This window comes from Periophthalmus magnuspinnatus, chromosome 22 (assembly GCF_009829125.3).
Source record: "Periophthalmus magnuspinnatus isolate fPerMag1 chromosome 22, fPerMag1.2.pri, whole genome shotgun sequence".
Lineage (NCBI taxonomy): Eukaryota > Metazoa > Chordata > Actinopteri > Gobiiformes > Gobiidae > Periophthalmus > Periophthalmus magnuspinnatus.
Window position 1 is genome coordinate 22,239,873 of NC_047147.1, and position 140,715 is coordinate 22,380,587.

At 41.3% G+C, this 140,715-nt stretch overlaps 50 non-coding genes across 50 annotated transcripts; all 50 read right to left on the reverse strand.

The window, feature by feature from the left end:
- Positions 1-39,237: 39,237 nt before the first annotated feature.
- Positions 39,238-39,309, reverse strand: trnac-gca (transfer RNA cysteine (anticodon GCA)). The gene has a single exon. It is a non-coding gene; the product is annotated as a tRNA-Cys (tRNA).
- Positions 39,310-41,360: 2,051 nt separating this feature from the next.
- On the reverse strand, positions 41,361-41,432 carry trnac-gca (transfer RNA cysteine (anticodon GCA)). Its single transcript has one exon. It is a non-coding gene; the product is annotated as a tRNA-Cys (tRNA).
- An 83-nt stretch (positions 41,433-41,515) lies between these two features.
- trnay-gua (transfer RNA tyrosine (anticodon GUA)) lies at positions 41,516-41,602 on the reverse strand. Its single transcript is given in 2 exon segments — positions 41,516-41,551; positions 41,566-41,602. It is a non-coding gene; the product is annotated as a tRNA-Tyr (tRNA).
- Positions 41,603-43,012: 1,410 nt separating this feature from the next.
- trnac-gca (transfer RNA cysteine (anticodon GCA)) lies at positions 43,013-43,084 on the reverse strand. The gene has a single exon. It is a non-coding gene; the product is annotated as a tRNA-Cys (tRNA).
- Positions 43,085-43,167: 83 nt separating this feature from the next.
- Positions 43,168-43,254, reverse strand: trnay-gua (transfer RNA tyrosine (anticodon GUA)). Its single transcript is given in 2 exon segments — positions 43,168-43,203; positions 43,218-43,254. It is a non-coding gene; the product is annotated as a tRNA-Tyr (tRNA).
- A 1,194-nt stretch (positions 43,255-44,448) lies between these two features.
- On the reverse strand, positions 44,449-44,520 carry trnac-gca (transfer RNA cysteine (anticodon GCA)). The gene has a single exon. It is a non-coding gene; the product is annotated as a tRNA-Cys (tRNA).
- Positions 44,521-46,573: 2,053 nt separating this feature from the next.
- trnac-gca (transfer RNA cysteine (anticodon GCA)) lies at positions 46,574-46,645 on the reverse strand. The gene has a single exon. It is a non-coding gene; the product is annotated as a tRNA-Cys (tRNA).
- A 1,831-nt stretch (positions 46,646-48,476) lies between these two features.
- On the reverse strand, positions 48,477-48,548 carry trnac-gca (transfer RNA cysteine (anticodon GCA)). Its single transcript has one exon. It is a non-coding gene; the product is annotated as a tRNA-Cys (tRNA).
- Positions 48,549-49,045: 497 nt separating this feature from the next.
- Positions 49,046-49,117, reverse strand: trnac-gca (transfer RNA cysteine (anticodon GCA)). The gene has a single exon. It is a non-coding gene; the product is annotated as a tRNA-Cys (tRNA).
- Positions 49,118-49,200: 83 nt separating this feature from the next.
- On the reverse strand, positions 49,201-49,287 carry trnay-gua (transfer RNA tyrosine (anticodon GUA)). The gene is given in 2 exon segments: positions 49,201-49,236; positions 49,251-49,287. It is a non-coding gene; the product is annotated as a tRNA-Tyr (tRNA).
- Positions 49,288-50,942: 1,655 nt separating this feature from the next.
- On the reverse strand, positions 50,943-51,014 carry trnac-gca (transfer RNA cysteine (anticodon GCA)). Its single transcript has one exon. It is a non-coding gene; the product is annotated as a tRNA-Cys (tRNA).
- A 92-nt stretch (positions 51,015-51,106) lies between these two features.
- trnay-gua (transfer RNA tyrosine (anticodon GUA)) lies at positions 51,107-51,193 on the reverse strand. Its single transcript is given in 2 exon segments — positions 51,107-51,142; positions 51,157-51,193. It is a non-coding gene; the product is annotated as a tRNA-Tyr (tRNA).
- Positions 51,194-53,332: 2,139 nt separating this feature from the next.
- trnac-gca (transfer RNA cysteine (anticodon GCA)) lies at positions 53,333-53,404 on the reverse strand. The gene has a single exon. It is a non-coding gene; the product is annotated as a tRNA-Cys (tRNA).
- Positions 53,405-53,496: 92 nt separating this feature from the next.
- trnay-gua (transfer RNA tyrosine (anticodon GUA)) lies at positions 53,497-53,583 on the reverse strand. Its single transcript is given in 2 exon segments — positions 53,497-53,532; positions 53,547-53,583. It is a non-coding gene; the product is annotated as a tRNA-Tyr (tRNA).
- Positions 53,584-54,422: 839 nt separating this feature from the next.
- trnac-gca (transfer RNA cysteine (anticodon GCA)) lies at positions 54,423-54,494 on the reverse strand. The gene has a single exon. It is a non-coding gene; the product is annotated as a tRNA-Cys (tRNA).
- Positions 54,495-54,991: 497 nt separating this feature from the next.
- Positions 54,992-55,063, reverse strand: trnac-gca (transfer RNA cysteine (anticodon GCA)). Its single transcript has one exon. It is a non-coding gene; the product is annotated as a tRNA-Cys (tRNA).
- Positions 55,064-57,115: 2,052 nt separating this feature from the next.
- Positions 57,116-57,187, reverse strand: trnac-gca (transfer RNA cysteine (anticodon GCA)). The gene has a single exon. It is a non-coding gene; the product is annotated as a tRNA-Cys (tRNA).
- Positions 57,188-57,270: 83 nt separating this feature from the next.
- Positions 57,271-57,357, reverse strand: trnay-gua (transfer RNA tyrosine (anticodon GUA)). The gene is given in 2 exon segments: positions 57,271-57,306; positions 57,321-57,357. It is a non-coding gene; the product is annotated as a tRNA-Tyr (tRNA).
- An 837-nt stretch (positions 57,358-58,194) lies between these two features.
- trnac-gca (transfer RNA cysteine (anticodon GCA)) lies at positions 58,195-58,266 on the reverse strand. The gene has a single exon. It is a non-coding gene; the product is annotated as a tRNA-Cys (tRNA).
- Positions 58,267-58,762: 496 nt separating this feature from the next.
- trnac-gca (transfer RNA cysteine (anticodon GCA)) lies at positions 58,763-58,834 on the reverse strand. Its single transcript has one exon. It is a non-coding gene; the product is annotated as a tRNA-Cys (tRNA).
- An 83-nt stretch (positions 58,835-58,917) lies between these two features.
- trnay-gua (transfer RNA tyrosine (anticodon GUA)) lies at positions 58,918-59,004 on the reverse strand. The gene is given in 2 exon segments: positions 58,918-58,953; positions 58,968-59,004. It is a non-coding gene; the product is annotated as a tRNA-Tyr (tRNA).
- Positions 59,005-60,198: 1,194 nt separating this feature from the next.
- Positions 60,199-60,270, reverse strand: trnac-gca (transfer RNA cysteine (anticodon GCA)). Its single transcript has one exon. It is a non-coding gene; the product is annotated as a tRNA-Cys (tRNA).
- A 2,051-nt stretch (positions 60,271-62,321) lies between these two features.
- On the reverse strand, positions 62,322-62,393 carry trnac-gca (transfer RNA cysteine (anticodon GCA)). The gene has a single exon. It is a non-coding gene; the product is annotated as a tRNA-Cys (tRNA).
- Positions 62,394-62,476: 83 nt separating this feature from the next.
- Positions 62,477-62,563, reverse strand: trnay-gua (transfer RNA tyrosine (anticodon GUA)). Its single transcript is given in 2 exon segments — positions 62,477-62,512; positions 62,527-62,563. It is a non-coding gene; the product is annotated as a tRNA-Tyr (tRNA).
- An 842-nt stretch (positions 62,564-63,405) lies between these two features.
- On the reverse strand, positions 63,406-63,477 carry trnac-gca (transfer RNA cysteine (anticodon GCA)). The gene has a single exon. It is a non-coding gene; the product is annotated as a tRNA-Cys (tRNA).
- A 496-nt stretch (positions 63,478-63,973) lies between these two features.
- On the reverse strand, positions 63,974-64,045 carry trnac-gca (transfer RNA cysteine (anticodon GCA)). The gene has a single exon. It is a non-coding gene; the product is annotated as a tRNA-Cys (tRNA).
- Positions 64,046-64,128: 83 nt separating this feature from the next.
- On the reverse strand, positions 64,129-64,215 carry trnay-gua (transfer RNA tyrosine (anticodon GUA)). The gene is given in 2 exon segments: positions 64,129-64,164; positions 64,179-64,215. It is a non-coding gene; the product is annotated as a tRNA-Tyr (tRNA).
- A 1,194-nt stretch (positions 64,216-65,409) lies between these two features.
- Positions 65,410-65,481, reverse strand: trnac-gca (transfer RNA cysteine (anticodon GCA)). The gene has a single exon. It is a non-coding gene; the product is annotated as a tRNA-Cys (tRNA).
- Positions 65,482-67,527: 2,046 nt separating this feature from the next.
- Positions 67,528-67,599, reverse strand: trnac-gca (transfer RNA cysteine (anticodon GCA)). The gene has a single exon. It is a non-coding gene; the product is annotated as a tRNA-Cys (tRNA).
- An 83-nt stretch (positions 67,600-67,682) lies between these two features.
- Positions 67,683-67,769, reverse strand: trnay-gua (transfer RNA tyrosine (anticodon GUA)). The gene is given in 2 exon segments: positions 67,683-67,718; positions 67,733-67,769. It is a non-coding gene; the product is annotated as a tRNA-Tyr (tRNA).
- A 1,410-nt stretch (positions 67,770-69,179) lies between these two features.
- Positions 69,180-69,251, reverse strand: trnac-gca (transfer RNA cysteine (anticodon GCA)). Its single transcript has one exon. It is a non-coding gene; the product is annotated as a tRNA-Cys (tRNA).
- Positions 69,252-69,334: 83 nt separating this feature from the next.
- trnay-gua (transfer RNA tyrosine (anticodon GUA)) lies at positions 69,335-69,421 on the reverse strand. The gene is given in 2 exon segments: positions 69,335-69,370; positions 69,385-69,421. It is a non-coding gene; the product is annotated as a tRNA-Tyr (tRNA).
- A 1,641-nt stretch (positions 69,422-71,062) lies between these two features.
- On the reverse strand, positions 71,063-71,134 carry trnac-gca (transfer RNA cysteine (anticodon GCA)). The gene has a single exon. It is a non-coding gene; the product is annotated as a tRNA-Cys (tRNA).
- A 92-nt stretch (positions 71,135-71,226) lies between these two features.
- trnay-gua (transfer RNA tyrosine (anticodon GUA)) lies at positions 71,227-71,313 on the reverse strand. Its single transcript is given in 2 exon segments — positions 71,227-71,262; positions 71,277-71,313. It is a non-coding gene; the product is annotated as a tRNA-Tyr (tRNA).
- A 714-nt stretch (positions 71,314-72,027) lies between these two features.
- trnac-gca (transfer RNA cysteine (anticodon GCA)) lies at positions 72,028-72,099 on the reverse strand. The gene has a single exon. It is a non-coding gene; the product is annotated as a tRNA-Cys (tRNA).
- A 1,346-nt stretch (positions 72,100-73,445) lies between these two features.
- trnac-gca (transfer RNA cysteine (anticodon GCA)) lies at positions 73,446-73,517 on the reverse strand. Its single transcript has one exon. It is a non-coding gene; the product is annotated as a tRNA-Cys (tRNA).
- A 92-nt stretch (positions 73,518-73,609) lies between these two features.
- trnay-gua (transfer RNA tyrosine (anticodon GUA)) lies at positions 73,610-73,696 on the reverse strand. The gene is given in 2 exon segments: positions 73,610-73,645; positions 73,660-73,696. It is a non-coding gene; the product is annotated as a tRNA-Tyr (tRNA).
- A 1,406-nt stretch (positions 73,697-75,102) lies between these two features.
- trnac-gca (transfer RNA cysteine (anticodon GCA)) lies at positions 75,103-75,174 on the reverse strand. The gene has a single exon. It is a non-coding gene; the product is annotated as a tRNA-Cys (tRNA).
- Positions 75,175-75,266: 92 nt separating this feature from the next.
- trnay-gua (transfer RNA tyrosine (anticodon GUA)) lies at positions 75,267-75,353 on the reverse strand. The gene is given in 2 exon segments: positions 75,267-75,302; positions 75,317-75,353. It is a non-coding gene; the product is annotated as a tRNA-Tyr (tRNA).
- A 418-nt stretch (positions 75,354-75,771) lies between these two features.
- Positions 75,772-75,858, reverse strand: trnay-gua (transfer RNA tyrosine (anticodon GUA)). Its single transcript is given in 2 exon segments — positions 75,772-75,807; positions 75,822-75,858. It is a non-coding gene; the product is annotated as a tRNA-Tyr (tRNA).
- Positions 75,859-77,051: 1,193 nt separating this feature from the next.
- On the reverse strand, positions 77,052-77,123 carry trnac-gca (transfer RNA cysteine (anticodon GCA)). Its single transcript has one exon. It is a non-coding gene; the product is annotated as a tRNA-Cys (tRNA).
- Positions 77,124-79,412: 2,289 nt separating this feature from the next.
- Positions 79,413-79,484, reverse strand: trnac-gca (transfer RNA cysteine (anticodon GCA)). Its single transcript has one exon. It is a non-coding gene; the product is annotated as a tRNA-Cys (tRNA).
- A 4,267-nt stretch (positions 79,485-83,751) lies between these two features.
- Positions 83,752-83,823, reverse strand: trnac-gca (transfer RNA cysteine (anticodon GCA)). Its single transcript has one exon. It is a non-coding gene; the product is annotated as a tRNA-Cys (tRNA).
- A 92-nt stretch (positions 83,824-83,915) lies between these two features.
- trnay-gua (transfer RNA tyrosine (anticodon GUA)) lies at positions 83,916-84,002 on the reverse strand. Its single transcript is given in 2 exon segments — positions 83,916-83,951; positions 83,966-84,002. It is a non-coding gene; the product is annotated as a tRNA-Tyr (tRNA).
- Positions 84,003-85,408: 1,406 nt separating this feature from the next.
- trnac-gca (transfer RNA cysteine (anticodon GCA)) lies at positions 85,409-85,480 on the reverse strand. Its single transcript has one exon. It is a non-coding gene; the product is annotated as a tRNA-Cys (tRNA).
- Positions 85,481-85,572: 92 nt separating this feature from the next.
- trnay-gua (transfer RNA tyrosine (anticodon GUA)) lies at positions 85,573-85,659 on the reverse strand. Its single transcript is given in 2 exon segments — positions 85,573-85,608; positions 85,623-85,659. It is a non-coding gene; the product is annotated as a tRNA-Tyr (tRNA).
- A 418-nt stretch (positions 85,660-86,077) lies between these two features.
- Positions 86,078-86,164, reverse strand: trnay-gua (transfer RNA tyrosine (anticodon GUA)). The gene is given in 2 exon segments: positions 86,078-86,113; positions 86,128-86,164. It is a non-coding gene; the product is annotated as a tRNA-Tyr (tRNA).
- An 892-nt stretch (positions 86,165-87,056) lies between these two features.
- On the reverse strand, positions 87,057-87,128 carry trnac-gca (transfer RNA cysteine (anticodon GCA)). Its single transcript has one exon. It is a non-coding gene; the product is annotated as a tRNA-Cys (tRNA).
- Positions 87,129-87,644: 516 nt separating this feature from the next.
- On the reverse strand, positions 87,645-87,716 carry trnac-gca (transfer RNA cysteine (anticodon GCA)). Its single transcript has one exon. It is a non-coding gene; the product is annotated as a tRNA-Cys (tRNA).
- Positions 87,717-87,819: 103 nt separating this feature from the next.
- trnay-gua (transfer RNA tyrosine (anticodon GUA)) lies at positions 87,820-87,906 on the reverse strand. Its single transcript is given in 2 exon segments — positions 87,820-87,855; positions 87,870-87,906. It is a non-coding gene; the product is annotated as a tRNA-Tyr (tRNA).
- Between the last annotated feature and the right edge of the window lie 52,809 nt (positions 87,907-140,715).

A 140,715-nucleotide genomic window follows, 5' to 3' on the forward strand; every position in this document is an offset into this window, starting at 1 on the left:
TAATTCTATTTTAAATATATTTTTGGTCACCTTGGGACAAATAACTTACATTATCTAACTTAAAATAATGTCTACATGTGAACAAATTTAATAAACTACACCTGTTTCCAATGAGGCAGGAGTTGGAGCTCCCTCTGCTGGTAGCAACATGAACGAACAATCAGAAAGTAAATAAATGAAGTCCTTATCGTCCTGTGAATGCTATGTTAATAGAAAAATGCCTTGGCTGTGAATACAATTTGACAATAGAATGAGTCCAATGATGTTTTATGAGCTTAAAAACTGCACAGGAGAAGTCTTTTTATTTATTTATTTTTCTATGAAGCAAAAAAACTGACAAGATGTAAACAGAGATTTTTTGATTGTTGAGAAAAGATGACATTGAATTAAATAATTACAGAGGTTGTATTTTACTTCTACGGGGTATTAACTGCTAACAAATGGCATATTTAGATACCTATGTTACCTTTTATTATTTTGTAAATGCTGTATTTGCTGAAAACAATGTATTAACATGTTTCATAAGTGTCACTTTCATTTCTGGCCGTCTGAGTCTCCTCTCACTCTGCTCTCCACACTAAATCACTCCCCCTTCAGAGCGCTATCACGACACAATCACCGTGTATCCCGACAAATGAAACTACTGCACATCGCATCAGGTTTGTGAAGTCATAGTGGATCGTTTTGTATCATGCTTTTGTATATTTATGAAAAAAAATTGCTGTAGAGGATGAACACTGGACAGAATCTTGCTTCAAACTGTAATGCGGGTTTGAATAGGGCCTGGGAGAGATCACTAAATTACTCAAACGTGCATGGATGACATCTAAAACCTCTTCAGGCGTGATTTTGATGAGGGAACAATGTTATAACATGGAAAGCTCCAAAAAGTCCAGTTTGGATATACAAATACACACTCAAACATGCACAAAGGAAGCAGAACACAAGTCTCGCAAATTAAACTTTAAAGGAGAACTTTGCTTGTCCTCCTTTAAGGTCATACATTATGCAAAATTGTCTTCTTTCACTTTTCATCATGTTATAGTCTTGTTTTCTCATCAAAAACATACAAATTGTTTAAATATTTTGCTGTACCTGATTTTTACTGTTTTAAAACCATGAAAAGCAACCAGTTCATTTTAAAAGATTTGCAGTGGTCCAGAGTTATTCCTCACTTAACTATTCAGAGCATCCTGATTATTCACCCCGATAAGTTTATAAATGCTAACAACAACTAGCATGCTAACAATGTACTTCCTGTTTCTTTGGTTGACTTATTTTGACCTCAAGAGCTGCTTATACACTATATCTGTACTGGGTCAAGACACATTTTGCTCAGACACATCAGGTACAGGCCATTTAAGCGTATTTTTCCCAGACTAGCTCTCATAACATACACATCTTATTTATTAGACCACCTTAGACCACCAAACCTTATGACTGTGATCAAATCCTACTTTTACAATACACTTTTACAGGTTTGTGCTTCCAGTGTTCAAAACCCAAATAACCACAGGACTTCACATGTCTTATTTAAAACAAAACTCAGATTCCTTTCATTAATGGTGGTATATTACACTAAACTGACTCATGTGAGCTTGTATGTATGTATAATTCATCATAAAACATCATAAAACATACCTGGAGTTGTGCTTTTCCCCCTTCACACATGTTTGAGTAACCCTGGATTATAAGGCTATCTGCATCTGCGAAGCTCAAAATGCTCCGGTTCACCTTGTGATGTCATTTGGTGGTAGTTTTAAAGGATACCATCTATTTTTAGCTTCAATTGAACTGTTTTATTCTTCAATACTCTTGAAGAACCTTAAACAGTTGCTTTTATTTTTGAATATTTTCATTTTACTTTTTGTACAGTTGAAAGTGTCCATAGAAAGTCTGCTAATATCTGCTTGTGTACTGAGGAGTGAAGCAGTTTCAATGAGGCTAAAACAATAGCTGTAGCTTCAAATCCAGAGCTAAAAGTATCAAAATGAAGGAGTATGGAGTTTAAAAACAGAATAGATAATTTCTGTATAACCACTTGAGTTTTAAACCATGTTCTAATGTTGTCACCTCTTCAAAAACATAGCTGGAGTTGTGTTTTGTTTCATTCACACATGTTTGAGTGACACTTTATTATTACTCTGTTTACATCCCCAATGCTCAAAATGCTCTGTTCCACCTTGTGATGTCATTTGGTGGTAGTTTTCAAGTTCAGTAGAGATTGGAAATTCCTGGTCTGAAATACAATTGGTTCTAGTGAAGGTGTATGAAGTTTAAAACACAGTGGAGCACTTCCTGTATTACCACATGACATCATAAGGTGGAACAGAGTGTTTTCTGTTTGAGAGAAGAACTCTTAAATACGCTTAAATATGCAGGGTTTGTGTGTTAAACATGTGTGAGTGAAACAAAACACAACTCCAGGTCTGTTTGTGATGAGGAAACAACATTATAACATAGATAAAAAGTAGCACAATATAGGCTCTTTAAACTGAGCAGTAAACATTACACATACACGTATTCCCTATGCAAATCCGCCTGGACATATTTATATTCAGGCCGCCTCTCCTCCCAAGGTCGCTCGCTTTCTGTTCGCTGTCTGTGGCTGTAAAAACACCAAAATGTCTACCGCGGTCAATTTGATTTGTTCCCTCCTTTGATTTTCTTGTATTTAAAAAAGCGTCTATTCGTGGCTCTTTGGCCTCGGTAAATTACATCTGAAATGCCTTATTACGTGCGCGGTATAAGGCGTAATCAAAACAGAAGGGCAGGTTAAGAGAGCTTTAACTTTTCCTTTCTGTGTGTTTGCTCGGATGAAGGTTAAGGAGGACGGAGGCAGGCGGAGGAAATGCGGGGAACATGAAATGGAGAGGTTATCTGGGGAGAGGAGCCAGCAGGAGGTCCAGAGATACGAGGAGGAGAGGAGCTTTTAAACAAGATCGCAGACGCCAAACGGATGCATGGACTCACATTCTGATCCAGGGATTAAAGGTGCACTGTGTGACTTTTCTGGAAGCGTGTACAGCGACTCCTCGTCTCCATGGAGATGTTAATTACTGCTTCGTCACAGATGTTCCACACCCTACCAATAAAGGGACTGGATTGGACTTTGATTCTAAATTTCATTAATAAGAAGATATGAGGTAAACATGTTCAAATCAAATATAACTTTTACTGATAACAATTGTAGAGCTGATTTATTATTACAGCAAGTTTTTGGAGCGTTCCATGTTATAATGCTGTTCCCTCATAAAAAAAAATTAAAAAAAACATGCCTCAAGAGGTTTTAAACATCATACATGCATGTTTGAGTCACTTTGCGATCTTTCTAGGCTCTATTTGAACCCTTCTTATGCTCAGCTGTAAGAGTCTCCGCCCACAAGCCTACATCATCTATGCTCTCACGCAACAACTTTCCATAAATATACAAACGCCTGATACCAAATAATACACTACAACTTCACAAACCTGATCCGATGTGCAGTAGTTTCATTACCGAATTGGTATGGATGTGTGTGTGTGTGAACTGAATGCTTTTGGAAATGGCGTATTTGAGGGGTGACATGTGTTGTATTAGATGTATGTACCATATGTTTACAGGTCTTTCATCCATTTACACCAAACTGCTACTTTTATTTAAACATCAGCCTGTCCAGGGTCTACAGGTAGTAGTAGTAGTAGTGTTAGTACTTTAGCTATAACCTGGTACCATACATCTTTCCTGTTTTTTTAAGGTCAGTGTAAAAACATGTCAAATAAAAACATAACATACCATACCAAAATGCACGACAATTGTGTTTCGATAGGGCTCTGAAAGGGGAGTGACTTAGCACGGGGAGCAAAGGGAGGGAGAAGTCAAAGCGACAAAAATACGACTGAAACTTATACAATGTTAATACGTTGTTTTGGGTGAATATAGCATTTTCAAAACAATAAAAGGTACTTTGGTGATCTAAATATGTCATTTGGTAGCAGTTAATACCTCATAGAAGTGTAATACGTCCTCTTTAATTACAAAAACATGAACCATGATGGCCAGTTGTTGATGTTTTCATTTGATGTGTTGGTTCTCAATCTGATTATCCAATGCAAGAACAGAATGACCCTCACAGCCTCTGCAGCTCATTGAGTGAATTCTAGAGGTTCTAAGCTTTCACATGAGGCCTGTCCATAAACTGAGAATGAGAAAAACTGGTGTGCGTGGTGTGTATCTTCTATCTGCAGGTTAAAGTACAAAGTTGTTTTTTTTTTTTTTTTTTAAACTAGTAAGAGTACACGCTACGCTCATTATTTTTACATTGCCAAAAGAGGATTTAGAGAAAGCACATATCAACAAACCGACTACTTTTTTGTTTCAGTCCTTTGGCTGTGTAAATTGGGAGAGTTAAGACAGAAAGATGCAAGGTTACAAAATCAATACACAAAACAAATTGCTCAGAACTGCGTGTGTTTCAGAATCTCACAATATGCCGATGTGTGCATGTAAGTACTTTCAACTAATGCTGCCCCCAAGTCCCTTACACCATCTGTAAAACCCGAGATCACAAAAACTGGAACAATGCATCTTTATTGGTTACAAATGGCTCACAAATGGTTATTACTCCCTGTATTCATGTGGATGCACTTTCTGAAATAAGAGCCATGATTAGAGCAGAGATGAAAAGGCTGGCTGTACCGCTGTCCTGTGGGGCTACCTGTCTGCTGTCCTCTGCCTCTAATGACGCACCCAACTCAACATTTCATTTGGCTTTGTTCCGAGGTCCTCTCAGTGTAATTAGTTTCTGCGGGACAACAAAGCGTCAGCTCCGTGGCCGTGTTCTGATTTATGAAGCATTTAAAAGGTTGCAAAGGGGAACGAGACAAAAGGTTCATGACTGAATAAAAACGGGGGCTCGTCCGAAGTCTCGAGGCTGGTTGCGCGGAGGGGAGATGAGGTGATTAACTCTGGTTTCTTCTGCCTTATTAATGCTCTGCCAAGTGACATTTTACTGAGGGAGAGAAACATGGCCATAGCGGTTCGTTTGTTCGCCGAAGAGTCCAGAAGTACACTACTAGATCCTCATTGAAGGCATCAAAACTATGAATGAACACGTATGGAATGTAGTAAACATAAAATTACCTCAGAATAACTTAAAAAACATGCTATTCCTCAAACTGGCCATCCTTTGTTTTGATCACTGCTTTGTGATTTTGGCATTTCTTGGCCCTAACCAGCTGCGAAACTCACTGAGAAGATATCGAAGGGTTTGCAGCGTTGTCGACGAAGCAAAGAACGGATATCTTTGAGGATTTGAAAATAAAATGTGTTTGTCTCTACATAATTCCACATATCTTGCGTCATATATTTGATGTCTTCGGTATGTATCTAAAACGTGTCTGTGTAAATCCCTCAGTTGTCCAGGTCTGATCCATACCAAAAGACAAAGTTTAAGTCTGTCAACTGGACGAATCGTTGAAGGAGTGAAGACGTTTCTCTGCTCATCCAAGCCGCTTCTTCAGTTCTGGACAGCTGCCTTATATCTATCTGAAAGGAGGAGCTAACCACACTGAAACTGTAAACAGCTATTGTCTACGATTTGTCCAGTTGACGGATTTAAACTTCATCTTTTGCTGCGTATCTAAAAAGTAGTAAAGAGAAGGTATGTTCACACTTTTGACTTGTAGTGTACCTCTCTCACTTGAGTATCCAACTATATTAATAAATGAGAAGATTTAGTTTTACAGTATATTGTAAAAGCAGCACTTTTAGACGCAGTCCGCACCATAAATACTGTCCTGTGATTGGTCCAGTCTCCAAGTAATGAAAGCCTGACAAGACGGATTCTCGTGTGTTTGGGAACTTATACAAATATCACGAGAATGTTGTGTTTTTCACTCACCTTTTCTGTGCAAATGCTTAAAAAGAAATAGAAGTTTGCAGATTTTTAAAAATAATATCATACAAAAACATATGACATTACCAAATATAATAAAAAAAATGATTTCACAAGGGAACTCTCTTGGTCAGAGTCGGCCACGTTGCAAGGCTGGTTTTCCTCCCAGAGACAGCAGGGGGAGATGACGGATGCCTCAAACACCCCGGAAATACATGTTTGACCATCACAGGGACTTACAAAGATGTTTATAAAAGGTAAAATGTTAAATGTTCTGCTTTAACTTGCTGGAATGCGAAGGTGGATGTGGCACATATTTTGTCCTTTTATAATTTGTCTAATCATTACTTACTTGAAGTCTTAAAAGGGGCATATTGTATGACATAATCTACATTTTTAGGAGTTTTTAGCCATGTTATGAAGGTCCTCTCATCCTTAGCTTACTCGTTGCATTTTGACTCATTCATGCGTGTTTGAGAAATCCCTTACTGTCCTGCATTTGTGGCTTCAATGCTCAGAAAATTTCGTTTTCACCTACCCCCTATCTCCGCCCACTGCTCTATTCTAAAAATCAGGAAAAAAAATAAGGCTCTATGTTCCCACAGTCCTGTTTTTTTTTGTTTTTTTGTTTTTTTTTAATAAATCCTTAACCTCTACCCTCACCCTGGCCCTAACCCAAAACCAAATATAATCTCAGGGGGTTATGTTCTAAAAATAACCCACAATAGACGAAATCCACGAAGTAGTCAGCTTTATTTTTTGCAATTATTCTATATGTTTTGCAGCTGTAAAACCCCTCACCACACACTTTATACACTTTTCTCACACAGGCATTAACATTTTCTCACATTTCTCTCTTGTTTAAACACTCTCAAAGTTCAAACGTCGTCAGTGCCTTTGTCGGTGCAGAACGTTTCATCGACATTGTGGGTTTTGTCGGGGAGAAAACTTGCAAACGTACAGCACTTCAGAGTCACACTGCGATCCAACGTTTATGTCAATTTGTCTGAACACATTCTGTGCTGTACAGGAGACACGGCACGGAGAGTATTTAGAGGTTTGAAGATGTAGACAGACTAATAATAAAGAGTAACTCAAACATGTGTGAATGAAACAAAACGCAACTCCAGGTCTGTTTTGAGGCGGTAACAACATCATAACATGACTTAAAGCTCACAAGAGTCAGTGTTAATGTGTAATACCATCCAATGATCCAATCCAATCCATGACTTTTCTCTATAAATCTACACCAATAGTCTAACTACAACAACAAAAACACAGGCACATAGCGCAGACCCCATAATGTTGAGTGAGAGGAAATAAGGTGGTTAGCCCCGGGTTGATATTCGAGATATGGATTGTGAGCGTGCGTCTTCATGTGCGAGGTGTGTGGCTGCAGTAATGGCTTCTATTTAGCGATCGATGAGACTGAAAGCATGAATCACGGCCTTTAATCATAGTCCTCGGAGCCGCACAGATGGACACGGGGATAAGGAGGTATTGATGTCGTGGCCCACACATCCGTCTTCATCATAATTCTTTGGTAGGAAAGGCCCACTCCATTGACTCCTCACAATCTCCCGCTATTGGTCAAGATCTCCTCCGCAGCGCTCGGCTAAGGATCATTGTCTTTCCATTGGGCTCGGGCTAATTTTTATAATAACGATAATGGCTCTTGATAATTTGGGAGCAATTTCCTAGAATTAAAATTGCTGTTCTTATCTGGTGGAAACTTTTCAGTGCAGGGAGAGTGATTTGAGTATATGTGTACAACGGAATAAAGCGTATTGAGCAAAACAACAAAACAAAACAACTAATTTAAACATCTAGGGGGTATTAACTGCTAACACATAACATATTTAGGTCACCATGTTACATTTTATTGGTTTGAAAATGCTATATTCACTGAAAACGACATATTTACATGTTTAAGAAGGTTCACGTTGTTTTTGCTCTCCGCACTAACTCACTCCTCCTTCAGAGCGCTATCACAACACAATCGGCGTGTACCCAGCTAATGAAACTACTGCACAACACATCAGGTTTGTAAAATTGTTGTTTATTGTTAATGTTTTTCTATATTTATGGAGAATTGTTGGAAAGAATTGTAAGGAGAGTTCGAATAAGGTCTGAGAGAGATCACTAAATTACTCAAACATGTATAGATGATGTATAAAACCTCTTCAAGCATGTTTTTGATGAGGGAACAATGTTTATACCATGGCAGAACGCTCCACAAAATTGATTTTAGATAATATCCCCTTTTTAAGGAATGAAAGTTGCGAAAGGAAACTGAGGCGGTGAAATAATAAGAATGAGACAAGCGAACTTCAAAAGCACTGAGAACTTTCTGGTGCTTTTTAAAAGAAAATGTATTGAGTTTTGCCTGTTCAGAAGAAGCCAAAATGTAGTTTTAGGCATATGTGAAAACTAGACTGGAAAATAATTTAAGAGTTCAACTGCAAAAATATCGCCGCTTGGAAAATGGCATATATCATCAGTGAGAATAATGTATAATGGATTTTATCAAGGGGGATGGAATCATATTTTGATGGCGGTAAAATACATTTGGCTTTTGAAAACATTATTATACAAAGAGTAAAATGCAAACCTTCAATGACTTTTTTAAATGGCACTGTTTTTGCAAATGAACTCTTATACCACCCTACACCACAGCCACCCACACAAAATGGGACTCAAATGCAATTACAATTTAAAGTAACTTTCTGGAGGTGGTACATCAACTGTATGTTTCCATGGAATTATAAAGTTGAACCATACTGCGGAACATTGTCCAAAGAAAGGTTTTAAGCCATATCGTGGAAGATTATACCCAAAGGAACAACACTTCCACGGAGACAAGTAGGTGTAGGCCCCTCCTCCCGACTAAATAAGCTCACACGTTTGTCACTGCAATAAACACAACCAAAATGAAACTTTTAAAAATGCTTTTAGTGTATTTTCTGGCCACATAGATGCAGACTGTGGTTTTAATGAAGGCAAAGGTGCTATCCAAAAGCAAAGGCAAACTCGCTACACTTATCAGGCAGTAGTCAAAACCCTCAAAAAGTACAAGCCGATCTGACACTGAGCAATTTTCTACTACTTCATTACAAACCTCTACTGCTCGAGAATGTGGATCAGAGACTTTATTACCATGTTTGTGTGATGGACTGCTTTAGGACTGTGAGGCGGAGCTAGGACTCACACAGGAGGGAAAGCAAACACGGACCAGGAAGTGACGTGATCTCATTTAGCAACGTATGTTTTTATATGTGATTATGCTGAAAAAAAATGCATTTGAGTCTATTATCTGAGCTTGCCTTGGAGTTACTTACTTCTTTAAACATACCCCCCGTTTAGTTTTGGCTTTTTTCCTATTTTAACCCAAAAAGCACAGAGGTTTAGTGTTAGTTTCAAAAATGACAGATTTGCCTGGATCGTTAAACCATCTCAGTCCATTATTCATGCTGGCGAGGTTAACATTTTCTCTGTCAGCACTCCTACGTGGCTAGATATTCAGAATAAAACACGAAACACTCAGGATGCACTGGTTAATTTCTTATCAGAATTCTTCCTTTTCACACCATCTGCCAGCACAAACAGTTTGACACTCGATTTTAGCACTAAACCTCCCACCATCTCCGCAGATCCCCAGCAAACACGGCACTAAATATTTACCAGACTTCGAACGTCTCCGCTTGTATTTATTCCCTGTAATCGGCCAATGATTACTGCAATTAATGTGGCAATGACTTGTTTACCTTTTACTCACAAACATGGACCAACAATGGCGCCGTAATCAGCTGATGATCCCTATTGTTCGGTGTTATGGAAACCGGCATTACCTTTTCATACCTGCGAATCAAAGCGCGCACAATAGATCCTCGCCAGGGAGCCCGAGCTGAGCGGTTAGGGGCTGATTGCTTCTGTCAGCGTACGGTCGCGTTTGATTGGGACGCCATTGTAAACACGGAACGAAGTAATCAGGGCTCAATTAAAGCAGCAAGTCATCACGAGCTATTGTTGTCCGGTTTGTAGGTGGGCCAATTTTCAAAGCGATCGGCAGTGAAAGAACCAGCAGAAACCATTTGGTGTAAATTGTAATGTTATGCATGGTATTTTTCTTTGGCTGTGAGTTCTGCCGTGGTACAAGGATGGTTGAAAACATTTGAGTCCAGATTATAAGCAGGTGTGAAGTATTAGGGGAATGTGAAAGTATTATGTATTATTTGTATTGTGATTGGCCTTTGAACACGCTCTTGAGAACCATTGCTTAAAATAATGACCATGTATAAAACCAGACATTATAGGCTAACTTTCAGGTGGTTAGAGGATAAAGGGTTTTTTTTTTTTTGAAGTTCAAGTTGTGAATATAGAGAAGAATCCCTACCTTTGTAAAAGCTGTCGATGCCTTGTCAGCTGAACACGGACAGTTTGAATTCCCCAAAAATGCATTGCACTGTAAAGGAGAATTCTTTCTGGGCCCAGGTTCGTGGAAGTTGGAGAACCTATGGAGCAGCCACTAGTCGATCTCACTCAGGGACAGAGGGGGAGTGTCTTATCCAGTTCTTATATATGTCCATGGTTTGGATACTCTCCATACCGGAATATGGTGTAGAGCTAGCATTAGAAGGAATTACCATGGGGCAAAAACTCTTACATCATCTAAATAAGGAGAAAGGCTTAAACCAAGTCTGGTGATGGTTTATGGACTGTGTTGTGTTTCTACCTCTGCTGCCACAATCCTGGGAATATTCAAACAGTTTTTTTTGCAAGCTGACTTACTGTACAGGACCAGTGTTGACCAAACATGGTTAAAAGTTCAAAAATGTAAATTTTACATATGTGTCCTTTAAAGTAATCTAAATCTTACTAGACCCTCCACACTTAAATCCTTAAACTTGACCCTAACTCAAGATCTAGAGAACCTACGCTGCCCCTAGTGACGGGCCTATCGACTCATTTTTATCTAGTGGATCTGAACATGACGGTCCGCTGACATGTGAGATGTTATGTTTTTAGGGATCAGGGTGCTGGTATGTCAGTGGTCAAAGTCTGTTTTTATGGTTTGTTTGTTTTGTAAACCAAACCTGCACAATGACATAAACTCCCATTATGAGCTTCAGCTAATGAATAAAAAAACAAAATAATAATATATATTTTTTCTTATCCTTTTCTGGACTGGGGGTAAGTCCCAAAGTCTCAAAGTCGGTCTGTGGTGTGTCACCTGATTTGCTGATGTCACAACGTTGTTTCCTGGTTTGTGGGAAGGCGAAGTAGCATGCAGAGGAGCGAAGAAGGGAGGAGACGCATATTCACCAAGATGCGTGTTTTTTTTCCACGAAATGACAGACTGACAGCTAGCATGGCTCGTTAATCCACCTGCTAATTACACTCAACTGACATTAGGGAGACAGGACACAGCTCCAAACCCACTTGTCTTTGTAAAGTTTTGTCAAAATGTGTGGATCTGGTTGGTCAGGTGTACAGTAGAGCTGTTGTGGGCAGGACAGTCATTGTGAGCCGAAGAGATAAACAACTATAATTTTCCATGAGTGCTAATGCAGCCCAGGTTGTCAAGACATAATTTTTGTGTAGTTGAGCAAAATTAGTTTAACCCCACTACAGCTACAGTGTATAAGCAAACACGAGACGGGTGTGTACTGTCTGCTTCAAATTAGAAAACCTTTTATCTGCAGAGAATCAGTACATGCGCTGTTATATGCTACTTGTTGTTAGCGTTGAGCTACAGCAAAAGTTGAGAAAAGCGCTTATAAACTCATCACTGTGAATAATTAGGTCAAATATTCTGCTCAGAAATGCACAAGGAAAGTGTTTTTGAGACCGTAAAAAACCGATACAGCTGAATAAAGTAGAAGATCGCCATTGTTAAGTCCAGGGAACTCAAATAGTCCATGAAATGTGTATGTCCAAACGGTCTTAGCTAGATACCACCTTGCATAACTTCCCACTATTTGCTACGCCCACTAAGCTCTTTGTTGCTCCCGATCACTAGCTCTGTCCACGCTACAATGCTAATTACGCTATCCCTTGGCCTATATTCCTGGACATTTCTTCCTTTTCGCTTTGTCCTCGCTGCCAATTTATCCGCACAGGTATCCAGAGATGCATACACAAGCGTGGCGCGTCCATGCTGTCTGCAAAGTGTGTAATTGTCGTCGGATTTGGATCAAACAGAAGCGAGAAGAATGAACTTGTCAGCGGTTGGCGGCTGCAGACTCATCTAAGCGTGGATTTGAAAGGCTGCCTAAACTCACAGAAGCGATGAGCAAAGCAGAGGAAGAAGTTTCAAACGAGCCGCTGCAGTTTGTTAGACATTAGTTGCCGGACCAGGCTCACAGCTGTTTTATCTTCGGAGTTTGAATGCACACTGACAATTAGAGTTGCACTGTGGTTTGCAAAAGTTAGCGTTTGAGCGAAACCTTCAAATATTTGGTAGATTATCAATATCACCGCCTTTGCAAATTCTGAATATGAATACAGCACTTTAAACTAACCTTCCAAATGGATATAAAAATATTCAGTTTACAAAATGTTAATGTTATCTGACATCTGGGCACTTAACTGTATTTTTTATTTTTATTTTTTACCGTCTAAAAAATTTGATATTTCTTGCTGAGTTCCAAAGTTATTCCTCACTCACCCTTTGCATTCTGCGCATCCTAATTATTCACCCCAATGAGTTTATAAGCACTTTTTACAACTTTCAGAGACCAGGGTGGAGTTTTGTCATCACGGTGAAGCAAAAAACTAGAATTCCAACAGTGCACTTCCTCATTATTGGACCATAAAACACTTTATAATTAGATGCAAACCTCTAGAGCTGCTTATACAGTATATCTGTGCTGGAGAAAGACACATTTTGGGCAAAAACATTGTACAGGCCCCAAATTTTTCCTATGTATTTGAGCAAAAACGTATTAAAACTAATTCATCCCATTAGTTTGTTTATTTATCTTAAGCTTCAGGCAGTCACTTCCATTGGCTACTCGTGGTAACTTGCAATCAATAAAAGTAGCTGTGTTGTTACTAACCCTTTGACCAATTTGCTTCCATGGTCTTTGTGTTGCTACTTCGCATACTCTGCTCTCCAGGTAGTTTTCTTTGTATTAAGTTTTAGTCCTAACCATAGACTGTATATATTAATGGAAATAGCTAACCTGCTAGCCGCCACGTCCCACTTAGGAAATGGGCATGACTGCGGCTCCAATTCACTTTCTATTGAAAAACTGACGCCCCTCGCTGCTGTCAGCCTCTTCATTTTGGTCATATTAACCCGCTCTACATGATCCTGGTATTTTTATTTTGCTATTTTGTCCATAAACCAAGATATGAACATTAATAACACGACAAATCAAGCGCCTTCTTTCCACAAGGTCGCTCCCACTAGCGTTAGCAACAGGTTGGATTGACAGCGTTGCTAAATGCCCACTCCCTCCTAAACCAGCAGTGCAGTCGTTACCTTCAACAGCCTCACTCCTGATCGGCTCTTTGGTTGCTATGATACTCATGGCCGGAATTCCGAATTGGAAACTCATCTCCAAATTGGCCCCTATAACTGCTCTAGCCTCGACGAGCTTCATTTGACTCGAGCCAAACGCTATGGGGGACGTCACACACCAGTCAAACGTTTGGACACTATCTTCTTGCTCAGTGTGCTTTTTTTTTAAACATGTGCTTTCACTAGCAAGGACCGCACCACAACAATGGTACGATAAAGATATTTATTGATGATAGAAATAGATGTAGAGGCTGGGTAGACACTCAGGACGGGGGCTCTGTCTCAGGTGATTCAGGACCCCCCTCTTTGTGGGTGGTGAGTTCTTTGAGCTGAAAAATGAACAACAAAAACGGGGTGGAGGGGTCGAGAGAGCGCAGACAAACTGTGCTGCCGGGATAGGCTTGTATAAATAGGGCTTCTGGGTAATTAGAGGTGTGGTTGAGGTGAGCTTTGGTTCGCTGGAGAGAAGCTGAAGGAGGTGGGGCGTGGTCCTGATCGTGAACCTCAGTTAATCATGTTTACTCTATGCTTTCTCTATGAAGTAAGATGTATGGAATTAGCAAAGTGTAGCATGCCTATATGCGGGAGTTATGTGTTGGATGGTTTAGAAATACATAAGTTATCTTTAATAAATGTGGGCACCAGACTTATACAAATTCAAAACAAAACCATGACAATCAAAATCTGAGTGCTCCCAGTCTGAAGGGGGAAAGTACCTGGTCAGGGACTACATAATTAACTTGAAAAATCAGCAAAACCAGAATTCCATGTCATGGTTTACATTTACAGGCAAAGGTTAAGCATTTAAATAACATTAGAAGTTCAAATTGTGACATTCAACCAATAGCTACAATATGTAACCAAAGTTTAACAAAGTTGCGGCAGTTAAGTACAGAGGTTCGACTTTAATCAGCCTAGTGGTGTAACTATAGCTACTGGGAACAGGGAACACAATTTGTTCTTTATGTGCCAGTGTCTGGAAATGAAGGTTACTGCTTGGATCAGATCTCTTCCTGGCAGATTCGTAGCTTGTCTTGTCCAACAGAGTGATCAAGTCCTCTGGTCGAGCCAATAACGGAGGGCCAAGGGTCAGTCTGAAGCAGTGTACCAGCAATATGTTTTAGATTTTAGGTTTTGATTCCTCATAGTAACCACACTTTGCTTACAGCACTGCAAACCCTTGACCTTCTCTTATTGAGCTTCATGATGACGTCTCCTGAAACAGTTTTCATTTTGTAGGTGCACCATGTCTGGGTTCATTAACGGGACATCGAGAGTGTGCAGTGCAGTCAGCAAAGCAAAGGGTAAAGACTATTTAGAGGAATTTAAAATCTAAAGAATGTTTCAAGTTATGTCACACTTATATAATATTTCATGCATATTCAGTCATTGTTTTGATGGGTTCTGTGACAAAGTGGGTCTTTATCTCACCTTCATTTTATTTATATTCACACATCAGTTAATTTCCTATAATTTTTCAATATTCAACTGAACAACTAGACATAACATAAAATAGTATCTCCTGGGTTTGCTTTGTTTAGTCTTTTGGTCTACCTATAAGTGAAACTCCACACTTACACCAGCTACTTAAATATATTTTATTTGGTTAAAATTATTCACATCCATTCATTCTTACCTGAATCTCCATGGGAAATCAGAGTTTCAGTTTTATGCAGCTAAAATCTAGTCTTCCTGAAGATGTGAGACAGGCCTCTACTTTGACAATGTTTAAATCCAGGCTCAAAACGGTTCTGTTTAGCTGTGCGTGCGACTGAAAGGTTTTTATTCTGCACTCTTCTCTTTTAATGTTTGTTTTATTATGATTATTTATGTTTTACTTCGTTTGCATTTTGATTTTAACGTCTTTCTTTTTCTGTAAAGTACTTTGAATAACTTTGCGTACCAATAGTGCTATACAAATAAACTTGCCTTGCCTATAAAAATGCAATTAAACTGTGGCAAATACTGGGTAGTAGTTATCAGCTGTGAAATATCAATAGTTTTTCGAAACGCCACCGTAACCCCTGTAGGTTTGCTTCTACAGTACAGCGCTGCTTCACGTTTACTTCCATTGTTAGCTCCAGTATGAAACCCCAGCTACTCCTCATTGCTCAGGACTGAATCAATATCATTAATCCAATAATTCCTGCTTTTGTTTTTCCTCCAATCCAAAGAATCTATCGGGTGTCGTTTCCTCGTCTCTGTAAGCGCTCCCTGCTTGTGTACACTGTTTATGATCCTGCATTTATTTGTCTGTGCAACCGGAGAAACCTCGAGGGGAATGAGCACGATTAGCCCTGCGCCTTTGATATCCTTTTCTGATCGTACAGTCTCCTCTCTACGCAGCGTACCAGATGTATTCCCGACTTCTTTGCAAATTAAACCATTGTTTGGCTTTTTAAGAACTAACAAGAAACTGCTCAAGGCGTGACAGCACCGCGCTCCCCTCCGCCGGCCCATTCCATGAATATCTTAGCGGTCTGTGGCCACAAATTAACCTAAGTAGTTCTTTGTTTCGTTGCCCTACTCCCAGATCTTTCAGTTAATTATCGACTTACTTAAAAAGAGGGCATTATTATTTTATAAAATTTACCCTTTGGAGCTTTCTACCATGTTATAACATTGCTCCCTCATGAAAAACATGCCTGAAGAGGTTTTAGATGTCATCCATGCATGTTTGAGTATTTTAACAAACTCTCCCAGGAAGTATTCAAACTCTTCTTCCAGTCCAAGTCTCAGCCCACAAGCCTGCGTTATCCATGCTCCCACACTGCAAGTTTTTTATATACAAATGCATATAAAACTATATATACGCGGGGAGGCAAGGGGAGGGGATGCTCAGAGTGTCAAAAAAGTTGGTTTATAGCATTTTCAAAACAGTAAAAGGTAACATGGTGATCTTTGTTATACACTGCCTGGCCAAAAAAAAAGTCGCGACCTGGTTTTAACTAAGCAAATTGGTACGAGCCTATAGGTACGAGTCAGGTCTAGGTTCAGCATCAGTCTGTGCTCAAAGAATGAGGTCAGCTGACACCTGAATATACTGAATGACCAGGTTATTCCATCAATGGATTTTTTCTTCCCTGATGACACGGGCATATTCCAAGATGACAATGCCAGGATTCATCAGGCTCAAATTGTGACAGAGCGGATCAGGAGCATAAGACGTAATTTTCACACATGGATTGTCCACCACAGAGTCCAGACCTTAACCCCATTGAGAATCTTTGGGATGTGCTGGAGAAGCTTTGTGCAGCGTCAGACTCGACCAGCATCAATGTAACATCTTGGTGAGAAATTAATGCAACACTGGATGTGCTAGTGCAGCCTCTGCAGCTCAGTGAGTGAATTCTGGAGGTTCAGAACTTTGACATGAGGCCTGTCCTTATACTGAGAATGAAAAAAACTTGTATGTGTCCTCTGTCTGCATGTTAAAGTTCTGGACACACAGGTTCAGTTGTGTGTTGTGTACCTTTTTAAAGCTGTAAGAGGGTAGGCCACATACAGTTCCTATAAATAGCTGGGAGTGCTAATTAAGTAGCCAGAGCAAGAGGGTATCAGAGGGAGAAGTTGTGCTGTGAGTCTGGGCAGAAAGCCAGAAGAGCTTTAGCGAGGTTGTTTGTAGCTAGCATCACTCTGAACGTCTCCTGCAGTGAAGACAGAGGGTTGCCCTGTAGCGGTGGAGCACAGCCCTCCTTTAAAACAAACAAGCAGCTGTGGGACCAGAGTGCAGTGAAACACAGAGATTGTGAAAGAGTTAGGTGGATGCCGGTGCCCAGGATCCCAAATCACTTTACCTTCATATAACCTCAGGTTTTGTTCAGTCGACTGTTGCAAAAATATATGTATCCACTGTCTCAACTTTCTGTCCATCTGTCAATGTAGAGGTCCTGTATTATGCTTCGTCAGGCTTTGTGAAATAGGCCTATAGTAACTTTGGACTTTGTAGAAGTAGTTCATACTTGGTGCACTGGTCATGTAACAGAGAAGGCTGCTACATGTTGCTTTCCATTGACAACACTGGGCTTGGGATATTTTAAGCTGTAGTCACTGTGCTTTTACTTTGTTAGGGAATATAACAGTAATAACACATTAGATTTATTTAGAGTTTTTTGGACACTCAAAGACACTTAACCGTGTATTATTCATTCACTCCACCCCTTGCTGCTGTAGCCACAGCTCCCCTGGGGCAGACTGATGAAAGTGAGGCTGCTAGTCTGCACCATTGGGCCTTTGAACGTCACAGTGATATTAGGCAATGTGAGCGACGTGTGTTGTCTTAAGACACAATGACACTTTCCACTGCCACCCGTGCACTCAGCACACTTAAACACTTAATGCTTAAGTTCTGAGATCAGATGAGATCTGACATTGACAAGCAGGTATGGCCATGCAAAGGAATTTGCAGTTGCTGCAAATATCACATCACAATATCATTAAAAAGAAAAAAACTAACAAACTTTGTCACCAAATGAAACGTGATGTGAAGCAGTTTTTCGTATCAACTCAATTTTGACAAAATGCACAGTTGCACTTTTCCTTTGTAGGGCAGCAGAGATTGCTGACCTATTAACACACCAATTTTACTTGGCTGCAGGTAAGCCACAAAGCCCGATGTATATACTATTCCCATAGCACTGATACAATTATTATGAGACCAGGACCAAGGGTCCCTGAGTCCCTGTGTTCTTTTAGATTTAGCCAATTCTCTCATTCTCCAAGAACTGTCTGCACAAAAGGGCTGGTATTGTTGTGACCCTTTAGTACACATGATGAATTCACTTCACCAATGGGGGTGGGGGCTTATCTCTGTGGCAGTATAACATTGAAGTAAAGCTATATTTTCTCCATGGAGACAAGGGGGGACGCCCTCCACCTGAAAACTGACCAACTGTGCCTTTAGAAGCTAAAATTGATTGAAATACCCTGCTGCAAATACCCATGAACACTGAATTAGGTTGATGATATTAAAGTTCTTGATCAAATAAATAAGAAGCAAAAATGACCTTTTAATGAACTGCAGGTAATGTGCTCCTATAATACTACCTCTCCACTTCTCTGGGGCTGTCTTCCTTTTATTATCTCTGTAATGAACTTTTTACGTTCTTGTTCTTTTACACACTATATGCAATCACCAGCACAGTCAAATCCTCCTCTCTCACCCCCTCTGGATCCTTTGTGTTCTTACCAGCTATTCACAGCAGTGTACAAGTTTAATTAAAAACATCTGGTTAGTCAAAGAGGTTTAATTACCAGGTCTGGCACTTCTGTCTCCCATCTCCTCCTCAGCCCACGGCCAAAGGTGACCCCTACTAGACCAGCTGTGCCCTATGTACGCCTATGTCTCCTTTTTAATTTGCACTTTTCTTGTAATATCCAGTTGTAGCAAACAAAAGATGAAGAATGCTGAAAATCCAAGGCAGCATCCTGCAAAATAACCTGAAGTTGAAAGAGCTTTATACCATGCTATACTGTTGTTTCCTCATCAAAAACATGCCTGCAGAGGTTTTAGATGTCATCCATGCATGTTTGAGTAATCTAGTGATCTCTCCCAGTCTCTGTCCGAACCCCCCAATGCTCTCCCATGCTTCCATGATGCAATTTTCCATAAATATACAAAGCCTTATTAATTGGTAACACATAACACATTAGGATCACCATATAACATTTTATTGTTTGGCAAATACTGCATAGAGAATTTGTAATTAGTTTAAGTTTTGTCTTTGATGCTTTGAATCCCCTTGCTCCCTATGCTAAGTCACTCCCCCTTCAGAGCGCTATCATAACAGTCTGCATAACACTAATGAAACTACTGCAAATCACATCGGGTTTGTGAAGTTGTAGAGTATCGTTTTGTATCTTGCTTTTGTCTATTTAAGAAAAATGATGTGGGCTTATACTGCTAACCGTAAGAAACGTTCAAACATGACAGAGTAGAACAAACCTTTGTGCTCTCCAGACATAAAGATGGTTTCTTAGTTTCAAATGTTTACAGTTTAAACAATCAATATCTAAAACATATCGAAAAGTAAAGAAACGGGATGCAGAAAACCTTGCTGAGAGTGGACAGATAAGAACTGCACAGACAGAGGTCACAGTCACTACGTTTAATTTAAATGACTTAATTTAAATTACTTGCATTTCAATTACTTGTTTTCAAAGACATGTGCTTGGTGTCTCTTTATGCTATAATGTGGACGTTTAAAATTGCAATATTTGTCTAAAATGATTTGATTAAAGAAACAAGTTTGTTGACTTCAGTGTTAGAAAATCGCGGTGCCCAATGGGAGCACACCAAAATCCCGCAAGCGTCTCCTCCTATGGATAGCTGCAGATAACACTATCAAAATGACTACGCAACACTACCGAATCCTGTGTGCATCGCTGATTAAGAAAATAAAAGAGAAAATGAAGTAAGCACAGAGCAGTGGACATGTACCAGTGGTGATGAAAATAGGGGCTGATCGGCAAAATGGTGTTTTGAAAATAAGCGATTAATAATTGCTCTAATCGCTCCATGTACAACTTTGATTGAGGAGACGATGAAGGGAAACATATATAACATTGTTAAAAACTCTGAAAAGTTTTATTTTTTTTTAATTGCTCAACAGCTCTGCTTTAAATGTGCTTTTAAAATGTTATTGATCACAAACATGGAATAATGAGCCGTATGGGTTGCTGTTACATAGTGGGATGAGAGCGGCTTGGCTTTGTGCGGAGTTTTGCTTTGCTTCATCTAAAAAAAACAGTTTAAAGCAGTATGCGTGCCTTTTGAATGTTAACTAAATTGAGAACAAGTTAGACCTGAACAGTTTAAAGTTAACATTTTCTTATAAAACACATATTCTTGTAGACTTCATGCCATCTTATAATGCTGTTACCTCATCAAAAATACATTAAGTTGTGTTTTATTTCATTCACACATGTTTGAGTAATCCTTTATTATTGCTTGTTTGTATCTCTAAAGCTCAAAATGCTCCATTCCACCTTGTGATGTCACGTAGTTGTAGTTTTCAAGTTAACAGCTCTTTTTTAGTCTTCAGTTTAGTAGATTCCAGGCTGAAATTATCCAAAATATTTTAGTGAAAGTGCATGGAGTTTAAAAATGCAGTGACTCACTTCCTGTATTACCACATGACATCACAAGGTGGAACAGAGTGTTTTCAGTTTAAGAGAAGAACTTAGCCTAAATATACAGAATTTGTGTGTTAAACATGTGAATGAAATAAAACACAAGTAGAGATCGACCAATACGTTTTTTTTTCATGGCCCATTCCGTTGACTTAGAATCCACAGAAACAGATGGACGATAAGGATTGTCGATATTTTGATTAATTCCCCCCAAATAGTGTAATTTAAATGTACTACAAAGTCAACCCCCAGACCTTTTGTTTACCACAAACCATGAACAGAGCTTTGTAGTCATGTGTTGCAGCTATCTCTTCACATTAAAGTGTTAGAATAAAGCTTTTTGTGTACTTTTTAGGCAGCAGATTGGCCGAAACGCTAAAATGTGCAAATATTGGCCTGATATGTCAACCAACCAATGTATCTGTCTATCTCCAAACACAACTCCAGGTATGTTTATGATGAGAAAACATTATAACATCGATCAGAAATACTCACTTCCTCCTTTCACAGTTTTAAAACCAGACACCATCAACTCTAATGCTTTGTTTTGTCCTGTGCAGATCATGAGATGGAAGTAGGGAAAAGTTAAGACAGCAGATCGTTTTTTTTTTCTATTTCTAGACAGTTGGCTGCCGCTGTGTTATTTGTATTGAATCATTAAAGTCCACTTGAGTGTGAAGGCGAGATTGATTTGTCCATTTGTATTGGTATTTAAATGTTCTCCCTCTCGTCCATGAAATGATCTGACAGCTGAAGTTTAAATGCTGCTTCTTCCATAATGTGTTTTTCATGAGGCGGACAGGCTCGACTGGCCCCACTCCCTCACTCACTGGATCAAGACTTACTGAACCTGTGAGTGTTTGCGAAGGAGGACCAGATTGTAATAAAAGAAAATAGAACCGCTCACTTCTTTATGTTGCATGTGTCGTGTTTAAAGCTGCATTAGCCTGACATGTGTAGCATTTTGTTCTACGCATTAATGTGGGACAGCTCTCACCGAAAGGATTTGTGCGAAGGTAAAACGTCATGACTGATACTTCAAGCTGATTTGGCAAAGTGTCACAACAGAGGAACAAGCTGTAAGGTATTGTGTAGCAGTCCAGCACTACATCAAACTGGTATTTTGATTTACCAGTGGATATGGAATGTGTGGGGACTCACGAAGACGCCGTGCAGACCAGCGTGGGGCTTATAAGGACGTGTGGACAATAAGATAACTGTGTTCTGGTCATTTTGGTTAAGGCCACCTCTTATTTATAGCCCCTCTCATTAAGGAATGTGTGACCCCCCCACTCTGAGAGGATTATAAAACACTCACCTTCTTCAACTTTGCTTAGAGTTTCTTAATGTGTAACGCCATGCAGACCAGAAGAGGACCTGCCTTACACACAAATACATTGAGAGACACTATAAAAGTTGTCAACATGCACATCTGAGGACTCTTTTCTATCTTTTCCTGAGAGTCCGCTGCTTCATTATTCACTTTACCTGTGTGGAACTCATTAAAACCCTTCAGTATCTTCGTCCTCTTTGACGCTTACACCAGAAACGAACATTCTCACAAAGCCAAGGAATCAAACTTGTGTCAACTGGTTCGTTTTGGGCTCTCCACCTTTGGATCTGCCCCAATGCTGCCCTGTGATTTGTCTGACCAACTGGTGGCCTGGGTCCAATCAAAATAGCACGAGCTGACCAGATGGATTCTCGTGAGTTTGTGAACTTATAAATATGTAATGTAGGTTTTTCCAAGGTCGCAAACTCTTCGGCACATTGCTAGTATTCACATCCATGAATTTTTGCGCTCGTGGAAAGCTTTATATGATGCTTGGTATGATGAGAAATGATACCAAACACTAAATTGTAGCTGCAGCTCAGACTCTTGCTTCTCTCAGAGCTGGGCCTATTGAAATGCTCCTTTTGTGTGCTACAGGTTGGGTCATGGAAGGGGCGGAAGGTAAGTCACAAATGGAAAAAGACCTTGAAGAGCTGAGGGTCCTTGTAGAAGAGGCTAATTCTCGGTACCAGGAGCTCACACCGTGGAACATAGACCCTACAAGACACAATACAGTTTGAGTCACTGCATTTGGGAAGACCAAGATGTAATTTAAGTGAATTCCAAAGGAGATGGCCGGATGTACCGAGGAGGACACAAGAAAAATTTGATTTTAACAAAGGTTCAGCTCATAAAACAGGAGGCGGGCCATCGCCACTGGATATCGAGAAGGGACGTGTTCTGCTCATCTCATGAACTAGGGGATTGTTTCGCTAATTTTACATCATGCATGCACAATACAACACACTTAATTACGATCATGATTTCATTAAAAATCATGACAGCGAACGTTTCCATTTTGTTTGTACATTTATGTGAGAATCAACATCAACACGCACTCGCTGAACACCCTCATTTACATATCAGTTTTGTGGCAGAAAAGTCACAAACAACATAAACTGCACGGGTATTTTTCAGTTTCTACTTCTACTCTACTTTCTACCGTTTAGCTCATGGATTGATAACTGAGGCTTTAAGTGCGTAAAATGTTCAAAAGTGCATAGATTCACTGCCACTGGTCATCGGATTGGCGTCCTGAGGAGAGAGGACGCATTGTGTTCGTGATGCAACCATGGACCCCGGGCCCTTGTGCCCCTGATCAGGAGGGCTGCCCCAACCAGGACAGCTAGGGGCCATCACACCATATTCATTAGACATCTGCCCAGGCATAATAAATACGCTTACTCCTGTTTTTGTGAGTACAATTCTTTTTACCCTATTTACTCATATACTCATTAGAAAACCTCACCTTTAAATTGTGTTTCAGTTAAAAAAAAAAAATGTGGGAGAAAATGTGGCATTACCCAGTTAGGAATAGTTAATAGTTACTTTATTTATTCATTCAATATTTATTCAATATGTGACATTGACGACCTGATGAAGTTACAGTATATAACGGCACAAGCAGAATACAAACACACACACAGCAATCATATCATTAAACGGTGATGTTTTAAGGTATAAAAGTGTTAAAAGCATGTGCACTGATCCTGTAAAATACTCTGGGTTGAGTCGACAGAGGCAGAAATGAACTAATTAAAGTCTGTTGTAGGTGGTTCCAGTCACTTGCTGCAGAGAACTGAAATGAGGAGCGGCCAAAAGCTGTTTTAGTTCAAAATAACTAAAAAAAAAAAAGCATCCTTTGCTTTGGTCACTGCTTTGCGCACTCTCTGCATGTTTTGGACCCTGACAAGACGCACATGTGAAGTCAAAACCATTTCAGGAGACTTGATCAAGAAATAGAAACGGTAAAGCTAACAACTAGAATGCCAACACGCACTTCTTGACAACCGTGCAATAAAATGCCTTATAATTAGACACAGATAGCACACAGCGGACATATACTTATACGTATTGGGGAAAAACACATTTTGTTCAGATACATGGGATAAAGCTGGGCCTTTAAGTCAACACTGATAAATGTATGATGTCTGGGGAAGAAAGCTGACAGCAGCGGTGACTCCCACATCATCTCATTTTTTTCTCCTGTATTTTGAATCTCTCCCGTGTCTATGTCAAAGTAAAAGGTCAAAGGAAGATAATGGTTTGGGATATGGAAACGGGGACGTGTCAGACTTGTTACTAAAAGAGACGTGCTCGGTGTCTTTAGTTGGACAATGCTAGGTCAGGACGCTTCCATCTCTGAGCTGGCAGTACAGGTCAGCGGGATTTTGGCAGGGGCAGCTCTGTAGAGAAATACATTTGAGAGTTTTTGGAATGAACAAAGAGATCGGAAAGTGAACGTGGCGCAGGTCGAAGAAGGTGCCCGGGGCGAGCGTTCTGATGCCGGTGGATAGAAGAGACGATGCCGTACGTCTACAAATTGTGTTCAGGTTAGTTCAAGGGCTAAAGATGTTTTACTTAAAGAGGGGTGTTATGCAAAATCAATTTTTTCTTAGCTTTCTACCATGTTATAACATTGTTCCCTCATTAAAAACATGCCTGTAAGAGTCGGTCCAAAGCTCCACACATAAGCCTACGTCACCCATGCTCCCACACAACAATTCTCCATAAATAGACAAAAACATGATACAAAAACTATAAAAAACAACTTGACAAACCTGATGTGATGTGCAGAAGTTTCATTAGCGGGATGCACGCTGAGGGTGTTCTGATAGCGCTCTGAAGGGGGAGTGACTTTGAGCAGAGAGCAAAGGGAGGGGAGACTCAGAGAAGTCGAACTTATGAAACATGTTAATACATTGTTTTCAGTAAAAACATCATTTTCAAAACAATAAAAGGAAACATGGTGATTTGAGCAAAATTGTTCTCACCCAAATATATTGCTCCAAAAATTGTCTTGTCTTAGCAAAATGTGTTCTGTAAGGTATGTTATGGCATTCTTTATCCTAAATCTTTACTTGTATTATTATGAATCTCTTTGACCTTAGACTGCTGCCCCCGCGACCCGGCCCCGGATAAGCGGAAGAAAATGGATGGATGGATGGATCTTTGACCTAACCTTCGTGATACTATCTCTATCTATCACGCACGAGTGTATCTCTTGTCTGTTAGTCTACGAAACGATGTGTCCTGCGACCTCGAGCTACATAGATTACACTAAACTGGTACGATTGTTTTGTTGGTATAAATACACTGTATGTATGTTTATTTATGAGCTGAGGGTGAGACGACAGTATTAGGGACAGGGGAGGTTTTGTTTTGTTTTGTTTTTTAAAGGTTTTTACTATTAGAAATTCCTCAACAGGTATAACAGAACTTGTACATTTTCAGTTCCAAGTCATTTTAAAGAGGACCTTGGTATTTTGAATTTAGTTTCAATGATCAGAAAGCAGATTGAGCCTCACATGAGTTTTCAGTGGTGAAATCCAGTTGGTTTAAACCTAAAATCTCTCTCTCTGATCTGAATGGTCACTACATAAACCCCAGCGCCTGCAGACAATTATGAATCAGTGCTAGTGCAGCCTCTGCAGCTCAGAGAGTGAATTCTGGAGGTTCTGATTTTTCACATGAGGCCTATCTATAAACTGAATGAGGAAAACTTGTGTGTGTCTCTATCTGCAGTTTAAGGCTCTGGCAACACAGGTTCATTTGGGATTGTATTTTTTTTTTAACAGAGAACAGACTACATAAAGTTCATTTAACAAATTCACAAAGCTTTGACAAACTTATTCTCAGATGTGTAAAAGTGAAAATGTTCATTTGCCCCCTATTGGGTGTATTGTAAAAGCAGAACTTGGCAAAATCTGACTGCTCTACACTGTTGGCAGTTAAGTATTTAATCAGTCAGCCACAATCTGGATTTGAAAGCATAAATCCCAAAACCTGTCAGAAAAATTACAATTATAGCTCTTTAGTAAATTCACATAGCCCTAATATGTGTTTACTCATCATCGCCAATGGTTTACATAGCACGTGGATATTTAAGCTACATGCTGCTCTCAAACTATCCAAATTTGTCTTCATCAGGACCATTACTGGAGTGTTTTGTTCACTGGTGCGTAACGCTGCCGTACTATCCTCTGATGAAGTTATAACGACCACCGTCAGACGCAGCCCATTTCCCATGATGGCTAATAAAAGACGTTTCATGTTTCTTTGTTTTGTAAAGAAAACGTAGATATTCCCTCCATCCTCGTGATAAACAGAGTGCGAGGAGCCAGCAACGAGGTGAGAGAAAGAGAGAGAGGTGCATAAACAAGTCGGGTTTGGCTCACTGCGCAAGCTAATTAACTCCAAAAACTATAAAAATGTAAATTGCAATTTGCTACCGTAGGCATCTCATTAAAAGCACTGGAATGTTAAGGACCAAATTGAATTTCTGTAAAGTAAAGGAAAATGTTTGATTGTAACGCATTGTCAGGTATTGATGGCCTACAGTCGCTCTGCTCCGGGCAAACGGCAATCTTTAAGAATGTCAAAAGTTCATGCAATATAGAAAAAAAACAAAAGCGTAAAGAATATTAAAATACATTTGAATAGGTTAACTTTTATTTAAATAAGTACTTTGCATGGATTATTGTCCTCTGCATTTGACCCATCATACAAAAGTGCAAGGGCAATGTGTTTTGAGCTAGCATTGATTCATAATTGGCTTCACGTGCTGCAGTTTAGGAAACACAACAGCGTCTTATAGGGACTGTATGTACCTGCGCTCTTAGGACCTCAGTTATCAATTCATGAGCTAAACAGCGAGTATAAACTGAAAAATAGCTTGTGCCGTTTGTGGGCGTGCTGTGTGTGATTTACCATTGGGAAGTGCGTATTATTTCTGTTGCAAAACTGATATGTAAATGCGAGTGTTCAGCGAGTGCAAAAGTTTGTGTGCCTCTGCTCCTTGTTCCTGTGGGCTGTGGAAATGTTGAAGTGTTGTGCAAACTCACATTTGTCCTACTTCCCAACATGTTCGCACAGCGTTTGGATCAAGGAGCATATGACAGGGAGTCTTGAAAACTTTGAACAGCAAGGTTGGCAGATGAGAAATGGCATTGCCTTTCCTGGAATGTTCCATAGTATGGCATTTTCCCATCTCTCTCTGTGAAGACAAGCAAGCAACAGCAGCTGATTTCGGGAATGGAAAATTGTGGGGCCCAGTGAGATATTAGGTGATTCCCGCCTGCCCCTTGACAGTACATCACCGTAAAAGTCATCACAACAAAGTGCTGCGTGATGTTGTGCCTCCAATGGATACACACTATGGAGTAGCAGATTTTATTTTTTTATTTTTTTCCATTTGTGTCAAAATTTCTACACCATGCTGCCTGTAATCGCACGGATAGCAACCTTAGTGTTTTGACGAGGAACAGTGCAAACCCAAGCGCATTTATTTCCAACATCAAAACTATTTACAAAATTTGAAAACCAGCTTGGCAGTGACAGCCTGTACGCACGGCATCATCCCCCGAGCAGACTGAGGTTGGCTCATTTTATAGACCCCCTCCCTTAATTGGTGACTCCACACTCCAGCACAGGTAAGTTATCTTTGGCAAAACAGTGTTAATCTTTATTCAATCAAATATGTTATTAAAATAGAGCTCTATATTACTTTACCAATGTTAACTGTGGAAAACTAACTAGATACAAAAAGCTAAAATATTTGGACACCCCTCCTCCTCAGCGCACAGTTGTCTGCCCTGGAACCTTCTTAAGGTGCTCGGCTCTCCAGGGGATTCATTCAGCTGTAACACCTATGATGGCGGATAAAATGGGTGAGTAGAAATGATTTAACCGATGCACTTACCAAATTTAGCTGCACAGCCCAGTTCATCAATAAACATTTTAAACTTCTTTGCGTATTGTCATTTTTACCTGTTAGCTTAAAGTTTAGGCCTATGTAAAGGACTTGCTACATTACACTGCCAAATCCTCCACGTGTCACAGTGGACAAGTACGGGTTGATCGGCGCAATGACGTCTTGAATGCATATTAAGATTACTGAAGCATGCATTAATCACACTAAATATGAATGGGTAAATGAGAAGGAGAAACAATTATAACATGGTTAAAAGCTCTGAAAAGGTTTTGAGTGTCTTGAAGGTGGAAAAGTACTATATAAAAATGTGACCGTTTACCATTTTGCACAGTATGCTTCATTTAATGCCAAACTCTGGAACATTTCAGGCAAAGCAATGACAGTTCCATGGACACAAACAGGTGATGGCCTCTCTACCAGAGAAGTTACACATTGCACCTTTAAACTGCTTCATATTCTTCCCATTCCGACAGCATAACCCACAAACGACCTCTGTCAGATGAGAATACTGTATTTTGGATGCGAGCGTAGCCTTCACCCAGCCTGCTGTTTGTTTGGGGATCCAATGATTATTGTTTATGTCTTCAATAATATCCATACAGCCTTCCTGCACCCATCTGCTTTCACGGCTGTTTAAATATTCACAGGCGCGGCGCTGCAAAATAAAAACAAAACCAGTTGAAAATAAAATGCGTAGCAACCGGTTCTCCCCTTCCCCGGAGCACTCTACGCTACTCCGATTGAGTTATGTGCCAGGAGTTAAAAGCATAAACCGCAGTATTTATTTCACCTGCTTGCACGTGTTTATGAATACAAACATCAATGCAATTTTCAAAGAGCAACCCAATCACGCACACGCTAATTCCACGCCCAGAGGACACCAGATTATGAGATAAACTGCCTTCATTTTGCATGCACAATAATTACAACGATACATACACCGTACCAATTATGCTAACACAATTAACTCTGGGGCCAGGAGGGTCCTTGCAGCGCGGAGGTGGGAGTCGGAGGCACGTTGGCGTCGATTGTCTGGATGTAATTCTTGTGGTGCACCTGTGGAGTATTAGCAGAGCCATTTGGAGATGATTACATTGTAAGTCTCACTGGAGGAGGAGGAGTTGTGTCACTTCCCTGGCAGGCTGTAGCGATGTGGAGGAACACGTCTCAGGAGCGTGCTCACAACAAACATGGAATCAAGTCAGATCCAAAGTGCCAACTCAATATCACAGTGATGCGCGTGTTATATTAGCTGTTGGGTTCTGGACAACAATGCTGAAGAAAAGGGTTTAGACATATGGAAAAAATCTGATTTAAGTCAAAGCATGTGTCAGAGGCGCTCTTCTGGACTTATGTGTTTCCCCAGATCTGCTGTAGTCACTTCTCCAGCTTGAGGGTTACTGCGCCACTGCCTTCGTTTACCAAGCCTTCTCCCAGCTGCTTCAGGCCAGGTCTCTTTAACTGGTAGGATATCATAACGTTAGCCACATCAGTTAAAGGTCGTTATTGCGAAAAACTGACTCTTTAACTCCATGTTATAATGTTACTTCCTCCAAAACATACCTGGAGTTGTGTTTTGTTTCATTCACACTTTTGAGTAACCCACTATTATTTCTCTGTCTACATCTCCAAAGCACAAAATTCCACCTTGTGATGCCATGTAGTGGTAGTTTTCAAGTTAACAGCTACCTTTTACTTGCTAGATTGGCAACTCCAGGTCTGAAATTATCCAAATTATTCTAGCGAAGGTGTGTGGAGTTTTAAACCACAGTGGACCACTTCTTGTATCACCACATGACATGACAAGGTGGAACAGAGTGTTTTCTGTTTGAGAGAAGAACTCAGTCTAAATATGCAGCTCTAAATGTTTTTGATGAGGAAGCAACATTATAACAAAGATCTGAAAATAGTGTGATACAGGCCCTTTACGTTCCAGTGGTATATCCCATGTAGGGGCTTGCAGGAGTTTGCTGTTTAGTATTCCATGCTCGATCATTTCACCCCATGTGGTACTGAAACCCGGGTATGAAAGGTATGAAAGTCAGAAGACTAGTCCAGCCCAACAGTTTTAGGTACAGTGCATACAGGTCAACAAAAGGTTAAAAAGATTCAAAATACTGTAGTTTTTTTGATTGATTTATGCATGTTTGAGTTTGTGGCTTGAGTGCTCTGAAAAACCTGTCTCTATCTATTACTTCGTACTTAACTTCATGGTGGAGCAGTCAGATCCACTGATCCACAGCTTAGTGGTCTGATTCCAACTTCCACAGATGAATACTACCATTGTGTCATTGGGCAACACTTTTGTTCTTCAAAACAGCTGGATTTGGAGTCATACACATAAATTAGGATCTTCTGCTTACATTGAAATACCACTACGAAGAGACAGGGTTGCTAAGTTCTGCAGTTCTGAACAGGAAGTCAATGGACCTGTTTCTGTTATTATTATAAATAGCACCTTTCATACGAAGACATGTGCAGGAACATATTATGCAATGCTGGATTTGTTATTGTATCCCTGTAGACTAAGCACTTTCCTCTCTCTTTTCTATATACCAGTTCAGATATGTCAAATTCATATCGATTCTATGACAGAAGCAGATTACGTACATGCTTAATAATGCAGCTTGACGTATTGTTCCTTTAGTTTTATCACGTATGACGGCGCTCCACATGCCCGTGCACGCGTACACACTATTGATTGTAACTGTATCCATCTCCATTCTAAACCACAATATACATGTATGGATGGCCTGCACTGACGGCTATAACGATTTCCCTCACAGCTGTTTTCATATCTTATGCATTAAGACGCTCCGATTTCCCAGTCTGTTGAACGTAGCACCGGGGGCTATCACTTCCACTGAACGCTACTTTACATATGCTCGCCTTAAAAGCAAAATGATTTATTACAACAAACAAGTAATTAATAACGTGTCAATGTGAGACTCCCGTGTGTGGTTTTATGCAGAGATGAGTCATTTTGTGCTAGAAGCTGAGACGAGAGAAGTGTGAAAAAAGTCATTAATATTATATCATGGTTCTATCATTAAAAACACCTGGTAGTAGTAGTAGTAGCATAGACTGTATAAAGAAGTGGACAAAGGGAATTTGACATCAACCATAGCGCTTGGCTCTAGTCAATTGAAGCTCATCGAAGCTAGCAGCTTTGGAGCGAATTTGGAGTATCATAGCAACCAGAAAACTAATCTGGAAAAAAGGCTGGTAACCCACACCACTGGTTTAGCAGGGAGCGGGTGCTTAGCAACACTGTCAGTCAAATCCGTTGCTAACTCTAGCGAGAATGACCTCAGGGTAAGAAGGGGGCTGATTTGTCTGTTGTTAATGTTCATGTCTTTCTTAACACACAAAATAGCGAAATAAAAGTACCAGGATCAGTGGGTTAATTCACACATTTTAAGACCAAAATAATGAGCCAGACAGCAGCATTTATTGAGAGAGAGAGTTTTTCAGCTTGATCAGGACTACCTCAGGTGGAGGATTTGACCTAATGCATGTTTTGGGTTGATGGGAGAAACCGGAGCACCTGGAGGAAACCCACCCAAGCACAGTGAGAACATGCAAACTCCACACATCGAGACCTGGGTGACCAGGAGTTAAACTCTTAACCTTCTTCAACGCACCACCTTTCAAGGTGCAGTTTGAAGCTATAACACAGAAATGTAACCTGTTTCTTCTCTGTAAATGAAGACAATTGTAGAGTTCCTCCATGTTCAGGAGAGGCCACAGTCACTTAAAGGAAAGCTTTTCAAGATGCCATGTTGCTGTTGCCATTCTGAGTAGAAATTTTAGAAATTAAGTGGAGTCGTCATTTTGAATAACTTGGTTTATGAAATAGGTTAAAATTTGATTATGTCATAATTTCAGATGGATGGCAGGGGCCTATATAACCATGGTTCAACATGATCCACAGATGTTCAACCTTACCTTTATTTGTTAGGGATTGGCTCCACAAACCTGCCATAATCTTGTGTCTTAGAGTTCTTTCAACTGAAAACAATGGACAATCAGGCTAGATTATGAGTATCTAGCTGGATTATTATCTTATTGTGTATTGTGTATGCTTTATCTTGTTGGGAGACACCGAAGCCTGCACCTCAGCATCATACATCTACTGTGTCTTTGTGTGCATATATTTGTACTGTACAGTATATATAGTATTGACAGTGTAGGAGCAGAGAGCCTTGAGCAGAAGGACAAGGGGAGGTGGCTGCTCCGCTTGGCTGGCCAGGCGTCGACGGGACAGGAGCTGGGATCACCTCCTCTGGAACACTGTGGATGTACTCTGTGTGAGAGGCCTTTTCTATCAGTGACACACTCCCCTCTGCCACCAGGGTCACCATGTCCTCTGCCCAGGAAGAGTTTCTGCATGCAGCTCATCTGGGACCATCTTTTACGATGTGGAAAATGAGTATGTTGAGTATGTATCAGTCTATTTTGGTGAGACACAACACTTTTCATTTCTTCTGTTCATTCTGCTCATTTAGGGTACGCTGACGTTGCACCTTCTGTCTATGCAAATAAGTGTTCGGTATTGTAAATTAAAGTTCACAAGAGTCATTTTTGCGTAATATAGACCTTTAAATGTTGTATTGTATTGTCCTCTGTTCCTGTAGGAATAAAAAAATGTACGATACCCATATTATTTTTTTTACCATAATCAAGCAGCCCTAGGCCTGGTATATCTCATTTTTTCTATGGTCTGAGCAAGGCGCTTTTGAGATCTAGCTCAAATATTTGTATGATTATTTTACAGTTTCAATCTTCTTCTTGAGTACTACAATATCCTGCAGATATCTAACCCCTTGGTTTTTAAAACTTACCAAACCCTGTAAACACGTTCAGAAAAGATTCATGATTGCTGTTGATTACTTTTAGATCATAGCGTTCTCACGTTCACTTTTAACCCCTGCCCTCATTCAGTCCCATAACCGTACAACAAGGCTCCACCCCTGCATATAGGGTATATATTATGTATTTATGATTTTATCACACATCTAATTGTTATAGATACATTGTGAAGCGTTGCCCTGGGTTCTTTTCATCTGCCTCTTTTTACACAAACAAGCACAAACAAGATTATTCTTGACCTGCTGTTTTAACAAGCAATGTTTTCTACCATTAATACCTAAATGACACAACTCATAAATTAAGCAAAAAAATGACTATAATGACTGTTTGTTACTATTTATTGCTACACCTCCCGAGCCCTATTTGAACCCTCCTTATGGAGGGCAGTACGAGCCTGTACAAAGCTCCGCCCACAAGCCTACATCACATACACTCCCACTCGACAATTCTCCATACAAGTACACAAAAGCATGACACAAAACAATACACTACAACTTCACCAACCTGATGGAATGTGCAGTAGTTCATTAGTGGGATGCAGGCTGATTGTGTTGTGATGGCGCTGTGGAGGGCCTTCAAAAACTTTAAAATTAAAAAAAAATTAAAAAATTAAAATTTTTTTTTTTAAAACTTGGCAAATATGGCATTTTATGTAGCTCTCAGTCTTTGCACGAAATTGTTTGGATGTTGTCTACTTTCACTGTGACCCTGATGTACAAAAAAGCTTATTTTCAAAAGGATATTGACCTAATTTCCAGGAACTCCACCCACACATTGGTATTGATACATGGATGACAACTGGACTAAAATCAAAATCCAAGATCTGGAGCCCTTTACAGCACATATTAATGCTCTAGATCCAAACATCAAGTTCACACGGGAAGAGGCCAAGGAGAACAAACTGGCCTTTTTAGACTGTGCAGTAACTATAGGAGAGGACAGGCGACTCCAGGTAGAAGTCTTCAGGAAACCAACTCACACTGACCAATACCTGCTGTTTGATTCACACCATCCACTGCACAAACTCTGAGTGATCCATACTCTACAACACAGAGCTCAAGTGGTGCCTACAAACACAGAGGGAAAAGTGAAGGAGGAACAACACGTTGGAGAAAGCCCTCTTGGCTTGTGGATATCCAAAGTGGCCCTTCAATAGATCTAAGAGAGATTAAAAAAACAGGACAGCAGGGAATCTGAACCTAGAAGGAAAGACGTAACTAATCCTTTCACAGTGGGTTTGTCTGAAAAACTTCAGAGAATTTTCAGACAGTATGAGATTCCTGTCTTTTCCAAACCTACTAACACTTTAAGACAGAAACTGGCTCATCCAAAGGACAAAACCCCAAGTCACAAAGAAGGTAATATGGTCTACTCCATTCAGTGTAGTGAAGAGTGCAGTGAGCGTTATATTGGAAAAACTAAACAGCTGCTCCATAAGAGAATGCACCAACACTAGCATGAGAGCTCCTCAGGACGCCAGTCTGCTGTACAGCTCCATCTCAAAGACACTAACCACTGCTTTGAAGATAGTGAAGTTCCGATCTGAGCCAGAGAAAAGAAATTGTTTGAGAGAGGAGTTAAAGGAAAGAGAATCCTTCCTTAAACAGAAATGGGGGCCTGAGACATAATCTCTCTTCCATCTATAACTCCATCCTCATACCCAGAACAATAAGAACAATAGCAGGGTTGTTAAAGGTTGAATAGGGTAGTTTCAGCTGAAATTGGAGACAATAGCTGTTTACAGTTTCAGTGTAGTTAGCCCCTCCCCTCAGATAGATATAAGCTAGTGGCCACCAGTAATCTGACCAGAACTGAAGAAGCGGCTTGGATGAGCAGAGAAACGTCTTCACTCCTACAACCTTTAGTCCAGTTGACAGATTTGAACTTCGTCTTTTGCGATGGATCAGACCTGGACGACTGAGGGATTTACACAGATAATTTAAAAAGCTTTATTAAAAAAAAAAAAAAGGTAACATGGTGATCTAGATATGCTATGTAACAGTTTATACCCCATACAAGCGTAATACCTTTTCTACATAGAGCTGACCTCGCCGACATTATCTCTTCCCTTCTTGTTTCACCAAGACATAATTCCTTCCCTCTAACTCCATTTTGTTTGCCGTGTTACTGCCACCGTTCACAGCCAGCTTCACACAGACCGCGGTGTATCTCTTACGATTGATAGACTCCATATTGTGAGCTAATGATCTCCCTAGGGTGCCAACCACAAACCATGAACCCAGTGTCATAGCGCCTCCCTTCCTCCCTCCAGCCTCCTCCTTCCTCATCCTCTCTCTCTCTTTCTCTCTCTTTCTCTTTCTTTTCTCCGCCCCTGTCATGTCTTCCTGGGGGAACGCATCGATTCACCTTTGTTTGTACTGCCACCCACACGCATTCAACCTGTCACATAAAAGGCCCTGTTAAAATTAGACAAAAAAGACCTACGTTGGCCTCAATTCCATCTGAAATAATCCACTCCGAACTCTATCTGTCTGTTAAAAAGTCAAGCAATATTTCCAGGAAGCGTTTAAAAAGTTTGATGCGAAAGAATAGAGGAACTAGATAGTGTCATAGCATGGGGGAAAAAAGGTTTGTGAATACCTGCGAACTGATCCTCAATGTGGAGTCAGAATGTCACCTCTGGGACCAAAAAAATATATAAAAATGGCTAAGAATGGGTTGGCAGAATTTATCTCTGCTCAATGTTTTTTTTCTGCAGTAGAAGCTAAGTTGGAGCTGCTAACACGATCTTTCTCAAAGTGCTAGCAAAAGCTCAGTAAATATAGATCCGTACTCAGCATGTTTGGTGGAAAAAATGCACTGGGGTTTTTTGTTGTAACATGGAAGGGTGTCAATTCTGAATATAGCTGCACTATAGCACCATTCATAGACGTGCGTACTTCCCTGTTCCCCAGTACTTATGTTTTCCTTATTCTATAGACAGAAAACATGTAAAAAGGTAAATGTTGTTACGCTTCTGTTTAAAGGAACTGTATGTAGTCTGCTGTCATCCTGTTTTAAAAAAGGTACTGCAATCACTCTAGATAGTGAGTATTCAGATCAGATTTTGGGTTTAGACCAACTGGTTTTCAGCATTAAAACTGGCAACCCAAATGTTAAGATGAAGGATTGTTTCAGGTTCATTCGGTGTGGATCATGTTCTCTCCACACTTCAGGTCAAACAAACTAAGCCAAAACAAAATGGGATATCCCCTTCACCTGGGGCAGTGCTGCATCACAGATAGACGAGAGTGAAGAAACAACAACAAACTAGAAACCGAGTTCACCTATTGGCCAGAGGAAAGTCCCCACCCGATCTGCTACTTGTCAACAAAAGTCGAGCTGCATCAGAATTTTGTGGTGTTTGGTTAATACAGTATTACTCAAACATGCTTGAATAACTCATAATACAACTCTGACAAATTTAAAGATGAGGGAACACTGTAATATGGTTTAAACCTCATTAAAGTGGATTTTGAATATTTCCTTTTTTAACATATGCAAATCAGGTGTTGCTGTCTTTAGAAATCTTTGTAGAGTATGTAAACAGCCACTGTATCATGGCCATTGTATCATAGTCCTATGGATCAGTATTGTATCATGACAAAACCTTGCTTTGGTGGAATTACATCAAACAAAATTCTTCCAGTAAAGACTGCTGCCATTATTCCAGGGGAAATGTATAGAGGCAGAGCTGGGGACGTAGATGTAACAGAGGCGCTGTATGTGACAGTAGGGCAAAGCAGAATCTCAATCATTGAATGCCAGAGCTGTGACAGAGGTGAGAACACAACATTGCTCAGAGTACATGATACTGGCTTCTCACTCAGCTGGATCTGTGGCTTTGGTAGAGAACAAACCTATATATATATATATATATATATATATATATATATATATATATATATATATATATATATATATATATATATATATATATATATTCCAGTCAGTTTGGTCACCCATTCAAGACAATTATATTCTCCACCCATCCCATTCATATTTTGTCCATCCATCCATCCATCTTCTTCCGCTTATCCGGGGCCGGGTCGCGGGGGCAGCAGTCTAAGCAGGGACTCCCAGACTTCCCTCACCCCGGACACGTCCTCCAGCTCCTCTGGTGGGACCCCAAGGCGTTCCCAGGCCAGCCGAGAGACATAGTCCCTCCAGCGTGTCCTGGGTCTTCCCCGGGGCCTCCTCCCGGTGGGACATGCCCAGAACACCTCCCTAGGGAGGCGTCCAGGAGGCATCCTGAGCAGATGCGGAGGAAGCCCATTTCAGCCGCTTGTATCCGCGATCTTGTCCTTTCGGTCATTACCCAGAGCTCATGACCATAGGTGAGGGTAGGAACGTAGATTGACCGGTAAATCGAGAGCTTCGCCTTCCGGCTCAGCTCCTTCTTTACCACAACGGACCGATACAGCGACCGCATCACTGCAGACGCTGCACCGATCCGCCTGTCAATCTCCCGCTCCATCCTTCCCTCACTCGTGAACAAGACCCCGAGATACTTGAACTCCTCCACTTGGGGCAGAGACTCACCACCCACCCGGAGAGAGCAAACCACCTTTTTCCGGTCGAGAACCATGGCCTCGGATTTGGAGGAGCTGATTCTCATCCCAGCCGCTTCACACTCGGCTGCAAACCGCCCCAGTGCCTGCTGCAGGTCCTGGCTCGAAGAAGCCATCAGGACAACATCATCTGCAAACAGCAGAGATGAAATCCTGTGGTTCCCAAACCAGGCCCCCTCCGGCCCCTGGCTGCGCCTAGAAATTCTGTCCATAAATATAATGAACAGAACCGGTGACAAAGGGCAGCCCTGGCGGAGTCCAACATGCACTGGGAACAGGTCTGACTTACTGCCGGCAATGCGAACACAGCTCCTGCTCCGGTCATACAGGGACCGGACAGCCCTTAGCAAAGAGCCCCGGACCCCATACTCCCAGAGCACCCCCCAAAGGACACCACGAGGGACACGGTCGAATGCCTTCTCCAGATCCACAAAACACATGTGGACTGGTTGGGCATACTCCCATGAGCCCTCGAGGACCCGATGGAGAGTATAGAGCTGGTCCAGTGTTCCACGACCAGGACGAAAACCACACTGCTCCTCCTAAATCCGAGGTTCGACTATCGGTCGGATTCTCCTCTCCAGTACCCTGGAATAGACCTTACCGGGAAGGCTGAGGAGTGTGATTACCCTGTAATTGGAACACACCCTCCAGTCCCCCTTCTTATACAGAGGGACCACCACCCCGGTCTGCCACTCCACAGGTACTGTCCCCGACCGCCACGCGATGTTGCAGAGACGTGTCAGCCAAGACAGCCCCACAACATCCAGAGACTTGAGGTACTCAGGACGGATCTCGTCCACCCCCGGAGCCTTGCCACCGAGGAGCTTGCCAACCACCTCAGTGACTTCAGCCAGGGTGATGGACGAGTCCGCCTCTGGGTCCCCAGTTTCTGCTTCCTCCTCGGAAGACGTGACAGTGGGATTGAGGGACATATTTTGTCCATACATGTAAATATGTCTTTATGGAACAGTTAAAACCACGTTGCTACTATAGGTGAGTGCATGTTTGGTTTGACCATAACCAGTTTTTCATTTGAGCTTTAAAAGAAATGTACGTGGCACATTACCGGGAGAAATTTCCACAGGTTCCCACCTTGGACAGATAATACATTCAGACCAAAGGTGGTCCGTCGGTGGGGGATCAGCAGGTCACCTGTGGCGTTGGCTCGTTGCTAGATTGTCTTTATATTTAATGTACTCCTTTAAAGTTGGTGGTGCAAGGGAGTGTAGGACCTTATAAATTAGACAAGCTCTTTTGAGGTTGACCATGTTGTTAAAGTCCAAGAGTCTATGTTTTTTCAGAATGTGACAGTGATGGTGGGAAATGGGTTTTTTATCAAGTATTTTTAGACTTCTTTTATAGAGGTTTTCAAAGTTTTAAGTGTTGTGGGACAGGCAGAGACCAAGTAGTTAATCAATAGTCTATGTGGGAGATGATCATAGAGTAGAAGCAGGTTTTAGCAGCAGTCATGTTTAAGTTATTTCGGAATATTCTCTCCCCCATCTACAACTCCATCCTCATACCCAGAACAATGAGAACAATAGCAGGGTCGTAAAGGGCTGAATAGGGTAGTTGCAGCTGAAACGGGAGACAATAGCTGTTTACAGTTTCAGTGTAGCTAGCCCCTCCCCTCAGTTAGATTTAAAGGCAGTGGCCACGAGCATTCTGGCCAGAACTGAAGAAGCGGCTTGGATGAGCAGTGAAATGTCTTCACTCCTACAAGATTTGTCCAGTTGACAGATTTAACTTTGTTGTTTGCTATGGATCAGACCTGGACGACTGAAGGTCTACACAGACAAAGCTTGTAGTCCAACAAAGTGTGGACCAGCCAGTGGAAAAGTAGATAAACTGTGAGCCATTAAGAATGTTGTTCTAGCATTTTAACGGTTGACCTGTTTGACTGCACCTAAAAGCTCCTTTGAGTCGGATTTGAATGGAGGATCTGGTAAATGCCATTGCTGAGTTACAGACAGCAGACAAACTGAGGAGCAGCCAGGGGGCATCCAGATTTGAACTGGAGACCTCTTGATCTGCAGTCAAATGCTCTACCACTGAGCTATACCCCCTTACAGGGCACTAAATAGTAGATAGACTGTGAGCCATTATGAATGCTGTTCTAGCATTTGAAAGCTTCACCTGTTTGACCCCACCTAAAAGATTCTTCGCACTGGATTTAAACCAGCAACTGAAGGATTTCAGCTGTTTAGTCTACAGCCCTCCACTCTACCAACTGAGCTATCGAAGGCACAAAATTGAGGCTTTGAGCTCTGGATAAATCCTTGATGATTCAAGTTATATATTTTTTCTAAATATGCCTTTTGGTGTGACATATTTGCAAACTTGTATATTACATTCCAAAGGTACGTTTCAGATGTATTTAGCACCAGTATTTGAATGCATTTATAAAGCCACATGGAGGAAGATGGGGAACATACAAGAAATAATAAATAAATGTGTGCATGTACATCCCAAGACAGGCGACACTGGGGCAAGTAGGGAGGGTGCGGGGTTGAATAGGACACATGGGGGGGCAGGGCGGACTGGGACATAATTTGAGAGATAATATTAGATTGAATAAACAATATTTGCACATTTTGATTTCAGTCTTTCAGAATCCGAGGTGGGGTGGGGGATGGGGTGAGTGATCAAAAGTGAAAGTCCAAATGTCCTTGGGGGGTGACGGTGATGAGGGTGTTGCGGGGGAGCAGGGTCTTGTTAAAATGGTGGGGGATGGCTATGTGAAGGTGTTGGAGGTGAGTGGTAAGACGGTTCGTGAACAGGGTCCAGTGGGGGGCGGTGCGCTGGTCGTACACGTGGAGGTTTCTGACGAAGATGGTGTACCGGGCAGACTTTTCTTGAACTGCTGTGGTGTGATTCAGATCAAGGTGCATTTTTGTATTTGCAAAATTGTATATTACATTCCAAATGTGATATACAACTTCTTGATCTGCAGTCAAATGCTCTACCACTGAGCTATACCCTCTTCCAACAAACTAAACAGTAGTTTAGTTTGTATTGTCTCTGCTGTGTTTTATGAGTTATCAGAGACTTTTCTTGAGCTGGTGTGGTGGGATTTAGATCAAGGTGCAAAGCAAAGGAAGGATTCTGTCTTTTCTGGGGATTCTCGAGATGATTAAAATGATTTATCCTGTGATTTGTCCTGTTTTTTAGCTCTCTTAGATCTATTGAAGGCCCATTTTGGATATCCACAAGCAGAGAGGGCTTTCTCCACATTTTGCTCCTCCTTCACTTTTCCCTCTGTGTTAGTAGGCACCACTTGAGCTCTGTGGTGTAGTGTTCCGGATCACTCCGAGTTTGTGCTGCAGTGGATGGTGTGAGTCAAACAGCAGGTATTGGTCCGTATGTGTAGGCTTCCTGTAAACTTCTACCTGGAGTCGCCTGGCCTCTCCTATTGTTACTGCACAATCTAAAAAGGCCAGTTTGTTCTCCTTGGCTTCTTCCCATGTGAACTTGACAAAACTTTGAGCCATAAACAAAATAATGTAGTCTACTCCATTCAGTGAGGAGTGCAGTGAGCGTTACATTGGAGAAACTAAACAGCTACTCCATAAGAGGATGTAACAACACCGGTGGGAGAGTTCCTCTGGACCCCAGTCTGCTGTACAGCTCCATCTCAAAGACAATAACCACTCCTTTGAAGATAGTAAAGTTCCGATCTGAGCCAGAGAAAAGAAATGGTTTGAGAGAGGAGTTAAAGAAGCTTTTTTTGTTAGGAAAGAAAATCCTTCCTTAAACAGAAATGGGGGCCTGAGACATAATCTCTCCCCATCTACAACTCCATCCTCATACCCAGAACAATGAGAAGAATAGCGGGGTCGTTAAGGGCTGAATAGGGTAGTTTCAGCTGAAACTGGAGACAATAGCTGTTTACAGTTTCAGTGTAGTTAGCCCCTCCCCTCAGATAGAGTTAAAGGCAGTGGCCACCAGCATTCTGACCAGAACTGAAGAAGCGGCTTGGATGAGCAGAAAAACATCTTCACTCCTACAAGATTTGTCCAGTTGACAGATTTAACTTCATTGTTTGCTATGGATCAGACCTGGACAACTGAGGGTCTACACAGACAAAGCTTGTAATCCAACAAAGTGTGGACCAGCTAAGGGGCATCTGGATTTGAACCAGAGACCTCTTGATCTGCAGTCAAATGCTCTACCACTGAGCTATACCCCCTTCCATGAAGCTAAAAAGTAGATGAACTGTGAGCCATTATGAATGCTGTTCTAGCATTTGAACGCTTGACCCCACCTAAAAGCTCCTTCGAGCCAGATTTGAACCAGCGACCTAAGGATTTCAGCTGTTCAGTCTACAGTCCTCCGCTCTACCAACTGAGCTATCGAAGGCACAATGTCAGGTTTTTGAGCTCTGGATACATCTCTGGCAAGAGAAAGGGGGATCTGGTAAATGTCAGTGTTCTCAATATATCTACCCTGTGTTTAGTTTGTATTGTCTCTGCTGTGTTTTATGAGTTATCAGAGACTTTTCTTGAGCTGGTGTGGTGGGATTTAGATCAAGGTGCAAAGCAAAGGAAGGATTCTGTCTTTTTTGGGGATTCTCGAGGTGATTCAAGTTATTTATCATACTTTTTCCTAAATATGCCCTTATGTGTGACATATTGCAAAGTTGTATATTACCCTCCAAAGGTACGTTTCAGATGTATTTATCACCAAGTATTTTAATGCATTTAGAGATGTTAAACTGAGTCAACATGGAAAGCAAGATCTGGTGGTTTACGGAGTCGAAGGCTTTCTTTAAGTCTAAAAAGACAGCCCCAACACAGGGACTCCTATCCAGCAAGCTCTTTATATTTTCTGTTAACACACACGGGGCAGTGTCTGTGGAGTGATAGGTACAAAAGCCAAACTGTAATGGATGTAAGGAGGGTTTGGTGTTTTCTAGGTGAGCAGTGAGAAGCTTGTCTACCCATTTCTCAGCTATTTTCGATATAACAGGAAGGATGCTTATAGATCGATAATTAGCCATGTTTGTTTTTGGTGTTACTGGTGTTATCATGAATTTTGCTAAATCTGCCCTTATGTGTGACGCATTTGCAAAGTTGTATATTACCTTCCAAAGGTAAGTTACAGCTGTATTTAGCACCAAGTATTTTAATGCATCTATAAAGCCTCAAGGTTCTACGAGAAGGAACAATAAAGTTCATAGTCCAACAAACTAAGAAGCAGCCAGGGGGCATCCAGATTTGAGCCAGAGACCTCTTGATCTGCAGTCAAATGCTCTACCACTGAGCTATACCCCCTTCCACCACACTCAAAGACAATAACCACTCCTTTGAAGATAGTAAAGTTCCGATCTGAGCCAGAGAAAAGAAATGGTTTGAGAGAGGAGTTAAAGAAGCTTTTTTTTGTTAGGAAAGAGAATCCTTCCTTAAACAGAAATGGGGGCCTGAGACATAATCTCTCCCCCATCTACAACTCCATCCTCATACCCAGAACAATAAGAACAATAGCGGGGTCGTTAAGGTCTGAATAGGGTAGTTTCAGCTGAAACTGGAGACAATGGCTGCTTACAGTTTCAGTGTAGTTAGCCCCTCCCCTCAGATAGCGTTAAAGACAGTGGCCACCAGCAATCTGACCAGAACTGAAGTAGCGGCTTGGATGAGCAGCAAAACATCTTCACTCCTACAAGATTTGTCCAGTTGACAGATTTAACTTCATTGTTTGCTATGGATCAGACCTGGACAACTGAGGGTCTACACAGACAAAGCTTGTAGTCCAACAAAGTGTGGACCAGCCAGGGGGCATCTGGATTTGAACCAGAGACCTCTTGATCTGCAGTCAAATGCTCTACCACTGAGCTATACCCCCTTCCATGAAGCTAAAAAGTAGATGAACTGTGAGCCATTATGAATGCTGTTCTAGCATTTGAACGCTTGACCCCACCTAAAAGCTCCTTCGAGCTGGATTTGAACCAGCGACCTAAGGATTTCAGCTGTTTAGTCTACAGTCCTCCACTCTACCAACTGAGCTATCGAAAGCACAATGTCAGGTTTTTGAGCTCTGGATACATCTCTGGCAAGAGAAAGGTGGCTCTGGTAAATGTCAGTGTTCTCAATATATTTACCCTGTGTTTAGTTTGTATTGTCTCTGCTGTGTTTTATGGGTTCTCACAGACTTTTCTTGAGCTGCTGTGGTGTGATTCAGAGCAAGGTGCATTTTTGTATTTGCAAAGTTGTATATTACATTCCAAATGTGATATACAACTGTGATATCCAACTTCTTGATCTGCAGTCAAATTATCTACCACAGAGCTATACCCTCTTCCAACAAACTAAAAAGTAGTTTAGTTTGTATTGTCTCTGCTGTGTTTTATGAATTATCAGAGACTTTTCTTGAGGTGGTGTGGTGGGATTTAGATCAAGGTGCAAAGCAAAGGAAGGATTCTGTCTTTTCTGGGGATTCTCGTGATGATTCAAGTTATTTATCATATTTTTTTTCTAAATATACCCTTATGTGTGACGTATTGCAAAGTTGTATATTACATTCCAAAGGTACGTTTCAGATGTATTTATCACCAAGTATTTTAATGCATTATATAGAGGTTTTCAAAGTTTTAAGTGTTGTGGGACAGGCAAGACACCAAGTAGTTAAACAATAGTCTATGTGGGAGATGATCATAGAGTAGAAGCAGGTTTTAGCAGCAGTCATGTTTAAGTTATTTCGGAATATTCTCTCCCCCATCTACAACTCCATCCTCATACCCAGAACAATGAGAACAATAGCAGGGTCGTAAAGGGCTGAATAGGGTAGTTGCAGCTGAAACGGGAGACAATAGCTGTTTACAATTTCAGTGTAGTTAGCCCCTCCCCTCAGTTAGATTTAAAGGCAGTGGCCACGAGCATTCTGGCCAGAACTGAAGAAGCGGCTTGGATGAGCAGTGAAATGTCTTCACTCCTACAAGATTTGTCCAGTTGACAGATTTAACTTTGTTGTTTGCTATGGATCAGACCTGGACGACTGAAGGTCTACACAGACAAAGCTTGTAGTCCAACAAAGTGTGGACCAGCCAGTGGAAAAGTAGATAAACTGTGAGCCATTAAGAACGTTGTTCTAGCATTTTAACGGTTGACCTGTTTGACTGCACCTAAAAGCTCCTTTGAGTCGGATTTGAATGGAGGATCTGGTAAATGCCATTGCTGAGTTACAGACAGCAGACAAACTGAGGAGCAGCCAGGGGGCATCCAGATTTGAACTGGAGACCTCTTGATCTGCAGTCAAATGCTCTACCACTGAGCTATACCCCCTTACAGGGCACTAAATAGTAGATGGACTGTGAGCCATTATGAATGCTGTTCTAGCATTTGAAAGCTTCACCTGTTTGACCCCACCTAAAAGATTCTTTGCACTGGATTTAAACCAGCAACCGAAGGATTTCAGCTGTTTAGTCTACAGCCCTCCACTCTACCAACTGAGCTATCGAAGGCACAAAATTGAGGCTTTGAGCTCTGGATAAATCCTTGATGATTCAAGTTATATATTTTTTCTAAATATGCCTTTTGGTGTGACATATTTGCAAACTTGTATATTACATTCCAAAGGTACGTTTCAGATGTATTTAGCACCAAGTATTTTAATGCATTTATAAAGCCACATGGAGGAAGATGGGGAACATACAAGAAATAATAAATAAATGTGTGCATGTACATCCCAAGACAGGCGACACTGGGGCAAGTAGGGAGGGTGCGGGGTTGAATAGGACACATGGGGGGGGCAGGGCGGACTGGGACATAATTTGAGAGATAATATTAGATTGAATAAACAATATTTGCACATTTTGATTTCAGTCTTTCAGAATCCGAGGTGGGGTGGGGGATGGGGTGAGTGATCAAAAGTGAAAGTCCAAATGTCCTTGGGGGGTGACGGTGATGAGGGTGTTGCGGGGGAGCAGGGTCTTGTTAAAATGGTGGGGGATGGCTATGTGAAGGTGTTGGAGGTGGGTGGTAAGACGGTTCGTGAACAGGGTCCAGTGGGGGGGGGTGCGCTGATCGTACACGTGGAGGTTTCTGACGAAGATGGTGTACCGGGCAGACTTTTCTTGAACTGCTGTGGTGTGATTCAGATCAAGGTGCATTTTTGTATTTGCAAAATTGTATATTACATTCCAAATGTGATATCCAACTTCTTGATCTGCAGTCAAATGCTCTACCACTGAGCTATACCCTCTTCCAACAAACTAAACAGTAGTTTAGTTTGTATTGTCTCTGCTGTGTTTTATGAGTTATCAGAGACTTTTCTTGAGGTGGTGTGGTGGGATTTAGATCAAGGTGCAAAGCAAAGGAAGGATTCTGTCTTTTCTGGAGATTCTCGAGATGATTAAAATGATTTATCCTGTGATTTGTCCTGTTTTTTAGCTCTCTTAGATCTATTGAAGGCCCATTTTGGATATCCACAAGCAGAGAGGGCTTTCTCCACATTTTGCTCCTCCTTCACTTTTCCCTCTGTGTAAGTAGGCACCACTTGAGCTCTGTGGTGTAGTGTTCCGGATCACTCCGAGTTTGTGCTGCAGTGGATGGTGTGAGTCAAACAGCAGGTATTGGTCCGTATGTGTATGCTTCCTGTAAACTTCTACCTGGAGTCGCCTGGCCTCTCCTATTGTTACTGCACAATCTAAAAAGGCCAGTTTGTTCTCCTTGGCTTCTTCCCATGTGAACTTGACAAAACTTTGAGCCATAAACAAAATAATGTAGTCTACTCCATTCAGTGAGGAGTGCAGTGAGCGTTACATTGGAGAAACTAAACAGCTACTCCATAAGAGGATGTAACAACACCGGTGGGAGAGTTCCTCTGGACCCCAGTCTGCTGTACAGCTCCATCTCAAAGACAATAACCACTCCTTTGAAGATAGTAAAGTTCCGATCTGAGCCAGAGAAAAGAAATGGTTTGAGAGAGGAGTTAAAGAAGCTTTTTTTGTTAGGAAAGAAAATCCTTCCTTAAACAGAAATGGGGGCCTGAGACATAATCTCTCCCCATCTACAACTCCATCCTCATACCCAGAACAATGAGAAGAATAGCGGGGTCGTTAAGGGCTGAATAGGGTAGTTTCAGCTGAAACTGGAGACAATAGCTGTTTACAGTTTCAGTGTAGTTAGCCCCTCCCCTCAGATAGAGTTAAAGGCAGTGGCCACCAGCATTCTGACCAGAACTGAAGAAGCGGCTTGGATGAGCAGAAAAACATCTTCACTCCTACAAGATTTGTCCAGTTGACAGATTTAACTTCATTGTTTGCTATGGATCAGACCTGGACAACTGAGGGTCTACACAGACAAAGCTTGTAATCCAACAAAGTGTGGACCAGCCAGGGGGCATCTGGATTTGAACCAGAGACCTCTTGATCTGCAGTCAAATGCTCTACCACTGAGCTATACCCCCTTCCATGAAGCTAAAAAGTAGATGAACTGTGAGCCATTATGAATGCTGTTCTAGCATTTGAACGCTTGACCCCACCTAAAAGCTCCTTTGAGCCAGATTTGAACCAGCGACCTAAGGATTTCAGCTGTTTAGTCTACAGTTCTCCACTCTACCAACTGAGCTATCGAAGGCACAATGTCAGGTTTTTGAGCTCTGGATACATCTCTGGCAAGAGAAAGGGGGATCTGGTAAATGTCAGTGTTCTCAATATATCTACCCTGTGTTTAGTTTGTATTGTCTCTGCTGTGTTTTATGGGTTCTCACAGACTTTTCTTGAGCTGCTGTGGTGTGATTCAGAGCAAGGTGCATTTTTGTATTTGCAAAGTTGTATATTACATTCCAAATGTGATATACAACTGTGATATCCAACTTCTTGATCTGCAGTCAAATTATCTACCACAGAGCTATACCCTCTTTCAACAAACTAAAAAGTAGTTTAGTTTGTATTGTCTCTGCTGTGTTTTATGAATTATCAGAGACTTTTCTTGAGGTGGTGTGGTGGGATTTAGATCAAGGTGCAAAGCAAAGGAAGGATTCTGTCTTTTCTGGGGATTCTCGTGATGATTCAAGTTATTTATCATATTTTTTTTCTAAATATACCCTTATGTGTGACGTATTGCAAAGTTGTATATTACATTCCAAAGGTACGTTTCAGATGTATTTATCACCAAGTATTTTAATGCATTATATAGAGGTTTTCAAAGTTTTAAGTGTTGTGGGACAGGCAAGACACCAAGTAGTTAAACAATAGTCTATGTGGGAGATGATCATAGAGTAGAAGTAGGTTTTAGCAGCAGTCATGTTTAAGTTGTTTCGGATGTGGCGAGAATTCTGATTATTGAACTTAATTACCTGGGAGACTTTTTTTACTCCAAGGTATTTAAATTCTGAGACCAGATCAAGCTCTACACCGTTAAGAAAGACATTGGGTTGCTTTAGTTCAGTGTGATGCTTTGAAAAGTACATACAGACCATTTTAGTGGTGTTTAACAAGAGGACACGAATCCTTAAGCCAGTTATGCACCAACAATAAGGCAGGTGTGAGGTCATCAGCAGCTTGCTGAACGTTTTGGTTTGAGTGTATATGACTGCATCATCCGCATACATCTGTGAAAATACATTTGGACAAGCATTTAGTAAGTTATTGATAAAGAGAGAAAATAAAACTGTCCCAAGGATCGACCCCTGTGGGAGTCCGACATCACTGTCTAAACTTGAAGATTTCACACCATCAACTACCACATACTGTTTCCTGTGGGACAGATACGATGTAAACCATTAAAGAGCTTGGCTGGAGATATTAAACTGAGTCAACATGGACAGCAAGATCTGGTGGTTTACGGAGTCGAAGGCTTTCTTTAAGTCTAAGAAGACAGCCCCAACACAGGGACTCTAATCCAGCAAGGTCTTTATATTTTCTGTTAACACACACAGGGCAGTGTCTGTGGAGTGATAGGTACAAAAGCCAAACTGTAATGGATGTAAGGAGGGTTTGGTGTTTTCTAGGTGAGCAGTGAGAAGCTTGTCTACCCATTTCTCAGCTATTTTCGATATAACAGGAAAGATGCTTATAGATCGATAATTAGCCATGTTTGTTTTTGGTGTTACTGGTGTTATCATGAATTTTGCTAAATCTGCCCTTATGTGTGACGCATTTGCAAAGTTGTATATTACCTTCCAAAGGTAAGTTACAGCTGTATTTAGCACCAAGTATTTTAATGCATCTATAAAGCCTCAAGGTTCTACGAGAAGGAACAATAAAGTTCATAGTCCAACAAACTAAGAAGTAGCCAGGGGGCATCCGGATTTGAGCCGGAGACCTCTTGATCTGCAGTCAAATGCTCTACCACTGAGCTATACCCCCTTCCACCACACTCAAAGACAATAACCACTCCTTTGAAGATAGTAAAGTTCCGATCTGAGCCAGAAAAAAAGAAATGGTTTGAGAGAGGAGCTAAAGAAGCTTTTTTTTGTTAGGAAAGAGAATCCTTCCTTAAACAGAAATGGGGGCCTGAGACATAATCTCTCCCCCATCTACAACTCCATCCTCATACCCAGAACAATAAGAACAATAGCGGGGTCGTTAAGGGCTGAATAGGGTAGTTTCAGCTGAAACTGGAGACAATGGCTGCTTACAGTTTCAGTGTAGTTAGCCCCTCCCCTCAGATAGCGTTAAAGACAGTGGCCACCAGCAATCTGACCAGAACTGAAGTAGCGGCTTGGATGAGCAGAAAAACATCTTCACTCCTACAAGATTTGTCCAGTTGACAGATTTAACTTCATTGTTTGCTATGGATCAGACCTGGACAACTGAGGGTCTACACAGACAAAGCTTGTAATATAACAAAGTGTGGACCAGCCAGGGGGCATCTGGATTTGAACCAGAGACCTCTTGATCTGCAGTCAAATGCTCTACCACTGAGCTATACCCCCTTCCATGAAGCTAAAAAGTAGATGAACTGTGAGCCATTATGAATGCTGTTCTAGCATTTGAACGCTTGACCCCACCTAAAAGCTCCTTTGAGCCAGATTTGAACCAGCGACCTAAGGATTTCAGCTGTTTAGTCTACAGTTCTCCGCTCTACCAACTGAGCTATCGAAGGCACAATGTCAGGTTTTTGAGCTCTGGATACATCTCTGGCAAGAGAAAGGGGGATCTGGTAAATGTCAGTGTTCTCAATATATCTACCCTGTGTTTAGTTTGTATTGTCTCTGCTGTGTTTTATGGGTTCTCACAGACTTTTCTTGAGCTGCTGTGGTGTGATTCAGAGCAAGGTGCATTTTTGTATTTGCAAAGTTGTATATTACATTCCAAATGTGATATACAACTGTGATATCCAACTTCTTGATCTGCAGTCAAATTATCTACCACAGAGCTATACCCTCTTTCAACAAACTAAAAAGTAGTTTAGTTTGTATTGTCTCTGCTGTGTTTTATGAATTATCAGAGACTTTTCTTGAGGTGGTGTGGTGGGATTTAGATCAAGGTGCAAAGCAAAGGAAGGATTCTGTCTTTTCTGGGGATTCTCGTGATGATTCAAGTTATTTATCATATTTTTTTTCTAAATATACCCTTATGTGTGACGTATTGCAAAGTTGTATATTACATTCCAAAGGTACGTTTCAGATGTATTTATCACCAAGTATTTTAATGCATTATATAGAGGTTTTCAAAGTTTTAAGTGTTGTGGGACAGGCAAGACACCAAGTAGTTAAACAATAGTCTATGTGGGAGATGATCATAGAGTAGAAGTAGGTTTTAGCAGCAGTCATGTTTAAGTTGTTTCGGATGTGGCGAGAATTCTGATTATTGAACTTAATTACCTGGGAGACTTTTTTTTACTCCAAGGTATTTAAATTCTGAGACCAGATCAAGCTCTACACCGTTAAGAAAGACATTGGGTTGCTTTAGTTCAGTGTGATGCTTTGAAAAGTACATACAGACCATTTTAGTGGTGTTTAACAAGAGGACACGAATCCTTAAGCCAGTTATGCACCAACAATAAGGCAGGTGTGAGGTCATCAGCAGCTTGCTGAACGTTTTGGTTTGAGTGTATATGACTGCATCATCCGCATACATCTGTGAAAATACATTTGGACAAGCATTTAGTAAGTTATTGATAAAGAGAGAAAATAAAACTGTCCCAAGGATCGACCCCTGTGGGAGTCCGACATCACTGTCTAAACTTGAAGATTTCACACCATCAACTACCACATACTGTTTCCTGTGGGACAGATACGATGTAAACCATTAAAGAGCTTGGCTGGAGATATTAAACTGAGTCAACATGGACAGCAAGATCTGGTGGTTTACGGAGTCGAAGGCTTTCTTTAAGTCTAAGAAGACAGCCCCAACACAGGGACTCTAATCCAGCAAGGTCTTTATATTTTCTGTTAACACACACAGGGCAGTGTCTGTGGAGTGATAGGTACAAAAGCCAAACTGTAATGGATGTAAGGAGGGTTTGGTGTTTTCTAGGTGAGCAGTGAGAAGCTTGTCTACCCATTTCTCAGCTATTTTCGATATAACAGGAAAGATGCTTATAGATCGATAATTAGCCATGTTTGTTTTTGGTGTTACTGGTGTTATCATGAATTTTGCTAAATCTGCCCTTATGTGTGACGCATTTGCAAAGTTGTATATTACAAAGGTAAGTTTCAGATGTATTTAGCAACAAGTATTTTAATGCATTTATAAAGCCTCAAGGTTCTACGAGAAGGAACAATAAAGTTAAGTCCAACAGTCTTAGGAGCAACCAGGGGGCATCCGGATTTGAACCGGAGACCTCTTGATCTGCAGTCAAATGCTCTACCACTGAGCTATACCCCCTTCCACAACTCTAAATAGTAGATAGACTGTGAGCCATTATGAATGCTGTTCTATCATTTGAACACTTGACATGTTTGACCCCAACTAAAAACTCCTTCGAGCCGGATTTGAACCAGCGACCTAAGGATTTCAGCTGTTTAGTCTACAGTCCTCCGCTCTACCAACTGAGCTATCGAAGGCACATTTTTGGATTTTGAGCTCTAGATAAACCTCTGGCAAGAGAAAGGAGGATCTGGTAAATGTCAGTGTTCTCAATATATCCACCCTGTGTTTAGTTTGTATTGTCTCTGCTGTGTTTTATGAGTTATCAGAGACTTTTCTTGAGCTGGTGTGGTGAGATTTTGATCAAGGTGCAAAGGAAGGATTCTGTCTTTTCTGGGGATTCTCGAAATGATTCACGTTATTTATCATACTTTTTCCTAAATATACCCTTGTGTGACGTATTGCAAAGTTGTATATTACATTCCAAAGGTACGTTTCAGATGTATTCAGCACCAAGTATTTTAATGCATTTATAAAGCCTCAAGGTTCTACGAGAAGGAACAATAAAGTTCATAGTCCAACAAACTGAGGTTCATAGTCCAAAGTTCATAGTCCAACAAACCCCCTTCCACCAAGCTGAATAGTAGATAAACTGTGAGCCATCATGAATGTTGTTCTAGCATTTGAACGCTTGACCTGTCTGACCCCACCCAAAAAATCCTCTGAGCTGCATATGAACCAGCAACCTAAGGATTCCAGCTGTTTTGTCTACAGTCCTCCACTCTACCAACTGAGCTAGCAAGTGCACAGCTTTGTTTTTTTGAGCTCTGAATAAATCTCTGGCAAGAGAAAGGAGGATCTGGTAAATGTTACTTCTGAGGAGCAGACAGCAGACAGCAGACAAACTGAGGAGGAGCCAGGGGGCATGCAGATTTGAACCGGAGACCTCTTGATCTGCAGTCAAATGCTCTACCACTGAGCTATACCCCCTTCCATGAAAGCAAATAGTAGTCGAGTCCGAACCTCTACCAAGTATCTCTATGGTTGTATTCAACACAATGGCCTACGACTTCATTGTACGTTGCCAACAGGGTTATTCATTTGAATTTGTCAAATGTTTTGTGCAATATTAGTAGCATTAGTAGTAATATACATTTATTGAAAAACAATGGATTAAACATGATAACTATGGCAAAGACTCAGACCACTATGTATTCAATTAATTTGTATACCATGTTAATTACTACACAAAAAATAATCAAATTATTATATCAAAATGTGTTTACACAAACAAGCTAATTAAGCAGATGTTAGAGGAAGCTGTAAATCTGCCAGGCTTGGGTCAAATTGTTTGTTTGTCCACAGCCACAGCAGGTGCACGCACCCCAGATGAACTTTGTGATTTATGATTTGTCCAGTCAGTCCACTAGAGTTGGTGATCCTCATAGTACGTCAGTAGCATTAGATCACATTATATAGTAACTGTGTATTTAAAATAATATAGTATATAATAATATCTATCATGTGTTTGTTTGACTTCATTTAGTATATTTATCACCCATCACCCAATCAAAAGAAAAAGCAAAAACACAGTATTGAAAGTTGAGAAATTTGGGAATTTTTATTTGTCAAAATAAAACAGAAAACAAGAAATATTTATTATAAAAGATAACAGAAAATATGTATTATAAAAGTATGTACAAAATATATTATATACATACTTACAACCTATGTACATGCTCAACAAATTATAAGTATCATTATTATTATAGACTACAGTGTTTAATCACAAAACTCCTACTTACTACATATTCCAAAAATATTTACAAAATATTTACAAAAGGCAGAGTACCTTTATATACAAAAAAAAAAAAAAAAGTAATGTTATATTGTCATTTTCTCATCAGTCTAAGCCACTGCTCCTTAGTTAGTGTCTCCCTGTTGGGGCAGTAAATTCTCCCTTTAAACTGGCTGTGGCCGGTGTCTGTGGTGTGGGGTTCTCCGCACTTGGTGCATTTGTTGGAGGTGACTGTCCTTGTGTACTTGCGTTTTTGTGGTGTGTCTTGTGTTTGGGCAGGATCAGTGGGAGTGCTCTCAAATTGTGGTGTGGAGATGGAGAGAGTCTGGTGCAGTGGCATCACGTTGCCTGGTGCTGTGGTCTGAGGTGGCATGAGCAGTGGCATATAAAAAACTGGCTACTACTGACAGTAACAGATGAGCAAAGAACCTGGCTGATATTGGTGGCTGGTGGTATATAAGAGATGGCTGAGGGAGAAAGGAGGATCTGGTAAATGTTACTTCTGAGGAGCAGACAGCAGACAAAATGAGGAGCAGCCAGGGGGCATCTGGATTTGAACCAGAGACCTCTTGATCTGCAGTCAAATGCTCTACCACTGAGCTATACCCCCTTCCATGAAATCATATAGTAGATAAACTGTGAGCCATTATGAATGCTGTTCTAGCGTTTGAACGCTTGACCTGTTTGACCCCAACTAAAAGATCCTTCGAGCCGGATTTGAACCAGCAACGTAAGGCTTTCAGCTGTTTAGTCTACAGTCCTCCGCTCTACCAACTGAGCTATCGAAGGCACATTTTTTGATTTTGAGCTCTAGATAAACCTCTGGCAAGAGAAAGGAGGATCTGGTAAATGTCAGTGTTCTCAATATCAACCCTGTGTTTAGTTTGCATTGTCTCTGCTGTGTTTTATGAGTTATCAGAGACTTTTCTTGAGCTGGTGTGGTGGGATTTAGATCAAGGTGCAAAGCAAAGGAAGGATTCTGTCTTTTTGGGGGATTCTCGAGGTGATTCAAGTTATTTATCATACTTTTTCCTAAATATGCCCTTATGTGTGACATATTGCAAAGTTGTATATTACCTTCCAAAAGTACGTTTCAGATGTATTTATCACCAAGTATTTTAATGCATTTAGAGATGTTAAACTGAGTCAACATGGAAAGCAAGATCTGGTGGTTTACGGAGTCGAAGGCTTTCTTTAAGTCTAAAAAGACAGCCCCAACACAGGGACTCCTATCCACCAAGCTCTTTATATTTTCTGTTAACACACACGGGGCAGTGTCTGTGGAGTGATAGGTACAAAAGCCAAACTGTAATGGATGTAAGGAGGGTTTGGTGTTTTCTAGGTGAGCAGTGAGAAGCTTGTCTACCCATTTCTCAGCTATTTTCGATATAACAGGAAGGATGCTTATAGATCGATAATTAGCCATGTTTGTTTTTGGTGTTACTGGTGTTATCATGAATTTTGCTAAATCTGCCCTTATGTGTGACGCATTTGCAAAGTTGTATATTACCTTCCAAAGGTAAGTTACAGCTGTATTTAGCACCAAGTATTTTAATGCATCTATAAAGCCTCAAGGTTCTACGAGAAGGAACAATAAAGTTCATAGTCCAACAAACTAAGAAGTAGCCAGGGGGCATCCGGATTTGAGCCGGAGACCTCTTGATCTGCAGTCAAATGCTCTACCACTGAGCTATACCCCCTTCCACCACACTCAAAGACAATAACCACTCCTTTGAAGATAGTAAAGTTCCGATCTGAGCCAGAAAAAAAGAAATGGTTTGAGAGAGGAGCTAAAGAAGCTTTTTTTTGTTAGGAAAGAGAATCCTTCCTTAAACAGAAATGGGGGCCTGAGACATAATCTCTCCCCCATCTACAACTCCATCCTCATACCCAGAACAATAAGAACAATAGCGGGGTCGTTAAGGGCTGAATAGGGTAGTTTCAGCTGAAACTGGAGACAATGGCTGCTTACAGTTTCAGTGTAGTTAGCCCCTCCCCTCAGATAGCGTTAAAGACAGTGGCCACCAGCAATCTGACCAGAACTGAAGTAGCGGCTTGGATGAGCAGAAAAACATCTTCACTCCTACAAGATTTGTCCAGTTGACAGATTTAACTTCATTGTTTGCTATGGATCAGACCTGGACAACTGAGGGTCTACACAGACAAAGCTTGTAATATAACAAAGTGTGGACCAGCCAGGGGGCATCTGGATTTGAACCAGAGACCTCTTGATCTGCAGTCAAATGCTCTACCACTGAGCTATACCCCCTTCCATGAAGCTAAAAAGTAGATGAACTGTGAGCCATTATGAATGCTGTTCTAGCATTTGAAAGCTTCACCTGTTTGACCCCACCTAAAAGATTCTTCGCACTGGATTTAAACCAGCAACCGAAGGATTTCAGCTGTTTAGTCTACAGCCCTCCACTCTACCAACTGAGCTATCGAAGGCACAAAATTGAGGCTTTGAGCTCTGGATAAATCCTTGATGATTCAAGTTATATATTTTTTCTAAATATGCCTTTTGGTGTGACATATTTGCAAACTTGTATATTACATTCCAAAGGTACGTTTCAGATGTATTTAGCACCAAGTATTTTAATGCATTTATAAAGCCACATGGAGGAAGATGGGGAACATACAAGAAATAATAAATAAATGTGTGCATGTACATCCCAAGACAGGCGACACTGGGGCAAGTAGGGAGGGTGCGGGGTTGAATAGGACACATGGGGGGGCAGGGCGGACTGGGACATAATTTGAGAGATAATATTAGATTGAATAAACAATATTTGCACATTTTGATTTCAGTCTTTCAGAATCCGAGGTGGGGTGGGGGATGGGGTGAGTGATCAAAAGTGAAAGTCCAAATGTCCTTGGGGGGTGACGGTGATGAGGGTGTTGCGGGGGAGCAGGGTCTTGTTAAAATGGTGGGGGATGGCTATGTGAAGGTGTTGGAGGTGGGTGGTAAGACGGTTCGTGAACAGGGTCCAGTGGGGGGTGGTGCGCTGATCGTACACGTGGAGGTTTCTGACGAAGATGGTGTACCGGGCAGACTTTTCTTGAACTGCTGTGGTGTGATTCAGATCAAGGTGCATTTTTGTATTTGCAAAATTGTATATTACATTCCAAATGTGATATCCAACTTCTTGATCTGCAGTCAAATGCTCTACCACTGAGCTATACCCTCTTCCAACAAACTAAACAGTAGTTTAGTTTGTATTGTCTCTGCTGTGTTTTATGAGTTATCAGAGACTTTTCTTGAGGTGGTTTGGTGGGATTTAGATCAAGGTGCAAAGCAAAGGAAGGATTCTGTCTTTTCTGGAGATTCTCGAGATGATTAAAATGATTTATCCTGTGATTTGTCCTGTTTTTTAGCTCTCTTAGATCTATTGAAGGCCCATTTTGGATATCCACAAGCAGAGAGGGCTTTCTCCACATTTTGCTCCTCCTTCACTTTTCCCTCTGTGTAAGTAGGCACCACTTGAGCTCTGTGGTGTAGTGTTCCGGATCACTCCGAGTTTGTGCTGCAGTGGATGGTGTGAGTCAAACAGCAGGTATTGGTCCGTATGTGTATGCTTCCTGTAAACTTCTACCTGGAGTCGCCTGGCCTCTCCTATTGTTACTGCACAATCTAAAAAGGCCAGTTTGTTCTCCTTGGCTTCTTCCCATGTGAACTTGACAAAACTTTGAGCCATAAACAAAATAATGTAGTCTACTCCATTCAGTGAGGAGTGCAGTGAGCGTTACATTGGAGAAACTAAACAGCTACTCCATAAGAGGATGTAACAACACCGGTGGGAGAGTTCCTCTGGACCCCAGTCTGCTGTACAGCTCCATCTCAAAGACAATAACCACTCCTTTGAAGATAGTAAAGTTCCGATCTGAGCCAGAGAAAAGAAATGGTTTGAGAGAGGAGTTAAAGAAGCTTTTTTTGTTAGGAAAGAAAATCCTTCCTTAAACAGAAATGGGGGCCTGAGACATAATCTCTCCCCATCTACAACTCCATCCTCATACCCAGAACAATGAGAAGAATAGCGGGGTCGTTAAGGGCTGAATAGGGTAGTTTCAGCTGAAACTGGAGACAATAGCTGTTTACAGTTTCAGTGTAGTTAGCCCCTCCCCTCAGATAGAGTTAAAGGCAGTGGCCACCAGCATTCTGACCAGAACTGAAGAAGCGGCTTGGATGAGCAGAAAAACATCTTCACTCCTACAAGATTTGTCCAGTTGACAGATTTAACTTCATTGTTTGCTATGGATCAGACCTGGACAACTGAGGGTCTACACAGACAAAGCTTGTAATCCAACAAAGTGTGGACCAGCCAGGGGGCATCTGGATTTGAACCAGAGACCTCTTGATCTGCAGTCAAATGCTCTACCACTGAGCTATACCCCCTTCCATGAAGCTAAAAAGTAGATGAACTGTGAGCCATTATGAATGCTGTTCTAGCATTTGAACGCTTGACCCCACCTAAAATCTCCTTCGAGCCAGATTTGAACCAGCGACCTAAGGATTTCAGCTGTTTAGTCTACAGTCCTCCGCTCTACCAACTGAGCTATCGAAGGCACAATGTCAGGTTTTTGAGCTCTGGATACATCTTTGGCAAGAGAAAGGGGGATCTGGTAAATGTCAGTGTTCTCAATATATCTACCCTGTGTTTAGTTTGTATTGTCTCTGCTGTGTTTTATGAGTTATCAGAGACTTTTCTTGAGCTGGTGTGGTGGGATTTAGATCAAGGTGCAAAGGAAGGATTCTGTCTTTTTTGGGGATTCTCGAGGTGATTCAAGTTATTTATCATACTTTTTCCTAAATATGCCCTTATGTGTGACATATTGCAAAGTTGTATATTACCCTCCAAAGATACGTTTCAGATGTATTTATCACCAAGTATTTTAATGCATTTAGAGATGTTAAACTGAGTCAACATGGAAAGCAAGATCTGGTGGTTTACGGAGTCGAAGGCTTTCTTTAAGTCTAAAAAGACAGCCCCAACACAGGGACTCCTATCCAGCAAGCTCTTTATATTTTCTGTTAACACACACGGGGCAGTGTCTGTGGAGTGATAGGTACAAAAGCCAAACTGTAATGGATGTAAGGAGGGTTTGGTGTTTTCTAGGTGAGCAGTGAGAAGCTTGTCTACCCATTTCTCAGCTATTTTCGATATAACAGGAAGGATGCTTATAGATCGATAATTAGCCATGTTTGTTTTTGGTGTTACTGGTGTTATCATGAATTTTGCTAAATCTGCCCTTATGTGTGACGCATTTGCAAAGTTGTATATTACCTTCCAAAGGTAAGTTACAGCTGTATTTAGCACCAAGTATTTTAATGCATTTATAAAGCCTCAAGGTTCTACGAGAAGGAACAATAAAGTTCATAGTCCAACAAACTAAGAAGCAGCCAGGGGGCATCCGGATTTGAGCCGGAGACCTCTTGATCTGCAGTCAAATGCTCTACCACTGAGCTATACCCCCTTCCACCACACTCAAAGACAATAACCACTCCTTTGAAGATAGTAAAGTTCCGATCTGAGCCAGAGAAAAGAAATGGTTTGAGAGAGGAGTTAAAGAAGCTTTTTTTTGTTAGGAAAGAGAATCCTTCCTTAAACAGAAATGGGGGCCTGAGACATAATCTCTCCCCCATCTACAACTCCATCCTCATACCCAGAACAATAAGAACAATAGCGGGGTCGTTAAGGTCTGAATAGGGTAGTTTCAGCTGAAACTGGAGACAATGGCTGCTTACAGTTTCAGTGTAGTTAGCCCCTCCCCTCAGATAGCGTTAAAGACAGTGGCCACCAGCAATCTGACCAGAACTGGAGTAGCGGCTTGGATGAGCAGCAAAACATCTTCACTCCTACAAGATTTGTCCAGTTGACAGATTTAACTTCATTGTTTGCTATGGATCAGACCTGGACAACTGAGGGTCTACACAGACAAAGCTTGTAGTCCAACAAAGTGTGGACCAGCCAGGGGGCATCTGGATTTGAACCAGAGACCTCTTGATCTGCAGTCAAATGCTCTACCACTGAGCTATACCCCCTTCCATGAAGCTAAAAAGTAGATGAACTGTGAGCCATTATGAATGCTGTTCTAGCATTTGAACGCTTGACCCCACCTAAAAGCTCCTTCGAGCTGGATTTGAACCAGCGACCTAAGGATTTCAGCTGTTTAGTCTACAGTCCTCCACTCTACCAACTGAGCTATCGAAAGCACAATGTCAGGTTTTTGAGCTCTGGATACATCTCTGGCAAGAGAAAGGTGGCTCTGGTAAATGTCAGTGTTCTCAATATATTTACCCTGTGTTTAGTTTGTATTGTCTCTGCTGTGTTTTATGGGTTCTCACAGACTTTTCTTGAGCTGCTGTGGTGTGATTCAGAGCAAGGTGCATTTTTGTATTTGCAAAGTTGTATATTACATTCCAAATGTGATATACAACTGTGATATCCAACTTCTTGATCTGCAGTCAAATTATCTACCACAGAGCTATACCCTCTTCCAACAAACTAAAAAGTAGTTTAGTTTGTATTGTCTCTGCTGTGTTTTATGAATTATCAGAGACTTTTCTTGAGGTGGTGTGGTGGGATTTAGATCAAGGTGCAAAGCAAAGGAAGGATTCTGTCTTTTCTGGGGATTCTCGTGATGATTCAAGTTATTTATCATATTTTTTTTCTAAATATACCCTTATGTGTGACGTATTGCAAAGTTGTATATTACATTCCAAAGGTACGTTTCAGATGTATTTATCACCAAGTATTTTAATGCATTATATAGAGGTTTTCAAAGTTTTAAGTGTTGTGGGACAGGCAAGACACCAAGTAGTTAAACAATAGTCTATGTGGGAGATGATCATAGAGTAGAAGCAGGTTTTAGCAGCAGTCATGTTTAAGTTATTTCGGAATATTCTCTCCCCCATCTACAACTCCATCCTCATACCCAGAACAATGAGAACAATAGCAGGGTCGTAAAGGGCTGAATAGGGTAGTTGCAGCTGAAACGGGAGAAAATAGCTGTTTACAATTTCAGTGTAGTTAGCCCCTCCCCTCAGTTAGATTTAAAGGCAGTGGCCACGAGCATTCTGGTCAGAACTGAAGAAGCGGCTTGGATGAGCAGTGAAATGTCTTCACTCCTACAAGATTTGTCCAGTTGACAGATTTAACTTTGTTGTTTGCTATGGATCAGACCTGGACGACTGAAGGTCTACACAGACAAAGCTTGTAGTCCAACAAAGTGTGGACCAGCCAGTGGAAAAGTAGATAAACTGTGAGCCATTAAGAATGTTGTTCTAGCATTTTAACGGTTGACCTGTTTGACTGCACCTAAAAGCTCCTTCGAGTCAGATTTGAATGGAGGATCTGGTAAATGCCATTGCTGAGTTACAGACAGCAGACAAACTGAGGAGCAGCCAGGGGGCATCCAGATTTGAACTGGAGACCTCTTGATCTGCAGTCAAATGCTCTACCACTGAGCTATACCCCCTTACAGGGCACTAAATAGTAGATAGACTGTGAGCCATTATGAATGCTGTTCTAGCATTTGAAAGCTTCACCTGTTTGACCCCACCTAAAAGATTCTTCGCACTGGATTTAAACCAGCAACCGAAGGATTTCAGCTGTTTAGTCTACAGCCCTCCACTCTACCAACTGAGCTATCGAAGGCACAAAATTGAGGCTTTGAGCTCTGGATAAATCCTTGATGATTCAAGTTATATATTTTTTCTAAATATGCCTTTTGGTGTGACATATTTGCAAACTTGTATATTACATTCCAAAGGTACGTTTCAGATGTATTTAGCACCAGTATTTTAATGCATTTATAAAGCCACATGGAGGAAGATGGGGAACATACAAGAAATAATAAATAAATGTGTGCATGTACATCCCAAGACAGGCGACACTGGGGCAAGTAGGGAGGGTGCGGGGTTGAATAGGACACATGGGGGGGCAGGGCGGACTGGGACATAATTTGAGAGATAATATTAGATTGAATAAACAATATTTGCACATTTTGATTTCAGTCTTTCAGAATCCGAGGTGGGGTGGGGGATGGGGTGAGTGATCAAAAGTGAAAGTCCAAATGTCCTTGGGGGGTGACGGTGATGAGGGTGTTGCGGGGGAGCAGGGTCTTGTTAAAATGGTGGGGGATGGCTATGTGAAGGTGTTGGAGGTGAGTGGTAAGACGGTTCGTGAACAGGGTCCAGTGGGGGGCGGTGCGCTGGTCGTACACGTGGAGGTTTCTGACGAAGATGGTGTACCGGGCAGACTTTTCTTGAACTGCTGTGGTGTGATTCAGATCAAGGTGCATTTTTGTATTTGCAAAATTGTATATTACATTCCAAATGTGATATCCAACTTCTTGATCTGCAGTCAAATGCTCTACCACTGAGCTATACCCTCTTCCAACAAACTAAACAGTAGTTTAGTTTGTATTGTCTCTGCTGTGTTTTATGAGTTATCAGAGACTTTTCTTGAGGTGGTGTGGTGGGATTTAGATCAAGGTGCAAAGCAAAGGAAGGATTCTGTCTTTTCTGGGGATTCTCGAGATGATTAAAATGATTTATCCTGTGATTTGTCCTGTTTTTTAGCTCTCTTAGATCTATTGAAGGCCCATTTTGGATATCCACAAGCAGAGAGGGCTTTCTCCACATTTTGCTCCTCCTTCACTTTTCCCTCTGTGTAAGTAGGCACCACTTGAGCTCTGTGGTGTAGTGTTCCGGATCACTCCGAGTTTGTGCTGCAGTGGATGGTGTGAGTCAAACAGCAGGTATTGGTCCGTATGTGTATGCTTCCTGTAAACTTCTACCTGGAGTCGCCTGGCCTCTCCTATTGTTACTGCACAATCTAAAAAGGCCAGTTTGTTCTCCTTGGCTTCTTCCCATGTGAACTTGACAAAACTTTGAGCCATAAACAAAATAATGTAGTCTACTCCATTCAGTGAGGAGTGCAGTGAGCGTTACATTGGAGAAACTAAACAGCTACTCCATAAGAGGATGTAACAACACCGGTGGGAGAGTTCCTCTGGACCCCAGTCTGCTGTACAGCTCCATCTCAAAGACAATAACCACTCCTTTGAAGATAGTAAAGTTCCGATCTGAGCCAGAGAAAAGAAATGGTTTGAGAGAGGAGTTAAAGAAGCTTTTTTTGTTAGGAAAGAAAATCCTTCCTTAAACAGAAATGGGGGCCTGAGACATAATCTCTCCCCATCTACAACTCCATCCTCATACCCAGAACAATGAGAAGAATAGCGGGGTCGTTAAGGGCTGAATAGGGTAGTTTCAGCTGAAACTGGAGACAATAGCTGTTTACAGTTTCAGTGTAGTTAGCCCTTCCCCTCAGATAGAGTTAAAGGCAGTGGCCACCAGCATTCTGACCAGAACTGAAGAAGCGGCTTGGATGAGCAGAAAAACATCTTCACTCCTACAAGATTTGTCCAGTTGACAGATTTAACTTCATTGTTTGCTATGGATCAGACCTGGACAACTGAGGGTCTACACAGAGAAAGCTTGTAATCCAACAAAGTGTGGACCAGCCAGGGGGCATCTGGATTTGAACCAGAGACCTCTTGATCTGCAGTCAAATGCTCTACCACTGAGCTATACCCCCTTCCATGAAGCTAAAAAGTAGATGAACTGTGAGCCATTATGAATGCTGTTCTAGCATTTGAACGCTTGACCCCACCTAAAATCTCCTTTGAGCCGGATTTGAACCAGCGACCTAAGGATTTCAGCTGTTTAGTCTACAGTCCTCCGCTCTACCAACTGAGCTATCGAAGGCACAATGTCAGGTTTTTGAGCTCTGGATACATCTCTGGCAAGAGAAAGGGGGATCTGGTAAATGTCAGTGTTCTCAATATATCTACCCTGTGTTTAGTTTGTATTGTCTCTGCTGTGTTTTATGAGTTATCAGAGACTTTTCTTGAGCTGGTGTGGTGGGATTTAGATCAAGGTGCAAAGCAAAGGAAGGATTCTGTCTTTTTTGGGGATTCTCGAGGTGATTCAAGTTATTTATCATACTTTTTCCTAAATATGCCCTTATGTGTGACATATTGCAAAGTTGTATATTACCCTCCAAAGATACGTTTCAGATGTATTTATCACCAAGTATTTTAATGCATTTAGAGATGTTAAACTGAGTCAACATGGAAAGCAAGATCTGGTGGTTTACGGAGTCGAAGGCTTTCTTTAAGTCTAAAAAGACAGCCCCAACACAGGGACTCCTATCCAGCAAGCTCTTTATATTTTCTGTTAACACACACGGGGCAGTGTCTGTGGAGTGATAGGTACAAAAGCCAAACTGTAATGGATGTAAGGAGGGTTTGGTGTTTTCTAGGTGAGCAGTGAGAAGCTTGTCTACCCATTTCTCAGCTATTTTCGATATAACAGGAAGGATGCTTATAGATCGATAATTAGCCATGTTTGTTTTTGGTGTTACTGGTGTTATCATGAATTTTGCTAAATCTGCCCTTATGTGTGACGCATTTGCAAAGTTGTATATTACCTTCCAAAGGTAAGTTACAGCTGTATTTAGCACCAAGTATTTTAATGCATCTATAAAGCCTCAAGGTTCTACGAGAAGGAACAATAAAGTTCATAGTCCAACAAACTAAGAAGCAGCCAGGGGGCATCCGGATTTGAGCCGGAGACCTCTTGATCTGCAGTCAAATGCTCTACCACTGAGCTATACCCCCTTCCACCACACTCAAAGACAATAACCACTCCTTTGAAGATAGTAAAGTTCCGATCTGAGCCAGAGAAAAGAAATGGTTTGAGAGAGGAGTTAAAGAAGCTTTTTTTTGTTAGGAAAGAGAATCCTTCCTTAAACAGAAATGGGGGCCTGAGACATAATCTCTCCCCCATCTACAACTCCATCCTCATACCCAGAACAATAAGAACAATAGCGGGGTCGTTAAGGTCTGAATAGGGTAGTTTCAGCTGAAACTGGAGACAATGGCTGCTTACAGTTTCAGTGTAGTTAGCCCCTCCCCTCAGATAGCGTTAAAGACAGTGGCAACCAGCAATCTGACCAGAACTGAAGTAGCGGCTTGGATGAGCAGCAAAACATCTTCACTCCTACAAGATTTGTCCAGTTGACAGATTTAACTTCATTGTTTGCTATGGATCAGAGCTGGACAACTGAGGGTCTACACAGACAAAGCTTGTAGTCCAACAAAGTGTGGACCAGCCAGGGGGCATCTGGATTTGAACCAGAGACCTCTTGATCTGCAGTCAAATGCTCTACCACTGAGCTATACCCCCTTCCATGAAGCTAAAAAGTAGATGAACTGTGAGCCATTATGAATGCTGTTCTAGCATTTGAACGCTTGACCCCACCTAAAAGCTCCTTCGAGCCAGATTTGAACCAGCGACCTAAGGATTTCAGCTGTTTAGTCTACAGTCCTCCGCTCTACCAACTGAGCTATCGAAGGCACAATGTTAGGTTTTTGAGCTCTGGATACATCTCTGGCAAGAGAAAGGGGGATCTGGTAAATGTCAGTGTTCTCAATATATCTACCCTGTGTTTAGTTTGTATTGTCTCTGCTGTGTTTTATGGGTTCTCACAGACTTTTCTTGAGCTGCTGTGGTGTGATTCAGAGCAAGGTACATTTTTGTATTTGCAAAGTTGTATATTACATTCCAAATATGATATACAACTGTGATATCCAACTTCTTGATCTGCAGTCAAATTATCTACCACAGAGCTATACCCTCTTCCAACAAACTAAAAAGTAGTTTAGTTTGTATTGTCTCTGCTGTGTTTTATGAGTTATCAGAGACTTTTCTTGAGGTTGTGTGGTGGGATTTAGATCAAGGTGCAAAGCAAAGGAAGGATTCTGTCTTTTCTGGGGATTCTCGTGATGATTTAAGTTATTTATCATATTTTTTTTCTAAATATACCCTTATGTGTGACGTATTGCAAAGTTGTATATTACATTCCAAAGGTACGTTTCAGATGTATTTATCACCAAGTATTTTAATGCATTATATAGAGGTTTTCAAAGTTTTAAGTGTTGTGGGACAGGCAAGACACCAAGTAGTTAAACAATAGTCTATGTGGGAGATGATCATAGAGTAGAAGCAGGTTTTAGCAGCAGTCATGTTTAAGTTATTTCGGAATATTCTCTCCCCCATCTACAACTCCATCCTCATACCCAGAACAATGAGAACAATAGCAGGGTCGTAAAGGGCTGAATAGGGTAGTTGCAGCTGAAACGGGAGACAATAGCTGTTTACAATTTCAGTGTAGTTAGCCCCTCCCCTCAGTTAGATTTAAAGGTAGTGGCCACGAGCATTCTGGCCAGAACTGAAGAAGCGGCTTGGATGAGCAGTGAAATGTCTTCACTCCTACAAGATTTGTCCAGTTGACAGATTTAACTTTGTTGTTTGCTATGGATCAGACCTGGACGACTGAAGGTCTACACAGACAAAGCTTGTAGTCCAACAAAGTGTGGACCAGCCAGTGGAAAAGTAGATAAACTGTGAGCCATTAAGAATGTTGTTCTAGCATTTTAACGGTTGACCTGTTTGACTGCACCTAAAAGCTCCTTTGAGTCGGATTTGAATGGAGGATCTGGTAAATGCCATTGCTGAGTTACTGACAGCAGACAAACTGAGGAGCAGCCAGGGGGCATCCAGATTTGAACTGGAGACCTCTTGATCTGCAGTCAAATGCTCTACCACTGAGCTATACCCCCTTACAGGGCACTAAATAGTAGATAGACTGTGAGCCATTATGAATGCTGTTCTAGCATTTGAAAGCTTCACCTGTTTGACCCCACCTAAAATATTCTTCGCACTGGATTTAAACCAGCAACCGAAGGATTTCAGCTGTTTAGTCTACAGCCCTCCACTCTACCAACTGAGCTATCGAAGGCACAAAATTGAGGCTTTGAGCTCTGGATAAATCCTTGATGATTCAAGTTATATATTTTTTCTAAATATGCCTTTTGGTGTGACATATTTGCAAACTTGTATATTACATTCCAAAGGTACGTTTCAGATGTATTCAGCACCAAGTATTTTAATGCATTTATAAAGCCACATGGAGGAAGATGGGGAACATACAAGAAATAATAAATAAATGTGTGCATGTACATCCCAAGACAGGCGACACTGGGGCAAGTAGGGAGGGGTTGAATAGGACACATGGGGGGGCAGGGCGGACTGGGACATAATTTGAGAGATAATATTAGATTGAATAAACAATATTTGCACATTTTGATTTCAGTCTTTCAGAATCCGAGGTGGGGTGGGGGATGGGGTGAGTGATCAAAAGTGAAAGTCCAATTGTCCTTGGGGGGTGACGGTGATGAGGGTGTTGCGGGGGAGCAGGGTCTTGTTAAAATGGTGGGGGATGGCTATGTGAAGGTGTTGGAGGTGGGTGGTAAGACGGTTCGTGAACAGGGTCCAGTGGGGGGTGGTGCGCTGATCGTACACGTGGAGGTTTCTGACGAAGATGGTGTACCGGGCAGACTTTTCTTGAACTGCTGTGGTGTGATTCAGATCAAGGTGCATTTTTGTATTTGCAAAATTGTATATTACATTCCAAATGTGATATCCAACTTCTTGATCTGCAGTCAAATGCTCTACCACTGAGCTATACCCTCTTCCAACAAACTAAACAGTAGTTTAGTTTGTATTGTCTCTGCTGTGTTTTATGAGTTATCAGAGACTTTTCTTGAGGTGGTTTGGTGGGATTTAGATCAAGGTGCAAAGCAAAGGAAGGATTCTGTCTTTTCTGGGGATTCTCGAGATGATTAAAATGATTTATCCTGTGATTTGTCCTGTTTTTTAGCTCTCTTAGATCTATTGAAGGCCCATTTTGGATATCCACAAGCAGAGAGGGCTTTCTCCACATTTTGCTCCTCCTTCACTTTTCCCTCTGTGTAAGTAGGCACCACTTGAGCTCTGTGGTGTAGTGTTCCGGATCACTCCGAGTTTGTGCTGCAGTGGATGGTGTGAGTCAAACAGCAGGTATTGGTCCGTATGTGTATGCTTCCTGTAAACTTCTACCTGGAGTCGCCTGGCCTCTCCTATTGTTACTGCACAATCTAAAAAGGCCAGTTTGTTCTCCTTGGCTTCTTCCCATGTGAACTTGACAAAACTTTGAGCCATAAACAAAATAATGTAGTCTACTCCATTCAGTGAGGAGTGCAGTGAGCGTTACATTGGAGAAACTAAACAGCTACTCCATAAGAGGATGTAACAACACCGGTGGGAGAGTTCCTCTGGACCCCAGTCTGCTGTACAGCTCCATCTCAAAGACAATAACCACTCCTTTGAAGATAGTAAAGTTCCGATCTGAGCCAGAGAAAAGAAATGGTTTGAGAGAGGAGTTAAAGAAGCTTTTTTTGTTAGGAAAGAAAATCCTTCCTTAAACAGAAATGGGGGCCTGAGACATAATCTCTCCCCATCTACAACTACATCCTCATACCCAGAACAATGAGAAGAATAGCGGGGTCGTTAAGGGCTGAATAGGGTAGTTTCAGCTGAAACTGGAGACAATAGCTGTTTACAGTTTCAGTGTAGTTAGCCCCTCCCCTCAGATAGAGTTAAAGGCAGTGGCCACCAGCATTCTGACCAGAACTGAAGAAGCGGCTTGGATGAGCAGAAAAACATCTTCACTCCTACAAGATTTGTCCAGTTGACAGATTTAACTTCATTGTTTGCTATGGATCAGACCTGGACAACTGAGGGTCTACACAGACAAAGCTTGTAATCCAACAAAGTGTGGACCAGCCAGGGGGCATCTGGATTTGAACCAGAGACCTCTTGATCTGCAGTCAAATGCTCTACCACTGAGCTATACCCCCTTCCATGAAGCTAAAAAGTAGATGAACTGTGAGCCATTATGAATGCTGTTCTAGCATTTGAACGCTTGACCCCACCTAAAATCTCCTTCGAGCCAGATTTGAACCAGCGACCTAAGGATTTCAGCTGTTTAGTCTACAGTCCTCCGCTCTACCAACTGAGCTATCGAAGGCACAATGTCAGGTTTTTGAGCTCTGGATACATCTCTGGCAAGAGAAAGGGGGATCTGGTAAATGTCAGTGTTCTCAATATATCTACCCTGTGTTTAGTTTGTATTGTCTCTGCTGTGTTTTATGAGTTATCAGAGACTTTTCTTGAGCTGGTGTGGTGGGATTTAGATCAAGGTGCAAAGCAAAGGAAGGATTCTGTCTTTTTTGGGGATTCTCGAGGTGATTCAAGTTATTTATCATACTTTTTCCTAAATATGCCCTTATGTGTGACATATTGCAAAGTTGTATATTACCCTCCAAAGATACGTTTCAGATGTATTTATCACCAAGTATTTTAATGCATTTAGAGATGTTAAACTGAGTCAACATGGAAAGCAAGATCTGGTGGTTTACGGAGTCGAAGGCTTTCTTTAAGTCTAAAAAGACAGCCCCAACACAGGGACTCCTATCCAGCAAGCTCTTTATATTTTCTGTTAACACACACGGGGCAGTGTCTGTGGAGTGATAGGTACAAAAGCCAAACTGTAATGGATGTAAGGAGGGTTTGGTGTTTTCTAGGTGAGCAGTGAGAAGCTTGTCTACCCATTTCTCAGCTATTTTCGATATAACAGGAAGGATGCTTATAGATCGATAATTAGCCATGTTTGTTTTTGGTGTTACTGGTGTTATCATGAATTTTGCTAAATCTGCCCTTATGTGTGACGCATTTGCAAAGTTGTATATTACCTTCCAAAGGTAAGTTACAGCTGTATTTAGCACCAAGTATTTTAATGCATTTATAAAGCCTCAAGGTTCTACGAGAAGGAACAATAAAGTTCATAGTCCAACAAACTAAGAAGCAGCCAGGGGGCATCCGGATTTGAGCCGGAGACCTCTTGATCTGCAGTCAAATGCTCTACCACTGAGCTATACCCCCTTCCACCACACTCAAAGACAATAACCACTCCTTTGAAGATAGTAAAGTTCCGATCTGAGCCAGAGAAAAGAAATGGTTTGAGAGAGGAGTTAAAGAAGCTTTTTTTTGTTAGGAAAGAGAATCCTTCCTTAAACAGAAATGGGGGCCTGAGACATAATCTCTCCCCCATCTACAACTCCATCCTCATACCCAGAACAATAAGAACAATAGCGGGGTCGTTAAGGTCTGAATAGGGTAGTTTCAGCTGAAACTGGAGACAATGGCTGCTTACAGTTTCAGTGTAGTTAGCCCCTCCCCTCAGATAGCGTTAAAGACAGTGGCCACCAGCAATCTGACCAGAACTGGAGTAGCGGCTTGGATGAGCAGCAAAACATCTTCACTCCTACAAGATTTGTCCAGTTGACAGATTTAACTTCATTGTTTGCTATGGATCAGACCTGGACAACTGAGGGTCTACACAGACAAAGCTTGTAGTCCAACAAAGTGTGGACCAGCCAGGGGGCATCTGGATTTGAACCAGAGACCTCTTGATCTGCAGTCAAATGCTCTACCACTGAGCTATACCCCCTTCCATGAAGCTAAAAAGTAGATGAACTGTGAGCCATTATGAATGCTGTTCTAGCATTTGAACGCTTGACCCCACCTAAAAGCTCCTTCGAGCCGGATTTGAACCAGCGACCTAAGGATTTCAGCTGTTTAGTCTACAGTCCTCCGCTCTACCAACTGAGCTATCGAAGGCACAATGTTAGGTTTTTGAGCTCTGGATACATCTCTGGCAAGAGAAAGGGGGATCTGGTAAATGTCAGTGTTCTCAATATATCTACCCTGTGTTTAGTTTGTATTGTCTCTGCTGTGTTTTATGGGTTCTCACAGACTTTTCTTGAGCCGCTGTGGTGTGATTCAGAGCAAGGTGCATTTTTGTATTTGCAAAGTTGTATATTACATTCCAAATGTGATATCCAACTTCTTGATCTGCAGTCAAATTATCTACCACAGAGCTATACCCTCTTCCAACAAACTAAAAAGTAGTTTAGTTTGTATTGTCTCTGCTGTGTTTTATGAATTATCAGAGACTTTTCTTGAGGTGGTGTGGTGGGATTTAGATCAAGGTGCAAAGCAAAGGAAGGATTCTGTCTTTTCTGGGGATTCTCGTGATGATTCAAGTTATTTATCATATTTTTTTTCTAAATATACCCTTATGTGTGACGTATTGCAAAGTTGTATATTACATTCCAAAGGTACGTTTCAGATGTATTTATCACCAAGTATTTTAATGCATTATATAGAGGTTTTCAAAGTTTTAAGTGTTGTGGGACAGGCAAGACACCAAGTAGTTAAACAATAGTCTATGTGGGAGATGATCATAGAGTAGAAGTAGGTTTTAGCAGCAGTCATGTTTAAGTTGTTTCGGATGTGGCGAGAATTCTGATTATTGAACTTAATTACCTGGGAGACTTTTTTTACTCCAAGGTATTTAAATTCTGAGACCAGATCAAGCTCTACACCGTTAAGAAAGACATTGGGTTGCTTTAGTTCAGTGTGATGTTTTGAAAAGTACATACAGACCATTTTAGTGGTGTTTAACAAGAGGACACGAATCCTTAAGCCAGTTATGCACCAACAATAAGGCAGGTGTGAGGTCATCAGCAGCTTGCTGAACGTTTTGGTTTGAGTGTATATGACTGCATCATCCGCATACATCTGTGAAAATACATTTGGACAAGCATTTAGTAAGTTATTGATAAAGAGAGAAAATAAAACTGTCCCAAGGATCGACCCCTGTGGGAGTCCGACATCACTGTCTAAACTTGAAGACTTCACACCATCAACTACCACATACTGTTTCCTGTGGGACAGATACGATGTAAACCATTAAAGAGCTTGGCTGGAGATATTAAACTGAGTCAACATGGACAGCAAGATCTGGTGGTTTACGGAGTCGAAGGCTTTCTTTAAGTCTAAGAAGACAGCCCCAACACAGGGACTCTAATCCAGCAAGGTCTTTATATTTTCTGCTAACACACACGGGGCAGTGTCTGTGGAGTGATAGGTACAAAAGCCAAACTGTAATGGATGTAAGGAGGGTTTGGTGTTTTCTAGGTGAGCAGTGAGAAGCTTGTCTACCCATTTCTCAGCTATTTTCGATATAACAGGAAAGATGCTTATAGATCGATAATTAGCCATGTTTGTTTTTGGTGTTACTGGTGTTATCATGAATTTTGCTAAATCTGCCCTTATGTGTGACACATTTGCAAAGTTGTATATTACAAAGGTAAGTTTCAGATGTATTTAGCAACAAGTATTTTAATGCATTTATAAAGCCTCAAGGTTCTACGAGAAGGAACAATAAAGTTAAGTCCAACAGTCTTAGGAGCAACCAGGGGGCATCCGGATTTGAACCGGAGACCTCTTGATCTGCAGTCAAATGCTCTACCACTGAGCTATACCCCCGTCCACAACTCTAAATAGTAGATAGACTGTGAGCCATTATGAATGCTGTTCTATCATTTGAACACTTGACATGTTTGACCCCAACTAAAAACTCCTTCGAGCCAGATTTGAACCAGCGACCTAAGGACTTCAGCTGTTTGGTCTACAGTCCTCCGCTCTACCAACTGAGCTATCGAAGGCACATTTTTGGATTTTGAGCTCTAGATAAACCTCTGGCAAGAGAAAGGAGGATCTGGTAAATGTCAGTGTTCTCAATATATCCACCCTGTGTTTAGTTTGTATTGTCTCTGCTGTGTTTTATGAGTTATCAGAGACTTTTCTTGAGCTGGTGTGGTGAGATTTTGATCAAGGTGCAAAGGAAGGATTCTGTCTTTTTTGGGGATTCTCGAAATGATTCACGTTATTTATCATACTTTTTCCTAAATATACCCTTGTGTGACGTATTGCAAAGTTGTATATTACATTCCAAAGGTACGTTTCAGATGTATTCAGCACCAAGTATTTTAATGCATTTATAAAGCCTCAAGGTTCTACGAGAAGGAACAATAAAGTTCATAGTCCAACAAACTGAGGTTCATAGTCCAAAGTTCATAGTCCAACAAACCCCCTTCCACCAAGCTGAATAGTAGATAAACTGTGAGCCATCATGAATGTTGTTCTAGCATTTGAATGCTTGACCTGTCTGACCCCACCCAAAAAATCCTCTGAGCTGCATATGAACCAGCAACCTAAGGATTTCAGCTGTTTAGTCTACAGTCCTCCACTCTACCAACTGAGCTAGCAAGTGCACAGCTTTGTTTTTTTGAGCTCTGAATAAATCTCTGGCAAGAGAAAGGAGGATCTGGTAAATGTTACTTCTGAGGAGCAGACAGCAGACAAACTGAGGAGGAGCCAGGGGGCATCCAGATTTGAACCGGAGACCTCTTGATCTGCAGTCAAATGCTCTACCACTGAGCTATACCCCCTTCCATGAAAGCAAATAGTAGTCGAGTCCGAACCTCTACCAAGTATCTCTATGGTTGTATTCAACACAATGGCCTACGACTTTATTGTACGTTGCCAACAGGGTTATTCATTTGAATTTGTCAAATGTTTTGTGCAATATTAGTAGCATTAGTAGTAATATACATTTATTGAAAAACAATGGATTAAACATGATAACTATGGCAAAGACTCAGACCACTATGTATTCAATTAATTTGTATACCATGTTAATTACTACACAAAAAATAATCAAATTATTATATCAAAATGTGTTTACACAAACAAGCTAATTAAGCAGATGTTAGAGGAAGCTGTAAATCTGCCAGGCTTGGGTCAAATTGTTTGTTTGTCCACAGCCACAGCAGGTGCACGCACCCCAGATGAACTTTGTGATTTATGATTTGTCCAGTCAGTCCACTAGAGTTGGTGATCCTCATAGTACGTCAGTAGCATTAGATCACATTATATAGTAACTGTGTATTTAAAATAATATAGTATATAATAATATCTATCATGTGTTTGTTTGACTTCATTTAGTATATTTATCACCCATCACCCAATCAAAAGAAAAAGCAAAAACACAGTATTGAAAGTTGAGAAATTTGGGAATTTTTATTTGTCAAAATAAAACAGAAAACAAGAAATATTTATTATAAAAGATAACAGAAAATATGTATTATAAAAGTATGTACAAAATATATTATATACATACTTACAACCTATGTACATGCTCAACAAATTATAAGTATCATTATTATTATAGACTACAGTGTTTAATCACAAAACTCCTACTTACTACATATTCCAAAAATATTTACAAAATATTTACAAAAGGCAGAGTACCTTTATATACAAAAAAAAAAAAAAAAGTAATGTTATATTGTCATTTTCTCATCAGTCTAAGCCACTGCTCCTTAGTTAGTGTCTCCCTGTTGGGGCAGTAAATTCTCCCTTTAAACTGGCTGTGGCCGGTGTCTGTGGTGTGGGGTTCTCCGCACTTGGTGCATTTGTTGGAGGTGACTGTCCTTGTGTACTTGCGTTTTTGTGGTGTGTCTTGTGTTTGGGCAGGATCAGTGGGAGTGCTCTCAAATTGTGGTGTGGAGATGGAGAGAGTCTGGTGCAGTGGCATCACGTTGCCTGGTGCTGTGGTCTGAGGTGGCATGAGCAGTGGCATATAAAAAACTGGCTACTACTGACAGTAACAGATGAGCAAAGAACCTGGCTGATATTGGTGGCTGGTGGTATATAAGAGATGGCTGAGGGAGAAAGGAGGATCTGGTAAATGTTACTTCTGAGGAGCAGACAGCAGACAAAATGAGGAGCAGCCAGGGGGCATCTGGATTTGAACCAGAGACCTCTTGATCTGCAGTCAAATGCTCTACCACTGAGCTATACCCCCTTCCATGAAATCATATAGTAGATAAACTGTGAGCCATTATGAATGCTGTTCTAGCGTTTGAACGCTTGACCTGTTTGACCCCAACTAAAAGATCCTTCGAGCCGGATTTGAACCAGCAACGTAAGGCTTTCAGCTGTTTAGTCTACAGTCCTCCGCTCTACCAACTGAGCTATCGAAGGCACATTTTTTGATTTTGAGCTCTAGATAAACCTCTGGCAAGAGAAAGGAGGATCTGGTAAATGTCAGTGTTCTCAATATCAACCCTGTGTTTAGTTTGCATTGTCTCTGCTGTGTTTTATGAGTTATCAGAGACTTTTCTTGAGCTGGTGTGGTGGGATTTAGATCAAGGTGCAAAGCAAAGGAAGGATTCTGTCTTTTTGGGGGATTCTCGAGGTGATTCAAGTTATTTATCATACTTTTTCCTAAATATGCCTTTATGTGTGACATATTGCAAAGTTGTATATTACCTTCCAAAAGTATGTTTCAGATGTATTTATCACCAAGTATTTTAATGCATTTAGAGATGTTAAACTGAGTCAACATGGAAAGCAAGATCTGGTGGTTTACGGAGTCGAAGGCTTTCTTTAAGTCTAAAAAGACAGCCCCAACACAGGGACTCCTATCCAGCAAGCTCTTTATATTTTCTGTTAACACACACGGGGCAGTGTCTGTGGAGTGATAGGTACAAAAGCCAAACTGTAATGGATGTAAGGAGGGTTTGGTGTTTTCTAGGTGAGCAGTGAGAAGCTTGTCTACCCATTTCTCAGCTATTTTCGATATAACAGGAAGGATGCTTATAGATCGATAATTAGCCATGTTTGTTTTTGGTGTTACTGGTGTTATCATGAATTTTGCTAAATCTGCCCTTATGTGTGACGCATTTGCAAAGTTGTATATTACCTTCCAAAGGTAAGTTACAGCTGTATTTAGCACCAAGTATTTTAATGCATCTATAAAGCCTCAAGGTTCTACGAGAAGGAACAATAAAGTTCATAGTCCAACAAACTAAGAAGTAGCCAGGGGGCATCCGGATTTGAGCCGGAGACCTCTTGATCTGCAGTCAAATGCTCTACCACTGAGCTATACCCCCTTCCACCACACTCAAAGACAATAACCACTCCTTTGAAGATAGTAAAGTTCCGATCTGAGCCAGAGAAAAGAAATGGTTTGAGAGAGGAGTTAAAGAAGCTTTTTTTGTTAGGAAAGAGAATCCTTCCTTAAACAGAAATGGGGGCCTGAGGCATAATCTCTCCCCCATCTACAACTCCATCCTCATACCCAGAACAATAAGAACAATAGCGGGGTCGTTAAGGGCTGAATAGGGTAGTTTCAGCTGAAACTGGAGACAATGGCTGCTTACAGTTTCAGTGTAGTTAGCCCCTCCCCTCAGATAGCGTTAAAGACAGTGGCCACCAGCAATCTGACCAGAACTGAAGTAGCGGCTTGGATGAGCAGCAAAACATCTTCACTCCTACAAGATTTGTCCAGTTGACAGATTTAACTTCATTGTTTGCTATGGATCAGACCTGGACAAGTGAGGGTCTACACAGACAAAGCTTGTAGTCCAACAAAGTGTGGACCAGCCAGGGGGCATCTGGATTTGAACCAGAGACCTCTTGATCTGCAGTCAAATGCTCTACCACTGAGCTATACCCCCTTCCATGAAACTAAAAAGTAGATAAACTGTGAGCCATTATGAATGCTGTTCTTGCATTTGAACACTCGACCTGTCTGACCCCACCTAAAAGATCCTTCGAGCCGGATTTGAACCAGCGACCTAAGGATTTCAGCTGTTTAGTCTACAGTCCTCCACTCTACCAACTGAGCTATCGAAGGCACAATGTCAGGTTTTTGAGCTCTGGATAAACCTCTGGCAAGAGAAAGGGGGATCTGGTAAATGTCAGTTTTCTCAATATATCAACCCTGTGTTTAGTTTGTATTGTCTCTGCTGTGTTTTATGGGTTCTCACAGACTTTCCTTGAGCTGCTGTGGTGTGATTCAGAGCAAGTATTTTAATGCATTTATAAAGCCTCAAGGTTCTACGAGAAGGAACAATAAAGTTCATAGTCCAACAATCTAAGAAGCAGCCAGGGGGCATCCGGATTTGAGCCGGAGACCTCTTGATCTGCAGTCAAATGCTCTACCACTGAGCTATACCCCCTTCCGCAAAACTAAAGTAGTAAACAGACTGTGAGCCATTATGAATGCTGTTCTTGCATTTGAATGCTTGACATGTTTGACCCCAACTAAAAACTCCTTCGAGCTGGATTTGAACCAGCGACCTAAGGATTTCAGCTGTTTAGTCTACAGTCCTCCGCTCTACCAACTGAGCTATCGAAAGCACAATGTCAGTTTTTGAGCTCTGGATACATCTCTGGCAAGAGAAAGGGGGATCTGGTAAATGTCAGTGTTCTCAATATATCTACCCTGTGTTTAGTTTGTATTGTCTCTGCTGTGTTTTATGGGTTCTCACAGACTTTTCTTGAGCTGCTGTGGTGTGATTCAGAGCAAGGTGCATTTTTGTATTTGCAAAGTTGTATATTACATTCCAAATGTGATATACAACTGTGATATCCAACTTCTTGATCTGCAGTCAAATTATCTACCACAGAGCTATACCCTCTTCCAACAAACTAAAAAGTAGTTTAGTTTGTATTGTCTCTGCTGTGTTTTATGAATTATCAGAGACTTTTCTTGGGGTGGTGTGGTGGGATTTAGATCAAGGTGCAAAGCAAAGGAAGGATTCTGTCTTTTCTGGGGATTCTCGTGATGATTCAAGTTATTTATCATATTATTTTTCTAAATATACCCTTATGTGTGACGTATTGCAAAGTTGTATATTACATTCCAAAGGTACGTTTCAGATGTATTTATCACAAAGTATTTTAATGCATTATATAGAGGTTTTCAAAGTTTTAAGTGTTGTGGGACAGGCAAGACACCAAGTAGTTAAACAATAGTCTATGTGGGAGATGATCATAGAGTAGAAGCAGGTTTTAGCAGCAGTCATGTTTAAGTTATTTCGGAATATTCTCTCCCCCATCTACAACTCCATCCTCATACCCAGAACAATGAGAACAATAGCAGGGTCGTAAAGGGCTGAATAGAGTAGTTGCAGCTGAAACGGGAGACAATAGCTGTTTACAATTTCAGTGTAGTTAGCCCCTCCCCTCAGTTAGATTTAAAGGCAGTGGCCACGAGCATTCTGGCCAGAACTGAAGAAGCGGCTTGGATGAGCAGTGAAATGTCTTCACTCCTACAAGATTTGTCCAGTTGACAGATTTAACTTTGTTGTTTGCTATGGATCAGACCTGGACGACTGAAGGTCTACACAGACAAAGCTTGTAGTCCAACAAAGTGTGGACCAGCCAGTGGAAAAGTAGATAAACTGTGAGCCATTAAGAATGTTGTTCTAGCATTTTAACGGTTGACCTGTTTGACTGCACCTAAAAGCTCCTTCGAGTCGGATTTGAATGGAGGATCTGGTAAATGCCATTGCTGAGTTACAGACAGCAGACAAACTGAGGAGCAGCCAGGGGGCATCCAGATTTGAACTGGAGACCTCTTGATCTGCAGTCAAATGCTCTACCACTGAGCTATACCCCCTTACAGGGCACTAAATAGTAGATAGACTGTGAGCCATTATGAATGCTGTTCTAGCATTTGAAAGCTTCACCTGTTTGACCCCACCTAAAAGATTCTTTGCACTGGATTTAAACCAGCAACCGAAGGATTTCAGCTGTTTAGTCTACAGCCCTCCACTCTACCAACTGAGCTATCGAAGGCACAAAATTGAGGCTTTGAGCTCTGGATAAATCCTTGATGATTCAAGTTATATATTTTTTCTAAATATGCCTTTTGGTGTGACATATTTGCAAACTTGTATATTACATTCCAAAGGTACGTTTCAGATGTATTTAGCACCAAGTATTTTAATGCATTTATAAAGCCACATGGAGGAAGATGGGGAACATACAAGAAATAATAAATAAATGTGTGCATGTACATCCCAAGACAGGCGACACTGGGGCAAGTAGGGAGGGTGCGGGGTTGAATAGGACACATGGGGGGGCAGGGCGGACTGGGACATAATTTGAGAGATAATATTAGATTGAATAAACAATATTTGCACATTTTGATTTCAGTCTTTCAGAATCCGAGGTGGGGTGGGGGATGGGGTGAGTGATCAAAAGTGAAAGTCCAAATGTCCTTGGGGGGTGACGGTGATGAGGGTGTTGCGGGGGAGCAGGGTCTTGTTAAAATGGTGGGGGATGGCTATGTGAAGGTGTTGGAGGTGGGTGGTAAGACGGTTCGTGAACAGGGTCCAGTGGGGGGTGGTGCGCTGATCGTACACGTGGAGGTTTCTGACGAAGATGGTGTACCGGGCAGACTTTTCTTGAACTGCTGTGGTGTGATTCAGATCAAGGTGCATTTTTGTATTTGCAAAATTGTATATTACATTCCAAATGTGATATCCAACTTCTTGATCTGCAGTCAAATGCTCTACCACTGAGCTATACCCTCTTCCAACAAACTAAACAGTAGTTTAGTTTGTATTGTCTCTGCTGTGTTTTATGAGTTATCAGAGACTTTTCTTGAGGTGGTGTGGTGGGATTTAGATCAAGGTGCAAAGCAAAGGAAGGATTCTGTCTTTTCTGGGGATTCTCGTGATGATTCAAGTTATTTATCATATTTTTTTTCTAAATATACCCTTATGTGTGACGTATTGCAAAGTTGTATATTACATTCCAAAGGTACGTTTCAGATGTATTTATCACCAAGTATTTTAATGCATTATATAGAGGTTTTCAAAGTTTTAAGTGTTGTGGGACAGGCAAGACACCAAGTAGTTAAACAATAGTCTATGTGGGAGATGATCATAGAGTAGAAGTAGGTTTTAGCAGCAGTCATGTTTAAGTTGTTTCGGATGTGGCGAGAATTCTGATTATTGAACTTAATTACCTGGGAGACTTTTTTTACTCCAAGGTATTTAAATTCTGAGACCAGATCAAGCTCTACACCGTTAAGAAAGACATTGGGTTGCTTTAGTTCAGTGTGATGTTTTGAAAAGTACATACAGACCGTTTTAGTGGTGTTTAACAAGAGGACACGAATCCTTAAGCCAGTTATGCACCAACAATAAGGCAGGTGTGAGGTCATCAGCAGCTTGCTGAACGTTTTGGTTTGAGTGTATATGACTGCATCATCCGCATACATCTGTGAAAATACATTTGGACAAGCATTTAGTAAGTTATTGATAAAGAGAGAAAATAAAACTGTCCCAAGGATCGACCCCTGTGGGAGTCCGACATCACTGTCTAAACTTGAAGACTTCACACCATCAACTACCACATACTGTTTCCTGTGGGACAGATACGATGTAAACCATTAAAGAGCTTGGCTGGAGATATTAAACTGAGTCAACATGGACAGCAAGATCTGGTGGTTTACGGAGTCGAAGGCTTTCTTTAAGTCTAAGAAGACAGCCCCAACACAGGGACTCTAATCCAGCAAGCTCTTTATATTTTCTGTTAACACACACGGGGCAGTGTCTGTGGAGTGATAGGTACAAAAGCCAAACTGTAATGGATGTAAAGAGGGTTTGGTGTTTTCTAGGTGAGCAGTGAGAAGCTTGTCTACCCATTTCTCAGCTATTTTCGATATAACAGGAAAGATGCTTATAGATCGATAATTAGCCATGTTTGTTTTTGGTGTTACTGGTGTTATCATGAATTTTGCTAAATCTGCCCTTATGTGTGACGCATTTGCAAAGTTGTATATTACAAAGGTAAGTTTCAGATGTATTTAGCAACAAGTATTTTAATGCATTTATAAAGCCTCAAGGTTCTACGAGAAGGAACAATAAAGTTAAGTCCAACAGTCTTAGGAGCAACCAGGGGGCATCCGGATTTGAACCGGAGACCTCTTGATCTGCAGTCAAATGCTCTACCACTGAGCTATACCCCCTTTCCAGCCAGCCATCCATCCATTTTCTTCCGCTTATCCGGGGCCGGGTCGCGGGGGCAGCAGTCTAAGCAGGGACTCCCAGACTTCCCTCACCCCGGACACGTCCTCCAGCTCCTCCGGTGGGACCCCAAGGCGTTCCCAGGCCAGCCGAGAGACATAGTCCCTCCAGCGTGTCCTGGGTCTTCCCCGGGGCCTCCTCCCGGTGGGACATGCCCAGAACACCTCCCTAGGGAGGCGTCCAGGAGGCATCCTGAGCAGATGCCCGAGCCACCTCAGCTGGTTCCTCTCAACGTGTAGGAGCAGCGGCTCTACTCCGAGCTCCTCCCGTGTGACCGAGCTCCTCACCCTATCCCTAAGGGTGCGCCCGGCCACTCTGCGGAGGAAGCCCATTTCAGCCGCTTGTATCCGCGATCTTGTCCTTTCGGTCATTACCCAAAGCTCATGACCATAGGTGAGGGTCGGAACGTAGATTGACCGGTAAATCGAGAGCTTCGCCTTCCGGCTCAGCTCCTTCTTTACCACAACGGACCGATACAGCGACCGCATCACTGCAGACGCTGCCCCGATCCGCCTGTCAATCTCACGCTCCATCCTTCCCTCACCCGTGAACAAGACCCCGAGATACTTGAACTCCTCCACTTGGGGCAGAGACTCACCACCCACCCGGAGAGAGCAAACCACCTTTTTCCGGTCGAGAACCATGGCCTCGGATTTGGAGGAGCTGATTCTCATCCCAGCCGCTTCACACTCGGCTGCAAACCGCCCCAGTGCCTGCTGCAGGTCCTGGCTCGAAGAAGCCATCAGGACAACATCATCTGCAAACAGCAGAGATGAAATCCTGTGGTTCCCGAACCAGGCCCCCTCCGGCCCCTGGCTGCGCCTAGAAATTCTGTCCATAAATATAATGAACAGAACCGGTGACAAAGGGCAGCCCTGGCGGAGTCCAACATGCACCGGGAACAGGTCTGACTTACTGCCGGCAATGCGAACACAGCTCCTGCTCCGGTCATACAGGGACCGGACAGCCCTTAGCAAAGAGCCCCGGACCCCATACTCCCAGAGCACCCCCCAAAGGACACCACGAGGGACACGGTCGAATGCCTTCTCCAGATCCACAAAACACATGTGGACTGGTTGGGCATACTCCCATGAGCCCTCGAGGACCCGATGGAGAGTATAGAGCTGGTCCAGTGTTCCACGACCAGGACGAAAACCACACTGCTCCTCCTAAATCCGAGGTTCGACTATCGGTCGGATTCTCCTCTCCAGTACCCTGGAATAGACCTTACCGGGAAGGCTGAGGAGTGTGATTACCCTGTAATTGGAACACACCCTCCAGTCCCCCTTCTTATACAGAGGGACCACCACCCCGGTCTGCCACTCCACAGGTACTGTCCCCGACCGCCACGCGATGTTGCAGAGACGTGTCAGCCAAGACAGCCCCACAACATCCAGAGACTTGAGGTACTCAGGACGGATCTCGTCCACCCCCGGAGCCTTGCCACCGAGGAGCTTGCCAACCACCTCAGTGACTTCAGCCAGGGTGATGGACGAGTCCGCCTCTGGGTCCCCAGTTTCTGCTTCCTCCTCGGAAGACGTGACAGTGGGATTGAGGAGATCCTCAAAGTATTCCTTCCACCGCCCGACAACATCCCCAGTCGAGGTCAGCAGCTCTCCACCCGCACTGTAAACAGTGTTGGTGAAGCACTGCTTTCCCCTCCTGAGGCGTCGGACGGTTTGCCAGAATCTCTTTGAGGCCGTCCGATAGTCCTCCTCCATGGCCTCCCCGAACTCCTCCCAACCCCGAGTTTTTGCCTCTGTGACTGCCCGAGCCGCGGCACGCTTGGCCTGCCGGTACTCATCAGCTGCCTCAGGAGTCCCACGAGCCAACAAGGCTCGATAGGACTCCTTCTTCAGCTTGACGGCATCCCTTACTTCCGGTGTCCACCACCGGGTTCGGGGATTGCCGCCGCGACAAGCACCACAGACCTTACGACCACAGCTACGAGCAGCCGCATCAACAATAGAGGTGGAGAACATGGCCCACTCGGAGTCCATGTCTCCAACCTCCCCCGGGATCAGGGAGAAGCTCTCCCGGAGGCAGGAGTTGAAGACCCCCCTGACAGAGGGCTCCGCCAGACGTTCCCAGCAGACCCTCACAATACGCTTGGGCCAGCCAGGTCTGTCCGGCTTCCTCCTCCGCCAGCGGATCCAACTCACCACCAGGTGGTGATCAGTTGACAGCTCAGCCCCTCTCTTCACCCGAGTGTCCAAGACACGCGGTCGGAGGTCAGATGACACGACAACAAAGTCGATCATCGACCTCCGACCTAGAGTGTCCTGGTGCCACGTGCACCGATGGACACCCTTGTGCTCGAACATGGTGTTTGTTATGGACAAGCTGTGACTAGCACAGAAGTCCAACAACAAAACACCGCTCGGGTTCAGATCGGGGAGGCCGTTCCTCCCAATCACGCCCCTCCAAGTGTCACTGTCGTTACCCACATGGGCGTTGAAGTCCCCCAGGAGAACAACGGAGTCCCCGGTTGGTGCACTGTCTAGTACCCCTCCCAGGGACTCCAAGAAGGCCGGGTACTCTGCACTGCTGTTTGGCCCGTAGGCCGACACAACAGTGAGAGACCTGTCCCCGACCCGAAGGCGCAGGGACGCGACCCTCTCGTTCACCGGAGTGAACCCCAACACGCAGTGGCTGAGCTGTGGGGCAATGAGCAAGCCCACACCAGCTCGCCGCCGCTCCCCGCGGGCAACGCCAGAGAAATGGAGAGTCCAACCCCTCTCAAGAAGATGGGTTCCAGAGCCCAAGCTGTGCGTGGAGGTGAGGCCGACTATATCTAGCCGGTAACGCTCAACCTCCCGCACAAGCTCAGGCTCCTTCCCCCCCAGCGAGGTGACATTCCATGTCCCCAGAGCTAGTCTCCATGTCCGGAGATCCGGTCGTCGAGGTCCCCGCCTTCGACTGCTACCCGGATCTCTCCGCACCCGCCCCTCATGGCTCCTCCCGCAGGTGGTGGGTCCACGGGAGGACGGCCCCACGTCGTTTCTTCGGGCTGGGCCTGACGGGCCCCGTGGGGAAAGGCCCGGCCACCAGGCGCTCGCTGCCGAGCACCCACCCCAGGCCTGGCTCCAGGGTGGGGCCCCGGTAACGCCAGTCCGGGCGACGTAAACTGCCTTGTTGTATTTTTCTTCATGAAGGGCTTCTGAACCGCTCTTAGTCAGACCCGTCTCCGAGGACCTGTTTGCCATGGGTGACCCTACCAGGGGCATGAAGCCCCCGACAACATAGCTCCCAGGATCATTCGGGTGCTCAAACCCCTCCACCACGTTAAGGTGGCGGTTCGGGGAGGGGTATACCCCCTTTCACAACACTAAATAGTAGATAGACTGTGAGCCATTATGAATGCTGTTCTATCATTTGAACACTTGACATGTTTGACCCCAACTAAAAACTCCTAAAAAAAGCCAGATTTGAACCAGCGACCTAAGGATTTCAGCTGTTTAGTCTACAGTCCTCCGCTCTACCAACTGAGCTATCGAAGGCACATTTTTGGATTTTGAGCTCTAGATAAACCTCTGGCAAGAGAAAGGGGGATCTGGTAAATGTCAGTGTTCTCAATATATCTACCCTGTGTTTAGTTTGTATTGTCTCTGCTGTGTTTTATGAGTTATCAGAGACTTTTCTTGAGCTGGTGTGGTGAGATTTTGATCAAGGTGCAAAGGAAGGATTCTGTCTTTTCTGGGGATTCTCGAAATGATTCACGTTATTTACTTTTTCCTAAATATACCCTTGTGTGACGTATTGCAAAGTTGTATATTACATTCCAAAGGTACGTTTCAGATGTATTCAGCACCAAGTATTTTAATGCATTTATAAAGCCTCAAGGTTCTACGAGAAGGAACAATAAAGTTCATAGTCCAACAAACTGAGGTTCATAGTCCAAAGTTCATAGTCCAACAAACCCCCTTCCACCAAGCTGAATAGTAGATAAACTGTGAGCCATCATGAATGTTGTTCTAGCATTTGAACGCTTGACCTGTCTGACCCCACCCAAAAAATCCTCTGAGCTGCATATGAACCAGCAACCTAAGGATTTCAGCTGTTTAGTCTACAGTCCTCCACTCTACCAACTGAGCTAGCAAGTGCACAGCTTTGTTTTTTTGAGCTCTGAATAAATCTCTGGCAAGAGAAAGGAGGATCTGGTGAATGTTACTTCTGAGGAGCAGACAGCAGACAAAATGAGGAGCAGCCAGGGGGCATCTGGATTTGAACCAGAGACCTCTTGATCTGCAGTCAAATGCTCTACCACTGAGCTATACCCCCTTCCATGAAATCATATAGTAGATAAACTGTGAGCCATTATGAATGCTGTTCTAGCGTTTGAACGCTTGACCTGTTTGACCCCAACTAAAAGATCCTTCGAGCCGGATTTGAACCAGCAACAAAAGGCTTTCAGCTGTTTAGTCTACAGTCCTCCGCTCTACCAACTGAGCTATCGAAGGCACATTTTTTGATTTTGAGCTCTAGATAAACCTCTGGCAAGAGAAAGGAGGATCTGGTAAATGTCAGTGTTCTCAATATCAACCCTGTGTTTAGTTTGCATTGTCTCTGCTGTGTTTTATGAGTTATCAGAGACTTTTCTTGAGCTGGTGTGGTGGGATTTAGATCAAGGTGCAAAGCAAAGGAAGGATTCTGTCTTTTTTGGGGATTCTCGAGGTGATTCAAGTTATTTATCATACTTTTTCCTAAATATGCCTTTATGTGTGACATATTGCAAAGTTGTATATTACCTTCCAAAAGTACGTTTCAGATGTATTTATCACCAAGTATTTTAATGCATTTAGAGATGTTAAACTGAGTCAACATGGAAAGCAAGATCTGGTGGTTTACGGAGTCGAAGGCTTTCTTTAAGTCTAAAAAGACAGCCCCAACACAGGGACTCCTATCCAGCAAGCTCTTTATATTTTCTGTTAACACACACGGGGCAGTGTCTGTGGAGTGATAGGTACAAAAGCCAAACTGTAATGGATGTAAGGAGGGTTTGGTGTTTTCTAGGTGAGCAGTGAGAAGCTTGTCTACCCATTTCTCAGCTATTTTCGATATAACAGGAAGGATGCTTATAGATCGATAATTAGCCATGTTTGTTTTTGGTGTTACTGGTGTTATCATGAATTTTGCTAAATCTGCCCTTATGTGTGACGCATTTGCAAAGTTGTATATTACCTTCCAAAGGTAAGTTACAGCTGTATTTAGCACCAAGTATTTTAATGCATCTATAAAGCCTCAAGGTTCTACGAGAAGGAACAATAAAGTTCATAGTCCAACAAACTAAGAAGTAGCCAGGAGGCATCCGGATTTGAGCCGGAGACCTCTTGATCTGCAGTCAAATGCTCTACCACTGAGCTATACCCCCTTCCACCACACTCAAAGACAATAACCACTCCTTTGAAGATAGTAAAGTTCCGCTCTGAGCCAGAGAAAAGAAATGGTTTGAGAGAGGAGTTAAAGAAGCTTTTTTTGTTAGGAAAGAGAATCCTTCCTTAAACAGAAATGGGGGCCTGAGACATAATCTCTCCCCCATCTACAACTCCATCCTCATACCCAGAACAATAAGAACAATAGCAGGGTCGTTAAGGGCTGAATAGGGTAGTTTCAGCTGAAACTGGAGACAATGGCTGCTTACAGTTTCAGTGTAGTTAGCCCCTCCCCTCAGATAGCGTTAAAGACAGTGGCCACCAGCAATCTGACCAGAACTGAAGTAGCGGCTTGGATGAGCAGCAAAACATCTTCACTCCTACAAGATTTGTCTAGTTGACAGATTTAACTTCATTGTTTGCTATGGATCAGACCTGGACAAGTGAGGGTCTACACAGACAAAGCTTGTAGTCCAACAAAGTGTGGACCAGCCAGGGGGCATCTGGATTTGAACCAGAGACCTCTTGATCTGCAGTCAAATGCTCTACCACTGAGCTATACCCCTTTCCATGAAACTAAAAAGTAGATAAACTGTGAGCCATTATGAATGCTGTTCTTGCATTTGAACACTCGACCTGTCTGACCCCACCTAAAAGATCCTTCGAGCCGGATTTGAACCAGCGACCTAAGGATTTTAGCTGTTTAGTCTACAGTCCTCCGCTCTACCAACTGAGCTATCGAAGGCACAATGTCAGGTTTTTGAGCTCTGGATAAACCTCTGGCAAGAGAAAGGGGGATCTGGTAAATGTCAGTTTTCTCAATATATCAACCCTGTGTTTAGTTTGTATTGTCTCTGCTGTGTTTTATGGGTTCTCACAGACTTTCCTTGAGCTGCTGTGGTGTGATTCAGAGCAAGTATTTTAATGCATTTATAAAGCCTCAAGGTTCTACGAGAAGGAACAATAAAGTTCATAGTCCAACAATCTAAGAAGCAGCCAGGGGGCATCCGGATTTGAGCCGGAGACCTCTTGATCTGCAGTCAAATGCTCTACCACTGAGCTATACCCCCTTCCGCAAAACTAAAGTAGTAAACAGACTGTGAGCCATTATGAATGCTGTTCTTGCATTTGAATGCTTGACATGTTTGACCCCAACTAAAAACTCCTTCGAGCCGGATTTGAACCAGCGACCTAAGGATTTCAGCTGTTTAGTCTACAGTCCTCCGCTCTACCAACTGAGCTACCGAAGGCACAATGTTGGGTTTTTGAGCTCTAGATAAACCTCTCGCAAGAGAAAGGAGGATCTGGTAAATGTCAGTGTTCTCAATATATCTACCCTGTGTTTAGTTTGTATTGTCTCTGCTGTGTTTTATGAGTTATCAGAGACTTTCCTTGAGCTGCTGTGGTGTGATTCAGATCAAGGTGCATTTTTGTATTTGAAAAGTTGCATATTACATTCCAAATGTGATATACACCTGTGATATACAACTTCTTGATTTGCAGTCAAATTCTCTACCACTGAGCTATACCGTCTTTCAACAAACTAAAGAGTTTGCTGTGTTTTATGAGTTATCAGAGACTTTTCTTGAGCTGATGTGGGATTTAGATCAAGGTGCAAAGCAAAGGAAAGATTCTGTCTTTTCTGGGGATTCTCGAGATTCAAGTTATTTATCATATTTTTTTCTAAATACGCCCTTATGCGTGACGTATTGCAAAGTTGTATATTCCCTACCAAAGGTTCGTGTCAGATGTATTCAGCACCAAGTATTTTAATGCATTTATAAAGCCTCAAGGTTCTACGAGAAGGAACAATAAAGTTCATAGCCCAACAAACTGAGGTTCATAGTCAAAAGTTCATAGTCCAACAAACCCCCTTCCACCAAGCTAAATAGTAGATAAACTGTGAGCCATTATGAATGTTGTTCTAGCATTTGAACGCTTGACCTGTCTGACCCCACCCAAAAGGTTCTTTGAGCTGGATACGAAGCAGCTGTTTCGTCTACAGTCCTCCGCTCTACCAACTGAGCTATTGAGTGCACAATTTTGTTTTTTGGAGCTCTGGATAAATCTCTGGCAAGAGAAAGGAGGATCTGGTAAATGTTATTTCTGAGGAGCAGAAAGCAGACAAACTGAGGAGCAGCCAGGGGGTATCTGGATTTGAACCAGAGACCTCTTGATCTGCAGTCAAATGCTCTACCACTGAGCTATACCCCCTTCCATGAAAGCATATAGTAGATAAACTGTGAGCCATTATGAATGCTGTTCTAGCATTTGAACGCTTGACCTGTTTGACCCCACCTAAAAGATCCTTCGAGCCGGATTTGAACCAGCGACCTAAGGATTTCAGCTGTTTAGTCTACAGTCCAAATCTAGATGCCCCCCTGAGACATAATCTCTCCCCATCTACAACTCCATCCTCATACCCAGAACAATGAGAACAATAGCGGGGTCGTTAAGGGCTGAATAGGGTAGTTTCATCTGAAACTGGAGACAATAGCTGTTTACAGTTTCAGTGTAGTTAGCCCCTCCCCTCAGATAGAGCTAAAGGCAGTGGCCACCAGCATTCTGACCAGAAGTGAAGAAGCGGCTTGGATGAGCAGCAAAACATCTTCACTCCTACAAGATTTGTCCAGTTGACAGATTTAACTTCATTGTTTGCTATGGATCAGACCTGGACAACTGAGGGTCTACACAGACAAAGCTTGTAGTCCAACAAAGTGTGGACCAGCCAGGGGGCATCTGGATTTGAACCAAAGACCTCTTGATCTGCAGTCAAATGCTCTACCACTGAGCTATACCCCCTTCCATGAGCTAATTCCCCCTTACAGGAAACTAGATAGTAGATAAACTGTGAGCCATTATGAATGCTGTTCTAGCATTTGAAAGCTTGACCCCACCTAAAAGATCCTTCAAGCTGGATTTAAACCAGCGACCTAAGGATTTCAGCAGTTTAGTCTACAGTCCTCCGCTCTACCAACTGAGCTATCGAAGGCACTATGTCAGGTTTTTGAGCTCTGGATAAATCTCTGGCAAGAGAAAGGGGGATCTGGTAAATGTCAGTGTTCTCAATATAACTGTTTAGTTTGTATTGTCTCTGCTGTGTTTTATGGGTTCTCACAGACTTTTCTTGAGCTGCTGTGGTGTGATTCAGAGCAAGTATTTTAATGCATTTATAAAGCCTCAAGGTTCTACGAGAAGGAACAATAAAGTTAAGTCCAACAATCTGAGGAGCAGCCAGGGAGCATCCAGATTTGAACCGGAGACCTCTTGATCTGCAGTCAAATGTTCTACCACTGAGCTATAACCCCTTTCATGATGCTAAATAGTAGATAAACTGTGAGCCATTATGAATGCTGCTCTTGCAATTGAACACTTGACATGTTTGACCACACCTAAAAGATGAGCATTTATAAAGCCTCAAGGTTGTATTAGATGGAACAATAAAGTTCATAGTCCAACCAACAAATTGTGGAGTAGACAGGGGGCATCCGGATTTGAGCCGGAGACCTCTTGATCTGCAGTTACATGTACATTCCATTTGATATTGAGACATTTTGAGTGATATGGATGTAATTTTTCATGTAGATTGTCATATCGAAAATGACTTATTAGTTATTAAAACAGGGCTTCACATTGGTCATATCTTATGAACGAGGAAACATTTTTAGACATTTTTAACCATGTGACATTTGCGCCACTCCTCAGCATCAGTCAGAGCTCCGACAGGAATGGAGCTTATTGATGGACCGTTGAGACTTGACAGCGGTGCTTGTATGATACTCAGGCAGAAGGCTTCGCTGTATCATGTTGTTGGAGATGATTATCCTCTTCAAATCTTATTCATTGTTTACTATCCAGCAATCTGAATTGTTCATGCATTAACTCACACTGAGTATAATGCATTTTCTTTATTGATGATATGCGTTGCCACATGTTATACATTTGACTACTTTTTATATTTTAGAATTTAGAAATGTAAATAGCTTACAGACCTTCACCTGTGTTTTAGTATTAAGCTCCTTTTCTCCATAAAATATTTGATGTTATTTTAGAGACCAAAAGTCATCACAGTGAACAGTACAAGCCTGGGTTTTTTAGCTGGTCCGCTCTCATTTAACACCAATGGATCTGGCTCTTATTTCAGTGAGTTATCTAACATTCAGCCTGCACTGGAGCCATCAGCATGTCCTAAAGCTGAACTGCACATTCAGCTTCAGGCAACTATTCGTGTTTGTTTGGACTGTGAGCAAATTGTAAAAAAAATAGGCTTCTCCAGCTGTGACAGTCACTTCCATCTGTTGCTGAAGCTCCTACTCTCACACTCCACTCGTCCCCTATCCATTTGGTTGAGAAAAGTTAATAACTCCATGGAGAAGTGTTGTATCCTTCCTTTCCCACGTCCCGGGGTTTGAACATGCCGACAGTTTGAGTGAATGGGCTGAGCTCAGTGGTGCTTGTCGCTAGTTTAGCCTTTTGTGGCTAGGTACATCTGGTGACTGTGCAGCTCACTGACCATGTGCACTGGAGCTTTTCTACTGCGACAGAGGTGTGGGCTGTAGGTCCCTGTCTGCTAAACACCAGCAGTTTGTGTTTACATTGCACTGTATGGGAAAATGTTTTCTGGGCTGCAGATGATTTTTTTCACTGCGGTACCAGTGGACTTGCCACTAACCTAAACTCACAACAGGTTTAAGATGCAATACCCTTTCCAGATTTTATAACAGATGTATGATTGGGACGGCTAATGCAGTAGCGGGGGAGGGGCACTAAGGGCTGCTGTGCATTATGGTTTCAATTCATTTAATCAGCTTGTCATTAATAATAGAAATAATCTCAGAGGGCTAACAGAAATCATTCTGCAGGTGAAATTTGACCCTACCAACTTGACATGCTTGATTTAGCAAAAGTCCCAAGTAAGTGACATTTCAGACTGTTCTTTTTAGATGTTTCAGTGGTTTACCAAACACCTTGTTCAATTTGCTGCCCTCTCTTGCTCTGAGATTTGACCAAGAACTTTGCTGCCACCTGATCAACTGTCCACATTTTCCCAACCACTTTGAATTAGGCTAACCTTTCATGTGAAACCTTTCCAAGCTTGTAACTGTTATATTTTCACTCAATGGCTGTATCCCCTGTGTGATTCTTTTTATTTTTTTTTTGTACCTGTTTTGTCTGAGAGTGAAAATAAGTGCCATTTTCAAGTAGCATTACAAATCTGTGAGGAAAGGAAACATTGATTGCAGTCCCAGGGGACCCCCGTCTCCATGCCAGCACGCGTCCTGTTTGTGGCAGCTCCGTAATGGCATCGTTGAGTGTGCGGACAACACATTTTGTCTCACTCAAATGTCGGATTATGCTGCACTTCAAAAACACAGAACTGTGAATTGAATACTTGAGCTGTGAGGTTTGAGACATTTACTGTGGAATTTTGCCATAATGAAATCAGAAGGATTGTGAATACTTGTTACAGTCTTGACTCTTAAAGGTAATATTTACTCAAGCAAATTTGCAAGTAAATATTGTAATGTATCTATTGCCATACAATCCTGAGAATGGGTCTGGGTTGCAGTGGTGGAAGAAGTACTCAATTTTGTTACTTAAGTAAAAGTACAGAGCAAAAAAATAAAAAAATAAAAAACCTCTCCTCACCTCTGCCCGACTCAAAAACTAATGTAGCAGCAGCAGATATTTTGCTATTATAGATATAAAATAAATGTAAGTATTTAGGCTAATATTTAGGCTGCTGTAAACACACAAGCCCTGTTTCCATTAAAACTTGATATATTATTTTCAATATGAATGTATAAGCTCTTTAGGGGCCTTCTACTGGCCTTGGGGCCCTAACTAGCTGCTTAGTTTGCTTATAGGCTGCACCGACCCTGATGTCATTGCTGATCCCATGCTCTACTGTTGTAATCATAGACTGTATAATAGAAGTGGACTTAGGGAGTGTGACTTCGCCCATCGCATCCGGTTACAACCAAAAGAAGCTCAGCGAGGCTAACAGTTATAGCGACTAATTTGCAGAGACCATTTGGAAATCTTACCACTAAACCAAAGAGTTAAATGTTTATGAGATTAAATATAGTGCCTAATTTAAAATGATGTGTTCAAACAGTCTTGAAAGCTCCAGCTCAGTTTCTCGAGCTGGAGAATCTCACATCTATCACCTCACAGGCTGTACATTAAGTGCAACATGGTAAAAGTCAACAGAGGACAGAGTTTCTCTCTCAGAGGTCTCTTTTTTGAAGTATAAGGGGTACCATTTTATTAAAAGGTTTCTACTTAAGAAAATCACTTTTGACAATATGAAATGATGTGAACTTTTATGTTTCTTGCATCGCTCCTTCAGATATGATTAAGTTTGCCTCATTTTTGTGCCAATCCTTTGAAAATACCAGATATAATGGATTATTGTATGTTTTGTCCCTCTAATTACATTAACTTCAAATTATCAATCACTTAGTAGTTCCCAAATATTTCCCCTCAAACTTGTGAAATATCTTGGATTGGTACTTGAGTAACATTATTAGAGGTTTTAACATAAATAAAATCATATTGCATTTACCCTGTGTATCTAAAACATTGTGGCACTGTGTCATAGTTAAGCTGGTTCAGTATGTATTAAATGTGTCTCTACGGCTTCCTCCTATATGATCTCTCTGAACATTATAAGGGCAAAAATATCTGTAAAATGTCACTGGTGCCTTTAGTGGCTTTCACTATGGCAACAGCTGCTTATTTTCTGCTCCTCTGTGTAAGTCACTCCCTTCTTCAAGTTATATCCAGAGCAATATCCAAAGGGTGCAAGAGACATTAGATATTAATTACCATACTTTTTCTTCCGATAGATTTGAGCACAATTTGTCTCGCCCAAGTACAGATATATTGTATAAGCATCTTTTGAGGTCACTAAGTCCACTGTGTGCTGTCAGCCAAGCTTTTATTTAACCTGTTGGCAAAACTGGTGTGGAAGTGGTGAAAAGTGCTTTTAAACTCATTGCTGTGAATACTTATAACATACTTAGATAATTAATTACATTTTTTCCTCATTGTAAACCACAATATTGATCTAAAACATCATAGAAACAGGTCCATTGACTTAATGTTCAAAACTGCAGAACTGATTCTCTGATTCTGGCCCCGCCTCCTCATAGTGTAATTTCATTTTAGTAAGCAACAACTCACAATGATCAGTTTTTATTGTAAAAAAAAAAGAAAAGAGGGGGGGTATGTGATTTTTTAGATCTACTTGTGTTACCTGAAGTCTGAAGTAAGACAAAGTAAAAGTGATCCGTTAAATTTAGAGTCATATTTTCTTCTTCTGGAGTTCTAACTGAGGTTGAGTTATACCACTAGGTTATGTTAGAGCTTCAGTATTCTTTTTGGTTGCCAAAAACTAAATCCATTCATTTGAAAGATTCCTTCAAATGAATGGAATGCATTCTTGTGCTCATTAAAGCTTTCTTCATTAAATACAGTGAGCTTTGTTATGTGATATTCTTGGATGTTTATTTTAGATCAATTGTTTTAAGAGCTGTGTTGCACAGTGTTTATGCAGCAGTCCAGTGGTGCAGGGCGCTCGTACCTCCTGTCTGGAGGCGGAAAGTATGACTTCTTGCTGATGGATGCAGCCAGATTCAGGGAGCGACATCACTGGTGATCCAATTGCAAAACACAAATTAAAACTGACAAAATGATGAAAGCATAAGCAAACACAGGAGCAGTCAAATAAGAATAAAGGAATGAATGAAAAGTTGTCATGCTGCTTTGCTGTTTTCCAAATCTCTCATCTTTGCCACTGTCGTAGGAGCGGGGGCTGCTGGGCCTGTGTGGATGTCTAACGCTGTGACTGGTTGTCTACAGTCATCACGGCTTCTGATTGGTTGTCTACAGTTGCTGTCTTCTAATGAGGAGGCATAAATGTCTACGCTGACTATATACTGCCAGTGCCAGGACACATACAAGTTTGTCTCATTTCAAGCCAATACAGAGCAGTGGGCGGAGTTAGGGGTACATGAAAACAAACATTTTGTGAGTTCTCAAGCCTCAAATACAGGACAACACAGGATTACTCAAACAAGCACGACTCAGTAAAACAAAAAGTTGTGCAAACAAATCATGTGGGATAAAAATTCAGTCACCAGTCACTCCTGCACATGCTCAGTGTGACATGCGGTGACAGACAGTCACTTCCCACAGCTTTTATACTAACGTGTTACATCAAAACGTTTGCACTTCTGTCTCCCACTGCCTCGCACATCTATCTGCTCATTGTAGATGTCAAGATTTACTATGTACAACTTTACAGTATAATACAAATACTCTGTTATATTAAGTCCACTCCCTATAAGCCCACTAAAAAAGTTAAGTTTTAAAACATGAAATACCACAGCAAGGGTACACAAGAGCATGTTTACAGGCCAGTAACAATACAGATAATGCATATTTGTTCTTAAAGGTGCATTCATGCTTGTTCATGTTTTATCCTGGTTTGAGCCCAGTTTGCCTTTTTTGTAGCTTTGCTTTTGGTCCAGTTCAGTTCTAGTCTAGTCCAGATTTAATGCCAGATTTAGCCCCAGTTTAGAACCAATTTAAATATGTCTGTGCAATCCCTCATTCCTCCAGATAGTATACATAGAAACTAAACAGCCACTTCACAAAAAAATGTATTAACATTGTCGTGAGAGCAGCTCGGGACCCCAATCTGCTGGACATCTCCACCTCCATCTCAAAGACACTAACCGCTCCTTTGACGATAGTGAGGTACAGATTTAAGACAAAGAATATAAATGGTTTGAGAGGGGAGTTAAAGAGGCATTTTTTGTTAGGAAAGACAATCCTTTGCACAGGAAAGAGGACGGTAAGACATTATTTATCTCCTGTTTATAATTCTAATCTCAAACATAAATCAAAATAATGGTGATAGCCAGTATGCTAATAGCTGTGAGAGCTTCTATTAGGGGCATTAATGATTATGCAAAATATGACTCAGGCACAGTTCACACTTAGCTTAGTTCAATAGACCTAGCCAACAAACAGACACTGTAAACAAACAGGTGGGTTAGTTTCAGTGTAGTTAGCTCCTCCCTTCAGATAGATATAAAGCAGTGTCCACCAGCAATCTGACCAGAACTGAAGAAGTAGCTTGGATGAGCAGTGAAACACAACACTTTACTTCACTAATTTAAATATGGTGATGTGTGAACCCTAAGATCACTAAGCAACTTCAATGTACTACTGTCTTGCCTCTATTTAAAGGACACACGGTTCACTTGATTCTAGTTTTACAGAGTGAAGCCTGTATTTGACCTGAAGCTATAAGGTCATGACTCCTGAAGGATCTGTGTGTGAAACGGAAAGAGCACTTGAGTCTTTAAGCGCTGCTCGTTTTTCTCATGCATAAATGATCAGAGCAGGGCTAAAGTCAGGCTAGGCTACTGTTACAACTATTATCCAACAGGGAATTCTCACAAAGAAACATGCAAAACTCTATACTTATCAGCAAGTGTATCTGGATTCACATTTTGATACTTTATGAGTACTATTTACGCTATTTACATAACATCTTTAGCTGCATGGTAACTGGTAACTGAGGGTAACTAAGATGGTAACTGGGGTAATATAAGGGACAAATGTATGCCCCAGGACACGCTGGAGGGACTGTCTCTCGGCTGGCCGGAGAACTGGAGGAGCTGGAGGACATGTCCGGGATGAGGGAAGTCTGGGAGTCCCTGCTTAAGCGGAAGAAAATGGATGGATAGACAAATACATGCAATGCTGCAAAACACAGACAGTGACACTTTTGTTCTGAGGGTTGTTCTTTTCCTCAAACTTCCGTAACACTGGATCTGATGACCTTAACTGCTGAGCTGAGACTTTTGTTTGAGGCTTTCTATTGTATTCCGCTGCTTAATCTGCTTAAATCTCTTGATTAATTACCAAGTACTGCTTTAACAACAGTTTTTAGGGGAGAACACAAACATACTCACAAAAAAACGTCACAAAAAAGTCAGGTACCCCAGCTTTAAAACTTTCATCCAGTTTTATTATTATACCTGATGATGATGATGATGTTCCAGACATACCTAGATGGCTGATGCAAATCCTCAAACCTGGGCCACACCCCCTTGAACTCCTTGACAAAAGAAAATTTGGGTTTAAATCAAGTTGTGTGCAGTGTAGTGTGTCCTGGGCTTTATTTGCATTAGAGGTATGAGAGCACATGCACAGCTGATTCCACATTTCAGACTTTCTGGCAATTTTTGGAAGAAATATACATGTAAAAAAAACAACAACTCATTGTTTAATTCTACTGCCTAAATAATAAAAAAGTACTATGCCAAAAATATTGTCTTTACTATTCACTAATGTTTTGTTTTTCTGATGTGTTTGAATATAAAAACAGATGAAAAATATCAAGTGATGTTGTTTTTTCTCATTTCAGTTTGAAACACCAAAGAATGGATGTACCTCTTCCTTGCTATTCAGATTTGAAAGTGTATGAAAAAGAAAGCTGTGCATGAAATAATACAAATGAAATCATTATTTGGATTGAAATAACAGTATGATGTATAACTAGCAAGATTTTTTAAACTATTGTTAGCGTATTCACAGTAAGATCAATATGATAGAATCCAGACATTTACCCTGGAGTATTTGCTGTTGGCTGTCCGTGTGTAGCTGGGATGGTTGCGTCTCTCACCTGGCCCGGTCAGAGCTCTAACTGCCCCGGGCTAAGAGGTTGTATGGATTTGTGTGTCTCAGGTGGCTCTGGGTCTCTGGGTCTGGCGCCGCTCTGCTGTCTGCTGCTGCGTTAGCTCCGGTGCACAGTGATCCAGTCTGCTGCCGTCTGTGGTCATGGAGACACAGGTCCATCAGTGACATCAAGACGAGGTATTGACAGAAGGGAACATTTATTTTAATATATATCGATGACATCCAGGCAATATTTAGCAATCTGTGAGTAGTGTGCTAAAACGTGCCTGTGAAAAGCTGCACTATGTAACTTTTCTGGGGTGGGGATGTATATATATATATTCTGGGGAGTGAATTTTATTGATTGATTGTGTGATTTATTCATACTGGTGATGTTACAAAGACACTGGCCCTGTTTCAATAAGAAGGTTTAGTCCAAACTCAGACTTTGTTAATCCTGAAAAGTGGTCAACTCAATTTTTTGTGATAAAAAAAAAATCTGAAATCAAATGTTATAATTGACAATTTAAATGGTTTTATGTTTTCTCTAGGTTCCATTTATTAGAGCAAAATGTGTCTTGCCCCAGTACATATATATTGTATAAGCAGCTCTTGAGGTCAAACACCACTGTGTACTCTCTGCATCTAATTATAAACGGTTTTATTTTCCGATAACCTGTGTATGTTAGCATGCTAGTTGTTGTTAGCGTGATTGTAATGGCAAAACATGGCTCTGGTCTCTGAAAGTTGTGCAAAGTGCTTATAAAGTCATCGTGGTGAATCATTAGGATGCTCAGAATGCATAAGTAAGTGAGGAATAAACTTTGGTCCACTGAAAACTTCTTTTTTAAGTATTCATCATCAATCATGCCATAGTGCGGTACATTCCAGGCAAAGTAATATTGCTGCAGAGATAATAAAAAACAGGCCCATGCTACATAGTGACCTTTAAATAAAGTAAAATTAACCACACAAAACGCTATTTATTTATTTTAATGCTGATCACATGTTTCTTACTCTCCTGCTGTTCTTAAACTTTACATTGCAACACTGAAATTTCCCCATTGTAGTACAAATAAAGGTTATCTTATCTCTGAAATGTTAAACACTTCTATGGGCTATTAACTGCTAACACATACATACTTAGATCACCATGTTACCTTTTATTGTTTTGAAAATGCTATATTCCCCGTAAACATATTAACATTTATAAGTTACACTTTCATTTTTGATGCTCTGACTCTCATCTCCCTTTACTCTCCACCCTAAGTCACTCCCCTTTCAGAGCGCCGATGAAACTACTGCACATCGCGTCAGGTTTGTGAAGCTGTAGTGTGTTGTTTTGTATTCTGCTTTTGTATATTTAAGGAAAACTAAACAATTTCGCAATGAACATTTGTTTTATTAATTTAGAAGAGATGATACACTTTATTTTCTACTTTAGGGTTAGATTTAATTTCTTCACTATATCTCCCTCCTGACATGACACCAGTTCTAAAACCAATCCATTCAGTGCAGTCTATTTGTGCAGTTGCTCAAATGTGAAACAAACAAATAGAAAGCAGTGGATTGTCTTTGCCTGCGCTCTGTGGCAGAACGACACTGTGCAGCGCGGCCTTTTTCCATTAACCCGCTGATGGAGGAATGTGGCCTTTCAAATGTCCGTCTCCAGGGAAACCGAGGCTGCTCACCTGCGCACAGAGAGCTCGCCGCGCACAAAAGCACTCACCTCACATCAGCTCGTACAGGGGCTTTCAGGCTGAGCCACGGCACAGGTCAACTGCTACAAATGTGTCAGACTTATCTGGAGAAAGAACATCATGATTTGAGATGGTGTGACTACTGCAGGGGCGGGAACATAGACTGTGTAAAGAAGTGGAGTAAGTGAGTGTGACGTCACCTAGACTGTTCAGATCCAGTTAAATAAAGCTCATCGAGGCTAGCAGTTATAGGGCAAGTACAGGAAGGAATGTAAAAAACAGCAGTTAACATGGAAATCTGGCATGGTTGTGGTAATAGTGCAAAAATGCTCATTGTAGAGATATAAACAACGTTAGAAAGTACGGTAAATGAAAGACCTGTGGAACTACCCGATAACGTCTTGGGTAATGAATCTATCACTCTATAGTGTCAGAAAACATTTGAATGGACACTGAGGCTAATATTTAGCATCTTAAATCTGTACTAGTTTGTCACTGAAAATTCTGTGAAGTGTGACGTCACAATCCCAAGCTCTATACTGGTACTTCTAATCGAATTCTAGCATGTAATTGTAATTTGCTATAATTTAAACCATAAAAGTTACTGGGTTTCAGATGAAATCACAGTATTCTAAAGGCCAATGTTCTTTAATACAGACAGGGGGCAGCAAAGTGAATATTGTTAACATTTTTTTGGTGTACAGTGAGTTCACGGATCTAGTCAATCAGCAGAGAAAAAGGTATTTCCCCTATTGATTGACTAGACCCCCCCCATCTGGGAATATAACATCATCACATTCAACAGTTTCAATCAAACCCACCAATCCACGAGTTTCAGAGAGATGAGAATCTAACACCGTTGCCAAAGTGATTCCAAAAGGTTTCGGGCGTAGGGCTATGTCCATATTTATGATCCACAACACATTTTTTTTGTTTGGGATTGGCTGCACAAATTTTTATATAGCGCTTTTCCACTTTCAAGGCACTCAAAGCACTTTACATCAAGGAACCACTCACACATTCACACACCAATGGGGGTTAAGTGTCTTGTCCAAGGACACAACAACAGCATTTATCTGCAGGAGCTAGAATCACTTGACCAATGATGTTTATGTTGAGAGCGGGATTCGAACTGCCAACCTTCAGATCAGAGGATGAACACTCTACCAACTGACTACTGATACGACTTACTTTAAGCTTATGTCTTAAAGTCCTTTCAACTGACAACAATCATGTCTTTGAGGTTGAATAACGGCACCACTTTCTGAAGCTATTGTGAAAAAGAAAAATGCTTTTGTTTATTTATACTGACAGAGAAGACGTTGATCTTTGTGTCAGTTTTTGTTTCATGTGGATAGGCCCAATATTTAGTACGGATTGATTCAGATGCTGTGAGGAATTCAGTATGTTTGAATGGACCGGGCCGGTGTTAGCTCCGATTCTCAAGGGGCGGCCCACGTCCTCACTTAGGGTCACTGCACCGCGCCCGCCTCCATATCTCTCCCCCCTTCCTTAACCCCTCCCTCCCGGTCCCAGAGAGGAAGGCAAGGGTCAGTGCCACCAGCAACGGTGGCACTAAGCATGTGGGTGAAGGAGGCTGCCTCTGCCTCAGGTGAGACTGATGTGAAGTGACATGTCTGTGTACGCTCCACAGAGTCCATGTTGGTCACGCGTATGCCCGTCTTTGCTCTGCTTCTGTCACATAAAAAGAGTAAGAAGTGTAGAATAAAGGGCTTTGTCGCATTAATAAAAGTTGGTGTAAAAACTTTGTATAAAACGCACACAGACGACAGTTAAAAGGCGCTGTATCTGATTTTTACTGACTTAAAACATGGAAAACAGAACAAGTTCATTTTAAACGGTTTGCAGTGGTCCAAAGTTATTCCTCGCTTACTTTATGCATTCTAAGCATCCTAATTATTCACAGAGATGAGTTTATAAGCACTTTTTACATTTTTTTATGTGCATTTCCTGTTTTGCAGAGAATGATACCAAGGAAATGACTTTCTTTGGACAATAGAATGTGATTTTCAGCATTAAATCTTAGTACTTTCTTTTATATTTCCATGTGGCCTTATATTTTTGTAATCCCTCAGTCGTCCAGTAGGTTTCATAGTGGTCCATGGGTGTGTACTAGTCTATGTGTTTTATACTTGCTCTAATACAGCTCGAGATCATTCTAAAGATGTTCAATAAACTAGTATTGATTAGTAGACTTTCAATTATTTTAACAACCCTAGTTCACATTAGTACACACAACACAGCACAGTACACCGAACTAAACTGGGACAAACACACGTACACACACACACGACCCCCCTGTGACTGCATTCAAGCGCACCTCTTTGCCCTGCTCTGGAACTGTAAGCACTCTCCTTTATCCTCTTGTCTCCTTGTTTCCTTTCCTACTTCCTACCTCCTACCTGGTATTCAGCTCCTCCACCTCCACCTCTTAGCGCAGTTTGGCTCTCAGGAGGGTTGTCACATTTGAGAGGCAGTTCAAAGCACATTCACTCCGGGTCTGTGCTACGCTGTACTGGGCATGTGCACTGGCTGCTTTCTGAAGCTGAATATCTTTGAAAACGCTGGCTTTTATATGAACATGGGTATTTCATCATTATAGAAAAACAAAAAATAAACATAAACGTACAAGTACCGTAAATTTCGGACTGCAAGCCGTGATTTTTTTTCCCCCACGCTTTGAACCCGGCTTATATAACTGTGCGTTATACAAGGCGTTCCATAGGTTCCATAGGCCTATCTATCTTCAAAAGTAAATGTAACTAATGTACCACCCGTGAGAAAAACAACTACAACAATATGTCCAAAAATACTTCTCTCAAGAAAACATAGGTGCCTTTCTTGAAACTACTATATCTATATTGGACCTGTAGGTTTTGGAGTCATAATTTCAGATCGCAGAGTCAATGTTTTTGAAAGAAATTTTCAAATTTATGACCCATAGATTATTTCTTTGGGAGATTGACACCTGGAATCTTATGAGGACCACAAACATGTCTATGTTATGAAGATGTTGTGAAAAAACACTGTTAACTTTTGTTTATTCTCACAGACATTGCAGACAGTAATTACAGAAAAATTAGCCAGGTCAACAATTGGACAGTTAAACAGGAAATACTACCATAGAATTCAGACCTGTCTCCAGCTGTTAGACTATTTATATAAATGGACGTAGCTAACTTGCTAGCTGCTGCGTTCCAAATAGGAAGTGATCATTCGCATGCTTCCATTGATTCTGGCTTCAATTCACTTGTTATTGAAAAACTGTCGCTCCTCTCTCTGTAACTGCTACTGTCAGGCTCATTTTGAAATGTTTGTATTAACACGATACCGTGTTACTTTTATTTTGCTATTTTGTCCGTAAATCGACATATGAACATTAAGAACAGACGCCTCCTTTCCCTGAGGTTGCTTCTGCTAGCATTAGCAACAGGTTTGATTTGACATAGCTAAACCAGCGGTGCATGCGAGAAAGGTTGTCACTTTCAATGACCTGGCTCCGGATTGGCTCTTTGGTTGCTATGATACTCTGAATTCCAAATATAGAACTTGACTCCAAATTCACCCTAAAATGTCTAGTCTCGATGTGCTTCATTTGATTGGAGCCGAACGCTGTGAGTGAGGGCACACTCACTTAGTCCACTTCTTTATACAGTCTATGGTTTGCATATTATCTCATTAAATCCCCTATAGATGAACAGGGTAGAGGTTGTGTACTAGATCATGGGAGTGACACGAGATCATTAAACTAACACAAGATTTCCTGCTTCTAATATGAACAATTTTATTAAAATAAAACAAGTTCCCCAAAAGACCCAGTCTCTAGACTAAATTATAAGGGTCAACATTGTAGACTTTCCTTTTGGATATTTCTTGTGAAAATACCTCATAATCAATATGGGAAACTGGCTCTTGACTCCATGGGCTCATGACATCATGAAATCATAAGAATTGAAATAGTTATAATTTTCAGTTAGCCCAATCAAGATTTTAAAAGGAGCTGTGTCCCAAGATACAAGAGATGTTCAAATTAAATATAGCTTTTACAACAGCAAATAACAAATAACAAATTTAACCTTGATTTACGCTTAATTATGAGTTGTTTAAGTTATAATTTGGTGTTTTGGTTCTCAAGATGATTGGAAAGCAGAATGAGCCTCACATAAGTGTCTCATTTGTGTTGCCAGTTTCAATGCTGAAATCCAGTTGGTTTAAACCTAAAAGGACTCTCTCTGATTTGAATCGTCACAATCTAAACCCCATGTGCATCCGATCATGAACCAGTGCTAGTGCAGCCTCTGCAGCTCAGTGAGTGAATTCTGGAGGTTCTGATCTTTCACATGAGGCCTGTCCATAAACTGAGAATGAGAAAAACTTGTATGTGTCTCTATCTGCAGGATAAGACGCAGGTTCAGTTGTGATTGTAGTACCTTTTAAAAACTGTATGAGGGCAGACTACATACTACTTTAAAATCCTATATACCAAACTTAGCATTCATTCAAAGTACTCTCATAGTGTGAGCAATATATTTACCAGTATGTGCATTCTTATATTTCTTTTCCTAAAGTTGCTAATGCACATACCACCTATAGTTCCAACAAGAAAAGTAGTTGAAGAACCAGCAGATGGCCGCAGAGTGCAGTTCTGGTGATATTTCCAGCACTAAGACAAAATGGCTGTCACTTTAAACTTACATTTGCTTAACATCCCTCTTAAATCCCGCTCTCACAGTTATGGCCAGATGTATCCAAGCGCAGAGGGGACAAGTCTGCCGCTCCTCCCCACATCTGTGCACCTCTCCCGGAGCACTGCCCCAGCGCGCTCCACTCCACCGGACATCTTGGCTCCGGTAATTGCGATGTCTGGCGGCCATCTTGGTATGCAGGTTGGGTATGCAGTGAGAGCAGATGGGCTCTAACTTTAAATATTATGAACGCCTCTGCATTCCGCCGCGCCGCGAGGTTGTGAGGACGAGCAGGTGGAGCCCTCACGGTTTACTTCACTACCTCAAAACGAGCATGAAAATAATTATGTTTATGATTAAGTGTGGCGCTGTTTTAGTAGAGTGCTTGTATGTAGACAATAGCGAAAATGTACTACTTTGTATTGATGATGTCTGCTTTTAATCATGCTATTTTTTATTTTATGCATCTTTATTTATTCCGCTTAGACTTTTTTTCATGGGTGCCCTGTTCAAATACCAAATACAATAAAAAACAAACAAAATACATAAATACTTAAGTCCATTTAAAACATTAGCAACAGGTGCAGATGTGAGTATAAATGTTTGCCAATCGATTATCAAATTGCGTTTGTGGCACCAAAGTAGCCAATTTATAACATAGCATCTCATTTTAGCTTAATTTACACTTATTTGATCAATCTTGTGCAGTAAGAGAGCTCCCTCTGAGCTATCACCAAACACGCAGTTCAAAATTTTCCAGGATTGTTGCATCATATTCAGAAACCCTGCACAGTTTTGAAGTACATAACTCATCACCAGACTCGATCTAACCATTTCTGTCATCAAATCATGTTCATTACAACTGCATGCTTATACTAACATGTCAGGGCATATTCGTTTTTATGAGGCTTTTCCCCATGGTAATTCCCTTTGCTCCCTGTAGGTGGAGTTCTACACCAGATTTCAGTATGGGGAGAGTAAGGAAAAGTAACGTCTGGTGTTATACATGGTGTTTATTTTAAGTTTTAAAACATGAGATGGTAAAGCAAAGATACTCAAGGACAACAACTATACAAATCATGCATATGTTTTTTAAAGGTCCCACATTATGAAAAATTGGCTCTTGTGAGATTTAAGCCACGTTAGAATGAGAGAATCTCCTCAAAACACATACCTGAGCTGAGTTTTGTTTCATTCACACATGTTCGAGCAACCCATTATTATTAATCTGTCTACATCTTCTAAACTCAAAATGCTCTGTTCCACCTTGTGATGTCACGAAGTGGTAGTTTTCGAGTTAACATTACACTTTTACCTTTACTTCAGTAGAAATCAGCAATTCCATGGATGAAATTATCCAAATGATTCTAGTGAAGGTGTGTGGAGTTTAAAAACACAGTGGAGCACTTCCTGTATTACCACATGATGACATCACAAGGTGGAACAGAGTGTTTTCAGTTTGAGAGAACTCACGTGTCTAAATATGCAGGGTGTGTGTGTTAAACATGTGTGAATGAAACAAAACACAACTCCAGGTCTGTTTGTGATGAGGAAACAAGTTTATAACATCGATCTGAAAATAGCTCAATATGGGCCCTGTATAGAGGGAGTATAACATATTAACATCACAATTTTACGTTTTATCATTTTGAAAAAGCTACATTACCCTAAAACAGTGTATTAACATGTTAAATGTGACAGAAATGTTACAGAACTGATTCTTTGCCGTTGTGTTTGCTCAGATTTCTCATAGTGGAATTTCACAAATGTAAGCAGTTAATCACACATTGTACAAAGCTGAGGGCGGAAATAGGTGATATTTAGGGGAAAATAGGTGAAATAGATGCAGACAGATGTTTTTCTGAAGAGGAGGTTTGACATCTGCTATTTACTAGTGAAAAAATCTAATAAATATACAGATGATAGCTTTAATGTAATGGCTATTGTTTATGAATAAATGTAAGAATGTGTAGCATATAAGGAGTGCATAAACAGGACAGCCCGTGTTTCAATAACCACCTTCTGCTTGTGTGTTGAAACGTGTTTTTTAGCCGTGGAAATTAAAAGCCCTCTGACTACGCTCGCCCATAGCCCTGTCTCTCTCCATTTGGATTGTCAGCACAGGTGAAGTCACTGCAGTTTGATTTAGCTCTTTAAATGCATTAGCTGTGCTGTGCTGTGCTCCGATGCCTCGGGAGATGGGTGCCATGTGATGTTTGGCGTGTCGCACCTCACATGTAAAAATATGCACGTCGTATTGACAGTGATTTTCCATATAGACTGTACACAGAGAGCGCATGGCGTACTGTTCTGCTTCTGTGCCTGCTTCTGTGTGATGAATCTAGTTAAAGACGACATATCGTTTGAGCAAATACAACCTATAGAGGACGTATTGTGCTTTAACGTTTAGCTGAATCTCCCCTAGTTCGAATGGGCATGATTGACAGGTGAATTAGCCAATCAGGGACACGCATGGTCCATCTGTATCAAGACAAACATAGATGCTTAACAGGGAAAAAGAAAGGGGGGGAAACATTGCAGTGAAGCGCTAAACTTGTAAGATGAGTTTGATTTTTGTTCAAAGTGATGGGCGACCAATGAGCTCCTTCGTTTCACATACATCACTGAAATAGACGAATCTGATTGGACAGCCATGTTTGAAACTGGCTCGAGGTGTGATGGAGGAGTGGTGACCAGACTGACATTCCTCTGTATACAAAATACAAAGACATATCAGTGTAGACTTACCAAAAAAAAAAACATAGACCATCATCTAATTGTGCTGAGAATCTGTCAACTGGACAAATCGTTATAGGAGTGAAGACGTTTCGCTGCTCCTCCAAGTCGCTTCTTCAGTTCTGGTCCGATTGCTGGTGGACACTGCCTTATATTTATCTGAAGGGAGGAGCTAACTACTCTGAAACTGTAAACAGCTATTGTCTCCAGTCTCAGCCTTAATGATAGGCTACTAAAGTGCTTTTCATGGTTCAAGCTTATTGCTGCAAACAGAGGGAAATCTAATGGACATAGAGATAATTTTACATCCTAAAACATGAAATACAAAAGGTAAAAAAACCTCAATAAAGCCCAAAATAGCAATTCTAAAGCTTCCAACAATCATACATAAGCAAAGTAGGTAAAGTGTCTTGCCCAAGTACAATGCTGTTGTAACCCACGTTGAAATTCTGTCTTATTAAAAAAGTTTTACTAAACTCCTACTTTGACCTGCCATTAAATCTTGTTTATATAAAAGCTGCATTTATATATTTATTCCTGCCCTCCGTGTCTCATACGTGCCATACGTAACCGCACCCCTAATTACGTGACCCGCGTCGGCCAATCACAGCACACAGAGCACCTTTTCAATCTGTGCCGGCAGCTTCCCAGTCAGAGCTGTGGGGGAAGCTACCGAGGCAGCTGTGAAAAGGTTAGTCTCAAACAATTAACAACATTCGCTCTTTTCTGTGTTTTGTAAGCTTCAACAAACTAAGTAGTCCACTTTTAATATTGTAGAGCTAATCTCCGGTCCGTGGGGAGTCCGTTGCCGCCATCATGCGATGTTAAACTGAGGAATTGGTGAGTTTTGAATGAATGAAACGCGCTGTTAGCATCCGACGCTAAGCTAACTAGCTTAGCATTAGCATGTTCGGGCTAACGCTGGTTTCTTGTTGTGCTTATTGTAAACCATATGTAGTGCCTTTTTGGCGCATTTAGCACTTTCTTGTCAATTGATTATTCAATGTTATGCCAGTAATTTAAGACTCAATTATTGCTAAATGGTTGTTTTAAATGCACTCATGTGAAAACCTGCAAGGTTAACACTGCACCTTGTTCAGAAATTATTTAATTACAATTGTATTCAGAATAGTAAATTAATCCGTGTACACAATGAAATTGAGCAATGTAACCTAGTTTAGGTTAATTAATTTAGACATTTGATTTTTATTCAAGTCACTTAAGTAATCCTGTTTATTCAAATGCAGGCCAGGTGTTCTTGATTAGGATGGCGAGCTAAGACCGGAACCTACATCTTCATCTCACCCTACGGGTCTGGTAGGAGGCTGACACAGCCTGCCCCCCCACTCTTTCAATCTTTTGCTGACTTTAACTGTGATCAAAGCCAATGGACACTATTCCAATGAACAATACAAACGGATACTACGCAAAGAACTCATACACTCAAACATTGGAAAGTCAGTAATAAGTGGACGCCACCCGTATGGAGTACTTCTTTTCATTTTTTTCCTTCTGTTGCTACTAACTCATCTCGACCAACTAGAACTTAAAGTGCACTTACCTATCGAATCTGCAGAGTGTAAATATTTGGGGTTTCATTATTGTTTTCATTATTATTATATTACTATTTTGTGTTCCACTATTTTTGTTTCTGTAAATATCATGTTGTATTATTCACTTCAATATACGGTGCCAGTACCTAATTTAATTCCTGCCTCTTGCTTACTTACTACACCAGCTCCAGCAGTCGAATCCCTGTCTTCTGATCTCAGTCAAACTCAGCCCAATTCATTCACCCATAAGTTAGCACGCAAATACATGCTACACTGTGCACTAGTTGGAGCTGGGATCTGCTCAAAAAATCACTTGGTCAGATAACCTGGTGAATGTTATAATCCAGGCAACTATGGGTAAATGTAACTGATGCCACAGTATAAAAGAGGCAGGTGTTTGACGAAGAGTCCAGCTCTAGTGCCCCCAGTGGGAGATGTGTGTCACTGTTCACACCTGCGGGTCATCTGCCTCTCGCCTGCGGGTCATCTGCCTCTCGCCTGCGGGTGACACAAGCTGCGTGGATCTGACCCATGGGTGACAGAGGTGTTGGTCTCTGGAGAGGGAGGTGTCAGAGGCGGAGAGCTCCATCAAGACTCACTGCTCTTAATGGAGTACTTTTTCCACACCTCCAAGAATATACGCAGACTTGTGAGTTCACAAACTCATGAAAATTGTTCTCGAAAGGCTCCAAAACGTTTCTGAAGGTCCTGTCTTTCTGACCTGTAATAGGATGCATAGCAAATTCGAAAATGTCACCTTACGCTACGATGTGCAATTCATTAAGATTATAGAACTTGATTTTATTTCTTTAGCGTTAGGCAGCACCGTCAAAAATGTCACTTTCCTTTGCTTGACCTTTACCTTTCGCCACTGCTGTTGTCATCAAGTAATCCTGCCAAAGAAATAGCTACTAGAATAGACCAGTTTCTTGTCTCTCGTGTGTGGTGCGTCTGCGCCGCTCCCCCTCCTCTGCTCTGATCCAGCCACAGCTCCTCACCTTCTTTTGGCTCTTTTCTCCTCTGGTGCTTCTCATCATTATAATCCAAGTTAGGGAAAAAATAAACTGCTATTTTTCTACCGTTTATGAGTGAAACTTGAGACCTCATTTAGCAAGGATTTCTGCCAATAGTGGTAACATGTGCATGCTTTCAGGTTTGAAATATCGTACAAACGCATTCCAAAGTTATACATAAATACTTATTGAACTCATTGACAGTGACTCATTAAGATGGAAGAACTTGATTAATATATCCTATGTCACCCAGTCCTACTCCAGGGCTTTTTTTCCGTGTCATGGTGAATCGTGATGAATCAAATCTTATGTCCTGCATCGGGAATTGAACCGAAAAGTGAGATTTCTGAATTTGTTACACTCATAATATGATGCAAACTGTTGTTATTGCAAACTCGAATTGTGTTTTAAAAGACAACCGTAGAAAATATACAGTTTCACAGCAATGTTATCCATATGCTAAATGTACCATGTCCCACCCCGATGACCAATCTGTGCCACTTTTACCAGCATTTTAGGGGGTCACCCTATCATGACCTGGGCTAGCGTATGACAAAATGATTAATTGTGAATATTAATAGCGATATAAACCTAGTTATCGTGCCTAGTGCTTATAAAATAGAACCTCTCTCAGTCAGATTCTACCACCACCATCACTGAAACATGGTGTGGAGCCACAGACTGTATAAAGAAGTGGACTAAGGGAGTGTGACGTCGCCCGTAGAGTTCGGCTCCAGTCAAATGAAGCTCATCGAGGCTAGCAGTTATAGGGGCGAATTTGAAGCCAAGTTCCATATTTAGATTTCCAACTGCGAGTATCATAGCAACCAAAGAGCCAATCTGGAGCGAAGCTTTTGACGGTATGCCCCTCGCCGCCCGCACCGCTGATTTGGCAGGGGACACGGGGCTGACTGACAACGGAGGTAGTGGTGCGACCTCTGGAAAGAAGGCAGCAGACTTGTCTTTTATGATTTTTCATTTCTTGAGCCAGCCAGGAGGGTGAACTGCAAGATTCAAAAGTGACAGAAGACATGCTTTCTGACTTGCAGGTTGAAGAAAGCTGATAAAATATAAATAAATGAAAAATAAAAAATATGATGCTACAACAACAACTTGCAAAGACCAAGAAGCAATAATTCAAGAAACACTTGTTGGAGACACAGTAGTTGGGCAAGTTCCTCAAAGTTTGGAAGACATTACTGCTGCATTAGACAAATCTGAAGTGTCTGTATTTGATTTGATTTACAGACACCATAGCAAACTAAAACCTATCAGGTTCATGTACAGCAGGTCAATACAAACGTTTTAAGACCAAAATGACAAGTCTGACAGCAGAATTTACGGAGCGAGGATTGACAGGTGGAGCCGGGAGCAGGTAGCGATGTCCGTTTATATATACAGTCTATGTGTGGAGCTCAGTCATCCATGCAGCCTCCTTTGTGTCCTCCTCTGAAGGACACCACACAGCCTTCTGATGACACACTGGCCTACATTCTCTACCTCCACCCCCCTACGAGACAGCCGTAAACTCACCGATAACGGATGTAACAGAGCCCATCATGTCCACATTGATGAAGTGGATGTGCATGGTGTACTTTGTTGATGAGTTTAGTGTGATTATGTCTGGTGTGGGTCCAGTGGGCAGAGCGGGCCTTGCCTCCCAATAGGAGAGCAGCTTCCAGAACGCATGGAGATCAATACAGCGACTGCAGCTTTCTGAGGGCGGATCTGCTACTCTGTGTGCAGTGTGGGACCTAATAACTGCATGGATGTTTGTCGATGAGGTAGAGCCTAAGAAAGTATAGCACAAGAGAGACTGGCAATTTTGCATTTCTCTTGGGAATGACACCTTTTAAAGTGGCTGTACCTGATTTATTAGGCCCGAGTCTGGGACAACGTCCCGGCGAGGGACTCATTAAAACCGTGTCCGGAGCATGGAAAATGGCAAAAATCAAGTAGTAAACACGCCCCGACATGAAAGTGAGTGGTATCAAAAATTAGAACTCGACGAGCTCTAATTCTCACACAAGACCCTGAGAAAAAATAACAAAAGACGACTCGGTAGCGTTCCCTCAAACTTTTATTTTCATGGGGCCAATGGGAGCCCGACTCGGAAAAAAGTCAACGTAAAAATCCGAAGCTCACATCAAAAATAGAACATGTCAGTACATGACAAAAATGATATTATGACCCCGCCCTAAAATGTATAGGAAGTCGGCCATATTGGATCAAACCTGGGAATGACAAAAGCACACACCCTCACATTTAGGACATCTCCTCGCACAGTTTTCACCACAAACACTTAAAATTTTGTGAAAACCCAGTAAACCCATGTGCAATGAAAGATTATCAATTACATTTTGAATGACTTTGGGCATGGTCATAGTGATTTTTCAACCAAATCACAAATTTTGGAATATTTCCAAAAAATATTTCTCTTTCACACATTTTTTGTTGGGAAAAAGCTAATACAGCAATTATGCTCATTTGTGAGCTGAACGCAATGATATGCAAATCAAGGCACTCTCTCACAAAATGGCTCTCTAGCGCCCTCTTCAAATTCATTTTCAAAAATTCATAGACAATCGATTTGTCTTTGACTTGTGAAAAAATTCACAGGGGCCTTATTTGTGATGGAGCACAATGTGAGAAAGTCACATGACTGTAGCTGTTATGGTTTAGGAGAAAAATAATGGGTGGAAAAAATGTCTAAATGTAGGTACAGTATAGTAAAAAACAAAAGTCATCTGACCTGGGACATGCTGAGAGCTGAAGTGGCAAAGTCACATGACTGTAGCTGTTAATGTTTAGGAGAAAAATAATGGGTGGGAAAAAAAAAAAAAAAATTCCATTATTATACTTACCGTTTTGAGGCCATTTTTAACCCCCTGAACGCTAACGAAAAGTCAATTTTATTGGACCCAAAATTCAAGTTTGGTGAAAAATGTATTATTTTCATGTTCACAAAAATTATTCTTTCAAAATGGCTCAATAGCCCCACCTCAAAAATCAAAATACATTACGGCAATGAGAGACCTTTTTCATCGTAGACAAATGAAATTTGGTACAAACATAGAACATGTCAAGACAAGTAAAAAATTATATTATGACCCCACCCTGAACCCTACAGGAAGTCGGCCATTATCGGTGGAACCTCATTTTTTCAAAATCTTCACTCTCACATTTGGATTTTTTACGCCGTGGATTTTCATTCAAGGAACTTGCAAATTGGTCAAAATGAACTAGACCCATGTGAGATTATAGGCTACTCTCTTGGATTAGTGAGAACCACCAGGAAAAGCATGTCTGTGTGTGGGGTCCGTCTGTGGAATGGGTTGGGAGATAACCTGATGCAGTGCCCAATTATTTACAGGTTTAAAAGGAATTATAAAGAATTTTTGCTTTCATTGTATAAGGGTGACAGCACTGGGTGATCTTAAAAAATTAAATAAAATGTTTATAGATATATGTGTATATATAATGTGTAGATAAATATGTACATATACATGTGTGTACATATACATGTGTGTGTGTATGTATGTATGTATGTATGTGTATATATATATATATATATATATATATATATACAGATGTAATATGTAATTTATTTTGCTATATGTAAATATTTGTTGAGCTCCGGGATCAATGTACAAAAGCAACCAATAAGATGGGCTGCAGTAGGAGATAACTAGCTGGGGGAAGTATGGCAACCTGAGCACTATTGTCCTATTTTCTCATCAGCAATGCTATTCACATGTTGTCCCCTGTCCCACTCCCCCTGTGAAGTGTAACTCTTTCAGATGCCCCGATGACAGCTGGACCCTCTCCTCCTCCCTGCCTGGCCCTCCTCCACCCGCCTCCCTCTCCTCCTTGCCTGGCTCTCATCCTCCTCGCCCGGCTCTCCTTCTCCTCACCTGGTCTTCCTCTTCCTCACCTGGCCCTCCTCCGCCCCCCCAATCAATCAATTTTTCTAAGTCATAAAATGTGGGCATGGCCAGCCTCCAAAGAAAAAAAGACGTTTTTTGAAGTTTAAATGGCCCATAACCCAAACATGCAGCATCCTACTTCCCGGCATTAATATATGTTTTGTTCAAAATTTTTTCTGAATGCAATGATATACAATTTACATATGTCAGACATTACATTGCTCCACAGCGCTCATTAAACTTTTGAATAGGACCAAAAAAATGACTTTGTCAAAAACATTTGAAATTCGGCGTGGACATCTGGCTTGACAAACTGAACAAAAAAGCCAATGAGAACATACCTCAATCTGCAACCATGTTACAGTGGTAACATAATAAATGTGTCATTGAAATACATGGGGTTCAGAGTACTGGACTTTGTTGTAGACTAAATAGATGCTCTACACTAATCAAACTATGGCCTAAAATTCAAGACAGGCGACAAATTTTGTATAATGTATTTGTATAAATGTCATAAATGGTCTCATTGAAATAAATGGAGTAGTATTACAGATATATTGTATAAGCACCTCTTGAGGTCACAGTAAGTCCATGGTACAGTACTGTTAAGCATAAGCAGCTCTTTCAGAAGGTGCATTTTATCAACCAAGAATCAGGAAGTGCACTGTTAAGACTCATTGCAGTGAATAATCAGGATGCTGTTACAAAAGGAATAACTTTGTACTCCTGCAAATTGTTTAAAAATGGTATTGTTTTTCAAGCTTTTAAGACCGTAAAAGTCGTGCAGGGCCTACAGCGCCCTAAGTGATGCCATATACTTCGATATTAACATTCTCTGGGGGGCACGGCTCTGTCTGAAGCTCTGTTACTCAACAAAGACATTTTTATTAGAGTTTTTATGTTGTTTGTTGTAACGCAATCTGACCATAAAGAACTGACTTAGTTGGAACTAAAAGAGGTGAGCTGTCTGTTTGTGCTTTAATAACATTAAAAACTTGCAAACTTGCATCAGCCAACTGTACTTTTCTTTTTTCATTTTTTCCAATAAAGTGTGTAGTTTATTTAATTTTTGTAGATGGCTATGTTTCCTCAGTGTATATATATGGTTTGTCGCCATGGTAACTGTGAGCCTCAGTGTACAAAAGGTCACTGAAAACACCCAATAATGAAGGCACATTATAACATCTGCTATGACATTTTATTATTTCATTTGTCATGCTCAATATTATCCATATGTCTAGTTTCTACCTTGGGTCTATGGGAATTCTTGTACATGTGTCTGCAAAAATACTTATTATCTACTACACCTGTGGATCATTATGTTATAATTTAGGCATTTTAAATCACGATATTCACCTAACCTGCTGACTTCCAGGTTGAAAAAGTCCGAAGGGAGACAATTCCCTCCTGTACCTTGTTTCATCCTTGCTGTATCATGAATTAATAAAATAAAATTGGAGAACGAAGTGCGTACGTCACAGTGGGCGTGTACCGGTGGTGGTAAAAACATGCATGACGCTAAATACAACTTTGAGACGGAACATGAGAAGGGAAAACCACTTCATTAAAAGCTCTAAAATGTCGGTTTTGCATAGGTGGTCTCCTTTAAAGACACAAGATGGGTCTGGGGGGGGGTTTACGACGGACGGACCATGAGCAGAAGAGCGCAGCACTTGGAGGAGACATAAAACCATGTATCAGTGTTCTCATAAGGTTTATGTTCAGAATTCAGTCTATATTGTAGTTTAAAAGTCATTCTAGTTTCTGTGTTGACCTTGTACTTTTAAGTTTGAACAAAAAAAGGCCTGTTTGTGGAGCATGTTTGTGGAGGCAATCCCTTACAAATACTAATAAGATAAAAATAAATAAATAAAAAACGCTGAATTTCCTGTCCTCCATCTATTATTACGGCATTGGCAAATTGTAGAACGTGAACATAACCAATTGAGGTTAATCTTTTATCAATATCACCCGTTTTTATTGGTGGTTTTCAGATTGTAAATCATGATGATGTTATACTATCAGAAGGGACAAGAGCCAGATTTCTCTATAGATTACATTGCACTTTGCCATAAAATATACACAAGAAAAGTTACATCCACAAATGTTGATCCTGATAATTCCTATTATTGACCAGAACCCAGAAGTCCCTATATTACAACAAAAATCTTCATTTAACCCATTTCAACCCACCAGTCATAATTGTGACCACCAAAAACTGGTGTACTGCACTTTAGCAGCTCTAAATTTGTTAGGATGTGTATTTGCAATGTATTTTCTGAAAGAATGAAAGGTCCTGATGAAATGTGTGCAATATCACATGTTTACAGTGAATTGTCACATAACCCGTGATGGTTATGCAAAAGTTTTTTTTCAAGGAATAACTCACCATTCACACACCAGTGTACACAGACGCTGGGGACAAGATGGGTTAAGTGTCTTGCCCAAGGACACAATGACAGCATTCATCTCTGGGAGCTGGAATCACACCGCCAACCTGTGGGTCATTGACTCTGACCGCTCTACCAGTGTTTATGTAGCCTGTAGGTCCTATAAAATGCTGTGATGTAATCTCAAACCCAGCAATTCCTTATCTGTATTCACAAAACTTTACAAATCCGACAAATACACCCTTCCAGGAGCGCATAAATTAAACATACCCCGCGGCTAAGGGTCTACTTAGACATTACAGAGAAACACAGCCATCCACCAGCAGAGGCGTTATGTCCGTACACTTTATCCTGCCAAACGTATTCCTCCGCCACCACAGCACGCCCCTACTGAGCGCTTTGTCCTTCCACGCTGTCTGTAGTTTGTTTAGTCTTAGGAGCGGGCTATGCTTTATTTAAAGGATTCCTGCAGAGATGAGCGACAAAACCAGCCGGAAAGATGGAATTTTCATGAAGATATTTACTTATGCAAAGAAGTGTTGTTTCTTTTTATTCTGTCTTCAAAGCAGCAGAATCTCTTGGCTTGGGCTACAAAGTCAGGCTGCTCATTTTCATGTCTCAAAGTCGGAGCGAGGCTTGGAACAATAAAGAATCAGGGACTTGAGGGAGCGTGTGTGCAATTGTCTCTGCAGCAGTCAAATACGAGGTGATAAATATGAAGTTTTAATTCATAATTTAATGTGTCTTATTTAGAGATCGGTGTTGTCATGGATGGATGGATGTTGTGGTCTTTGTGCTGTTGAATAGATTGGGGAGGACAATGTAGGTCGCTCGCTGTTACAGAACTGTTCTTGACCAGTGATTGACAGCTCTGTTGCTTTTTGCTGGTCTTTCATGAAATATCTAAATTCTTGCTGCATAAAAGAAAAATTCAATCTTATCAACTGGACAAACGTCTTGAAAGCTGCTCATCCAAGAGGCGTCTTCAGCTCTGGTCAGATTGCTGAAGGGAGGAGCTTGCGACACTGAATTTAACACACCTATTTGTATACAGTTTCTGTTTGTGGGCTTCAATAGCTCCTCCTCCTAGATATGAAACAGTGTCCACCAGCAATCTGACCAGAACTGAAGAAGCGACTTGGATGAGATGAGCAGCGAAACATCTTCAGTCCAGTTGACACGATTTTTTTTTCTTTTACTATATATATATATATATATATATATATATATATATATATATAATAGGCCTATGTATTGCAAAATGGCCCCAGGCCAATATCTGCTTGCAAAGTGGAACTAAAAGTAGTCCATCCATTCGTCCATCCATTTTCTTCCACTTATCCGGTGTCGAGTCGTGGGATCAGCAGTCTGAGCAGGGACTCCCAGACTTCCCTCAACCCAGACATGTCCTCCAGCTCCCAAGGCGTTCCAAGGCCAGCTGAGAGACACAGTCCCTCCAGCTTGTCCTGGGTCTTCCCCAGGGCCTCCTCCCAGTGGGACATGCCCGGAAGACCTCCCTAGGGAGGCGTCCAGGAAGCATCCTGAACAGCTGCCTGAGCCACGTCAGCGGGCTCCTCTCGACATGTAGGAGCAGCGGCTCTACTCCGAGCTCCCCCTGTGTGACCGAGCTCCTCACCCTATCTCTAAGGGAGCGCCCGGCCACCCTGTGGAGGAAAACCATTTCAGCCGCTTGTATCCGTGATCTTGTCCTTTCAGTCATTACCCAGAGCTCATGACCATAGGTGAGGGCAGGATCGTAGACTGACTGGTAAATTGAGAGCTTTGCCTTTTGGCTCAGCTCCTTCTTTATCACAACAGACCGATACAGCGACCGCATCACTGCAGACGCTGCACCAATCCGCCTGTCAATCTCATGCTCCAGTAGTAGTTGGTAACAAGTCAAAATTTAAGTCTGCTAGTAACTGTGTCACTTTTTTGAGGAAGCCACTTACCTGCATGATTAAATTGAAATGGAAGTTAAAACCATACTTAGGAAAATTAACATTTCCATGGAAACAAGCAGGAGGAGGACCTCTAATTTTGACTGAACAGTTATTTGGTTGGTTTAAACCTAAAATGGCTCTCTCTTATTTGAATCATCACTACCTAAACCCAGTCTCTGCAGCTCAGTGAGTCTCATAATTACTGAAAGATTATGTAGAAAAGACAAATATAGAGCCCTAACATTTATGCACTCTCATCAAAAATGTAAAACCCTTAATACTTTGTTACAGTAATTACAGTATAATTTACAAATTTGCTGCGAGAAAACACAACAATGCTACAAAATTATGCATTGCAGATGTGCCAGTTTCATAATTATAGATTTTCCCAATACTTTAATATCTCATTAATAAATATCTTATTTTCTCTGAAAACATGTCAAATATATCCAAGCATTACACACTATGCTATACATTATGTTGTCTTTATTGATTTCCAATACATGCACATACGCGTACCCTGACAGATGTATGGGTTCCATTAGCCCATTCATGTGTACCACTGTAATGTTAACACAGACCTATTATGCAAAATCGACTGTTCAGAGCTTTTAACTGTGTTATATTTATTCCCGCTCACCATTTACACTCTCAAAGATTGACCGATGTTTTCAGTGCCATCGGCATATGCCCACTGCTCTGTACTTACTATTTTCTCCAATTTTCTTTTGTTTATCTGTGAAACACGTAGGATTCGACAGCATCACATAAAAATTTGGTACAGATGGAAAAAAAAATCCACACAACTCCACTTCACAGCTTCAAGGCTCTTTGTTGTGATGACTTTTACAGCGATGTCTGCTCCCATTTGGCACTGCGGTTTGTTAACGTGGAAGTAAGCAGATTTGTTTCTTTTATTAGGTTGTCTTAGATGAATATTATGATTAAAAATGTGCAAATTATACAGCAGACAAAAGCACAATATGTCTTCCTTAAACATGCAGGCCCGCACCTAACCACCACCTCTAACAGCCCTTCTCCATTGCCACAGTAATTGGGCCGTAGGCTGTGTGGTTGTGTGGGTGCAGACGTCCACCCTGCCCCTGCTCCGATGCCGGGGTCCCCTCTGAATGGTCTTTGGCTCTTCTGGATCTTCTCTAATGATGGCGTAATGATGCCTGTTTTCCCTCACTGTGGACAAATGGGCTGCACATCAAACTCCAAACAAGCCACACATAACAAAGACTGGATTTTAAAATGTTTGGATTTTCCTGCTATTCTTTTTCCTTCTGAAAGTAGAACCAATAATGACTTTTGGGATTGCAAAATTAAACAAGTGGAGATAGGATGGTCGTGAACATTTTGAAGCCTCTTTAAACGGAATGGTTTGGACTGGGTCTTATTTATGAACAGATCTAAGTCTTTTCTTTGATTTTTGTGCAGTTTGGCACAGATGGACACTGAATTAACAAGAACAGCAGCAGGAGAGAGGGCAACATAAGGGAACGCTTTATTTTATTACAAAAAATGTTACATTAGCCTTGGTCATTCTTTTTACTTAGTGATTTATTCTGGTACAATAGCTTATGACTCATGAGTTAACTTAAGACCTGATTTTTCCCATGTACAAAAGTGTCTTGCCCATTATAGATAAACTTCTAAAGCAGCTCTTGAGGTCAAAGTAAGTCCACTGTGTACTGCCTGCATCTAAGTAGAGTGTTTTATTGTCCTATGTGCAGGAAGTTTATGTTATCATGCTAGATGTTATTGGCTTTATCATAACGGCAAAACTCTGCAATGGTTTCTGAAAGTTGAGTTGTTGTGAAAGTTTCTGAAAATTGTGAGGAATAGCTTTTGGGACACTGCAAACTGTTCTGTTTTTCACATTTTAAGACTACAGCACCTACACATGCAAATTAAGACTTATATTTAACATATACCAAGAGCCATATATATTATCGAGTGTAAATGTGGTGGTGTGGGTGATTCTTGGCTGTTGAGTCGTAGTTGAGTGGCTCTGGCTGTACAGTCTCGAACTCTATCTGCAAATGGATGCGCATTAGTCCTGGACACATCTGCAGCTGTCTATGGGCGTGGATCTCTCCTTCACTGTGATTCTCCTCGAGGTTTCTCTTTTTCCCACTGTTTTTTGAGTTTTTCCTTGCACAGAAGGAGAGTCTAAGAACACGAGATGTTCTCAGACAGTTCTCAATTTGCTTGTTTTGTGTTGATTACTTTGCTCATCTGTTTCTGTTTCATTGTTGATTTTCTAATTTTCTCTTGGTTAAATTCTCATGTTCAGCCCTAAGACGAAACTGCTGATTTTAGGCTTTACAAAAATAAATGGAATTGAATTGGCTGATGGCGCAGACTGGCAGCCTCGCTTCTGTCAGCCTACCCCAGGGCAGCTGCGACTTAAGAAGTAACTTATCACCACCGAGTATGGAATTAATGCTTAATGTATTTCAATGTAGACTGTATGCCTTATTGATAATATTATTTACAATATATTTATCAATGCTTTATTGGCTTTTCCAGATGCTCACCATATAATCACAAAGGTTATACTATTTTACTAGCAATTAAACTATGCTATTACTGTACTGTAAATAATCCCCATAGAATTATAAAGTTTGTTTTTGCTGAAGTTATTCATATATTAAGAGTTCATCTTTTTTGTTGTTGTTGTTGTTTTGTTTTGTTTTTATGCCAAATGTATTTTATTACATCCCTCTTTGACAAAAATCCATTGGCAAGATCTGCAGAAGACGGTAACAAAGAGAGAGATATATTTTCTGGACTATAAGTTTTTATTTTTTCATAGTTTGTCCGGGGTGCGACTTATACTCAGATCCGCCACTTGTCTATGCCGCTCCATGTATACTTTCCCTGCATCATCTTACACCCTGCAGTTATGTGTTGGATTGTCTCAGGGGCCGCTTTGCACAGCTACACCTTGGGTCTTGTCTAGTGTGGTAGATCTGAGCCTCTATCGCTCTGGTGCTCAAGGCCTGCTCCTGTGCAGCCAGGATGAGTGCCTCTGTGCTGTCCTTCAGTCCAGCTTTCTTGAATTTCTTGATATCAGCCACTTCAGTTATGTTCCGGTGGTACATCCCATGCAGGGGCTTGTCCTTCCATGATGGTTCCTCCAGCCCCTCTTCCTCTGCGCTCCACTATCTAAGACATTCACTGAGCACGTCATCTGTTGGGGCCTTGTCCTTGATGTACTTATGGATCTTGGATGTTTCATCCTGGGCTGTGGCTCTCAAACTCACTCCTCCTCGGCCTCCTTCCTTACGGCTCTCGTACAGTCTCAGGGTGATGGATTTGGGATGGAACCCGCCATAAATGGTCAGGAGCTTTCGGGTCTTAACATCTGTGGTCTGTATCTTCTCCTTTGGCTTATGATTCCAGCTGGGTGTCTGATTACTGGCAGGACGGAGCTGTTTATTGCCTTGGTCTTGTTCTTGTCATTGAGCTGACTCCTTAGGACTTGCCTTACTCGTCTGAGGTATTTGATTTTTCTTCTAAACATAGATTCCTGCAATGTTTGAAAATTAACTCTAAATATTCTTGTTTCCAAATACATCCTGTACACATTCATTATGATTTTGGTTTGATTTTGAGCAAAAACTCATTTCCTAATTATACTGCTTTCTGTTAGTGCTCAGAACTTTACACCTAAATATCTCAGACCTGCCCAGAAAGCAGATAGAACCTAATCTTTCTAAGGGAACAAAGTGCTACCATTGTCATCACTTTTGTGCAAATGAGCTGGTACTCAAGGTATGACAAAAGCCTTACTTAAGCTTCCACAAGTTTAGAAACACAGCCCCAGAGACTATAAAAGTCGACAGAATCCTTGGAGATGTGTGAGCATTAAACACAGAAAAATGCATGAGGTAATGATGTATTTTGTATGCCTCAACATTCCAACTCCGTCTCCAGTAGACCGAGCGCTCATCCCTCCACTGCACTCGGAGAGATAGCGCCGCGTGAATGATCACTTCCGCGTCCGACCACAATCCTGCTGACGCTCCCGTTTGCTCCGCGCCCTTCCACAAAACAGCCCTCTCTTCACTCTTTTGAATTCCCAGAGGAGCAGTCGAGATGGGGCACGGGAAGGCTGCTGACGGGGACATAACTCTGGGCCCCCTGAACCACCTTGTTTACCGTCTGGCCCCCACAGCTCTCTCAATGGAGCCATAAAAAACAAATAGCAGCTTTTAGAGAAATTGCCTGTGTGCCCGAGATGAATAACAGTTGGAGCGGTTTGCGTTGAGAAAGCCGCCACAGGGGCAAAAACGATATTGGAAGATTAAAAGTGCCACGTCTCTAAATTGGGATGATTCAGTGCGCCGGTCCGGTCCTTCCACGCCAATGGACCATTAAGGTTTACTGGATGTTTACTGGAGCGGAGGGACTACAGCCGGGATTTCACTGCAGAGCGACCAAAACGAGCACTATGAGGCAGAATCAAATCACTCACTGCCGTAAGATGAGTCATGCTGAGTCATTTATTTACAGCCAGTTGATTTCAGAGCTGGCAAAGTCTGGAGATGAGTCCCCTGTGTCTGTTGCTACTGACAGGTTTCCCAAGAGGCACCGAAGGATGGGTCAAATGCAGAGGACATGTTTCCCATAGTGAATAGTAAAGTGTACCTTAACCTAACCTAGCTACAGCAATTCATCCCCATGTTGGTTCTCGTGGGTTTATATCGTCCCTGGGTAGGTTTCTATAGGCTACCAGTAGCCTAGGGTGACTAGATGTCCCAGTCCCACTTTTAAGCCCTGTGTCCCCTGCTGCAGTGGAGAAACATTGATTTGTCCCAGTTTTATACAAGAAATGTTGCAGGGGTCCTTGTTTTTGACCAATATGATAACCACCGACAGTAAAGAGGGGTATTTATTGTCCATTGTTTAGTCAAAAATAAAAATAAAAAAAATAAAAAATGTTCTCGAGTAAGTCACAAGTAAGTTGTAAATAAGTCATGAATGGGCCAAGTGTGTAAAAAAAGCCTTAATTATGCACTCAGTTACACACTTACAATTATATCACTACCAACCACCCCAAGACGGGGCTTATAGAGATTTTTTAAGACTTTTTTTTGAGCCTCTGTCTTAGACCTGTAAAGGCAGGCGCTTGAAACACGCTGATGCACTGCAAATGTTGCTAAAAGTTTAGTTTCAAGTAGCTTGTACTAGTAGTACTTTTCGGTTGACAATATTAAATGATCTGAACATTTTTGAATATTTGTAAATCACCCTGAACACTGTTTCTTTAGATAATTTTTTATTTTTATTTTTTTTATTTTATTTTTGTGTCTATCCTAAGGACCAGATTTTGTCCATTCCAAATCAACAAAAAATTATAAATCATGTTACATCCAGACAGTTACACTCATAATTGAGTAGTATTTTTTCCAAATACTTTTTATAGTTCTGTATTTTCTTGAATCACTACTTTGTACTTTTACTTGAGTAATATAATTTTGAAATAATGTTATTTTTATTTATGCACACCTCTTGGCTCCTCTGCACACTTTTGTGTGTATCTAATTGAACACCACACAGGTGTAAGTGTGAGGCTTCTGTTGGGACAAGCCTGGCTGCTTTTGGAGAACTCTAAAATGAGCCAGCCACTTTTATGGGCCACAATGACAGTGTAAAGCTACAGTACTGCAGCCATTAAGCACTAAAGCTCCATATGGACGAGGCTATAGCCGCATTATGGCACCACAGTCATATTTTACAGGCCGCTAATGACGTACACAGCTAATTAACTTAGCAATGTGTCTGTTAGCAAACCACGACTTCACTTTTGTATGGTTCTGTTTTGCACCCACTAAAGCAAGTTTGTAAGTAAAATGTACTCTTTATGCCTCAGCATATAGGCTTAAAATATGACTTTATGAGTTAATGGCAGAAAATGTTAGGCTTATGTGTTTATTCCCTCTTATATAAATGATTAAAAGAACAGTTTTCAGTCTGAAGGTTTCAACACCACAACTGAACCTGTGTTGCCAGTGTCTTAACCTGCAGATAGAGAACTCATACATGTTTTTCTCATTCTCAGTTTATGGACAGGCCTCGTTTGAAAGCTCAGAACCTCCAGAATTCCCTCACTGAGCTGCAGAGGCTGCACTAGCACTGATTCATGATTGTCTGGAGGTGCTGGGGTTTAGGTAGTGACCATTCAGATCAGAGAGAGGCATTTTAGGTTTAAACCAACTGGATTTCAGCTTTGTAAATTACAACCCAAATGCTTTCTGATTGGATAATCATCTTGAGAACCAAAACACAAAATTATAAATAAAAAACTTCATTTTTGTAATTATGAATAAATCTTTGTTAGAATTGTTAAGCGTTCTGATACCTAGAAGGCGGACAAGTGCTGTATAAAGCCTGTGGTTAAACCTCCTTGTCAGAGCCTCATCAGATTTCAGAAGCTAAACAAGACCAGGGCTGGTTAGTACTTCGATGGGAGACCACTGGGAATTCTAAGTGCCACAGTGGGGCCCCAGTGGCAAAAACTGTCATTGTGTCCTTAGGCAAGATACTTCACCTACATTGCCTAGCATGAAAGTGTTGTGTGCATGTGTGTTGGTGGTGGTCCGAGGGGCCGATGGCGCAGATTGGCAGCCTCGCTTCTGTCAGTTTGCCCCAGAGAGCTGTGGCTGCAATAGTAGCATGGAGCAAATGAATGATGCATGAAATTGTAAAGTGACATTGAGCATCTGCAAAAGCGCTATATAAGACTAACGCATTATTATGAAACTGTGACCATTACCATTTGTTATCAGTATGAGCTATATTCAGTGTCTGTCTTGTATATGGTTATTGGGTACGCAGTTAAGTTATATATATATATAAAAAAAAAAAAAAAAAATGTAGAAAGCTCCAAAAAAATCCATTTTGCATAATACCCCTCTGTAATTTCAGCCATGTTCCAGAAGCCGCTGTGTCCCTGGTGTTTTGACTGTATATAATGCCACTATTACAGAATGAGACGTGAAAGCCTGTGCTCGCTGGTGCTTTTCTGAATACTGCGGCGCCTCCTGCTGGGCTATGCAGATGTGGCGAGGAGCGGCTGCGGCGCCTCCTGCTGGGCTATGCAGACGTGGCGAGGAGAGGCGTCTTGCTGAGAGATTCTTAAGGTGTGCTCACGCTCTGACAGGCTTAAGTCTCAGATGTGACTGGGTAAAATGGAACATGGCTTTGGGTGTACTTTAGCTCACCACATTTTGGGTACAGACGTGTGTGCACATTATTTTAAAGACGGCATGTTTTTTTGAGGGTACCATCTCTAATTCGATGGTTCGACCAGGCCCAGTTGTGCTCAGTTGTGCCGGACAGAGGTAGACCAGAGAACAAAGGCCAGGTGAGGGGAGGGGCCAGGTAAAGGGAGGAGCCAGGTGAAGGGAGGAGCCAGGTGAGGGGAGGAGCCAGGTAAGGGGAGGGGCCAGGTGAGGAGAAGGGGAACACAAACAACTGCCATCTACTAGTGAAAAAAAAAAAAATAAACGTACAGATCGTAGCTTTAAACGCACTACAACATTCAAAGATCAGAATTTTACATTTTGTTAGTTGTAAGCTGCAATGTTGATCTAAAATGGCTTTAATAAAGAGCTGAACCTGGATTTCCTCGCCTTAATAAGCAGATAAAGGACATGTACAAGTTCTACCTCAAAGGGAATTGGATCCAAAAAGACACTCGGAGACACTCTGTTGGAAATATTATAAAAGTTACATGGGGCGAGACAATTTATTTCAACAAAGACGCTACCTGTGTGTTTTTACTCACAGTATTTTTTATATTACAAGCATAGTCATTTTCACGTCCTTGAGGAGCGCCTATTCTGGACTTTTAACTAAGAAAAGCCCCCGAAGCTCTCACTCCTTCTGTGTTTCTTAAGATTTTCTCGCGTGAAAGCTCAGAACCTCCAGAATTCACTCACTGAGCTACAGATCTGCACTAGCACTGATTCATGACTGGCTGCAGGGGCTGGGGAAAGTCTTTTTTTTTTGGAATTCCGACCATGAGTATCATAGCAACCACAGAGCCAAGTGAAGCTGTTGAAGGTAACGCTCCTTCACACATCTGTCCAATTAAACATGCTGCTAACATACAAACATTTGAAGACCAAAATGACGAGCCTAAAGAGCAGCAGAGAGAATTGGAGCCAGACTTGATGGTTCCAGATGCGTGCCCGTGCTCACTTCCTATTTTGAATGCGGTGGCGGCGGATAGTGCGTTGGCTATTTCCATTTATATATATGTACAGTCTGTCAAACTTATCCATCTCCATGAAAACAAAGCAAGTGACACCACCAGGCCGAGTTACAGGTCACATCTAAGGCAATCACGCTCACAGCAAGAAAGGTCGCACTTCAACATATTATTGAGCAAAAAAAAAACAACAAAAACCTGTAATTAAATGAATGCCAGAAAGAACATACTGTGGAACATTCTAGGCACTGATATAACATCTGTATTGATACAACCAGGTAGCAGACCCCTCAACACAATCAGCGTGGATACTGCTCATGAAACTACTCCACATCAGGTTTGTGAAGTTGTAGTGTACATGTTTTGCACATTTAAGGAGAATTGTCATGTGAGGGCATGGGTGACGTAGGTTTGTGGGCGGAGCATTGAACAGAATTTTGCATTTAATCATAAGGAGGGTTCGATTAGGGCCAGGGAGAGATGGCTACAATACATGATCATGCATGGATGACATCTAACACCACTTCAGGCATGTTTTTGATGAATATGACGGATACCGAAAAAAAACTATCAATTTTGCAGAATACTTTCTCTTTAACTGGATTGATTTGTACAGACTCGCGCACGTGCAAGTCACGCTTACACAAAGATGTCCCAAAATGACTAAGAAAAGTCTATATAAATCGTATTTCGTGGTTGAATCGAGTTGAATAACATCTCTATACTTCTCTCCTTTACCCAAGCTCCCTTTCACGTTCACCTGTCGCGAGTCTGCACGCTGCAGTCTTGCATCTAACCAGCCTCCTTACCTCGCGTAGCTCCTCTTTTACTTGTCATGGCGTACCTTTACCTTGCCGTGGCAGAGTCGTCGGCAGCGCGAAACTCTGCTCATCCTCCTTAAACTGTCAGGCTCTCTCTCTCTCCTCCGGATCGCAGGCAATTACAGGCTGCTATTCTGGGAAGCACACTCACAAGCTCTTCATTAGGGCCTTTTGTCTGCAGACAGGTGGCTTATGCGAATCACACTCGGCTTTCTCCATGCACCGCGTTTCTAAACTAGGTCTTTAGGAAACCGGGTGATATGACAGATGCTATGATTGTGTCAGGAAGACGCTGGAATTTGGAAGAGTTTCTACAGGTAATAGAGAGATAGTGCAGTTATTTGAGTGGAATTTGGAGGCTCTTTACCTGATCTTTTTCTCCACGTTTTTGAGTATCCAGAATGAAATTTCTCTGTAATTTTTAAACAATTTGATATCAGTCTGGTCCCACGTTCTCCGTTTTGTTTCAAGCCGGGTCAAACGGGACTGTGCAATCAGATCTTTTCAATGACACATGTGAAACAAAGGAGCTCATTGTCACCTATGATTTACAAATAGCTTTGCTCATTGATTCTGCAGAAATCCGTGATGTTTTTCAGCCACTTGTAATTTTTTTTTTTTTTTCTGAAACGTACTGACCATGCTTGCTCCTGATTGAGTAATCCACCTGTCCATCACGCTCATTTTAAAACAGGGAGATTCACCGGTGACCAGACTCACATCTTCAAGTGTTGAAGAAGTGTGTAATATGGATCCCAGGCAACAGATATATTGTATAAGCAGATCCTGTGGTCAAAGTAAGTCCACTGCATGCTGCCTGCATCTAATGTCAGAATAGTACAATTTCAAACCTGATTTGGATACTAAACAATACTCCTAAAGAATCACTTTTTCTCCTTGAGGGTTGACTTTACCATTTGTTGATTTAGTGTATGTACATTACTTTGGTCAGAGTTAATTATACAACATTTTATTATCCGATAATCACAAAGTGCATGTTATCATTACCAGTACAGCAAAACTCTGCTCTAGGATCAGAAAGTTGTGAAAATCTCTCATAAACTCATTGTGGTGGATAATTTAGATGCTCTGAATGCACAAGGTATGTGAGGAATAACTTTGGACCACTGTAACCCGTTTAAAATGAACTAGATCTGGTTTTCACATTTTGAAAGCAGTGAAAATCAGGTAGAGCACCTTTAATATAGCTGCACAGAATGCTTTTTGTCATATAGGTTTTATCCTGACAGTTTTCCAGCTAACACGCTTTAAATCAAATTTTATAAGACTTTATTTATCCCCAAGGGGCAATTCAAAGATATGCTGAGCAGTACAGTCTACACAAAAACTGGCAGCAAAAACTGGTGTGCTAAGGATTTTGCTGGTCACAAAAAAATCAGTTTAAATTAGAAAAATAATATTACAATACATCCGTTGCATTGCTAATAAATAAATATATGTATGTATAAAAAAAAACTTGATTAAAGCAGACATTTTGTGCTTGAGTGTGCTATATAGTTACAATCTATGACACCCGTGGGCGCAGTGGGAGCTGATGTCGCCATAAACGCCATCACAATAAAGAGCCGTGAAGTTATCGCCACCTCCTATGGATAACTGCAGTAACGATCCCAAAAGGGCTGTGCAAAACTGCCCAATCCTGTGCGTACCTCTCACTAAGAAAGTAAAATTGGACAACGAAGTATGCACAGGGCTGTGGGTGTGTACCGGTGGCGGCACAGACCATATAAAGAAGTGGACTAACTGAGTGTAACGTCCAGTCAAATGAAGCTCATCAATGCTAGTAGTTAAAGGAGCGAATGTGAAGCCGAGTGTCATAGCAACCAAAGAGCCAATCCGGAGCCAGGCTGTTGCAGATAACGCCCCTTCCCGTCCGCACCGCTGGTTTAGCAGGGAGCAGACGCTTAGCAACACTGTCAATCAAACCTGTTGCTAATGCTAGTGGGAGAGACCTCAGGAAAAGAAGTCACCTAATTTGTATGTTCATATCTTGATTCATTGACGCAATAGTAAAATAAAAACACCAAGATTACGTAGGTTCATATGAAACGTGGCAGCTAGCAGGTTAGCTAAATAAACAGTCTATGGGTGGCAGTGAAAACTAGATCAGACTAATGACATCTTGAATGCAGGAGAATAAAGATTAGTCAAACATGCATGAATCCCTCTAAACACAACTTCGAGACAATAAATGAGAAAGGAACAACTGTAACATGGTTAAAAGCTCTAAAAAGTCGACTTTGCGGAGTAGATCTGCTTTAAAAAGGGCAAGTGCATCTTGTTTAGTACAAATAATGAGTCATTTTGTAAGCACTGCATTTTGGATAATAGATAATTTGTGGATATGAACATGTTTCATTAAACCAAATTTTGGCATTTAGTGTTTTGTTTGCTTTGGGGTAACTGCTGTCCACACAGGCACAATGGTATCTAGATTTTCTCTTTATTTTTCTAAGACAGAGTGAACCAAGTAAACGAATGAAGTAGCTCAATTAAAGAGTAGAAGGCAGAGGGACACTAAGCTATTAGGCGTTATTGTCTTGGTAATTTGTCTTCCACATTGGAGCCGTCCTTCAGTGCTGCTGTGGTTAGACCTGTCCGCAGGAGTAAGTCCAGGGATTTTGGCCAAAATCTGGGTTCAAGGATTTGTCTTATTTTGGAATCTAAGTAAAGCCGGGCCTGGTTACGACTTGGATGAGAGATGGGTGTGACAGTGGCACAGCAGTTGCTCAGGTGGAAACTATTCCTGCAAACCTTTGACAACACACTTCATCCATATTGTTTAGTATGAATGTAGTGTGTGTGTGTGGGGGGGGGGGGGGGGGGGGGGGGGGGGGGTGCGTGTTGGTGGTAGTTGGAAGGGCAGCTATGGACAACAGTAGCTTGGAGTGAACAAATAATGCTCTGCAAAGCTCTTTGTGTGTCTTGAAAGGCTCTATCTCCAATGGTGAAATGTAACAAAGTAAAAGTAGTAAAGTACTATATATTGTACTTTTTACTTTTACTTAACTACATTTGAGAGAAGATATGTATGCTTTCTCCTCCACATTTTTGAACAGACCTGAAAAGTAAAAGCATTTTTATTACAGTTTGAGACCTGCTGAAAAGCCTGAGGGGTTTATTTTTAACACATTCATAATTTGACCAACAAAAATATACAAATAAAAACAGCTAGAATAAAAAAAATCAATTCAGTTATTTCTGTTGAACAAACTTCAGCACAAATCTTTCAAGTTTTATTAAAAATCTACACGAAATACTTTTACTTTTTACTCTTTAAGTACATTTTTAAACAGGTGGTTTAATGTTTACTCAAGTAGATTTTGTTATGTGATACTTTTACCTTTACTTGAGTATTTCTTTGCTCCGGTATCTACTTTAAAGTAACAAAATGGAGTACTTCTTCCAATCAATCAATCAAACTTTATTTCTATAGCACCTTCTAACAACCCAGGGTGCCCAAAGTGCTGTACAACGTTAAAAAACACGATTAAAAACAAACTTCATACAAATCAACAAAGCATATTACATCATTAAAATAAAGAGTCACAGGGCCACTAAGTGCTGAAAGCCATTCTAAATAAATAAGTTTTCAGTTTGGCTTTAAACAGAGGCAGGTCAGAGATGGAACGCAACTCTGTGGGCAATGAGTTCCAGAGTTTTGGACCCGCCACTGCAAAATATCGATCGCCCCACTGTTTGCACCGGGACCGGGGGACCTCCAGCAGATGTTGCCCAGCAGATCGTAGAGCTCTGCTGGGTCGGTGAGGGGTCAAAATGTCACATAGATAAGGAGGTGCAAGGCCATTTAGTGCATTAAAAACAAACATTACAATTTTAAAATGAATTCTGAAGTGGACAGGGAGCCAGTGCAAAGAGTACAGGACAGGGGTGATGTGATCATGTTTGCGACTGTTCGTGAGGAGGTGAGCTGCAGCATTTTGCACAAGCTGTAAGCGGTGAAGTCCAGCTTGGTGAAGTCCAGCTTGGTTAATCCCTGCGTAGAGAGCATTGCAATAGTCTATGCGGGAGCTGACAAAGGCGTGGATGGCTTTCTCCAGGTCACCACGGCTCAAGAAAGGTTTCACTTTCGCCAGGAGGTGGAGTTGGAAAAAGCTTGCTCTGACCACAGTCTATTTGTTTGTCAAATTTTAAATCACTGTCCAATTTCACCCCCAAGTTTTTGACAACATGATTAAAATGATGGGGGCCCAAAGCAATAAGACCAGGAGCTGAGACACTGGGCAAGCTAGATGTTCCAAACACAATGTATTCAGTTTTGTCCTCATTCAAGCAGAGGAAATTCTGAGACAGCCACAGTTTGATATCATCTAGACATCTATGTATGGAATCCAGACTGTCGGAGGAATCAGGAACAACTGGCAGGTAGATTTGTAAATCATCTGCATACAGATGGAAGGACACATTGTGATTTGAAATAACAGCACCTAAGGGCAACATTCCACCAATATAAATCTAATGCATCCTTGCTGTTCTCCAGTCTGCCACAGTGCTACAGACTTGTTACGGCTCTTAACGTGGTTTAAGTTTAGCAGAAGTGGAGGCTTGCCATTAGTGTCAGCAATAATTCCATGCTTCCGTTTGAACAAAGTGCCAGTTAAATATTTTCTGTCAGCAGTTCTGGGTCTCTCCACCCATACCCGCCCCAGCGCTCACACTCCACACTCTTTGATGCCAGCACATTAACTAGGCCTTACTCAGACGAACCTACCGAAGTCTGCATATTCCATTACCATTTGGGATGACAACAGTACCTTACATTGTGTACTCCATGTGACTACACCGGGGCTGATATGACGTGCAAAACCAGCCTCAGTAGAAGTCTGGAACAGGCGGCTGTAGCACAGGTCAGCAGTGCAATGAATCATGTATGTAGGCTACCTCGTCAATCGTCTACATCAGTATAAAGATGCAAGCTACAATAGTTAAAGTTAAAGTAGTTCAAATAGTTAAAACAGTACTTAAAGTGTAGGCTGTACCTGCATTGAAATAATATGTTGATTTAACGTGTATGGACTTTAAAAACATAACTGAGCTCTGTCTGGACACTCATTTAATAAAACTGAATGACATCATAAGTTTGAAGTAAGCTTTCTTGAGCTCTGGATAGGGAACAAAAAATGAGGAATTACTTAAACATGAGTGGGAAAAAAATTGTGATACATTTTTGGTCAGGAAATAAAGAAGGAACAGAACTAGTTAATTTTAAACTCTTCATATTTGTCCAAATTCCTCACTTACCGTCTGCATTCTAAGCATCCTAATCCTAATAGCAGAGTTTTCCCATCATACTGCCTAACAACGACTAGCATGCGAGAGAACTTCCTGATTCTCGGACGCACATTTTGCTTTATAATTAGATACAGACAGTGGATTTATTTTGACCTCTGCTTATACAATGTCTGTACTCTGACACATTGTAATAGTAGTAGTATAATAGTAGTACTAGTACGATAATAAAATTCCTAAAAAGGAAAAGATTTGAAGCTCAATACCACCACCTAATACCACAGTGATAATAAATAACTCTATTTAGACAATAGAATATGATTTTCATTGTTAAATCATAGCACTTTATATCTGTGTAATCCCTCAGTCGTCCAGTAGGTTCATACTGGTCCATGGGTGTAAACTAGTCTATGTGTCTTGTACTTGTTCTGACACAGCTCAAGATCAGTCTAAAGATATTCAGGAAAGTTCATTTCTGTCCTGTGAATGTGACTTTTTTTGTATCAATACCTTCTGATACGTTTTAGTTTCGATACAAGTTTTAGTTAGTTTAGTATCTGATTTTCGATCCTTTTGACAATCCTAGTACAAACCCTTTAATAGAAACAACAACAACAAATTCTTTCATAGACTTGCACAACAGCTCAGGGCAACCTCATGGTTAGTGTAACTACAGCTAGTCTAGTTCTGTCTAGCTGTATCTCTGTGGGGTTTTGAAGTGTCACAATAAAATGATTATATAATTAAAGATCATGCAGTGGACAGGGAGCTGCAGGGGGGATGTCACTGACAACATGTTACTACACAAACTACACAAATGAAATGAGTACTTCACCGGAGGGCACTTCTGTGTTTAGAAAGAGGGATGTCTGTGTCTCAGTGCTAACACTAATGCAAAACTGAATTATCCATCCATTCATTTTCTTTTGCTTTTCCGGGGACGAGTCACGGGGACTGCAGTCTAAGCAGGAACTCCCAGACTTCCTCACCCCAGACACGTCCTCCAGCTCCTCTGGCGGGACCCTAAGGCGTTCCCAGGCCAGCCGAGAGATACAGTCCCTCCAACGTGTCCTGGGTCTTCCCCAGGCCTCCACCTGGTAGGACATTCCCTGAACACCTCAGCAGGCTCCTCTCGACGTGGAGGAGCAGCACCTCTACTCCGAGCTCCTTCCATGTGACTGAGCTCCTCATTCTATTGCTTAGGGAGCTAACCTGCGGAGGAAAGTCATTTCAGCCGCTTGTATCCGCGACTTTGTCCTTTCGGTCATTACCCAAAGCTCATGACCATGGGTGACTGACCGGTAAATCATCAAGTGTTCTACATATAAAAAATATTGGATAGACTTGTTTTTTTGTATTCTTTAACCTAACTCTAACCATCAAAACATGCGCATTGAGACACATCAAGCTAGCTAGCATGCTGCTGTGCATAGAGCCAATCCTGACCTGCCCTTCAGCTCAGTTTTAAACCATAGTTATTCTAGACTCCTGACACGTGAACACAAACACTTCCATGCAGCACATTACATATTTTCTTTTAACATGACCAAAGGACTGTGCTGGAGCCAGACTTTGAATAACGCACTATCCGTTTTACACAACGTTACACCTTAACTCAACAAAAAACGCTGCATTTGTCTCCCTAGTGTCACCAGCTTTATGTTCTTATGCCTCCCTGTGGTCAGTGACGCACAGCCCCGCAGAGAGTAGCGCGGCACGGGGAGGGCGGGCGGCGTGATTTGTAGCCCGCGACAAGGCCATTCCGAGCCTGTGAAAGGGTATGGCCACTTGACGTATGGGCTTATTATGCTCTAAAGTATTTGTGGCCGTAGAAACTGAATCAATAGCAGAGGCGCTAGGAAAAGTCTGTGATTCATCCGCTAAACATTGGGGAGAAAAAGGTATCGCGCGACGGGGAGGAAGAGGAGGAGGAGGAGGAGGTGGTCACTGCGTTTGAGCCCAAAGGAACAGAGCTGTAGTTTTGTGTGTCAGGCGCGCTCCGGCGGTGACACAAAATAACGGGATTGTGAGCGGAGTAAACAAAAGCCGGGGCTGTGACTGGAATGGAGATGAGGATGCTACTGTACTAGAGCAGACTGAGGAGTAGGAGCTTAATAGACGTGGGGGAATAAAGTCAGGATGTAAATATGGTGTGTACCGCGCTGAACGTTGATAGTTCAGGATAAATAGGTATTAATACTTTTACAATGATGATAATAACACAAACAAAATAAACACGTTGCTACCTGCAGTGTCAGTGAGTGAAAAATTGTACAATTGTCATAGTTTTATATATCGTTTATCTACCTTCAAGGCATTTACACACACATTCATACACCAGAGTACGCAGACACTGGGGGCGATGTGGGTTAAGTGTCTTGCCCAAGGACACAATATCAACATTAATCTGTGGGAGTTGGAATAACACCGCAACCCGTGGGTAAGTGGATCCGGCCTTTCAACCAATGGTAGTTGATAGTACGATTCAAACCGCCAACTTTCGGATCAGTGAGCAAACACGCGACGGTTTTTAAAAAAAAAATTATTATAGGTTTTTATTATAGAGGTTCACCTTTTTTATTTACAGTGTATGAACGTGCATTGTGTTCTGCGTCCTGATTGGCTGAGGGACTGTAGTCCATTGTCCATCAATCTCCTCCGTGCCGTGTCTCCTGTACAGTACAGAATGTGTTCAGACAAATTGACATAAACGTTGGATCGCAGTGTGACTCTGAAGTGCTGTATGTTTGCGAGTTTTCTCCCCGACAAAACCCACAATGTCGATGAAACGTTCTGCACCGACAAAGACGCCTTCGAAGGTTTGAACTTTGAGAGAGTTTAAACAAGAGAGAAATGTGAGAAAATGTTAATGCCTGTGTGAGAAAAGTGGATAAAGTGTGTGGTGAGGGGTTTTACAGCGGCAAAACATACATGATAATTGTAAAAAAAAAAAGCTGACTACTTCGTGGATTTCAGGTGTTGCGGGTTATTACCAGAGCATTACCCTCGCGATAAACGAGGAACCACTGCACCGAAACTCAATACTGCTTATGGGTGAAGCCATTTTAATAAATATATGTGTAAAACACACTCTAAACACCTGATATGGATGGAGAGGGATCTGAAAAGCTGCTGGCGAACATGCAAACTCCACACCGAAAGTGACAAAAGTACTAGCCTCTCGGTCACTGAACTGCAAAGATGAATATTTATTTGGATAGTTTAGTGGTATCTAACCTCAACGATATTGCCCTGCAGCCCCCACATTGGTTTTACTTGTCACCCACATGTTTCCATATGCAAACAGTATTACATATCGACCTTACTCAGTCCTGCCTACTTTTGCCTCTAAATGCTATCAAGGTTGATTTGTGTAAAACGTTCTGTGTTCATGTGACGACAACACTGCACTGATTCCCTGGAGGCTTTAAAATAGCTCTATAGTCCATATAGAACTTATCAGGATCTGTAGTCCTGTGTAAAATAATACAACCGGAATGACAATGGCAGCGAGGCAGCAACTTCCGAAATAAGGTCAATACCAGTTGTATACAGTGATCCCTCGTTTATCGCGGGGGTTACATTCTAAAAATAACCCACAATAGGCGAAATCCGCAAAGTTTTTACAGTCATTCTATATGTTTTTTGCTGTAAAACCCCTCACCACACACTTTATACACTTTTCTCACACAGGCATTAACATTTTCTCTCTTGTTTAAACACTCTCAAAGTTCAAACCTTCGCCGGTGCCTTTGTCGGTGCAGAATGTTGCATCGATATTGTGGGTTTTGTCGGGGAGAAAACTCGCAAACATACAGCACTTCAGAGTCACACCGCGATCAAACATTTCTGTAGATTTGTCAAACTGACGGATGAGATTGATTGACAATGGTCTACACTCCCCTAGAACCACGACATACTAGGTACAACTGTATTCTTCAAATTTTTCCAAGTTATAGCCAGGTTCTTTCCACGTTAATATCATTTTTGGACATGTATACTTTTCATTTGCATAATTTTACATACAATGATTCAATCTTGTGACCAGAAACTCCTCAGGGTCAACCCAAAACATGCACAATGGGTCAAATCCTCCAGGTAAGGTACTCCTGACCAAGATTTGCTCAAGATCCACAGATGTTTCCGTGGGCACTGCACTGCGGGTTACTCACTGATCCTGATTTTTTTTTTTTTTCAAGGCATTGAAGGGTGGGCCAAATGCAGAGAACTAATTTCCTTACCAGAAACAATATAATATAAGATAAAGATCTGGGTCACAATGTTCTATTTTTCCATTCATCATCACAGGAAACACATCCATTCTTTCCTCTTGTACTTTCAGTTTTCCACAGAATGTAAAGAGCTCAGCGAAACACAGAGCCTCTTAAATATTTGATGAGGAGCCCACAGATCTGAAACAGCTGGTTCTGCCGGCGAACCAACTTAATAGTATTTTGGACTTGACACAGCCTGAAAACATCGAGGCCTCCGGCAAAATCCTGTTTCTGCCAAGTTTAATTTAAAATAATCAATATACAGCTATGTGTTGGTGTTGTTTTTAATGAAGCAGAGGTCTGGTAATTAATGTAAAATTGTCGTATCGGATTTTTCATGATTTGGGATTGGAAGGTGACGTCAGTGAATACGGATTAAGATTCATTTTATTTTGGAATATGAGCCAAGGGACCCATCTCCAGATCTTGAGCTAGTCTTGGTCAGGGGTACCTAAGCTGGAGGATTTGACCTTTGGTGCATGTTTTGGGTTGATGGGGGAAACCGGAGTGCCTGGAGGAAGCCCACCCAGACACAGAGAGAACATGCAAACTCCACACAAAGGCCTCCCTCCACTCTGAATCAAACCTGGACCCTTGCTGCTCAGGTCAACTAGTTTTTTGGTAAGTTTCTTAATAAATCTGGATAAACAAGTGGAAGTACATGTTTTTTTGTTATTTTTTTGTAGTTGAGCAAAATTTGTTTTACCTCAGTAGATAAACTGCCAGGCCAAAAAAAAAAAAAAAGTTGCCACCTGGATTTAACTAAGCAAATAGGTTGTTGTTGCAGTTGTTCAGGTCTAGGTTCAGCAACAGTCTGTGCTCAAAGAATGAGGTCAGCTGACACCTGAATATACTGAATGACCAGGTTATTCCATCAACAGATTTTTTCTTCCCTGATGACACGGGCATATTCCAAGATGACAATGCCAGGATTCATCAGGCTCAAATTGTGACAAAGTGGATCAGGAGCATGAGACGTCATTTTCACACATGGATTGTCCACCACAGAGTCCAGACCTTAACCCCATTGAGAATCTTTGGGATGTGCTGGAGAAGCTTTGTGCAGCGTCAGACTCGACCATCATCAATGCAACATCTTTGTGAAAAATTTATGCAACAATGGATGGAAATAAATCTTGTGATATAGTAGAAGCGAAATCGAAACAAAGCCACAGTGAATGTTGAACGTAATCAAAGCTAAAGGCGGAACAACCAAATATTAGAGTGTGTGACCTTTTTTTTTTGGCTGGGCAGTGTATCTTAAAGTGGATATACATGATTTTTTCTGTGTAGTTAAGCAAAATTTTGTTTTATCCCAGTAGATATATTGTATAAGCAGCACTGCACCTGTTTTTTACTGTCTTAAAAATAGTAAAAAACAACTAGTTCATTTTTGTTTGCAATGATCCTAAGTTACTTCTCATTTACCTTATGCATTCCGAGCATCCTAATTATTCACCACAATGAGTTTATACGAGGTTTTCACTACAGCAGAGCAGAGTTTTGCCACATCGGTAAAGCTGACAACACGCAAAACGCTTTATAATTAGATTCAGACAGTATACAGCAAACAAAGCTGATCAAGAACTGTTTTTACAATATATCTGTTCACACATTTTGCTCAAGTACAGGGGAAGTGCGCTGTTAGCATGCAAGCTGTTGTTAGCATTACTGTGAACTGTGAATAAAACTCCGCTCCATCTCCTGAAATTTGCACTCACAACTCATGGTAGTGAATAATTAAGATGCTCAGAATGCGTATGGTAAGTGAGGAGTAACTTTGAACTGCTCCAAACTGTTTCAAATGAACTAGCTCTGTCAAACAATTTTGAAATTCAGCATAAAGACTGCATCTGTCTTAGCTGATAGTATTCAAATGATCATAATTTTATTCTGAATCCAAGTCAATTCCTACACTACATGCAACCAAATCTTTGCCATGTTTGGTGCTATTCTTCATATTTACTTCTAGTTTTTCGAAGACACATTATTTTATTCTCACGTTGACACATCTGCTCGATCTCCTAACCCTTCAGAAAACCTTTTTGGTGCGAGGAAAAAAAGATAAGAGTTCAAATGTGTGCCCAGTGCACACGGCAACATAATGGACACAGCTCTCTTAAAGCCTGGTTCAGCTCCGAGGGCCAATCGATACAAGCCATACCTGATCCTGGCTTTCCCTCCAGGGCAGCAGGGTCAGCGGGGCCCCTGTGCTGGTGGTGGGAGCTCATTTAGATCGCGCCGGGCCCCTGGGAGAGACGAGATGTCCGACATGAGCTCCGCAGGTGTTGGCTGCTTCACCCCCTCACCTCAGGGGAGATCGGGGCAGACGTGAGGTGCATGCTGGATGGGGGAGAAGGGCCTAACGGGCTCAGGGAGGTGAAGGTTGGCTGGATTGATACTGTGGAGAAATGTTGAGGGCTGAAAAAACTAAAATGTAGACTTTAAAGAACGCATATTGTGCTTGAACCTTGTTATACTCTACGACACCCGTGGATCGTTATGTTATATCTGTGGAATCCCTCAGCTGTCCAGGTCGGATCCATCGCAAAACAGAAATAAAATCTGTCAACTGGGCAAAACGTTGAAAGAGTGAAGACGTTTCGCTGCTCATCCAGGCCGCTTCTTCAGTTCTGGTCAGATTACTTGTTGACATTACCTTATATCTACGTGAAGGAAGGAGCTAACTACACTGAAACTCAAAAGGGTAGGTCTAAGTGTGCACTGTGCCTGAGTCCTAGCATAATCATTCAAGCCCCTAATGAGTGATTTCACACCCTTTAACATCCTGGCTATCCTATTGTCCTCTTTGTTTTCTTTTTGCTTTGGGTCTGAGAATGGAGTTATAGACGTTTTGTCCAGGTGACAGATTTTATTTTTCTTTTGCGATCGTTATGTTATAATTTTATATAGCAATATTCATCTAAAACACTAAAGCTTAATAAAAGAAGTCGCACTCACGCTAGCGGGCAGTGGATTTTTTTCATTTGTACCAAAATGACTACGCAATGCTGCTAAATTTTATGCGTATCACTGATTAAGAAAATAAAATTGGAGAATGAAGTGCAGAGCAATAAGTGTGTGCTGTTTATGGTGAAAACGGGGATTGATCGGCAAAATGACGTCTTGAAAATAAGCGATTAAAGATTGCTCAAACACGTGCGGCTTGCTCCAAAAAGAACTTCAAGAAGGGAAATGAGAAGGGAAACATGGTTAAAATGGTTAGAAGCTCTGAAAAGTCGATTCAAGCATTGTTTCAGTTAAAATCTGTTGATAATGTGTCAAAAACATCTAAGAGAAATTGTTCTTTCTTACTATTAGCATCTTATTAATGTAGCACTGCATAACTTTCTGTAAGAGGCCTGTCACCTGCATAATTTGGTAAAAATCGAAAGTTAAAACCCTACTGGGGTTACGGAGTACGCAGATACTGGAGGCGAGGTGGGTTAAGTGTCTTGCCCAAGAACACAATGACAACATTCATCCGTGGGAGCTGGAATCGCACCGCCATTACAGCCAAAGGAAGAACATTTCCATTGAAACAAGCAGGAGGAGGCTGACAACCAGGAAAAAGCACATGGTTTCATTTTAGTCTGTTTTTTGTTGCACTGTGGGGCTTTAAGTCAAGTGCAACAACAAAACAAAAAAAAGTCTCATACAGTAAAAAAAATATTGTGCAATTTGTATTTATAAAACGACAACAATTTGGTGTAACTTTTAAGTGTGGGCTCTAAGTTTAGGCTGATGGAGGGACTGGAGTATCTGGAGGAAACTCACCCAGACGTGGGAAGAACCGATATTTGCCGATATAGATAAAAATGTAAACTACATATTAAAATCTATAACAAGAACCAAAAAAATATAAGTCATAGAAAATTCACAAATTAACTTTTTTCTATAAATAAAAAAATATTTATTTGGGATTTAAATTAATTCATTTGTTGCATGATTGTGTAACCATACAGCTATGTTTTTATACTAGTCTGCTCAAAAAGACAAATATGATGCACTGAGGATAAACTGGGAATGTCACATGAGCACACAGAGACAAAAAATATTACTGCCAAATAAAATTACAGTGGAGCACTTCCTGTATTACCACATGACATCACAAGGTGGAACAGAGTGTTTTCTGTTTAAGAGGAGAACTCAGTCTAAATATGCAGATTTGTGTGTTAAACATGAATGAAACAAAACACAACTTTGCGTGTTTGATGAGGAAATAACATGATAGCATAGATCAGAAAATAGTGTAACATGGGGCCCTTTAAGATCTAAAAGTTACTGAGGTTTTCTGCAAATACAGTATTACAACAAAAGATTCAATGTATCTGTTATTATCAACTTCATTAATTGTGTTTTATATAAAAATAAATAAATAAATAAAAAAACAGTGATGCAATTTTGTTACTTAAGCCAAAAAATGTATAAATAAATAAATAAATAAAGTATTACATGAAAAAACTGCTTAAGTAAAAGTATTAAATTACCTGTTTGAGTAAAAAAAAAAAAAAATGAGTAAAAAGTAAAAATATTTTGTGTAGATTTTAAGCATCAAATGAAGTGATTTTAATAAAGATTTGGGTTGAATTTTGTTCAGCAGAAACAATTGAATTCATTTTTTTTTTCTAGCTGTTTGCATTTGTATATTTTTGTTCGTTCAAACTATGAAAGTGTTAAAAATAAACCCTCAGCCTTTCCAGCAGGTCTCAAACAATAATAAAAAAAATACTTGTAAAACATGTAGTGCAGTAGAAAGTACAGCCTGCTCTCGAAGGTAGTGAAGTAAAAGTAAAAGGTATCCACTTTAAAATGTACTTAAGTAAAGAGTACAGTATTTTATTACTTTTACTTGAGTACAGCCCACCATTGCCGACCTTGTATTTCAGTTTTGTTCAGCGTGCATATTCTTTTTCAGTGCAATCTGCTGCTCTCCGGTCGACTTAATAAATGAAGTCATCCCAACAAATTACACAAGTGGCAGTTGAGAGCCGATCTTTGATTAGACCCTAAGTGTGCCTGGGATTCCAGCGCAAACTATTTAATGTAATCTGCCTTTAAATTATAATCTAACTCGCAACTTCAATTTGATTTGCTTTTCAATTAAACTCATTTGAATGCATATCCTGGAGGTGCATGTGTATTGATGTAGTGATTAAACTTGTGTTCTATCTGTTTAAAAGGTCCTCTATTACACAAAATACATTCTTGTGAGGTTTAAGCCGTGTCATAATGTTGTTACCTCATTAAAACAGACCTGGAGTTGTGTTTTGTTTCATTCACACATGTTTGAGTAATACTTTATTATTAGTCTGTTACATCTCCAAAGCTCAAAATGCTCTGTTCCACCTTATGATGTCATGAAGTGGTAGTTTTCAAGTGAACAGCTCCTATTACCTTTTGTTCAGTAATGGCTGGCAAATGTAGGGCTGAAATTATCCAAATGATTCAAGTGAAGGTGTTTTGAGCTTTAAAACACTGTGAAGCACTTCCTGTATCACCACATGACATCACAAGGTGGAACAGTGTTTTAGTTTGAGGAAAAAACTCAGTGTAAATGTGTGTGTGAATGAAACAAAACACAATTCCAGGTCTGTTTTTGATGAGGAAACAGTATAACACAGATCAGAAAATAGTGTAACATGGGCCTTTTAAAGGAGACATTTGATATAGTAAAGACAAAAAAAAAAGCTTTTCTCTATGTTATAATGTGATTTTGGTGCTGTTAATTACCTTAGGCCAGTAGGTTGTGTTGTTTTTGTCAACAGTGCTGGGGATAACGCCAATATTTTGATGAGTAACAAGTAATCTAAGTAATGACTCTTTCCTCTGCTGTAACGCCGTCGGTGTAATGGGACTCGAGTCATTGAAGTACGCTGATTCTTCTGGATTTTATAGATATACATCGGTATTTGGCAATATATACAGAGAGTGACACGTCCGTTTTAGAGCACTAAAAAGACGTCAGCGATGAAATTGAATAGCATGGATATATAATAAGAATAATAAAAAGATTTGATTATACTTCCATGTGTGGTAGTGGACACCTCTGCTCACACTACTTATCGTAAGTGCAGATAATCTAATATCTGTCTGGTTTTACTCGTGTATCAGCGCTGTCATGTGGTGTGCACATGTTTGTAATGTTCTGATGTGTGTTTGGTAAATGCAGTTTGGACACAGTCTGCTGTGTGACGGGGACAGCAGTGTTGTTATGACTGTAGAGTTGTGAGTCCATTTCAGAGCTTCTGAGCTCTTGGTGCATTTGCAGGAGAAATAATGTTGAATATAGCTCATTTTTACCCTAAAAACAGCCAGGGGTGTATTTTTGAATTTTTCTTTTACTTTCAACACACAGTAACACAGTTACTAATGCAGTTACTTTGGAGGAAAAATAACGGGTAACTATAACTAACTAAGTTTTCGAAGGATCTTGTCCCCCATGCAGGTGGCTTATCTATATATGTGCGGGTACTCCTGACAAATTAGCCCAGCAGCATTGAAGCATGGGTCAAATGCCAAGGACTTACTTCCCTGCAG